The 114,223-nt window shown below is 49.3% G+C and overlaps 2 protein-coding genes across 2 annotated transcripts; one reads left to right on the forward strand and one right to left on the reverse strand.

The window, feature by feature from the left end:
- Nucleotides 1-24,176: 24,176 nt before the first annotated feature.
- Nucleotides 24,177-52,020, forward strand: CSF1R (colony stimulating factor 1 receptor). Its single transcript, XM_056124622.1, has 21 exons — nt 24,177-24,329; nt 27,604-27,861; nt 28,122-28,406; nt 31,214-31,350; nt 31,868-32,027; nt 36,241-36,427; nt 40,246-40,361; nt 40,508-40,628; nt 40,715-40,902; nt 41,974-42,089; nt 46,304-46,430; nt 46,517-46,621; nt 46,997-47,107; nt 47,564-47,726; nt 49,413-49,498; nt 49,578-49,675; nt 50,212-50,334; nt 50,410-50,521; nt 50,744-50,843; nt 51,184-51,292; nt 51,388-52,020. The coding sequence occupies exons 1-21, from the start codon at nt 24,284-24,286 to the stop codon at nt 51,511-51,513; spliced, it is 2,874 nt and encodes a 957-aa protein (XP_055980597.1). The 5' UTR covers nt 24,177-24,283; the 3' UTR covers nt 51,514-52,020.
- A 107-nt stretch (nt 52,021-52,127) lies between these two features.
- Nucleotides 52,128-103,103, reverse strand: HMGXB3 (HMG-box containing 3). The gene is made up of 20 exons (XM_056124528.1): nt 102,954-103,103; nt 99,888-100,026; nt 98,546-98,720; nt 95,375-95,872; nt 94,099-94,197; nt 87,750-87,881; nt 80,697-81,115; nt 77,471-77,646; nt 77,269-77,360; nt 73,505-73,603; nt 71,735-71,884; nt 66,609-66,910; nt 65,991-66,118; nt 59,967-60,098; nt 59,398-59,582; nt 56,636-56,855; nt 55,224-55,357; nt 54,724-54,840; nt 53,793-54,002; nt 52,128-53,143 (listed from the first exon to the last, which is right to left on the reverse strand). The coding sequence occupies exons 2-20, from the start codon at nt 100,022-100,024 to the stop codon at nt 52,667-52,669; spliced, it is 3,882 nt and encodes a 1,293-aa protein (XP_055980503.1). The 5' UTR covers nt 100,025-100,026; nt 102,954-103,103; the 3' UTR covers nt 52,128-52,666.
- Nucleotides 103,104-114,223: the final 11,120 nt, after the last annotated feature.

Here is a 114,223-nt window from a genome sequence, read left to right on the forward strand (position 1 = left end):
TTCAATGCATATACGCTGGCATCGGATGCATCCATCAAGGATCTGATGGTGCAAGCACGAAAGATCAAGTATGACATCATTGGTCTGACCGAGATGAGAAGGCATCAATCACATCACGCCATTTTCGACACTGGTAAAGAACTGTTCCTTGGAACATGCAACAAAAGAGGCTTCAGTGGTGTCAGTGTCCTTCTCAACACGAACTTGGCCATAAACATTGATTCATTTTTCTACAACTGTACCTCAGAGTGTCTCACTAATAAAAATTTAAAAAATTTTAAAAAACATTGATTATTTTGAATGCCTAACAACCCGATTCGGACGATTACACTTGAATAGATGTGGCTCACTGCCGGCAGTTTCTATCTTCATTGTCTACGCACCAACATCCAATTATGATGAAGGAGAAATTGAGAAGTTCTACATGGAACTGGAGAAGTTCTATAAAGAAGACCACATCTTCTACAAGATCATTGTCAGTGATTTTAATGCCAAGATAGGACCAAGAAGATCAGTCGAAGAACTCCACATCGGGACCCATGGCCTAGAATGGAACGAACAGGGTGAGAGACTGTCTGAGTTCCTCATATCAACCAAGACCATTCATGGTAACTCACAATTCCAGAAGGCCGAATCTAAACATTGGACATGGGAGTCTCCCGGTGGACGGTTCCACAATGAAACTGACCACATCATATTCAATCAATGGTCTCGCCTGACTGATGTCGCTGTTGTCCCAAAATTCCAAACACTGTTTTCTTCGTGCAAAATTCTACTTCACAGAGCAGGGAGAAAGGGCTGCAAAATTTAAGAAGAGAACTCCCAGAACAACCACCAACTGGGAGCTCTTTAGCACTATTGTGGCAACATGGGAAGATGCCATCATTGACAACATTGACGAGGAATATGACCGACTGGTTCAGCACCTCCATGATTGTGCAAAGAACACTGAGAGAGAGAGATAGCCACAAAAAGACGCCTATCTTTGAAAACTCTTGAGCTCATTTCCCAACGTGGCTTGGCGCAAGCCTCAGGCAACCGTACACAAACGTCCAAGCTCGCAAAGGAGTGCAGAAAAGCGATAAAGGAAGACCTCAAAGAGAGAAGAGCAGCAGTGCTGGCAAATGCAGTAGAAGCTGGGAAAAGCATTCGCAATGCCCGGCTGTCCTTCTCCAACTACAAGACCAAGATGACTGCCCTCCGACGTCCTGATGGATCTATCACATCTTCCAGAAGGGCAATGGAGAAGATTATCCATGACTTCTACTTGGATCTCTTTGATAGCCATGTCCACCTGCCCACATATCAAATTCCACAGGATGAATATGTCATTCCCAATGTTCTCCCTTTCAAAATCCGACACGCCATTTCATCGGTAAAGAAGTGAACAGTACCCAGCCCAGAGAAGGTCAGACCCGAATATCTGAAGAACCTGCTGTCAGTACTCATCAATACACTGACTTGGCTATTCACATGCTACCTGTCTGAATGCAAGGTTCCTTCCCAATGGAAAACCAGCAGGACTGTACTACTGTACAAGAAGGGAGACATCCAGAACATTGGCAACTATCACCTGATCTGCCTGTTGTTTGTCGTCTACAAGCTGTTCACTTGAGTCATCCTGAATAGGATTGGCAGAACACTAGATGAAGGACAACCACATAAGCAAGCTGGTTTCTGAAAAGGATTCAGTGCGATCAACCATATTCACACGATAACCAAGCTCATTGAGGTTTCTCAGGAGTTCAAGATGCCGCTCTGTCTAACGTTCATTGATTTAAAGAAGGCCTTTGATTCTTTTGAGACTGAAGTGGTCATCGAAGCCCTAGTCAAACAGGATACATCAGGATCCTCCGTGAGCTGTATTGCAGATTCACTACCAGGATCTTACCATTCTACAGGGAGGTGATCATTGACGTCAATAGAGGGGTTCGGCAGGGTGATACCATTTTACCGAAACTCTTCAGCGCCACCCTTGAGAACACCATGCGACAACTGGAATGGGAAGAGATGGGAGTGAAGATAGACGTTCGGCAATACACCACCTCCGCTTTGCTGATGACATCGTTCTAATAACACCAAACATCAGCCAAGCGGCACAAATGCTGGCTGATTTCAACCATGAGTGTGGAAAGGTTGGAATACAGCTAAATCTCATGAAGACAATGTTTATGAGAAACAGTCTCCTTCCTGACGTTCCATTTGCTCTCAATGGGACGAACATCTCCGAATGCAACAGTTATGTGTACCTAGGTTGAGAAGTCAACATGATGAATGACCTAGCACCTGAGTTGCGCAGGAGGAAGAGAGCAGCTTGGACCGCCTTCAAGAGCGTCAAAGAAATAGCTAAGAGGATGAAGAACCTCCGGCTCTGGGCACATCTCTTTGATTGCACTGTTCTTCCTGCATTAACATATGCCTCAGAAAAGGTTCTTTTTGATTCGGGCCCTACGAAAACAGGATGAGAATGCTATTCAGGTCTCCCAAAGAGGAATTGAAAGAGCTATGCTTGGAGTATCCCGCTTCACTCAAATGAGAGAAAGAATCCAGAGTTCAGACCTCGGTCGATGATCAACAATCAGGGACACTGTCTCATTTGCCAAGGCGTCAAAAATCAGTTGGGCTGGACACGTAATGAGATTTGGAGACAACCACTGGATTAGAGCCATTACCGACTGGATTCCATGGGATATCAAAAGATCATGTGGCCGCCCACCTATGAGATCATCAGACTTCTTCGTCAAGACCCTGAACGATCAGTTTGAGGCTGTTCGTGTTCCTAGAACATGAGCAGACACCATTGGGCTACACTGGCACGTGACAGGAATGAATGAAGAGGTTTCTGGTGCCCGCTTGAGCAAATCGATGAGGAACAGGATGTCAAGTGATCATTTTGAATATCATGAGCACTTGTGCAGCTGCAAAAACAGCCGCATGCTTCTGGAATTCTAGATTGTAAATGGTTGGATTCCAGAGACAACTGTGTAGGGCACTAATACATTTTGGGATTCAACTGGGAGTCTCTGGACCAGGGCTGTTGGTGCACTAAGATGGCACCCGGAGGCAGATTGTGGGCATGACAGCAAAGCTGCCGTTTGGGCATGGAGCCAGGGAGGAACTGCCTTGCTCCTCTGTCGCCATGCGGCCTGGAACCTGCATACCTGGGCCTTGCTTGTGGAAACTCTTGGTTGCTGGGATTCCATCTGGAGTAGGTGGGGTGAGCACACTTGCTCCATCTGGGGTGTCCCGGTGAAATTGGCTTGGTATGGGGCCCCGAAGAGATCTCAGCGCTGTGGTGTCTTCCGGGACTTGCTGCTGCGTCTTTGGACCAGGGATGTTGGTGCGCTAAGATGCTTTTTTCTTTTTCTTGGCTATTCTATTTTTATCAAAACAGCATTTGTCAAATTGCTGTTTTAAAAATGTTGGTACAGTGATTGACAATCATGCTAATAATGTTTTAGGAATTCTTTTTGTTTGTTTTAGGAATTCTATACCTACAACCTGAGTATCAGCGTCGCTCCAGCACTGTGTCTACTTCCCCTCAACAGAAAGATGAGAATCTTTCTGCTCCCCAAGTCCCTTAGCAAGCTTGATTCTCTAGCAGACCCTCAAGGTGTACTATCATTGGCCATTGTTTGTTCCCTAGCTATGTTGCTTTATACTCTACATATGAAAGAGAACATTTGGTGTTTGTCTTCTCCCTTTGACGCACTTGATACCCTCCAGTTCCATGCACATAGCAAACAATAGGATTTCATCTTCTCCTATAGCTGGATAGTGTGCCATTGTGTATACAGACCACAGTTTCTTTATCCACTCGTCTGTGGTTGGCACTTGGGTTGTTTCCAGGTCTTGGCTATTATGAACAGCAATAAGCAAAAGGAATACAAATCATTTCTAATGTTTTTGAAAATATTTTTCAACTGCTTTTTGGGTTCTTGCAGTAGATGCCAAGAAGCAGAAACAATGGGTCATATGGAATTTCTGGTTTTATTTTTTGAAGGAGTGTTTATACTGTTTCTATACAGGGTGACTCAGGTGACAGTCCCTCCAACAGTCACGAAGGTTCCTTTCATGCTACATCATCGTCAACAATGTTTGTTTCTGGACCTTTTGTGTAGGCCAATCCACTAAAGTGAAGTTGGTTGGTTGTTTTTTATTTGTTTGTTTGTTTTGTTGTTGTTTTGGGCCACACCAGCAGTGCTCAGGGCTAACTTCTGGCTCTGCACTCAGTAATCACTCCTGGATGTGCTCGGGGACACCGGGGACCAAATCTGGGTCAGATACATGTAAGGTGAGCACCCCACACGCTGCACTATCACTCTGGCTGCTGAGAGTGTTTGGATTTGCATTTGATCTCATTGTTTTGGTTTCCATTTCCTTATGATAAGTGATGAAGAACACTTTTCACCTATTGGCCTTCTGTATGTCTTCTTTGAGGATGTGCCTGTTACATGAGGTCCTTTGTCCATTTTTGATGTAATTGTTTTGTCGTTTGTTAAGGTTTGTGAGTGCTTAATAAATACTAAGCATATTATTGGATAGTAATATTAATGATATTAGTATTAAATTAATTAAATATTAATGATATTAGTTAATATCATGATATTAATTCATGATATTAATATCACGGTGAGCAAATAGTTCCTCCTATTCAGTGTGGTGTCTTTTTATTTATCATGATTTCTTTGTAGTGCAGAAACTTTTTAATGTGGTTCCATTAGTTTATCCTATTATTTGCGGGGTGGGCACACCCAACAGTACTCAGGACTTACTCCTCACTTTGTGCTCAGAAATCACTCCTGGTGGTGTGTGGGGAACCATATGCAGTGTTTGGGCTTGAACTTCTGTACTATTTCACTGGCCTACCAATAGTTATTTTTGTTTCTATTTTTGTTACTATTGGTTTTCTTTACCAATAGCACTGTAGCTCTGTCTTCCCTGTTGTTCATGGATTTGCTCAAGCGGGCACCAGTAAAGTCTCCATTGTGGGGCTTGTTGTTACTTTTTTTGGCATATCGAATATGTCACGGGGAGCTTGCCAGGCTCTGCCATGCAGGCAGGATACTCTCGGTTACTTGCTGGACTCTCCGAGAGGAACGGAAGAATCAAACCCAGGTTGGCTGTGTGCAAGGCAAACGCCCTACCTAGAATTATTGAAGATACCTCTAAAGTCAATGTCATGGGGAATTTGCCCTGTTTTCCTTGAAGTTCATGGATTTGGGTCTAACTAATATCATGGTTTTAATCTATTTTGAATTAACATTTGTGTAAGGTGTGAGATAGGGATGCAGAATTTTTTAAAAAGTGTTTTTTCACGAGGCTAAGCAGTTTTTCAAACACAGTATGTTGAAGAGGTTTCCCAGCTTGGCTTCATTTCACCAGCTCCTTTATCTGTCCATGTCTAAGGGCTGATTTCTGGGATCTCGACTCTGTTTCATTGGTCTGAGAGTCTGCTGTAGTTCCAGCCCCACAGTATTGATTTCTGTGACTTTATGGTCACTGTCACTGTCACTGTCATTGTCCTCCCATTGTTCATTGATTTGCTCGAGCGGGCTCCAGTAATGTCTCACAAGTTGTGAGACTTGCTGTTACTGTTTTTGGCACATTGAATAGTTTATTAATTTTATTTATTTAACTGTTTATTCATTAGTGATGCAATACAATTTTTCTTGAATCAACTTATTTAGAAAGATGCTGGGGGCTGGGAGGAGAAGAAAAGGAATATGTGTTCAGGAGAGAACACAGGCTTGAGAGATGAACACTAAAGCAAAGAGACATTGAGAAAAGCGCGTGAGATCTGTACTCCAGAGAGGACTGGGCTGGAAGGCAGGCCAGCTTTAGGGTATAGTTTCAAGTCAGGGAAAGAAATGACACCCCCCCTCACTCATTGCACCCGCCCCCCCCCCCCCCCGTAGCATTCCCACTGTCTTCTTTTTTTCTTTCTTTTCTTTTCTTTTCTTTTCTTTTCTTTTCTTTTCTTTCTTTTCTTTTCTTCCTTTGTGTGTGTGTGTGTGTGTGTGTGTGTGTGTGTGTGTGTGTGTGCTTTTTGGGCCACACCCACCTACCCACCTATGCTCAGGGGCTACTCCTGGTACTCCTGGCTCTGCACTTAGGAATCACTCTTTTTTTTTTTTTTTTTTTGCTTTTTGGGTCATACCCAGAGATGCACAGGGGTCATTCCTGGCTCTGCACTCAGGAATTACCCCTGGGACCATATGGGATGCTGGGAATTAACCCGGGTTGGCCACCTGCAAGGCAAACGCCCTACCTACTGTGCTATCACTCCAGCCCCTCAGGAATCACTCTTGGAGGTACTCAGGGGACCATATGGGACGCCGGGGATGGAACCTGGGTCGGCTGCTTACAAGGCAAACACCTTACTCCCTGTACTATCTCTCCAGCCCTTTCTTCTTTTTTCTCAGGATTGCTTTTACTTTGGGAGAGTTTAATTCCTCCATGTAAATTTTAGCAGTCTTTTTCTATGTTCCAAAGGAATACTGTAGAAATTTCTGTGGGGAGCGAATTGAATCTATAGTGTTTTGGACAGGGTGTTTATTTGAATGATGTTAATTCTTACAATCCATGAACAAGTGCTCTATTTCCATTTCTTTGTATCATCCATTTCTTATAATGGTGATTTATTGCTTCCTTTGTTTGTAAGCATGGACTGTATGTCTGATGTGGGGAATTGAACCTAGATCTCATGCATGCAAGGCGTGTGCTTTTACCACTGAGTCATATTCCCAGCTCTCATATTGCTTTCTTTTTTTCTTTCTTTCTCTTTTTCTTTTTGGTCACACCCTGCTGTGTTCAGGGCATACTCCTGTCTCTGTGCTCAGGAATCACTCCTGTTGGTGCTCAGGGGACTGTCTGCAGTTTCAGGGATCAGATCAATCATATGCAAGGTAAGTGTCTTAACCTCTGAATCTCTCCAGCGTCCCTCATACTACTTTTCATCTAACTTCTCTGTTTTGATCTCTTTGATTTCTGACCTTACTTTATTTTCTTTCTTATAGCTTCCATGTGTGTACTAATTTGCTCTTTTTTCTATTTTTAAAAAGAGCTTCAATCAAATTTTTATTTATTTTTTATTCAATTAAAATACTTTTAATTTTCTGTAAGTTTTTTTTTTTTTACTCCAAGGATTGTATTTAACTCTGTTGTTCAGGTTCCAAATATTTGGGATTTTTAATTTGAAGTTTTGTTCTATTATCATATAAAAGATGATTTAGTGTATTCGAAAAAAAATGTGTTGCTTTGTAATGGCCCAGAATATGATGTATCTTGATGAATTCCAAATTTTCTTGAGATGAATGTGTATTCTGTTGATAGACCAAGTCTGTCACTGCCTTTGTTTCAGGATTTTGTATCCATGGTGACTTTCTAACTTTACTGCTACTAGTTACTACTGAGAGAGCTGTCTCTTCTCCCAGTTCTATTTGTTTTGTATTACATTAAACTCTTTTCTTAGGTGCCTATACATTTAGAATTGTTATCCTTTGGGATAATTGATACCTCTGTCATGATTATAAAATGCTTTTTGTCATCCCTAAAAATATTCCTTGTCCTGAAATCTTCTTTGCCTGCTATTAATGTAGAAATTCAGTTTTTTAAAGATATTTATTTTTCCTCTTCCTTTACTTTTATCTTATCACTGGTTTTATCTTTGAAGAGAGTCTCTTATTCAAAGCACAAAGTGGTTTTTTCCTCCCCCTCCCTTTTTTTTTTTTTTTTTTTTTTGGTTTTGGTTTATGGCTTGCTTCTGGCTCTGCACTCAGGAATTACTCCTGGTAGGGTTTGGGGTACCATATGGGTTCAGATGATTGAACTTAGGTCTATTGCATACAAGGCATGTGCTATTATTCTGGCCCCTTTTCTCCCAAACTTCAGTTTGTGGCTTTAGTTGGCATATTTAGACTCTTAACATTAAGAAAATAGTTGATACCATCTTGTCTTCTGTCTGCTCATCTGTCTCTCTCTAGCCTCCCTCTCTGACTTCTTTTGGATCAAATTGAATACATTGCATAACTTTTATTTTTGTTACTGGCTTTTAACTTATATCTCTAAATTTTTTTTCAGTGTCTATCCTAGATTTTTCAATAACTATCTTTAAGCAATCAGGGTATCTTAAGACAATATAAACATCTAACTCATTTAAATATAAATATCTAATACCAATATTCTGTACATTATCTCCATATTTTTTTCACTTTTGTTTTTTGTTTTGGGGCCACACCTAGCAGTCCTGAGGGCTTACTCCTGGTTCTGTGCTCAGGGATCACTCGTTGGTGGGGCTTAGGGAATCATATGGGGTGCCAGAAATCAAACCCAGTTGGTCTCAGGTAAGGCAAAACAGTCTACTAGCTGTTGTATCTCTCTGTCCCTGTCCCACATCTTTTTCAATCTTGCCATACATTTACTTTTTTTTATAAGCAATAGACATATATCATAGGTTTTGGCAAATCAGCTTCCAAATCAGAATTTGGCAAACTACCTAGCAGCTGGCCGAATCTAGGCTGCTACGTGGTTCTATAAATAAGGTTTATAAGAAGAATCACAACCACAGCCAATAATTTATGGCTTCTATTGTGATACAGTGGCAGGGTAAGTACTGACCAAACAGACTTTATACTTCACAAAACCTAAAATATTTATCTATTGCTCTTTAGAAGGAAATTTTGCCAATGTTTGCTTTAGACCTGTGTTGCCAAAACCTGGTACCCAAGAGTGACTCAGGGGATGGTTGTAGACTTGGGTGTAACTGAGGGTGCCTTCTGATTGTTTGTTCAGAGTTCACAAAAGGTAGATTTCTTGCTCATGGAGTGAGAATGTGGGGGGTTGTTGAATGATTTTATTTTTGAAAGTGGGTAAATATGTCAAATAAGTTTGGGGAATTTCTGGTTTAAAAAGTCTTTTATCTGTTATCTTTCTGAGGAGTTAAAAGTAAAATTGGATAAAAATTAGAGCTAAGTTAGAGTAGTTTTAACATTTACCTCTTTCGTGGGGGAGGGTTCAAGTGGTGCTCAAGTGTCCTGGTGCTCACGTGGTGTCCTGTCCTGTGGAAGGGGGTGGTCTCCTGATGACCTCAGCCAGACAGGCTGGCAGCTCCATTGGAGAACTGAGGACATGGTACTGCTCCCACCCCGTGGAACTGGAGGTTTCCTGGGCCACCTTGCCAGCGCTGGAGCCACTGGTGATGCTGGGGGACAATGTGGAGCAGGGATAAAACTGGTCCCACTTCTGGCAGTGCTCAGGGCTTACTTCTGGTTCTGCACTCAGGAAGTACTCCTGGCGGGGCTCGGGATGCCAGGGATCAAACCCAGGTTGACTTCATGCCCTATTTCTTAAAAAAAGAAAGTATGTTTCCAGAAGTCTAGATGGGTGTACAAAAATTCTGTCTGTGTTATATTCTTTTTGCCTGAAGTGCTTCCTTTTTCTTTTGTAATCCTGTCTGTGGGCAATGAATTGCCTGGGTTTGTTTTTTCTAAGGAAGTCTAGTTCTCTTCTTTTTCCAGTTAAGGAAAAATTCACTTAACAGAAAATTAAGTATCAACTTTCCATTTGGGGCTTCACCTCTGGCTGTGCTTACTCATGGCGCTCAGGGATCACTCCTGGTTGTGCTCAGGAGAACTGTATCTGTTGAATCTGTGAGGGATGAGACGTGGCTGACAAGATGCAAAGTAAGTGCCTTACCTACTGTACTACCTCTCCTTCCCGGTTTTATTATTTTATTTTATTTGGCAGGAGAGATCCTCCCCAGTCCTTTGAAAGTGCCCTGGTCTCACTCGCAGGGAAACCTGCCTCTGTACTCAATATTAGGGCCCAGTGGTACCTGCGCTACCAGGGATTGAACTCAGGGCCTCACTCATGCCAGGCATGTGCTCCAGTTCCAATATTAACTGTCTTTAAGAACATTTCAGTGGCAATTTGTACACCACAATGTTGTACAGTCTTCCCTTGCATCTGGTGCTAAGACATTTCTTCAATCCCATAAGAAACTTCATACTTCCCCATTCCCCAGCACCTACTTTCTGGATCTGTGACTTCATCTATTCTGGGTGCTTCATATGAATAAAAGGACTGTCCTCCCGTTCCTCACTGATCTGCTCGAGCGAGTCCAGTAACATCTCCATCTTGAGAGTTGTTGTTACTGTGTTTGGCATATTGAATACGTCACGGGGAGCTTGCCAGGCTTTGCTGTGCCGGCGAGATACTCTTGGTAGCTTGCCGGGCTCTCTGAGAGGGGCGGAGGAATCAAACTCGGGTTGGCCATTGGCTGCTTGCAAGGCAAACTCCCTACTCACTGTGCTATCGCTATGAATATATAATGCAATTTGGAGATCCTTTGATTTGACTTTTTTTTCACTTGACATTGTATCTCCCCAGCCCCCTCTCTATTTATTTATTTTTTTATTGAATCATTGTGAGATATACAGTTACAAAGTTGTTCATGATTGGATTTCAGTCATACAATGTTCCAACACCTGTTCAGTGTACATTTCCCACCACCCATTTCTCTCTCTCTCTCTCTCTCTCTCTCTCTCTCTCTCTCTCCTTTTGCCATTATGCAGTATAGGTGCTGAAAAGTTATTATATACATATCCCTGTACCTCCTTTCAGCACACAGTTCTTGTCTAGAGTGATCATTTCCAACTATCATTGTCATAGAGGTCCCTTCTTTTAACATCATGTCTTAAAGGTTCATCCATATTTGATATGTATCATCACAGCATTTCTTTTTTTTTTTTTGGTGGGGGGAGGGCACACCTGACAGTGCTCAGGGCTTACTTCTGACTCTGTGCTTAAGGATCATTGACAGGCTCAGGGAACCATATAAGGTGCCAGGGACTGAAACTGGGTCCGTCACATGCAAGGCAAGTGCCCTCCCTGCTGTACTATTATTCTCACCCCACTCTGGCATTTCTTTATTCTATTGTATGAATATTCTGTTTCATCTATCCAACTGCTGTCTCCAATGTTTGGCTATTGTAAATAGGCAACACTGAACATTTATGTGTGAGAGTTCCTGTTTTTATTTCTTCTGGGTTTACCTAGGAATGGAATTGCTGGTTCATATTCTATATTTAACTGTGTGGGGAACTATCAAACTGACGACCGCAACAGACACATCATTTTACAGTCTGACCATCCTTACACAAGGTTTCTGCTTTTCCACGTTTTCTCCACAGTTTTGTGATTTTTCTGGCCTTTTGGGGTTCCTTTTGTTGTTGTTGTTTTTGTTGTTGTTGTTGTCATTGTTGTTTGTTTCTCTCTTCTTGAGCCACACCTGGCAATGCTCAGAGGCTCCTTCTGGCTCTGCACTCAGAAATGACTTTGGGTGATGCCTGGGGGAACATATGAGATGCCAGATGGAACCAGGATAAAACCCCAGGCGGCTGTGTGCAAGGCAAACGCCTTACCCGCTGTGTTATCTCTCCAGCCCCAATCTTTTGTTTTGTTATGTTTTTCAGGCAGTGCTGGGGATCAAACTCAGGGTGCGCAGGCAAGTGAATGCTCTACAGGCTGATCTATATCCAGTTCTCTGACTCAGCACACCCCCGCACCAGCACCTGCCAGCCTCCTTGGTGTGAGCCAGTATTTCATTGTAGTTTTGATTTTCATTAATGATATTGAGAAAAAATGTTTTCTATTGATCAAGTCCAATTTATCTGATTTTTCTTTAGCTGCTTCTGCTTTTGGTGACACCTAAGAAACCATTTCAAAGAATTAGCTGCAAATATCCCTATGCTTTCATTTAAAAGCTTTATAGCATTAGCTTTTACATCTATTTTTTACTCTAGTTAATTTTCACATGTGGTTTCAAAGTCTCAACTTGAGAATTCCATTTTTTTACATTTGTTAAAAAGACTTATTCTTTCCACTTTGGTCTTGATATTCTCATTCAAACTCAGTTGACCACTGATGTGAACATTCATTCCTAAGCTATGTCTCTCTTTCTCTCTGTCTCTCTAGCTCTCTCTTTTATTTCTACTGATTGGAAATATTTTTTCTAATTTCTATTTTTTATTGATTTATCTTTTGGAGGGGTCTCTACCACGGGGTGGGGCAAGCAGGGTTGGACTCCAGCAGGCTCAGGGATGAACTGTACACTATTTTGGTCCCTGTCTATTTTTTTGGGTGGGGGGGTCTGGGATCACACCTGGTGGTGCTCAGGGTTTACTCCTGTCTTTGTGCTCAGGGATCACTCCTGGCGGTGTTTGGGGGACCACATGGGGTACCAGGGATTGAACCTAATCTGCTGAATGCGAGGCAAATGCCTTATGTGCTGTACTGTTATTCTGGCCCCTCTGACCCCTGTCTGTCTATCCTTCTGCTAACACCATACATTTTTAATTGCATTATCTTTGAAGTAAGTTTTAAAATTGGGAAGTGTGACTCCTCCAACTTTGTTCTTTTTGAAGATTGTTTTGACTATTTGAGGTCTCTTGACATATGAACTGAAGAATCAGCTTTTCCATTTCTCAAAAAAAGAGCCATCTGGATTTTGACTTGGACTACATTGAATGTGTAGGTCATTTTAGGAAGTATTGGTGGTGGGAAATGAACACTGATGAAGGGACGGGTGTTGGAACATTCTATGACTGAAACCCAATCATGAACAACTTTGTAACTGTGTATAACTGTGTATAACTGTGTATCTCAGTGATTCAATAAAAAAAAGGGAAGAAAATAAATCTCTTAGTCCATATGGAGATAGTATTCCATTTATTTAGTTGTCTTCATTTCTTTCAATAGTGTTTTGTGGACCTCAGTGTTTATGACTTACATTCCTTAGTTAAATATATTCCCAAGTACTTTATTCATTTTGATACTATTGAAAATAAAGTTCTTTTAATTTTCTTTTTGGAGGAACAACATTGGCAGTACTCAAGATTTACTCCTGGTTATGTCCTCAAGGATCACATCTGGAGGGCTTGAGAGACCATATGAGGTCCCAGGGATTGAACCCAGGTTGGATGCATGTAAGGCAAGCTCCTTACCCACTGTACTCATTCCAGTCCCAATTTCTTAAGGTTTTGTTTTTTCTTGAGGCCACACCCAGTGGTGCTTGAACACAGATTAGCTGTGTGCAAGGCAAACACCTTACTGGTTCTTACTATCTCTCCAGCCCCAAATAAAGTTTTTAAAGATTCTTTTTGGATAGTTCATTGCTAGTGTACAGTAACTGCAGATAAATGTTTGGTTCTTGTGTGTTGACTGTATACTAAAACTTTGCAGAATTCATTTCTTAGCTTTAATGCTCTCTCTCTCTCTCTCTCTCTCTCTCTCTCTCTCTCTCTCTCGTGTGTGTGTGTGTGTGTGTGTGTGTGTGTGAGTGAATTTTCTTTAGGTCATTTCTGTGTATAGGAACAATAACACAGTGGGTAAGGCATTTGCCTTGCACGCGGCCGATATGGCCAACATGGGTTCAATTCCTCCGCCCCTCTCGGAGAGCCCGGCAAGCTACCGAGAGTTATCTTGCCCACACGGCAAAGCCTGGCAAGCTACCTGTGATGTATTTGATATGCCAAACACAGTAACAAGTCTCACAATTTGTTGTGAGATGTTACTGGTGCCCGCTCGAGCAAATCAATGAACAACGGGAGAACAGTGCGACAGTGCTACAGTGCAACAGGATAATGTCAGCTGTGAATAGAGATAGCTTTACTTCTTTTCAAATTGGCTATCTTTTATTTCTTTTTCTTTGCATAAGTCTGATTAGATCTTCCAGTACAATGTCGAATAGAATAGTGAGAGTGAGCAGAAACTGGGCACCCTAATATTGTTCCTGATATAAGAGGAGAGTACCCAGTGTTTTACTGTTGATTTAACTCTGAGTTGTTTCATATCTGTCTTTTCTGTCTTTTCTCACATTAAGGATAACTGCTTTTTATTTCTTTTTGGACCACACCCTGTAGTGTTCAGGGGCTACTCCTGGTTCTGTGCTCAGGGGTCCGGGAATTGAATTAAGGTCAGCTTCATGCAAAGCAATTACCTTCACCCCTACTGTACTATTCCTGCAGTTCTAAGGGTGTTGCTTTTTATTCTTAGTTTGATAAGAGTTGTCTCATAAAAGTGTATTAGATTTTTTTCAACCACTTTTTCTGCATCACTTAATACAAATATGTGGAATTTTCTTCCCTTTTCATTGATGTGATACATTAGATTGGTTTTCAGTTTTAAACCATCTCACTTGGCCATGGTACAAAATTATTTCCTATGCAGTTGAATTTTATTTGCTGATATTTTGCTATGCTTGCATCTATATTCATCGATAGTTTTTTTTCTGTGTACTGCTGTCTGGCAGTGGTATCAAAGTATTTTTTACTTCATAGATTAAGTTGAAAAATACTCCCCGATCTTTATTTTTAAGATGAGTTTTAGAAGGATTGGGGGTCAATTCTTTAAATAAAATTTAAATTCTTAAATAATAAATACATTCTGGTAGAATTTGCCAGAGAAACCATTTTGTCTTGGTTTTTCCTTTCAGAGGAGATTTTGATTATAGCCTCAATCCCTTTGTTAGTTATAGGTCTATTAAGATATTGTATTTATTCTTTGTGTGTGTGTGAAGCTGGGGATCAAATCCAGGGTTTCATTATGCAAGGATCTACTGTTGAATTACATCCTCAGTCTTCTATTTCTTCTTGAGTCCATTTTGGTTGTTATTCATAAATACTAAAGATTCAGAAATGCTTCCATAGGAAGAAATTTATAAAGTATAATATTTATGGGGTGGGTTGGTTAGAAGAACTCATGTTTGCATCTTCCTGCATTCATGCAAATATCTACCCTAAAACTTGGATTTATCTACACAGAAACCAACCTTAAACTAAACAGAGTCTCACAGCAAGAATCAGGAGATCCCTCAGAAGGACTGGAGGCTGAGAAACTCTCACCAATTGAGAAAACCCATTGCAGGACAAGAAACTGTGCTCAAGAAGAGATCTTTGCCCTGGGGAGAGGGGGTGCGGTGGAGTGCAGTGAGAGAGGTTGGGGTGATAGAGAAAGGGTGCTAGTGGGGTTATGCTGAACACCCCGCATCCCAACCCTACAATTTTTCCTTACAAAACAGGAAGTCGAGGCCAGAAACTCAGGTATAAACAGAGGTCAACAGGTGCCATCTTGGTAACCTTCGGTTACCTTGCTGGTGGAAGCCACATTGAATTGTTTCCCTAATAACTGACCCTGAGAGCACATTCTTGCGGAATTTCCTGATACCTCCCTTCCTGACAAATAGTTAAGCTAACTGAGGACGAGGTGTCACGCTTGCTTATGGTCTAGACTACACACACAGACACATCCCTCTCAGTCTGCATCTGAGTCCTAGCAAGCAAACTGACTAGCAGAAAGCATCTGAGTCCAAAAGTCAGAGGAGAGCTTAGTTGATTGGCACTTCAGTTTTCCATCTGCTTATAAGCACTCTGTTTTGCACAGTAGGCCTGCTGACCATGAACATCAGCCTAAGGCATCCCGTTTTATGCAATAAAATAAGAACCAACTGCCAGAGAGCACAGGGGTTAAGATAGTTTTTTTTATACTCAATCAATCCCAGTCTGATCCCTGGCACTACATATGGCCTCCCAAGTACCTCCAGGTATGACTCCTGAGCACTGAGCTGAGCATAAGCCTCGACCAAAACAAAATCAACTGAGATAACATGGTATTTACTGCCCATAATTATTTTTGATGAGCGTAACTATTTACTTAGCTAGTGATAAAGGCATATAAACCTGTTGGTTTCTCCAAACCTCCTACTTTGGAACATTCCTACTGACACTTTGTTCAGTGTATCCATCTGAATAAACCTTGCCCCTTTTCAACAATCCATTACTCTCGGCTCAGACACTTGAACCTCAATATTGTGGGTCTCCTAATGTAGAACAAGTCAGAAAGGAGTTCCCCTGCCTTCTTCTGTCCCAGCCAACCCTGGAGAACACCCTCTCTTATTTCCGGTGGGGAAGAGGTCCCACCTAGCAATGCTCAGGACTCACTCCTGGCTCTGTACTCAGGAATCACTCCTGGTGGACTCGGGCTACCATATGGGGATCAAACCTGGGTTGGCCTCTCGCAAGGCAAATGCTCTGCTCTATCATGCCAGCCTGAAGGCATCTTCTTTGACTGAAGCCCTGGCCTTCACTAAGCCCACCCAGTAGGTAGCACAGTTAGTCCCTACCCACATCCATGTGACTGTGACTGTAGGCAAAGGTGACTGAACCCTTGGTTACCTCCCAGATCTGTTCAAGCTTGGTGAATAGTCATCGGCAGGCATCTAGGACAGAAACACCCTTGATTGCCATCTGGACCTGTTCCAACTTGGTATGCAGGTGCCCTCAGGCACTGGCCATCTTGAACCCTTCCAGCTCTCTTCACACTTGGCCCACAGGCACTCCCAGGATCTTGCAAGCTCAGATTTCGGGCTGACACCCAGGTCTGGTCAAATTTCACAAACAGATGCGCCCATGAGCCCTGACCCCCAGGAAGCCAAGGGCTTGAACCTTTGGTTGCAGCGAAGACCTGCCCAAATACTCATGCAGTCGACCAGTGCTCAGGTTTGCTTACCCTCATCGCTACAGTCACTCCAGGTATTTGCCTCCACAAATCTGCCAGTCACCACGGAAGCAGACATGGTGCACACATGCTGACAAGCTCATGACTGACTACAGCTATGACCGGATACTCGCACCTGTGAACCCTGGGTGCTGTTCAGGACTGCTCAATCTCATTTGCTGCTGGTGGGTGCTTGTGACTGCAAACTCCCAATGGTCTCCCAGGCCCACGTGAACTCAGAGTCATGGCAACCCTGGTCCTTGCCTTCATAACTTCCCCAGTCACTGCTCAGATCCACACAAAGATGAGTCCTGGCATCAGGACCTCACATAGCACCAGATATAATAAGGAAACAGAGGAACCCAGTTTCACTAATGGATGGTGAGGAAAAGTCTAGAAAGAAACCCAAGTACATCAGAACTATGGAACCTCCCTGATGAAGATTTGAAGCAATAATCCTAATGATGCAATAAGGAATTCAACTGAAGAGAACTACAACAACAAAAAGAGATAATAAGAGAAAAAATCAAGCAGAAATCAGTGATTGGAGAACACAGTAGTTGATTAAAAATTATAATAGATGTAGACGCTGGTACTGTGCTTGGGAGTCACTCCGGGTGAGACTTGGGGGACCATATGGAATGCCAGGGATCAAACCCAGGTTGCTTGCTCACAATCCTACTTATTGTACTACCTTTCCAGCCCCACAGAACAACTTTGTTGTTTTTTGGGCCATACCCAGTGGTGCTCAGTGATTAGTTGTGGCTCTGCATTCAGGGATCGCTCCTGGCAGGGTTTGAGGAACCCTATGGGGTACCGGGATCAAATCCAGGTTGGCATTCTGCAAGGTAAACTGTACTATTGTTCCAGCCCCAGAAAAGCATTTTTTACTGAAAATGATGTAAAGAATTTTCCGGAACAACATAAAAAGAAACCAAATTTATATCTAAGGAATTCTATAGAAGTAGAGAAAGGGGAAGATTTCTTATTTGAAGAAATAATAGCCTAGAACTTCACCAGACTGAGGAAGGAACCAGAAACCTAGATCCAGGAAGCTCAGAGGTTCAAACAAAATTAACCCAAAAAGACAGACACTCAGACAGCACAATGGGTAGGGCATTTGCCTTGCACGTGGCCGACCAGGTTCAATTCCTCTGTCCCTCGGAGAGCCCGGCAAGCTACTGAGAGTATCCTGTCCGCATGGCAGAGCCTGACAATCTCCTCATGACATATTCGATATGCCAAAAACAGTAGCAACAAGTCTCACATTACTGGTGCCCGCTCAAGCAAATCGATTAACAATGGGACAACAATGCTACAGTGCTACAGACAGACAGACACCAAGATAAATATCATTAAAATGGCAAAAATTCAACACCAAAGAATCATAAAAGCAGCAAGAAAAAAACGAAGGCTCACATAAAAAGGAACTGCCATAAAATTATTCTACAAGTCAGAAGGAAATGGTATGATACAGTCAACATGTTGAATGGAAAAACCTCCAGTCAAAAAATGAAAAAAAAAATCTCAATCTAACCTCACATCTTAGGGAAGTAGTAAAAAGAAGAACAGGGGAAACCCGAAGTCAGTAGAAGGAAGGAAATAATTTTTAAAATGAAAAAGCCAATAAAGGGGCCAGAGTGATAGGACAGCGAATAAGGCATTTGCCTTGCTGTGGCTGACCTAGGTTCAATCCCTGACATTCCATATGGTACCCTGAGCACTGCCAGGAGTGATGCTAGTAGTCCTAAATGCAGAGCTAGAAATAAATCCTGAGCACTGCTGGGTGTGGCCCAAAAACAAAACAGAAAGAAAGAAAAGAAGGAAGGAAAGAAGAAAGGGAAGGAGGAAGAGAGAGAAAGAAAGGAAGAAAAAAGAAAGAAAGAAAGACAAAAGAAGGAAGGAAGGAAGGAAGGAAGGAAGGAAGGAAGGAAGGAAGGAAGGAAGAAGAAAAAAGAAAGGAAGAGCAAATAAAAAATTATACCATGATATAATATACTGGTATATTATACATACACACACACACACACACACACACATATATATAAAACACTACACAAAGCTCAACCTTTAAGAACATGTTAGTAATCTCTGTTTTTAAAACTTTTTTTGCTTTTTTGCTTTTTTGGATCACACTCGGTGATGCACAGGGGTTATTCCTGCACTTAAGAATCACTACTGGTGGTGCTCAGGGGACCATAGGGGATGCTGGGAATTGAATCCAGCTTGGTTATGTGCAAAGCAAACGCCCTACCCGCTGTGTTATCACTCCAGCCCCCTGTAATCTTAATGGCCCCTGGGTGAAACACAACAATCTTGACAAAATTTCCTCTAAGGAAACTTTTTTTAATCATCTTCAGTGGTTTATTCATAACAAACAATATAAAATAAATTACTTCGGTTCTGAGTCAGGGGTTGGAGTTCTGGATGGAAATATCCAAAATATGGTGGTGGGAAGGTGTAATGGTGGGATTGGTGTTCGAATATTTAATGTAATCAAATATTGTGAACTACTTTATAAAAATAAAATAAAACTAAAGGCTCCCTTCCGCCTTTTTTCCCCTGGACAGCAAGATGGCAGCTGCCGTAGAGCTTTTTGGAAAGCCAGGTACGAGCCCGTAGTGATGGGACAACTGAAACCTCATGGGAAGGGGGGCGTTCCTGGCTCATCCTTCACACCCTACCAAGGTCACAAGTTGCCCCCCACGAGCAGCTCTCTGGCACGGCCATGGCTCCAGAGCCACAGAAACCAATCTCATAATTATCTGGCTCTCGGCAGAAATACTTCCAGGCTTAATAAGTAAAATATCAGAAATCCAAAATCGCTCGGCTGCTATTGCGGCCACGCAACATCATTTGGTTCTTGTAACCAGCTGTAGGAAACAAATTATTTCACAATGCCTTTTCAGCAGGTCTGATTTTGGGGTGCAAACTCTAAACAATAATGGTGCATCTTTTGTCAAAACAATGAATCTAATCAAAGTAGATAGAGTGTTAATTAGAATTCATCTAGGCATTGGGAGGGATGGGAGGGGTGGTATATTGGGGTTCTTGGTGGTGAAGAATAAGTACTGGTGAAGGGAAATGTGTTTGATCATTGCATGACCGAGACTTAAACCTGAAAGGTTTGTAACTTTTCCCACAGTGATTCAATAAATTAAAAAAAATAAATAAATAAGACTAAAAAAACAAAACAAAACAAAAAAAGTACAGCCCTCAGGAGCACCAGAACCTAGAAAGTGAGCACCACCACCAAATGTGCTCCCCCTGTTATTGCAACAACAGAAGGAAAGGGGAGGGGAACAGAAACAGAATCTGAACAGGAAGGAAGTAAAATTATCTCTATTTTTCAGATGACAAGATAACAGACAGAGAAACTCCTAGAGATTCTACTAATAAATTATTAGAATCAGGAGATCAATGCCATCAAGTATCAGTCCACAAAATTAGTACGCAAAAGGGCCAGAGAGATAGTACAGGAGGTAAGAAGACAGTACTGGAGGTGAGGTGCACTAGCTTTGTGTGCAGATGACCCCTGTTCGGTCCCTGGCACCACATATTGCACTTGTGGATTAAAATGGGGAATATCCCGAGTACTGCAGTGTGTGATTCCCAACCAAAATAAAATAAAGATATTAGCACTGTCCTCCCATTGTTCATCCATTTGCTCGAACAGGCACCAGTAACATCTCACAACAAATTGTGAGACTTGTTGTTAGTTTTTTGGCATATCGAATACATCACGGGTCGCTTGCCAGGCTTTGCTGTGCGGGCGAGATACTCTCGGTAGCTTGCCGGAATCTCCGAGGGGGTGAAGGAATCGAACTCGGGTTGGCCATGTTGGCTGCGTGCAAAGCAAACGCCCTACTGCTTTGCTATCACTCCAGTCCTAAAGATATTAAACAGTTTAAAATTAAATACAAAATCGGGGCTAGAGTGATAGTACAGTAGGTTGCCTTGAATGTGGCCAACCCCGGTCTGATCCCTGGCATCCCATTTTGTCCTCTGAGCAGCACCAGGAGTGATTCCTGAAGGCAGAGCCAGGAGTAACCCCTGAGCATCGCAGAGTGTGACCCCAAAAATAAATTAATTAAAATCAAAATCTCTTGCATTTCTGCATGCAAAACAATGAACTAAAGAAAAATAATTTTAGCACAGCAGGTAGGGTGTTTGCCTTGCACCCGGCGGAACTGGCCAACCCAGGTTCGATTCCTCTGCCCCTTTTGGAGAGCCCAGCAAGGTACCGAGAGTATCTTGCCCGCACGGCAAAAGACTGTCAAGCTACCCGTGACGTATTCGATATGCCAAACACAGTAACAAGTGTCACAATGGAAATGTTACTGGGCCCGCTTGAGCAAATCAATGGACAACGGGAGGACAGTGACAGTGACAGTGATTATATACAAGGAGAGGAGAAGGAAAAGAAGAAAAAGGAGAAGGAGAAAAAGGAGAGGAGGAGGAGAAGAAGAAGAAAAGAGGAAAGAGGAATGAGGAGAAGGAGATTCAAGGAAATGGGAAAATATTCCCTGTTCTTTGATTAGGAGAATTAACATTGCTAAAATGATCCTTTTGAAAGCATTATGCAAATTCATTACATCTCTATCAAAATTCTCATGGCATTATTCAAGGGAATAGAGTAATGTTCCTAAAACTTTTATGGAACCAGAAAAGATCTCAAATAATCAAAGAAATTCTGAATAAAGAATGGAAGACATCACCTTCCCTAACTTTACACATAATATGATGCTACAGTCATCAAAACAGCTTAGTATTGAAATCCAAGCAAACCAACAGATCAATGAAAGAGAACTGAGGACTCAGAAATAAATCCTTACAAATATTGCAGCTAATTTATGATAAAGGAGCTAAGAGCATAAAATAAAGAAATCTCTTCAACACAATGGTATTGAGAAAGCTGATTAGCCACGTGAAAAAAATGACATAGGTCTACAATCTCATCCCTTGTACAAATGTTAACTCATAATGGATTAAAGACATAAATATAAGATCTGAAACCATGAGAGGTTTCAAACAACTGAAGAAAATACAGACAAAGCACTTCATAATAATGGTTTCAGTGGTGCCTTCCAGAGTTCTACTCCATCAGCAAGAAAAAAAACTCTAAAATAAATATTTGGGATTACATGAAAAAAGAAAAACCTATGCACAATGAAAAAAACTATCATTAAAAGAACAGCAACAACAAAAAAATCCAATATGCTACCCAACTGGGGGAGATATTTGCATATCACATCTGACAAAGTGTTAAAATTTAAGATATATAAAGATCTCACAGAACTCAAAACCAACAAAAACACAAGCAACTCCTTCAAATAAATGGGGACAAATTCGAAGAGACAATTCTCCAAGGAAGATATATGGATGGCCAAGAGATATGTGGGGGGGGGGAAGCTCATTTTCACTTAATATCAAGGAAATGCAAATTAAAATGACTATGAAGCATCACTTCACATCTGTGAGAATGACCTTTACCAAAAGGGCCAGCAGTAACCAGTGCTGGGAGAAGTACAAAACAGGAACCCTCATTCACTGTTGGTGGAAACGTCCATAAGCCCTGTGGCAAGCAGCTTTCTTAAAATGTAAAAAAGTAGAGCTACCATCTGATCTAGCAGTTCTACGCTAGCTATCTGTCCCCAGAACACACAAGCATTAGTAGGAAACTAACCTATAAGTACACACCTATGTTCATCACAGCCAAGATCTGAAATCAGTCCACACACACAACAGAGAACTGGATGATGAAGTTGTGACAGGAGGCCAGGAAGAGGTCTGGCGTCAGGGTCCCATGCCTTGCATATAATAGAGACCTGAATTTAAGCCCTGGCACCAAATGCCCCCACACCCCAGCGCTGTAGGGAATAGCTCTGCATACCCTCGGTATCACTGGGCCTGAGCATTAAGCTGTCTAGGTAGCCAGCCAAGCATGGCTTGGGAGACCCCTTCCCAAAACAAAGAAAATTGTTTTGCTTTGAGGCCACACCCAGTGAAGCTCAGGGGTTACTCCTGGCTCTGCATTCAGGTATTACTCCAGGTGGTATTTAGGGGACCCTGTGGGATGCTGGGGGTTGAACCAGGGCTGGCCACATGCAAAGCAAGCAGCATCCAACCCGCTGTACTATCTCTCCAGTCTCAAAACCAGAGGCATATAATATATGTATACCAGGTAACACTATTCTGTCTTTAGAAAGATGAAGCCAGGCCTTTTGCTACTCTAGCTGGAAAGGGAGCTGACGAAGAGAAATAACTCAACAGGAGAAAGACAAATACTGGATGACGTCACTCATGTGCATTATGTATGGAAACAAAGAAAGGGAAGAGACCATGTCCACTGCAAACAAGTCTGTGGACGCTGACCACAGAGCTGAGGGGAGGGGGGAGAGCAGGGAGAAGGACAGAGGGTCGAACATGTGTGTGTGGGGGGGCGTGGGGGGATGTGGGCATTGTGGTGAGGGCTGCTGTGTGACAGCAGTGAGTCCCCAGAACTTAGAAACATTTGCATCTTGTAAGGCAACAAATCCCCAATAAAAATTAAAGATGCGTAAAATACATTGCATATGCCTGAGTGCATGGAATGTCACTGTCCTCCCGTTATTCATCGATTTACTCAAGCGGGCCCAGTAAAGTCTCCATCGTGAGACTTGTTGTTACTGTGTTTGGCATATTGAATACACAGGTAGCTTGCCAGGCCTGAGAGTGGGCGGAGGAATCGAACCCGGCTCGGCTGAGTCGGCTGCATGCAAGGCAAACGCCCTACCGAGTGCATGGAATAATGAGCCTTTTCCTGGATCAATGTGAAATGCAGCTTTTTCGTTTCTAGCAGTAACTTTATACCATGATGTTTAGAAATACAAGGGAAAGCTACTAGAGGCTGGAGTGATAGTATAGCAGGTAGGGTGCTTGCCTTGCATGTTCAAATCTCAGCATCCCATAGCCCTGCCAGGACTAAACCGTGAGTACTGAGCCAAGAGTAAGCCCTGAGTCAGGCGTGGTCCAAACACACACTAAAAAGCAAGGGAAATCCTGAAAGCCTGAATGAAAGAGTCAAGAGAAAGTCTAGGAAAAAAGGGTCTAGAGGAATGCTAACTTTCTGAATAAATCTAATAGACTTTCTAAAAATTAGCATTTTGCAAAAAATAATCCACTGAGGAAACCATCTACAGCCAGCTGCTTGGTTGTGGACTCCACATGTCCCATTGGTGATGGTCACCATGGCCAGGGTATTTTCTGTCTGGGCTTCAGCCTCCCATGTGTTATGAGGAGTGAGTGACCACCCAAGTCAAGGGCCATGGGGAGCCTGGTGCTAAGTGTCCTGTAAGGAGAAGTAGCCGAGGTCTCCGGCCCCCCAGACCCGCCAAGGTCCCCTTGCCCAAAGCCAGCTGGACACCCTAAAGAACCCCATTTATAATGCTGCCCTGACCCTGAGCGTGTCTTCTGCCAGGGATCTCCTTTGGAGGTGCCCCCTCCCTGTTCCTGGTCAGACTGGCCCTCCCCAAAGCCAGCCCCTCCCCCGCCGAGGGCTTCAGCTTTGTTTTCTTCTACAGACCCAAGATTTCCAAACCCTGCGGTTGCCTCGCGCGCGCCGATAAAAGGGGAAGACGCTAACTAGGAGGAGGAGGAAAACAAGTCCCAGCCCCAGTGTGCGGGCGTCTGTCCAGCAGTGCTGGTCACTGGGAACCGCAGCCCCGCAGCAGCGCAGCCCCTCGGAGCCATGGGCCCAGCAGCTCTGCTCTCCCTGCTGGCTGCAGCGTGGCAAGGTAAGAGTAGAGCGGGTTAAGCCCCCAAACGGGGTAAGCCCCCAAACGGGGTAAGCCCCCAAACAGGGGTATGGGAGGGGGAGGACCGCGCCCCCCTCCCCAGTCTCTCCTGGCTGTTGCATCTCCTCAGGCCTGGACAGGCAGTTGCGGGGTGGGGGGTGGGTGGCGCTCCAGAGAGGCTGTGGAGAGAAAAGAGGGGAGAGGGGTAGGACGCAGCTTGGAAGGGTCGTGGCTTGCTAGGTGAAGGGGCGCACCCACAGTCTGCAGGTCCAGGCTTAGTGGTACTCGAGAGCAGCTTGGGACTCCGCACGTATTTCTTCTGTCTTTTTCTTTCTTTCTTGGGGGATGTGGGGGTGCAGTGGGGAGTCCACTTGGCATTGTTTAGGGGCTTCTCCCAGCCTGATTTGGAGGTGTGTCCAGCAATTTCTGGGGACCCTTTGGTGCCAGGGATGCAGCCCAGGCCTCTCACCCACAGAGCCTGTGCTCACCCCTTAGATGGTCTCTCAGACCTGACTGTGCACTTCTAACATGTTTGCAGGGGATACTAGTGCCACCGCGAGGAGGGTGGGAGTGAGCCCTGGCCGCTGCCAGCTCTGTCCCTGCCATCCATGGGTGTGGGCTGCCAGGGGTTCTGTAGGGAAACTGGGGCACGATCAGGAGAGCCAAGAGCCCAGCTGCACTGGTCTGGGAGAATCAGAGGCGAATTTGAAGGGATAAACATGCAGAGCTGAAGGAGGGCTTGACGGGAACCCAGTGTCTCCCAGCCAGACCCCATCTACCTAGGCTGTAGGACCTCAGGGTGGGGAACGGTGGCAGTGATGCAGAGCCCCGAGAAGAGGGTGGCCAACCTATGCCGGGAGACTTTATTGAATATTTTTCTGGGGGGCCTTGGGGCAGGCCTGGGGCTGGGGTCTGGGGTGGGTGGGAAGGAAGCTTCTGTTCTGGTCTCCCATCATCCTGGGCCCCTGAGGAGGAGGCGGTCCAGGGACGGTCTCTCTTCTGACCTGTCAGCCACCTGTGTGCAGTAGGAAGCACAGATGGTTTGAGCTGTCCTAGGCCCAAAGCCCCGAACCCAGCTTCCATCTGAGTAGGTGTGACAAAGGACTCCCTGGCTCCGGACAATCTGGGGATGTCGCATGGCCTGGGCCCAGCTGCCCCTCACACCTGTCTGGCACCCCAGCCCAGAGGGAACAAGAGATGAGGGTTGAGGGGACATACTCATCATGAGTATGATGAATAAGTGGGTTCAGGGGCTGCTGTCACACCCTCTAGAGGCCCAGAGAGGTTGGCTTCTCCCTGCCACTGGCACAGGGCCCTCTGTACCTCAGAGAGGAGGGCGTGAGAGTATGTGTAGTTGTGTGCAGGTGAGTGGTGTGTGTTGTGTGGAAGTGTGTGCGTGCTCGTGTGTATGTATGCGTGTGTGGTTTGTGAGAGTTTGTATGTGTGTTTGTGTTTTTGGCTGTGTGTGGTATGTGGGAGTGTATGTATGTATGTATGTGTGTGGTTGTGAGTGTATGTGTGGGGCGTGTGTGGTTGTTTGGTATGTGTGTATGATTTCTGTGTATGTTGTGTCTGGTTGAATATGAGTGTACCTATGTGTGTGGTTGTGTGTGAGTGCATGTGTGTGGTTGTGTTTGTGGGTGGTTTGTGAGTGTATATATGAGTGCAGTTAGGGGTATATGTATGTGTGTGTTGTGTCTGTGGTTGAGTATGAGTGTATCTGTATGTGTGTGTGTGTGTGTGTGTGTGTGTGAGTGTGCTGGGAGGGTGAAGGGGGGGCTGATGAGGTGTCTGTCAGACAGTGGAAGGGTGAAAGTTTGGGGTCCTGCAGAGCTTTGGAGAGCTGTGGTAAGAGGGTAAAATTGGACTTGCACAAAGGGACCTTTGATGGGTGCCACACAGGCCATGGAGGCCAGGGCTGAGCAGTTGCGCCTTCCCGCCAGCCAGCCAGCAGGAAGTTGGGGGAGAAGTGGAGAGTGTCAGCCCTGTCCTGCGTGAACATCTGGGACAGCAGGATAGGGTGAAATAGGACAGAGTCTCTCGCCACCGGGGGTGCGGGCAGCGAGGCGCCTGGGTAGGTGGAAAAGCGGAACAGAGTCGGCGTGTCGGATGCTCGGGACAGCAGCTGGCAGTCTGGAACCCTGAGCAGGAGTCACTCTGGGTCCGTGGATGGAGCTGCCTGACGCCAGTCACCTCAGGAGGGCCTTAGCACGCCTGGCCTCTCCCGCAGTCCCTTCCCACCGAGTCACCCCAGAAATGAAGCCATCCTGAGGAGATCTTTCCAGAGAGTTGGGGTCTGAGGAGGGGTGATGGAAGCTGGACTTGGGAGCAGGAAGGTGAAGGAGAAGCCCTGACCACCTTCCCTCCCAGGCCCACGATAGTGGGGATGGATGGACCCCTGGAGCACAGGATTGTCTAGCCCAGCAGGCAGTGGTCTCTGCTCCCCCAACCCCCGCCAACAACCCATCCCTGTTCCCTCTGCCTGGAGAAGGGACAGTGGCCAGGGTCAGGAAGCAGAAGTGAGGGCTTCCTAGGAGAAGGGCCAAGCGGGCGGAAGCAGGGGGGCAGGGGGCACAGCTCCCTCAATGTGTTTCCGCCTGCGCAGTTGGGTGGGGGTGGGGCTGGCAGCCCCCCCGGGCCCTGAATCAGCTCTCACTTCCCTCCCACACCCTATTTTCGTCCCTAGAAAAGTGCTGACGCGGCAGAGGCCACAAGGCCCGCTTCCCGGAGGGACTGACATGGGTTTCAAGTTCTCTTTTCTCCTTCAAGAAAAGTTTCCTTAAAAGAGATTGGGTTCAGCCTGGATGGATGGGCCAAGGGTTAAGGTTAAGCCCTACATGTGGCCGACCCTCGTTCTATCCCCAGCACTATATGGTTCTGAGCACTGCTGGGGTGACCCAGATAATCCCTGTCATCACAGGCCTGAGCAGCACAGCACCCCGGGGCCTTGTTACTGAACCACCAGCCTGGTTGTCTGAGAGGTCTCTTGAGCACTGCTGGGGAGACGAACAGCGTGGTCCCAGCTGGGGGGACTGCCACGAGGCCGGGGGACCCTTCTAGTACACTGTGAGGCTGGGAGGTTAAGGGAGCCTGCTGCCTGCCCAAGATTTCTTGTCCACCCCTGAGTATGTATCGGGGAAGGTCCCAGAGGCTGAGCGAATGCCCAGAGAGGGCCAAGGCCTTCTTCCAAGTAACCCTGCAAATCCCAGGGAAGCCCAGCCCCCACAACCCACCTCTTGGGGGGCTCCACTCACGCCTGGCTTGTGTCCTTCAGTCCAAGGGGTCCCGGTGATTGAGCCCAGCGGGCCCCAGGTAGTGGTGGTGCCCGGCATGTCGCTGAGCCTGCGCTGTGTGGGGAACGGCAGTGTGGAGTGGGACGGCCCCATCTTCCCCCACTGGACCCTGGATGTTGACGCCCCCAGCAGCACCCTGACCACCACCAACGCCAGCTTCCTGAATACGGGCACCTACCACTGCACGGAGCCTGGGGACCCACAAGGTGGCAGCGCAAGCATCCATGTCTATGTCAAAGGTGAGGATTTAACCCCACCCTGCCCACCCTTGGCCCATCAGACCCAGGGGACCCTGGTATGCGTCACTCCCACCCTCCCAGGAATCCCAGGAGCAGATTTTATCACTATGCCCGTTTTCCACCTGCTCTGTGTCCTGAAATGTCCACTGTGCGCTGACCCCACTGAACTTCCCTCTGGGGGCGTAGGATGGACAGTTTTTCTCTGAGCTCCCCCCGGTGGGGATGGAGGGCAGCGGTGAGACTACGTCCCTCTGCTGCAGACCCTCTCAGGCCCTGGAGACTACTGGTCAATGAAGTGACAGTGCTGGAAGGCCAGGATGCACTGATTCCCTGCCTGCTCACTGACCCTGAGATGGAGGGCCATGTCAAGCTGATGAGGACACGAAACCGCTCCGTGCTGCGCCAAACCAACTACTCCTTCTCCCCTTGGCATGGCTTCACCATCCACAAGGCCAAGTTCATCGAGAGCCAGACCTACCAGTGTGGCGTGTCAATGGGCAAGAGGATGGTGACATCTCTTGGGATTGACCTCAGAGTGCAGAGAGGTGTGTAGGGCACGGGGCGGGGAGCCTGGGGCTCATGGGGAGTCCCCCTTCCTTCTCACCTTCCTTCCAATCCCAGCATGGTCTTCCATGCGGTCTCTGGGGGGACAAGAAGGGTCAGTATGGACCCCAGCAGGGGAGCAGTTTGAAGAACCCATCCCACCCCTCCCCAGACCTCAAAAATGGTGGTCATGCAGCAATGGAGAAGCAGGACTAGGACAGGACCTGACCCCCCAAGCTAAAAAAAAATCCATTTTGGGGGGGCTGGAGCAATTGCACAGCGGGTAGGTCGTTTGCCTTGCATGCGGCTGACCCGGGTTCGATTCCCAGCATCCCATATGGTCCCAACAGGAGTGATTCCTGAGTGCAGAGCCGGGAGTAACCCCTGTGCATCGCCAGGTGTGACTCAAAAAGCAAAAAAAAAAAAATCCATTTTCCCTGGAACCAGAGAGATAGTCCAGTGGGTAGGTCACTCCCCCTGCATGCAGCCTACCCAGGTTCAACCCCCAGCATCCCCAAGCACTGCCAGGAATGATTCCTGAGCACAGAGCCAGGAGCAACCTCTGAGCATCGCCGGGTGTGGCCCCGAAACTAAATAAAATAAAATGAAACATACTTCACTCTGCTGATGGGCCAGCGAGGAGGAGAAGGTTACCTTGGAAGTGCAGTTCCAGCCCAGGGGCAATGGCAGGGAGTCTGGGGGTGGGCTGGGCTGGGCTCTCGACACCCCAGAGTGCTTGGCAACTGTACTCATCACCTACTTGTGTGCCTGTGGCTGGGTCCGGGCGCTCGAGAGGTGTGGGGCAACCAGAGGCAGCAGAGGGAGCAGGGCTAGCTCCCGACACAGGCTATTAGGGGCAGGGGCTAATAGCCCGTTTCCCACCTGCCCGCTGGGTGGTGGCTAGATTCTGTATCTGGAGTCCTGGGTCTTGAGCTGGGACTTGGTCAGCATCCAGGGCAGAGCACAGCAGCACAGCTCTCCCGTGGGTACTGGAAGCCACGTGGGAAGAGGAGGCCACGAGGGCTCTCATCTCCCATCACCTTGCAGTTCTGGGCCCTGTGGTCACCCGTGGTGACCTTGATGAGGACTTTGGTGTCTCTGTACCTGGAGGATAGGATTTGATCATCTTTCAGTCACTGGATACAATTCCAAGACTTGTCAGGCTCCGTGTAACCACTGGTGGGGAGCTGTCTTCCTACTGGCAGGCAGATTTAAAAGTCCACAACACGCCGTGCTGATGAACAGGAAACCAAGCTCAAGAGAGTTGCATATGCGTGTGGCCAGCTGGGATTTAGCTGGGATCAGCTAAACTGGTGCAGAAGTATTCACTGAGGAATTTTTGAGATCAAGATCAGACAAATGGGGCTGGGAAGATAGCTTAGGGCTTAAGCACTTGCCTTGCATGTGGCCAACCTGGGTTCAATCCCCAGCACTCCACATTGTATTCCTGATCACACCACCTGGAGTGATCCTTGGGCGCAGAGCCAGGAGTAAGTCCTGAGCACCGTTGTGTGTGGCCCCACAACTCAAGGGGTGCGGGATGAGAAAGCTCAGGGACCCAGAGCAATAGTATAGGGATAGGCGCTTGCCTTGCATGTAATCTAAGCACCACTGAGGGTGGTCCCCAAACAAACAAGAATGCTAATTAAAAAATTATAATACATTTAAAAAAGAAAGATCAGAAGGATGAGGATAGACACCCCTTCCGAGTAGGGATGCCAAGCCTTCCAGAAGGACTGGCAGATGCTAAGGCTGGTGCAGGGCAGGGGGAGGCCTGTCTGGCTGCCGCAGTGTGGTGAGAGAAAGGCTGTATGGGAAAGGCTTTGCTTTCTTCGCTGAGAGCCTCGAGGGGCAGCCCTGGAGAGAGGCTTGATCCAGCTGTCTCTGACTGTGCCGAGGTTCAGACCCAGGGTCTCAGCACACAGAGGGCACGTGCTTTACACTGGCACCTTGCAGTGACTCTCAGACCGGCAGGCCAAAGCCGGGCCTGCTGGGACAGCACTGCAGGGGGGTCAGCTGGCCTTCTGATGGTGCTGGAGTCTCCAGGCTGCAGCCACTGTACTCAGGAGCTGCCTGCACCATGTGCACTTATCCCCTACACCATGTCTCTGTCACCTTTTTCAATTTATATTTTTTGTTTCTGTTTTTGTTTTGTTTTGTTTCAGGAAGGGGGACACCTGGCAGTGCTCAGGGCTTATCCCTGAGCTTCACACTCAGGGAATCAGTGCTGGTAGGACTCAGGGGACCATAATGGGTGCCAGAGATCAAACCTGTGTCAGGTGCATACAAGGCAAGTGCCCTACCCGCTGTCTTTCTGACCCTCGGTTTATTTTATTTTTATTTGTTATTATTTTTTTGCTTTTTGGGTCACACCCAGCGATGCACAGGGGTTACTCCTGGCTCATGCACGCAGGAATTACTCTTGGCAATGCTCGGAGGATCATATGGGATGCTGGGAATCGAACCCAGGTTGGCCACGTGCAAGGCAAACATCCTACCCGCTGTGCTATCACTCCGGCCCCCTCAGTTTATTTTTAAAAAACTCACTCTGCTGGAAGGAGTCTACGCTGCTGAGGGCAGTGGGAGTCGGGAGTGTAGCTGGCAGCTTCCGGAAGAGTCCAGAGCAGAAAAAGGAAGTGGTGGAGGGAAGTGGCCTTTCCTAGGCTACTTAGGAGTCTAAAGGTGTTTGGGGGAACTGAGGCATCCAGGCTTGGGGCAGGCTGGGGACAGGCCCACATCCAGGGGTACGTGGAGGGAGCCAGTGGCAGTGACGACCCTGGGTGTGCATGGATCTTTCCTCCTGCATCAGTCATCCCAGGGCCACCCACCTTGACACTGGAGCCTTCGGAGCTGGTGCGGATCCAGGGAGAGACTGCCCAGATCGTGTGCTCGGCCAGCGACGTTGATGTCCACTTCGATGTCTTCCTCCAGCAGGGAGACACTAAGGTCAGACCCTGGGGGTGCAGGCAGGGTGAAGAGTCCCTGCAGGAGACAGCCCCCTGCACCCACTCTGAACTGATTCAGATGCACGATTCAGGCCCAGGTCACTGCACTGTGGGCATCAGGATAAAGCCCACCCCACGCCCCCTTCCTGTGGCCTTGTCCCAGCCCGCAGACCGGAAGCAGCCATCAGCGCTTCCGTTTCACCAAAAGCTTCAGTGCTGCCTCAGAAGCTCAGGGATATAAATAAGGCTGAGTTTGGAAAAATTTTGAAGGCAGGCAGAGAGGGAGGGTTTCCAGATGGGAATGATGTTCGATAGCCTTCAGCCCAATATCGTAGTCAGTCTCGACTGCAGCGCAGGGCCAAAGGGTCCCACACATCCGAGATAAGGCAGCAAAGGCTCTGAGTTTAGTCCCTTGCCCAAGGAAATACCACGAATCCTGAGCAGTGGATGGTTTCAACCTGGATCTTTCTAATCCCTAAGCAACCTGGGTATCCCTTTCTCTTCGCTTCCCTTCACAGCTCCCCATCGCTCAGCAGACGGATTTCCTCGATAAGCGTTATCAGAAAGTCCTGACCCTCAGCCTGGATCCTGTAGACTTCCATCATGCTGGCAATTACACCTGCGTGGCCACCAACGCGCAGGGCGTCCGCTCCACCTCCATGGTCTTCCGGGTGGTGGGTGAGCATCCGGGAGCTGTTGGCAGGGGAGACACAGCTTAGAACTTCTCCCTAGAACTGGCTTGAAGCCCGTCCCTAGGCGCCTTCCAGACCCTCTGGCAGAGACACTCTTTGGGAGCCCCCTGAATGCACAGCTGCATTCTAATTTAGTTGTGCTTGCTGTGCTTAAGATCACTGGACTTTGTCGTCATTCATGAACTCATATCTTCATGGCTGGAAAATTTATGTCACATGAACTCCTAAACAGACCATGATCCTTTCAGGGTCCTGAGATCCCTGGGCAGAGGGCAGGTGTATGTGGGGGGAAACCTCTCAACCAGTGTTAGGGGGTATAGAGGTCTCTGAGCTGAACAGAAAGAACAAAAATTGATTAGCCGGTAGAGGAGCAGGAGAAGCAGACAATAGCATTTCTGGAAGAGGGAACATCACAGGCGAGTGTCAGAGGCAGAGAGCACCAGCGGGGGTCCATGGGCTGGTGGTGGCAGCATCCACGCAGGAGTGGAGAGGCAAGCAGAACCCAGGCAAAGGGCTGGCTTGCACCCGATTCGTCTGGAGGCTATGGACAGTTTTATTTAATTAAATTAATGGATTGGTTGATTTTTAATTGAATCACAGTGTGATACACAGTTATAAATTTGTTCATGATTGGGTTTCAGTCGTATAATGTTCCCTTCACCAGTGTGCGTTTCCTAGCATCAATGTCCTCAGTTTCCCTCCCACACCCCCCACCTCCCCCGCTCCAGCTGCCTCTATGGCAGGGGCTTTAGTTCTCTCTCTCTCTCTCTCTCTCTCTCTCTCTCTCTCTCTTTCTCTTTCTCTCTCTCTCTCTCCCCCCCTCTTGCTCTCGCTCTCTCGCTCGCTCTCCCTCTCTCTCTTTCTCTTTCACTCTCCCTCTCTATCTCCTTCCCCCCTCTTACCTTTTGGGCCTGATAGTTTGCAATATAGATACCGAAAGATTATCATTTATGTCCCTTTATTTACTTTCAACACTTAGTTCCTGCCCAAAATGATTACTTCCAACCATCATTGTCATACTGGTTCCTTCTCTCTCCTATCTGCCCTTCGCCCTCCCCCCCTACACACACACTCTTGTGGCAAGCTTCCATCCATTGATCATTTCTCCTGGCTCCTGTTTTGTGGACAGTTTTAAAGGGCTGAGGGATGGAATGGGGAGAAGGCTCAAAGGGCGGGAGAACGTGTTTACTTGCTGGAGCCTTGAGTTGGATCCCCAGCATGGCAGGAGTGTCCCCTAACCACAGCTGGGTGTGGCCCCATAAAACAAACAAGTCCATAAATACAGAGGAGTGTCAGGGCAACAGGTGGCACAGAGGAGGCACTGCACGGGGTCAGGAGCTGCACGTTCCGAGCAGCCTTCCCGCCGGCTCCACTGCTGACTTCGTGGCTATTTACCTTCCTGGGTCTCAGTTTCCCCATTGCAAAATGGAGACACTAACAGTAACTGCCTCCTAGGTGAGAATTAAATGAGGATGCGTGAGAGGTGTGTGAGTGTGCATATGTGTGAATGCGTGTGTGTATGAGAGTTGAAAGTGAGTGTAAGTATATGAGTGTATAAATGCATGAGTGTGAGAGTGTGAGTGTAAGCATGTGTGAAAGTGAGAATGTGACTGTTTTAGTGCAGGCACAAATGTGTGTATGAGAGTTATGTGGTGTAAACATGTGTGAATGTGTGTGTGAGAGTTGTGTGTGAATGTGAGTGTGAGTGTATGAGTGGTGTACACATGTGAATGTGTATGTGAGTTGTGTGTGAATGTGTGAGTATGTGTGGTGTAAACATGTGCGAATGTGCATATGAGAGTTGTGTGTGTGAGCGTGTATGGGTGTGTAAGGTAAACATATGTGAATGTGTATGTGAGCTGTGTGTGTACATGTGTGTGTGGTGTAAACGTGTGAATGTGTATGTGTATGAGAGTTATGTGTGTGGTTAAACGTATGGATGTGTGTGTGACAGTATGAGTCTGCGAGTGCATGCATGTGCGTGTGATGTGTGTATTCTCGGAAGAGGGCCAGGTGCAGAGTAAGCACTGCCCAAGTCCTGTGAGGAGACTGGGCCGAGAAGACTCAGTTCAGCACCTCGTGCGCCAAGAGGAGGCAGGAAGCTGGAGAAGAGAGAAGGTTGATGTGGACCGGACTGAAGCTGGCCGGGAATGGGGTACCAGAGTCTGCGGCCCCCAGCAGTCAGGACACTGGGTGCTGGTGGCTGCATGGGCACCGCCCCTATAGTGCCCACAGCACAGCGGGACCATGGGCAGCACCTGCACTGGGCGCCTGGGGACGGAGCTGAGGAGCAAGACAGAGCCAGCAAGAATGTTTCCGCTGGGAAACTGATTCTGGAGAGTTGGCAGGGCCTGGGACAGGGCGTCCTGCAGAGAGTGAAGAGAGCTGCAGGTGTCGGGCGGGGGGGAGGGGGGGCTCCAGCAGGACCAGCAAAGGAGATGCCTGCATGGCTGTGGGGAGCACGGGGGAGAGGTGAGATAGGCTAGGGGAAGGGGAGGCTACCGTGGGCTCTGCAGGCAGAGAGGTAGGGGTTGGTGGCGGAGTGTGGACCAAAAGGATCCCACATCGGACCAGTCTGGAACAGGACAAGCAGAACTTTCTGGTGCTTTCCTGAGGAACCCAGTGAGACAGGAGAGTCACAGGGCTCTCAGAGGCCACAGCAGTGGTTCAGGCCAGAGAGGGAAGAGCCTAGAAGGATGTAAAATTGGAGAGAAGAAGAGGCAGAAGAAATGGCCAGAGCAAAGGCTCCAGGTTGGGACGCGTGTGACGTGCTCAGGGATCGGCAGGAGCCCAGCAAGGGGGCGACTGGGGCAAGGGGGTGGCCTTGGAAGAGAGAGTATGGCTAGAGGGGCAGCCCGGAGTCCTGGCTGAGGAGACCCTCGGATGCAGAGCTAGGAGAGACAATGGTTGCTCCTGGGAGTCTTGAGCAGCTACATGTCAGAGGCCAGAAAAGCCTTCTAGTTCTCTAGGATTGAATGAGGATAGGGGTTCTTAGCGAGTGTCCAGAGACTTTTGCAGAGTTGGGGGGTTAAGGCGCTGTGGAGGCTTCCATAAGAAACCTGGAGAGGAGGAGCAAACAGGACTAGTCTTGCCCCAAATCTTCAGCCGAGCAGCCTGAATTAAATCCATGCAAGATTTAATGAGAGGGCACTGGTCAGGTACAGGTAACAGAAGCCAACTCAAATCGGCCTCATCAAGAGAAGATTATATTGGGACAAAAATGATAGTCCAATGGGAAGGGCAGTTGCTTTGCATGTGGCCAACCTGGCTGATTCAGGTTTGATTTCAGACATCCCATATGTCCCCTAAGCACCACCAAGAGTGACCCCTGAGCACAGAGCCAGGAGTAAGCTCTGAGCATCCCTGGGTATGGCCCAAAAGCCAGAGAGAGAGAGAGAGAGAGAGAAGATTGTATTGACCTCAGAGCCCCAAAGTCCATGGCTGCTTTAGACAGAGTCGGAGTTGAGTGTCCCGAGGCTTCAGGCAAGATCCTGCTGTGTCCAGCTCTCAGTTCCCCATGGTCCTGCAGGACTCACTCAGCCTTCCTCTGGGTGGAACCCCAAGATGAATCAGATTCAGTAAACCTAGGGGTACAAGGGTCCTTTCTTTTTATCAGAGCCCTCTCCAAAATCATGGAAAGAGGTATCATGACTGCCTCTAAACAAATCACTGGCCCCAAAGACAGATTCCCCTGATGGACACTGGTTCTCACACACAGTCAGATGTGGAAGTTGCATTGGATGAACCATTGCTGGAAAAGGAGTTGCAGAGGCCTATGGAAGACCAAAGATGCTTCTTTCTCTTCCCCTCCTCTTCCCTCCTTCCCTCCCTCCATCCCATCCCTTCCCTCTCTCTCCCCTCCCTTTTGCCTTCCTTCCTTCCTTCCTTCCTTCCTTCCTTCCTTCCTTCCTTCCTTCCTTCTTTCCTTCCTTCTTCTCTCTAACCACTGAGCCATACCCCTGGCCCAACAAATGGTTTCTATTTCAAAACTATTTTAGAGAGTTTTCATTTATAGATCTAGTTAATCTCCTGGTTATACAAGTAGGAAGGTGGGAGTCCCCTGGAGAACAGGACTTTGCTGAGGTCCTTCTGGGAACTCAGGGAAGGAAGTCGGTGGCTTTGAGGCAATGGGGAGATAGGACAGGGGTAGGCATGTTCAGGGTCGGGGGAGTAACTGGCACTTGTGTACCACTTTGCAGAGGGTCCCTACCTGAACTTGACCACCAAGCAGAACCTGTTCCAGGAGGTAACCGTGGGTGAGAGGCTCAGCCTCAGCATCGACGTGGAGGCCTACCCAAGCCTGCAAGCTTTTAACTGGACCTACCTGGGACCCTTTCCTGACCACCAGCCCAAGCTCGATTTCACTACCAAAAGGGAAGCATACAGGTACACGTCTCGGTCCCATCTGTGTCGCCCACAGCCAGTGGCCAATGTCAGAAGCTTGGGGCCTAGGTCTCATCTCCTTGAACAAGCTTTCTGGGTCACACTTTCTCTGGTGCCATCAGCAATTGGTGTTCATCCCCTGTGCTCGAGATTGAGAATCCTGCTGTCTCCGGGAAGGCCTCCTGGGGGCTAAACCCGTAGGCATAGCATTTTAGAAATCTCTTTTCTCGTCTCACCATGGACTCTGGACTAAGGATCATAGTATCCCATCCAAAGTGGCCCAGCCAGGTAGTTTTGTTACAATGGCATTTATCAACGACCTGGCCCCCAACACTGACCTACATACTGAAATAATATTTCCTCTTTTGTTTGCATTTTGATTATCTTTGTTTTATTTTATTTATTTTTGGCTTGGGGGCCACCCCTGGTGATGCTCAAGGCTTAGTTCTGGCTCTGCACTCAGGGATCACTCATGGTGGGCCCAGGAGGCCATAAGGGATGGACTGAGCCCAGACTGACTGCATGAAGGCAGGCGTCCTCCCTGCTGTACTCTCTGGTCATGCCTATTTTTATTTTAACGCCATGCTTGGCTATGCTCAGGGAGTACTCCTGGCTCTGTACTAATGAGTTGCTCTCAGCAGTGCTCAGAGTACTGTGAGGTGTCGGGGACCGAGCCAGGGCCTCCTGTATACTGAACTGCCCTTCAGACCTTGGAGCTCTCCGTTTAGCTTTGAAGTAACAGTTTCTTCCCTGGCTTCTAGCCCACTCCAATGCCTTCTCCTTGAGAGAGGAGAGGGACCATGGTGGCTGGGTATGGTAACCCCTGCTCCTGACAGAACCTTGCACCCCTTGCCCTATTTGAAGACATCTTGAGGCTAGTGGCAGCCTCAGCCCTTCGCCAGTTTGCAGGTATGATCAGCTCTTTCAAAGAGAACTGGGTCAGGCTGCAGTGATAATACAACAAGGAGGGCATCTGTCTTGCACATGGCAGACCTGGGTTCGATCCACATCACCCCATATGGTCCCCTGAGCCCTTTAGGAGTGACCACCTGAGTGCAGACCCAGGAGTAAGCCCTGAACATGGCTGCGTATGGCCCCCAAATATCAACAAGCCCACAAAGAACAGAGCTGGGCCAGCTGTAGCCTTAGCCCACTCCCCACTCCCCAGTGGTGCTTTTCTCCCAGTTCCTGAACCCAGGCCTCAGTTCCTCCTGGATTCCTACTTGCCCACCATCAGATTGGCAGGGGCGTGCCATGGTCCTAATCTTCTCTCCAACTCCATTCCCATCTTTTCTGCTTCATGGACAGGCTTTGTTTTATTTATTTATTTATTTATTTGCTTTTTGGGTCACACCCAGCGATGCTCAGGGGTTACTCCTGGCTCATGTACTCAGGAATCACTCCTGGCGGTGCTCGGGGGACCATATGAGATGCTGGGAATCGAACCTGTGTCGGCCATGTTGGCTGCATGCAAGGCAAACGCCCTACCCGCTGTGCTATCGCTCCAGCCCCCCATGGACAGGCTTTGGAGGTCTGAGAGAAACATGGGCAGAGCAGACACTAGCCAGGGCCACTCAGCCAGGCACGGACCTTAAGGCCTCAGAAGGGCGCACCCCGCTTCTATGACAGGCGAGACGTGAGGTGATAGAGTGAGCCAGAGAAGTCCAGTTGTCTTGTTTGAGAGGTAGAAAGGTCATCTCTACGGTACCCCCGTGAAGCTTGCGTGTGGGGTTTGGACCTTGGAGGCTGCCCTCGGAACATCATGGGTTAAAACATGTGGCTTCAATGTTTTCTAAGAAAACCACTTGCTAGCTTTCATTTTTAAAACGTGACTTAGTACAATAGCACAGCGGTAGGGCGTGTTTGCCTTGCACGCAGCCAACATGGCCAACCCGAGTTCGATTCCTCCGCCCCTCTCGGAGAGCCCGGCAAGCTACCGAGAGTACTGGATATGCCAGACACAGTAACAACAAAGTCTCCAATGGAGACGTTACTGGGCCCGCTCGAGCAAATCGATGAACAACGGGAGGACCGTGACCGTGACTTAGTGCCTGCACAAGGCACAAAATAGCACTTAGGGACTGGAGCAAGAGTGCAGCGGTGAGGGTGTTTGCCCTGCATGCGGCTGACCTGGGTTCAATCCCCAGCAGCCTATACCCTGAGCACAGAGTCAGGAGTATGCCCTGAGCACCACCAGGTGTGGCCCCCAAAGAAACACAAGATAGAGCGATTCTCCAAGGGTTGAGCTCCTGTTCCACATGGCGCAGGCCTGGGGCTGTGCTCTGCTCTTCCCAGGGGTGATGCGGCTGAGGGCAGCTCCTGGAGGAACCCCAGTCCCAAGGCAGATATGGATCCAAAACTGCTAGACAAAAGAAAGAGAAAAGGGGGAAAAAAGAAGTCAAGCAAATGAACAAAACCATCTTTGGTTGTCCAATATTTGCTTCCGGGCCTTTTCTGGGCACCATGGAGGGAGATGTTGGCTGTGTGCAAGGCAAACACCCTACTGGAGCGATAGCACAGCGGTAGGGCATTTGCCTTGCACGCAGCTAACACGGCCAACCCGAGTTCGATTCCTCCGCCCCTCTCGGAGAGCCCGGCAAGCTACCGAGAGTATCTCGCCCGCACGGCAGAGCCTGGCAAGCTCCCTGTGACGTATTCGATATGCCAAACACAGTAACAACAAAGTCTCCAATGGAGACGTTACTGGGCCCGCTTGAGCAAATCGATGAACAACGGGAGGACAGTGACAGTGACATGGAGGGAGAAAAGGCACATAGCTGAGTGCCCTGAGGAATCACTCGGGATGGGAGATGTGTGCTGAAAGTAGATAAAGGACCAAACGTGATAGCCTCTCACAGCTGCATCGACACCACAGACAGGAAGTGCAGGAGTAGAGGTCTGAGGACTGGGGAGATGTCGGACAGCAGAGCAGTGGCTACCTGGGCCCCACCCCCTCTTTCCTGTAGCCCCAGGGCCATGTCCAGCCTCCCCCCTCCACAGTCCCTCTGAGCAAGGCTGATCCCTGAGGAGCCAGAGCCCAGCAGGGATGGTGCTAAAAGGTGTGTCCCTAGGCTCCCGTGTCTGCCTCAGTAGAACTCATAATTCTTTTTTTATTTTATTAATTTACTTTTTTTTAATTGAAGCACCATGAGATATAGTGACAAGGCTTTCATGTTTGAGTTTCAATCAGACAATGATCAAACACCCATCCCTCCACCAGTGCACATTCCCCACCACCAACGTCCCCAGTCTATCCTCCTCCACCTTTCCAACCCTCCCCCTGCCTCCATGGCAGACAATATTCCCCATACTCTTTCTCTACTTTTTTGTTTTGTTTTGTTTTGTTTTTGGGTCACACCTGGCGATGCTCAGGGGTTACTCCTGGCTCATGCACTCAGGAATTGCTCCTGGCGGTGCTCAGGGGACCATATGGGGTGCTGGAAATCGAATCTGTGTTGGCCATGTTGGCTGCGTGCAAGGCAAACGCCCTACCCGCTGTGCTATCGCTCCAGCCCCTCTCTCTACTTTTGGGCATTATGGTTTGCAATACAGATACTGAGAAGCTATTGCATTTGGTCCTTTATCTACTTTCAGCACGCATCTCCCATCCTGAATGATTCTTCCAACCAACACTAACTTGGCGATCCCTTCTCTATCCCAGCTGCCTTCTCCCCCAGCTTATGAGGCAGGCTTCCCACCATGGAGCAATCTTTTTGGCCCTTGTGTCTACTGTCCTTGGTTGTCAGTCTTACCGGGAAGGTCTTCCAGGCCCCTGACACTGGCTGCACCCTAACCGCAAGCCTGGCCGCTCTCTCGTGCAGATACAGCTTCATGCTTAACCTGCCCCGCCTGAAACCCTCGGAGGCTGGCCACTATTCCTTCCTCGCCAGGAACGCCAATGGCACCAAGGTCCTCACCTTCGCCCTCACTTTACGATGTGAGTGTTGGGGTATGCTCAGGTGTGGGGTCTTCACAGTTTCATGGAGAGATGAACTGTGTTGGGGGGGGCGAATGTGGGGTGGTCAGGCCAGGGAATTGGGGCCTCAGCTGAATCCCTCCCTTCTCTCCTCCTCCCCTTATAAGATCCCCCAGAGGTTCGCGTCACCTGGGCCATCATTAACGGCTCCGAGGCTCTAGTCTGTGACGTCTCTGGCTATCCCCAGCCCAATGTGACCTGGCTGCAGTGTGGGGGCCGCATTGACAGGTAAGGGAGCACCGCTGACCTTCCTGCCCAGGTGGTGGGCTGGGGCGGGCGTCGCCAAACTCCCAGCTGTGCCCTGCTCTTCCCAGGTGCGATGAGGCCCGAGGGCAGCTCTTGGAGGACCCCCAGCCCCAGGTCCTGAGCCAGGAGCCTTTCCAAAAGGTGGCGGTGCAGAGCGTGCTGGCGCTGGGGTTTTGGGAGCACAACCGCACGTACGAGTGTCGCGCCAACAATGAGGCAGGGAACAGCTCCCACAACATCTGGCCCATCACAGTTGGTGAGTGCCGGGCACCGCCTACCTTGGGGAGAGGCCGGCTGCTGGCCCCTGGGCCTGACCACAGTGTGCCCAGCCAAGGCCTCCTGAAGGAGGACACAGGAGGGCCTTGAGAGCCTGTGAGACTGGACATGTGGGGAATGAGAGGAAAGAAGATGTGTGGTCAGTGAAAGCCTCCCCCTGATGCCCAAGCTGAGCTCACCAACAGCGTGGACAGACCCTAGGCTCACCATCAGCATGGACAGACCCTGGGCTCACCATCAGCATGGACGGGCCCTGAGCTCGCTCACCTGTCCCTGATACATGTGGTGCGGGTCTGACCCGGGTCTCGAGAACTTGCGTCCTCCTGGAGGCCCTGGAGGGGCTGCTGCTGGGCATGGCACTAGCTCCGCTACCGCTCGGAGAAGAGGGAGCTTCTGTGTGCAGCCTGGCAGCTTCCCCGGTTCTCAGTCAGAACCTGGAGCCCCGGGTGCAGAGACCACCCCAGCCCCGAACACCCTGGGCCAGCCCTGAGAGGACAGAGGAAGTGGGCCCTGCCCGGCCCCGAGGGCCCACACCGCTGGCCTTGGCGCCAGGGCCTGGGAGGTGGCTCTGCTTCCCCTCTGGCTGGACTGGGGACGGTCAGTTCCGCCAGCCCTAAATAGCAGAGAGGAGACTGGCCTCCGACACTCCCCCCCCCCCCCCCCCCCCGGTTAAGTCAGAGAAGGGGCTCAAACTCACAGAGAGAACCCGGGTTGTCCCTTGAGAAGTGAGCTGCTTCCTGACCTCCAAAGGGCTGGGCGGTTCCTCAGGGCACTTGGGGGGACTTCCCGGGGAAGCAGATTTCAGGGTGACTCTCTGGTCTTTCTGCCCGAGCAGCAGGGACCACCCCTCCTCGGGGAACGCGGTGAGCACAGGGCCAAGTTGCTACCGAAGCAGGCCCCTTGCACCCCTCCCGATGTCAGGAGCCCACCAGCCCTGTGGAGAGCAGGACTGAGTGTGGGGAGGGGTGGGGGCACTGCGGGAGGGTATGTGGGAGGTCTCTGCCACCGCCCTCGGGGTCACCTGCTGACCCCGCTGCTCACTGCCTCCCAGAAGCCGACTGGCAGCCACTGCAGGAGACCCTCTTCACGCCCGTCCTGCTGGCCTGCATGTCGGTCACGGCCGTGCTTCTGCTGCTGCTGCTGCTGCTGCTCTACAAGTATAAGCAGGTGAGCCGGCTGGTGCCCTCCACCCTGACACCCACCTTCCTGCCTGCAGCTCTGCACCCAGTCCCCAGGCTCGGGGAGGTGTGGGTGCAGGAGCGTCCCGTGAGGGGACAGCGCCAGCAGACCGGGGATATGGGGTAGTGCTGGAGGGGCGTGTTTGCCTCACCCTTGGGCTCTGTCACTCTGAGGGACAGCAGTGACCTCTTCAGGACGACTTTCCTGAAGCACGCCACCCATGCCCCCTGATCCAACGCAGCAGGGACTTTCTGCAGAGCTTGAGCGTTCCCAGGGCTGACTTGCAGACCTGTCCTTGGCCCCTATTTCCCCTCTGAGCCGCCTACTGCTGGCCCCACACAAGCCCGAGGCCAGGCCCTAGAGGCCAGTGGCCAGCATTCTGTAGGAGGGAAGCAGGCTCGCACTGTGGGGCGCTGAGGGGCCGTTGGAATCCCGCGTGGTCAGGACTGTGCAGGGCTGCCCAAAGCGGCAGGGAATGGGAGATTTCCAGAAACCTGACCAGGAGGCACCAGGAGGGCTGAGGAGAAGACGAGGCTCTGGTTGGGGGATCAAAGTGCCTGTGGAGGAGATCTGGAGGGGCCCCGGGTTGCTGCTGTGATGTCTTGGTTATTGTGGACCCCAGGGGGGTTGCCAGCTGCACCGCCAGGTCCTACAGTCCAGGACCCTCGCATGTCACCCCAACAGCCTTCTCAGGCAGGTGCACACACTGGGCCCTAAGGAGGGGGCGCAGCTGGCTGGACCCCAGCCTGTTGGCTCAGAGCCATTGCTGGATTTGATGCGACTTAGGACAACAGACACCCAGTGGACCCCCTCCCTGCCTTCCCTCCAGGGTACAAAGAGCACTAGGAGAAAACAGGACGGGGAGGTGTGGGGGACCCCAGCTCACTGTGCTCAGCAGAGCTCCCCCTAAAGCTGAGATCAAGGCTTCAGGGATGAGGGGACAGCTCTGACCCTCTTTCGCTGTGTTTTGACCTTAGTTGACTCACTGCCCTCTCTGGGTCTGTTTCCCCACCAGCACCATGGTATACCTGGCCAGAGTTGAGAGCCCCCACCCCAGGAGTGGTAAGGCAGTACAGCAGGTAGGGCACTTGTCTCAGAAAGGCGGCCCTGCGCCTCCGGGGGAAGCGGAAGGGCCCAGCTCAGGCCGGCTCAGGACTCGAGGTGTCTGAGGTCGGGCAGCAACTTGACAACACCCTCAGAGTGGCCACTGGGCCAGCTTTCCCCTGCCTGGGGCCAGGTCCCCAGGTCCTCTCGTGGCTGTCTATTGTGAAATTCCTCCTTATATGGTGCTGAAAGTGGCCTCCTTAGCCCAGGACAGCCTCGCTGAGCCCAGCCCTGCTGCCCTGGCTGCCCGGCCCCAGGCCTGCAGGGCTCCGGGATGGACCGTCCTCGTTCTGTGCGACCATTCTTGGAACATGGGTCCCACACAGCTTCTTTCTCACTCAGGACATAGCCCCTGCCCCATGAGAAGGAAGGCGCCCCATGGGACAAGGCCTTCTGGGTTCAGGTGGCCATGCCCAAGCTGAGGAACCCTCTCTTCTGCCCTACTCTTAGGTGGGGGCGCTGCTGTCTGGGGGGTCCTCCTCTGGGCCAGAGGAGGTGGGGAGGGCAGGCTGTCTGGGGGAGGGTGTTTGTGCCTCAGAGCTGAGTCATCACCCCAGAGACCACAGGAGTGCGGAGGGGGAAGAGAAAAGGGCAGAAGTCAGCAGGCTGGTGGCGGAGCAGGGAATGAGGGGGCGGTGACGGAGAGCCAGGGTTCTGGGGGACAATGGTGAGGACATGAGGCTAGCAGGGTCCCCAGTAGGGGCTGCTGCACTCTCTCCCTTCCCAAGCTGGAGAATGGCCCTGGTCAAAGCCAGCAGGCTCAGACAGGAGACCCCGGGACATACCTCATGCCCCTGGGTGGCCAAAGGGAGGCCTGGGTGAATTCAGGCCTGTGCGGAGACCCAGGGGCCCACTTGCACCAGGAGGGCAGCAGGGAAGCCTGTCACCCTGGAAACGAGGCCCCAGCCCCACGCACGCCCCGTTCGGGGCCAGCAGAGGCCAGGGGCAGGGGCCAGCCCCCACAGGAAGGAGGTCCATGCCCAGGGGCTGGCTGCAGAGGGCCGCTTCTCCTGCAGGTGGTGAGGGACTGAGACCCACCATCTAAGACCCCTGCTGGGGGCAAGGTGGACCGGGGTGGGGCGGGTGGCAGGGGGTAGACTGAGCATGCCTGGCTGCAGGGGAGGCACGAAGGAGAAGTGGTGGGATGGTGGCCAGCCTGTGGAGGCCCCTGCAGATGGAAGTGGCCGGGGTGGTCAAGGAATCCCACCGCTGTCTGGGCCCTGGGCAGGGAAGCGCCCACGCAGAACAGGCCTCCCGACTCTTAGGGTTCCTCCTTGAGCCCTTCAGCCAGGCCCTAACTGCTGCCCCCCAGGCCTCGGGTGCCCTCTGTGACGGGAACCCTCTTCCCGCCTAACTGTTCTGGAGTTTGGTGTCCCCCGGCCGGCCCCATCTCACAGCAACCGCTCACCGGCCCTTCAGGGCGGCTCCCTGTTTCCCCAGCAGCAGCCGGGAGGGAGCCCAGCTGTGGGGGACTGCGTGGCGTGTCCCCCCTCCCCCGCCAGGCCTGACAGGAAAGTGGCCTGGAGTCCTGACCGAGACCTCCACAGCCCCACTCCCCACCCCACTCCGCTAATTGGCTTTTGTCAGCATTTCTGAAGGCACCCCAAGCTGATGCCCCCACATGGCTGCCACCCAGGCAGGAACTCCAAACTGAACCCTGGCTGGTTCGGAAAAACCTGAGGATGAGCTCAGGTGCCCCAGGCCCTCCTGTCCCCAGAAGCCTACACCTGCCCTGCCTTCTGACCTCTTGGACCGGCTTCCCCTTGCCCTGTCTGGCCTCCGCCTCTCTGCTCTGTGCCTCCTGTGGTCATGTGCTGACCCCCTCCCACTCCCCAGCCGCTCCCCCCGCCCCCACTCTGGCATGCCGGAGTTGTACCCTCATTGTCCTATGAAGCGTGTCCACTCAACCGCAGGGAACTGTCCTGAGAAACAGGTTAGCGGCTATTTCTTTGTTCTGACTGTCGTGCGTGGTCACACAAATCTAGACAGCATCAACGGGTGATTGTCAACGGGTCTCTGGTTTCAGCTGGTCCCAGACTGATGTTAGTCTGCAGGCATGTGGGCCTGCAAATCACTGGCCTGTCACCCCTGCACCCCGGAGCTATGACGTGGAGGGACCGCGGGGACACACACAGTGCTCAGCAACTCCTGTACCCCTGAGCTATGACGTGGAGCAATCGTGGTCACACCCCCTGCTTCACTCTCCTTCCAGCACTGCTTGGAAGTACCCTCAGAGAGATCAGGGAAGCTCCTCATCTTTATCTGTTGAGGGTTGAAGGTCTGTCTTAGCCACTGGATGCAAACTCCTTAGGACAGAGACGTTGCCTCCCTCCTCTCTGAATCTAACAGTGCCTGGCAACGGTGCTTGGTAAGACACATGTACTAACCACAGTTTAAATAGAAACAGGCCAGGAGATAATACAGTGGTGGGGATACTTGTCTTTGTACACAGCCAATCCGGGGGTTTAATCCCTGGCACTACAGGATCCCCCATGCATTTCCAAGAATGATCCCCGAGTCAGGAGAAGCCCTGAGTACCACCAAGTGTGTCCCCTAAATACCCTCCAAAATAAAATAACAGTATTTCGATGGATGGATGGATGGATGGATGGTGAGTGAATGGATCAAGTTCCAGCCTCCTGGGGGCTGGAGAGATAGCACAGCGGGTAGGGCATTTGCCTTGCACGTGGCCGACCCAGGTTCGATTCCCAGCATGGTCCCTCGAGCACCGCCAGGAGTAATTCCTGAGTGCAGAGCCAGGAGTAGACCCTGTGCATCACAGGGTGGGCCCAAAAAGAATAAGAAAAAAAAAGGTTCCAGCCTCCTGCGGGACTCAGCAAATGATCAGCGTCAGGACACCAAAGACGCCTCTGTCCTTGTTTCTGAACATACAAGCAGGGAAACTAGAACTGGAGAAGTGACCACCACATGGGCACGGAGCTGGGTTGAGCTGGCAAAGCCCCTCCCCACTTGCGGGGCCACACCTGCTATGTATACCCCCCAAATCCCCCACCCCTGCCCAGTGCAGGGACGGACATGGGCCTGTCCTCAGGAGCCCACTGCTAAGTCCACCCACTGCCTGTCTCTGGTCCCTGCAGAAGCCCAAGTACCAGGTGCGCTGGAAGATCTTGGAGAGCTATGAGGGCAACAACTACACCTTCATCGACCCCATGCAGCTGCCCTACAATGAGAAGTGGGAGTTTCCCCGAAACAACCTGCAGTTTGGTGAGATGGGGCCTTCTGCTCAGAGGGCTAGGTGAGGGGGGCACCTTTGGAGGTACTGGGCACTCACGAGGCTGTGTACATGGCAGGAAAGACCCTCGGGGCTGGCGCCTTCGGGAAGGTGGTGGAGGCCACAGCCTTCGGGCTGGGCAAGGAAGATGCAGTGCTGAAGGTGGCAGTGAAGATGCTGAAGTGTGAGTGAGGGGACTTGGGCTGCCCTAGGGAGCCTCCAGGCTCCGACTGCTCAGGCTAGGGGGCAGAGCCCAGGGATGGGGAGGACCCCTGGGTCCCAAAGAAGCTTGGGCAGCAGTAGAGCACTGGTCTTGCCTGTGGGCAGCCCCCGGGGGCGTCTTGAGTCAAACCGCCATCAGGAGGCAGGATGCCAAGATGCTGAGGGCCCCTGCCTGGCTGTTCTGCCACTTTCTGTGAACTGAGAGCAGCCGGTGTTGTCTCCCTGTCTGTGTCTCCTTCTCCTGGCCTTGGGCACCCCCTAATCACTCCCTGACTGTCTGTGGGGCTCTCCGTGTCCTGCCCTCCCGAGCCTCTGTGACTGTGGTCCCATCTCCCAGCCACGGCTCACGCAGATGAGAAGGAGGCACTCATGTCAGAGCTGAAGATCATGAGTCACCTGGGCCAGCATGAGAACATTGTCAACCTGCTGGGCGCCTGCACTCACGGAGGTGAGGCCCAGGGTCAGCGCCAAGCTCCTGGTGATGCAGACAACTTAGCCAGGCCCACGGGTGGTTCTTAGACATGGCAGGGCTGGAAGTATCCCCCAGAGACCCCTCACAAACCCCTGGGTTGGGCTCTGGAGTACCAGCCTCTGTGTCTTGGACGGCACCCCTTGCTAAACGCTTGCACACCCCGGCAGGGTTTGCGGAGGTGCCTGGGGCTGGCTGGGTCTCCTGACCCCTCCTCTTAGCAGTGCTCATCAGGGAGGAATCATAGATTTTCTTGGAGCACAGAATGCTCAGGCCCCCATTGTCACTTTGGATAGATCTGGGTCACTCAGGCCCAGAAGGCAGAGTAAAAGGCTCATGGTTAGAACTCGGGGCACCCTGCGGGTGGCACCCCATGTCCTGCGGGGTCCCCAGAATGGGCTTGCGGAAGCTCAGCACTCTCTCGGCCCACTCTAGGTCCTGTTTTGGTCATCACCGAGTACTGCTGCTACGGGGATCTGCTCAACTTCCTGCGGAGGAAGGCCGAGGCCATGCTGGGGCCCAGCCTGAGTCTGGGCCAGGAGCCCGATGTGGTTTCTGGCTACAAGAACATCCACCTGGAGAAGAAATACGTTCGCAGGTACGACCCTGGCAAAGCAAGGGCGGAGGCTTGGAGGGTTCCCAGTCTGTTCCTCAAGACCAGGCCAGCCTGGGTCAGGGCTGGGTGACTGCAAACAGCTCATTCTGTGAGCAGCCACCCTTATCAGTTGGGCAACATGGTCCTTCTGCTGATTCCCATCCTCTGATCAGTATTTGGGCACCGGCAGTGTCCTGAGGACAAAGCCAGGCAGCAAATGGTCTGACTGAGAGAAGGCTGGAGGAAGCTGTCATTTCAGAGTATCAAAAGTTTAGCCAAGGGGCTGAAGCGATAGCACAGCGGGTAGGGCGTTTGCCTTGCACACGGTCGACCCGGGTTCGAACCTCGGCATCCCATGTGGTCCCCCAAGCACCGCCAGGAGTAATTCCTGAGTGCAGAGCCAGGAATGACCCCTGAACATTGCTGGCTGTGACCCAAGAAGGCAAAAAGAAAAAAATGTTAGCCAAGACGGCCAGAGGCCTGGACTTTAGGTTCATCCTCCGTGAGGCCACTGAGCCACCTCAGCCCTCACAGCAACAAGCAGGGCCAAACAGCATGATGATGATGTGGGCCCCATCCGCGCGGGCCTCAGTCTGCTCCTGCTGGGGTCTACAGGGTGGAGATTCCCGGAATCGTCCCAGGCACAGCCCCCGAGTAGGGGAAGCAGCGAGAGGAAGTGACGCGTCCCCACCATGAGTCAGGGCATGGGCGCTGCTAGGCAGCTGTGTCCTCTCAGTCCTGGGTCAGGCCCCCATTGAGCCCACTGACCCCCAACTCAAAAGGTCTGGTGCCAGGGGGCTTCTGGGGTCCCTAAGCCAGGTTACAGGGGGACAGGGGCAAGATCAGAATGAGAATGTGAACGTGAAGGGGGGGGGGTGCTCTGTCCTGGACTCTGCCAGCTGCCGGGCCCCGGCAGGCAAAAGGGGAAGGAGATGGTTTCCCTGCATTCCGTGTCCTCTGCCGGACCCCGCTTCCTCTTCTGACTCGGGCCAGGTCCCGACCAAGTGAGAACTGGGATCAGACTCTGTCCTGGAGACTGCGGCAGAGGGAGGCATGGTCCTCTCAAGGGCAGTGGCTGGGTGTATCCCCTCAGGACCCAGACTGAACTGACAGTAGTCTTTTGGGGGTCTGCAGGGTCAGACCATACGTGGAACAGGAAGTTCTTTCTGGACACACCGCACAGTGCCCAGACACCTGTCTAGGAGGCTAAGAGGCAGCAGAGGGAGACCCAGAAATCCTCTTGTTGGAACGTCAGAGGCTGCTGGGCCTAGAGCAGTGCTTATGCTGTCGCCTGGCCAGGGCCTCTGTCCAGCTGCACGGGACAGCACAGATAGTGCATGATGGATGACAATTTGCTGAGTTTCTGTAGTGGGCAGGATGTGGGACTCTTCCCTGTCCCCAGGGGAATTCTAATGTGAAACCAGGGATCAAAGTCCCTGTCCAGACCAGAAGACTGGATGAAGGGGCTCTAGAATATTCCCCACGCCCACAATGGCGGCTTGTTTGTGGCCCTGAGGGCAGACAGGTGGACACAGGGCAGCTGGGCTTTATGAAAGGCCAGAGCAGTGTCAGCCATGTCCTGTACTGAGACAGGGTGCAGAGGGTCCTGTCTGCCTTGCCCTGAGTGTGTGTGTGTGTGTGTGTGGGGGGGGTGGTCAGGCACCGATGGCCGTGGCTTTGCTCTTGTAGGGACAGTGGCTTCTCCAGCCAGGGCTTGGACACCTACGTGGAAATGAGGCCCGTCTCTACTTCTTCAAGTGACTCCTCCGAGCAAGGTAAGGTGAGGTGGAGTGAGGGGCAGGGCAGGGAGGCTGGGGGGCTCAGCGGGGCCAGCTGACCCCTCTCCCCACGCAGATCTGGACAAGGAGGCAGAGCGGCCGCTGGAGCTGCAGGACCTGCTGCACTTCTCCAGCCAGGTGGCCCAGGGCATGGCTTTCCTGGCCTCCAAGAACGTGAGTCCGGCTTCGACCCCACCCAGGTCCCTAGACGGGGGTGCTGGGGCTGCTGAGCCCCCTCAGGCTGAAGTCAGGACAGAGAAGTGTGTCCAGCGCGCCCGGAGGGCGTGGGCAGCCATGCCCAGTGCGAGGCACTGTCCCCAGAAGGGGCCCTTTCCGACTGGGTGTCTCCTAGCCACAGTCCGAGTTGGCAGGGGAGGAGGAAGCCAGGCAACAGGGCAGGGCCTGGGCGTCTGCAGCTGAGGGGCTCAGCAACTCTGCCAACCTCATGTCCTGCCCCTACAGGGCAGCGCCTGGCAGTGCAGGGTACTGGTATGTCCTAGGGAGCAGAGGCCACTCAGAACACTAGGGCTATGCAGCCCCCAGCGCCTCTTCCCCAAGGGGCCAGAGGGCTGCTGGCTTTCAAGTCTGCCCACGGCACTTGGCTCAGCTCCTGGGCCCTGGTGTGAGGAACAGGAGGGGCCAGGGAGATGGTCAAGGAGGGCCAGGCGTGGCTACAGCCCACATCTGTGCCCTCTCCTCCCCCAATCCAGTGCATCCACCGGGACGTGGCGGCCCGGAACGTGCTGCTCACCAGCGGGCACGTGGCCAAGATCGGGGACTTCGGCTTGGCTAGGGACATCATGAACGATTCCAATTACATCGTCAAAGGCAACGTGAGTGGGGAGTCATGGGGGTAGCCTGCGGGTGGGCAAGGGCCAGGCCCAAGCTGACCCGGACTTTGGTGCTAGGCCCGCCTGCCCGTGAAGTGGATGGCGCCTGAGAGCATCTTCGACTGCGTGTACACAGTGCAGAGCGACGTCTGGTCCTACGGCATCCTCCTTTGGGAGATCTTCTCCCTCGGTGAGGCCGGTGCAGCCTGCACCAGGGGCCGGGGTGGGGTAAGGGGGTGTGTAGGGCAGGCTGGGCGGTGCCTCTGCTTGGAGCTCTCCTGCCTCAGCCCTCGCCCACTCTGAGCACAAGGGAAGGTGCTGCTCCCTCCGGCAGGGGCGCTGAGCCCTTGTGGAGCAGGCAGGGGAAGGTCAGCACTAGGCCTGACCTCCTACCTGACTATGGCCCTTGCAGGGCTGAACCCCTATCCGGGCATCCTGGTGGACCGCAAGTTCTATAAGCTGGTGAAGGATGGCTACCAAATGGCCCAGCCCATGTTCGCCCCGAAGAATGTGTAAGTGAAGGGTCCGCTGAAGGTGGGGCTGGCCTGGCTGCCCTGCCCAGAGCCTACTGGTCTGGCTGGCCTGGCTTCCCCCTGGGGCTCTCAAACCTGCCTTGGAGGGAGCTCGGGTGGCCACAGGCCTCCCTCCTGAGCTGGACCATGCCTGTCCCTCCTTCGTGTGACCACCGCGGCCCCAGGCAGGCTTCTCACTCTGTTCATCCTGGGCATCTGGGCGGTCTGTTTCACTCAGGGCTCCCCCACCTCCATCCTCACTCTGGAGCCTGCTCGCCCCCCCCAGGGAGTAGGGGCTGGCCAGAGGCCCAGGCTCAGAGTGGCCTCTGCCCCATCTCAGGTACAGCATCATGCAGGCCTGCTGGGCCCTGGAGCCCACCCACAGACCCACCTTCCAGCACATCTGCTCCCTCCTGCAGGCGCAGGCCCAAGCGGATGCAACAGCACCGGTGAGTGGCCAGGGCTGGGTGGTCGGTGCGAGTCCTGGCTGGGCCTGCTGGTCGCACTGCCCACCACGGGCTACGGCTTGGCTTCTCACCCTCAGGACTACACCAACCTGGCGGGCGGCAGCGAGCCCGAGGAGGAGAGCTCCAGCGAACAGCTGGCCTGCTGCGAGCCGGGGGACCTCGGCCAGCCCCTGCTGCAGCCCAACAACTACCAGTTCTGCTGAGGGGCCCCCAGCACCCCGCACCCCTCAAAGCGCCTCTCCTCCAGGGACAGGTGCCGTGGGGAGAGGAGATGCTCTGCTCCGGTCATCAGCGGGCCAGCCCCGCCCCCAACTCAGGAAGGTGGGACCCGCAGGTGGCCAGAGCAGAGCCCCGGAGCCTGGGCCAACACTGCCAGTCAGGGGCCGGGGTTGAGCCCCCCACCCCCACCCCACCCCAGGGTCCTCACTGCCGTGCCAACTGGATAAGCCCCTGCTCAGCCTCTTGCCCGTGCCCCCACCCCCCAGACAGGGACTGGAATGCATTACGACCCTCCCCCAGAGCTGCCCCCACTGGAGACGGGGCTCCTCCTGGTCTGCCCCGTGACCCTCCACCCCACTGCTGCAGTGAGTTGGGGGTACAGCCCAGTGCCCCCACCATTCTGAGCCAGAAGGCCGGGGACCCACGTGGCTGGCCAGAGCGCACATCCCCTGCTGACTCATGTTGACTCACAGTCCCGATGCCGGCTATTAAACTAACAGCATTAACACAGCCCGACTCGGATTCTTTTCGGGTGGGCCGGCGCCTCCTCCGTCTACCACGCACCCACACTGCCTCGCAGGCCACGGGGCTCCACAGAGCAGTTAATAAACTTTTATTCTCGTCAGGGGAAGAGGGAGGGGAAAAGCCACTGACTCTGCTCCCCTCAATAAATTAAGTCACAGCCGCTTCCTGCGCCCTGGCAAACCGCAGGCACCGAGCAGCCCCGCGTTCCCGTCCCACCCTGTCTGCTTCCCCTTCACGGAAGGGAACGTTTCCTCCAGCCACCGGGTGGACGGCACAGGCCCGCGGAAGGGGGCAGGGCGGAGGACAGTCCGGAACAGCAGGAGAGAATCACACCCCTCCTCTGGGAGAAGCCGGGCCCACAGCACCCGGGGAGTCTCCAGCACCCCTCTCCCGCCTGCCCCGCAGTCAGCCCGGGGCCCCTAGACTGCCCTCCCTCTGCAGAGGAGCCCCAGCAGGCTCCCGGCGCCTCCCCCGACCCTAGGGATGTGGAAGCAAGGCTGTGGGCCCGGGGGATGGAAGCTCTTTGGTCAGTCCCGGCATCGGAGGGCCCACACCGGCCACCCCGCCAGGCCTCACTATGGCTTCAGAGATGTGCTGTCCCACAGCGCGAGGCTACTCAGCCGCGGTCGCTACCGCCGCCGCCGCCTCCTCCCCCTCCTCCTCCTCAGCTTCAGTCTTGATCTGAGCCACCCCTAGGCGGTAGAGGGTGTCTCTGATGACCACCTCGCCCGGCTGGCAGCTCTGCACGATGTCGTGGATCTGCCGGTTGACGATCTCACGGCTGGTGAGGAAGTCCAGGAGGCGGTTGTAGAGGTAATAGTGGGTGGCATTGTCGAAGGCGATGGGCCGCTGGCGGACGCTGCTGGGCTTGCTGTCCGCGATGGAGGCCAGGATGGCGGCATAAGGAGCCAGCTCGGGGCACAGGGTCAAGGAGTGGTGTCCGGCACTGGGGTCAGCAGGGCCGGGTGGGGTGCCTGCGTGCACTATGCGCCGGGCAGTGGTCTTGGTGACCGGGTGCTGGACCGAGTGCTCTGTGTCCGCCATGTCCACAGCATAGTGCTGGTCCAGGAGCTCTGGGCAGGACACATTCTAGGAGAGAGAAGCGGAGAAGCAGCTATGAAGGGAGGCCGGGGCAGGCTGGCTTAAACCTTAAGGTCACTGAGCGCCAAGTTTCCTGTGTCAGGGACGAGGGGGAGCACCAAGGAGCACCTCCCCCGGGGCTCAGCCCGTGGTCCTGGAGCCCCAGGGCCCAGTATAAGGCCAGGTGAGCAGCACCAGCTGCTTCTTCCTGGCGTGCCTCAGAGGGCACTGCCTCTGTCCAGAACCTACTTTTTGGGGAAAGGAGCAGGTTACCCAGGTCTCTTAGCCCTGTGCCTGCGGGTGGACAGTCACATGGCAGTCCAGGTCAAAGCTCAGCCAGGGCCGGTGCAGGACATGGGCGTGACAGTGTGTCCAGAGACTACAGCACCAGCAGAGTCTTATGCCTAGCTGGCAGGAGCCCTGTGGCTCCCAGAAGGCTGTGCTGGGACACCCCAGGCACATAGCTGTGACATGCCATGGTCCCAGGCAGGGCCCACTAGTCAGTAAATCTGCAGGGAAATGCTGGTTCCAGGGCATGGAGGCAAAGAGAAGTGGGGAAAAGGGACGAAGGTTCCAGGCAGCAGGGCATGGTGGGTGTGGGCTGAGGCCGCCTGTTCTGTAGAAACGCCCCCCCCCCCCCCCCCCGAAGGGGACTCACCACAGGCGGCTCCGTGGGGCTGGAGAAGCAGCCCTGGTTCCTCCCCCACATCTGGTTTGTCAGCTCCGGGTAGCAGAGCTCGGCACACAGGGCCACCGGGGCGGCCATGTCCACCACGTAGACAGGGGGCCAGTGGCGTGAGGAGGCAAGCAGGTCCACGTGGTCCAGGGCGCTCTCACCCCGAACGAGGTACTTGGAGCCACACACCACCTGGGACACAAGGACGGTGGGTGAGGGGAGCTCTGTGGGGCTCCTCCTGCAGCTGGAGTGAGAGCCCACTTCCCTCCTGCTCTGACTAAGCCAGGGCGCCAGCTCACCCCTGCCCCAAGGGAGAAACAGAAGCAGGCTCGCACCCCCACCTAGGCCTGCTGGCACCCTTCTCGCCACCCAGACCTGTGCTGGAGCAGCCCTGGGCTGTGCCCTCCCTGCACAGTGCTCAGGCTCCTGGCTCTGGGCTGTCTGTATGCCACCCCATGGGCAGGACCCTCTGAGCACGCCCTCCCGGCTGGGGGCTCCCTAGGCTGCCGCTCCTCTCTGAGAGAGGGAGGCCTGGCTGACTCCCCGCACACGTAAACCCCGGTCTTAGCCCGTTTGGTCTCATACCGTCTCACCTGGCTCACGGCCTTCCAGGAGCCCGGAACAGATCACGGCCCGCCTACCCAGGGTGCCCAACGGGTGGGTTCCCCACCCAACCTCAGTAAAGCCAAGCCTCCCCTCTGGTCTCCAGACTTCCATGACCGTGGCCACTCTCGCTGCTGCGAGGATATTCCTTCCCACTCCTCCTTGGGGCCGGCACAGGGTTCAGCTGCCCTGCTACTAGCTCCTCGGAGTTCTTATCCCCCCGCTGAGATCGGGGATGGCCGGAGCGGATGATCCCGAAGGGCGTCCCTGACCCCCACCTGCCCAGGGATCCATCCTGCCATCCTCTTACCTGGTGGGGGCACACCTTGTAGATCTTACCCCCTGTGAGGTGGGGCGGTGGCTGTGTGGCTCTGGCTCCATTCTGGACAGATTTGTAGAGGGCCAGCAAAGAGACGCAGAGCTGGTCCTGGGGCAGAAGGAGAAGGTCACCGAGGGGGACCGAGAGCACCGAGCCAGCCCTTGCTTTATCCAAAGCCAAGATCACCAGTCACAGTCAGCCCCGTGCTCGGGGACAGGAGGCCCAGGCTCACAGAAGCAAAAAGCTCCAGCGTCCGCCGGGCTGCTCCAGCCAGAGCTCTCCCCTCCAGACGGCAGCAGACAGTTTCCAAGACAGCACAGCAGCCTCTCGGCAGAGGGCAGTCTCGGGCGCACGCTAAAGTGTGGGCACTGGCCCCCTCCCCGACGCCACGGCAGGAGCAGGCCGCAGGCGAGCGCCACGTTGCCAAGGGGAAGCCAGGACTCCTGAGTGCAGGCCCACGCCCACCCCTCCCCCGCCCCGGGGAAGCCCACCTTGGAGTCCTGGGCCGTGAAGGGAATGGCACACCGGCGCAGCAGCCCCCGCAGGTGCTCCTCGTCGTAGGAGCCGAGCTCCTCCAGCCGGCAGCTGCCCTCCTGCAGCAGCCGCACCAGGGCGCCGCCGTCTCCTGCAAACGGCCCGGCACTGAGTCGGCCGCGTACTGTGGCCAGCCCCGGGCTCCCCCCTGCCCAGCGGGTGTGGTCACAGCCCAAGGCCCTGTCCTCTGAAGGCTCAGACCTGCCATTATGTCCTAGAACATTCCTGGGTGAGCAGCAGAGAAGCCACACAAAGGAGTCCAAAATGATGCGCCTCCAGCCTGGCGAGGGTGTCAGAAGCCAGGGCTCGGCTGCTCACTAGGGTGTGAGAGAAGAGCTACCTCTCCCTTGCGAAGGGAATGCTCCGTGCTAAGTTCCGAGCTCACCTCATCCTCTAAGGGGCCTACAAGAGCAATTCCTGAGCTTTAAAGCAGCGAAGTGCTGGGTGGGCACCAGTGTGGAGGCATGTCTGCCTCGCGTGAGCCATGACACGAGGTCCTTTGTGGGAGGGGAGAGCGGGCCACACTGAGGTGCGCGGGGCTGTCTCCCGGCTCTGTGCTTAAAAGGAACTGAGCCAGGCTGGCCAAACACAAGGCATGACCTTAACCCCTGTACTCTCTCTCTAGCCCCTCATTAAGTTCTTTTTTGATTTTTAGACTACCTCTGGCTGTGCACATGGGATGTCAGAGATCAAACCCGTGTTGGTGGCGTGCAAGGACGGTGCCTACCCACTATACTCTCTCTCCAGCCCTGAACCATGTTAAGTTCCTAAAAATCATACTCTGCCCTTGCCAAGAAAAAATACCGTCCTCTGGAAGTTTTCAGTTCCAGATACACATACAAGTGCAGATTAATACAGGTATCATGATCAAAACCTATCTCTTACTGAGGGTTGCAATAAAAAAAACAAAAAGCAAATGGGGATCAGTGACTCTTGATGTCCAGTCATCTGAGGTGGGGAAAGCAGCAGCCCCAGTAATTAAAGGGGACACCGGGGGTGACAGCTGGGATTCCACCTCGAGCTGTCAGCCACTCGTCAGAACACCTGCACAGCTGGCTGGCACGAGGGACCTAGTGCTCCCCCAAGCTCATCCACGAGTCTCTGGGCTGGAGGCCAGCCTCTCTGGGAGGGCGTCTGGGGGTCAGTGCCGTGTAGCCCAGAGGCTGCCAGTGACTGTGGCTCCACCCTGACACTCTGGCAAGCAGCTCTTCATAACCCCAGGACTTCCATGCCTCAGACTCTTGGCCACAGGCTGCTGCTCTGCTTCCAGGAGAACCCTCTCCTGTGGTGTGGCTTTACCCTGGTCAGCGCCCCACACTCTATACAGTCCCTCCTGAGCCCAGCTGGCCACGAGAAGGGAGGGCCTTACCTGGTGCTGGCTGCACATCCGGGTCCTTGTCTCTCTCCGTGTTGACGACCACGGCCCCTCGCATGAGTGGTGGGAAGAAGGGGGCGATGACAGACGCATCAAACTTGGTGATGGGGATGCTGGTGGGGAAGGCCACCTGCTCAATCGCCTCGGTCTCCATTGTGGCCCAGAAGTCCTCCACATTGACCTCACTGGAGCTCAAGAATTCAGGCCAGGTGAACTAAACAAAGGGTCAGGACGGAAAAGTCTAAGCTGCAGAATCCACAGAAGAGCAACAGCAGACAGTGGGGCTGCCCGACACCTGGAACCTGGGTGGGGCATCTTCCATAGTCCCCCAGCTCCAGGCCACCCTATCCCTGTACTGGTGACGCCTCTGCCTTGGCAGGAAAGAGGAGCCTTCACGTGAGGGCCCACTGCTCCCTGCTGGGTGGGGGAACTCTCTCTCCTACTCCCAAGGAGGTGACACCACTGTAGCAGGGACAGAGCCAGAGTGTGGGCAAGGCTTGAGTTCCAAACACCAAGTCCTAATCTGTGATAACAGGCTGATAGGAAATGATAGCATGAAATTGAGTAACATTTTATCCAGATTCCAAGTCCTCATCGCTCCCCCTACCCCCTCCCATCAACTCTCCCTCATGCGACATTTACACATCTGGTGTAAGCATCTAGCATTTTATGATTCCATCTTCCTTCCTGCAGACCCTCTCTGGAGCCCTTACACTGCATCCATCTCGTGGTCTCCTCAGAGCCACAGATCACTTAGTGCTGAGGGCTACCACTCAGCTGCAGGACACCCAAGCATACAGGTCTGTTTTCATGATGCCAGGCATCCTACGTGTGCATATTAAAAACATTCTGAGTGGGGCCAGAAAGACAGTACAGGGGGTTCGATGCTTGTTTTGTATGCGGCCAAGCTGGGTTGAATCATAGTCCCCTGAGAACTGCCAGGAGTAAGTTCTGGGCAGAACCAGGTATGCCCCCCCCCCCAACTAAAAATGGAGGCTGGGGCATTTGCCTGACACGCAGATGATTGAAGTTCGATCCCCAGTATCCCATAAGGTCCCCTGAGCCCCACCAGGAGTAATTCCTGAGTACAGGGCCAGGATAACTCCTGAGCATCGCCCAATGTGGCCCAAAAACCTAGACCAGAAACAAGATTCCTGGTGGCCCGGGCCACTGCGCAGGAGATCATGAGCTGGACCTCGGGCACTGCCCCACATGTCAAGCGCGATGAAGGCAGCAGTGCCATCTGGGATCCCGGGCATGCCAGCAAGGGGGTGAGCTCTGGTCTACTACAGCCAAGTGTGCTCAGCCTTGAGCCACGACAACAACAAGAGAAGAACAATCAAAGAGAAGAACAATCAACATCCGGAATAATTTCTCAGGTGAGTGCTTCTCAAAGACGGGTCCTGGATACCTGCCAGCACCTTCCAGGTCTAATGAACCAGAAACCAGTGGGTGAGGCCAGTAAGCACGTAGCTAAGACAGCTGAGAAGTGCTGCCTGCAGTGGTTTTACACTTGTCGAGTACAAGAACCACGGCTCTCCAAAGACTCTGCCCACACACTGATGTGCGCTATCACCCACGTGTCCAGGGCTACCGCGCTCACACTCTCCACAAACAAGGGACAAGAAATGCCAGGTAAGTATGTGCTAGGCACCAGCCCCCAGGGCCACTGTCACAAGCCAGGCGGAAAAGGGGTGGTCAGCAGGCCAGTGACACCTGCATACTCCCTCCCTCCCTCCCTCCCTCCCTCCCTCCCTCCCTCCCTCCCTTCCTCCCTCCCTCCCACCCAAAGAAGAGTGCATGAGTGAGCCCTGAGCACCTCCAGGTATGGCCCAAAAACCAAAGGGAGAAGGGGGAATAAAAGGTAAGGAGAAACCAAAGACCTAAGTTCTAACACTCTAAACTACGAAACAAAGAGCAGAGCAAGGCCACCAGAATCCCCGGACACTGGCCGCCTGACCATGACCTCCCAGGTCATGCCTGGTTTTGTCTTCAAGGTTGTATCATCTCAAACAATGAGCAGAGAAATACACCCATTTTTGATTCATCTTCTCCTAAGCTTGAAATCACAACTTGTTGACCATTTATGAGAATTACCACAGGAATCCATAGATAGCATCTGTGATCTTGTGTGAACGCTGCTGGTTATGAGTGTAAGTCGGAGCAGGCCACTATTTCCTTTAGCACTTCTGTCACTCCGCTTGGCTGGTGTGCGGGGAGGCCCGCCCACGGCTGCAGAGCACCTGGCATGGTGCTGGCGACCCTCCTACCCCACTCCTCTCCCTGAGGCCCACACACCAGCTACACGGGCTTTCATTCTGCTCCTCGCCAGGCCCAACAAGTCCACCCCTCGGGCTCACACGTCTCCTCCGCCAGAACACTGCCCCCACGAGTCACAGGGCCTTCAGCTTTCTTCCCAAATGGCACTGGGGCAGTAGGGCCTTCTCTGAGCCCAGCCAGCTACCACACGGGAACTCCCCCTTCCACCACTGCTACTCTGGTTCTTCAATTAGTTCACTGTAATTTTACAACACACATAGAATACTTGCTTCCCGTCTCCTCAAACCAGTTCATGTGCAGTACCACCACTGCGTGTTGTTTACCACCACTTCCGACGAGCTAAACGTTCAGTACGTCAGCTAGATGAGGAACAAATGACCCCTCCCCAGCCGTGGCCAGAAAAGGCTGCGTGGCCCTCCCAGTCTGCTCCATGGGGGCTGCGAGGAGCCCTGTACAGGCGGCTGGGCGGCGCTCACCTCCACACTCCTCAGTGCCAGCACGTTCTCTTCGCTCCTCTGGGCCATCTCCACCTTGGGGGCCACGCCGCAGATGCCACAGATCATGTCATTGTAGTCCCGGACAGTGAGGCACTCGAAGGCCCAGTAGCCATTACAGAGCAGCTCCTGCAGCTGCCTCGACTCCTCAGGGCTCAGGGTCTTCTCTGGAAGGAGAGGGCAAGAGCGGTGAGAGGTGCCGGCGAGGGCCCCGAGGCCACTGGGACCTCAATGGCCAGCAGGGGCTGCAGCTCTGCCACCCTGTTCCTCCCAGGTGACGTGGGGGTCAAGGCCCAGGGGTGGGGTAGCGACCCCAAAGGTCGCTGGGAAGCGCGTTTCTGTGGCTGTACTGTATAGCTCTAATCTCTCCTCGAGAGTCCAAAGATGCATGCCTGCCGTGGCTTAACTGGGCATCTGTGACATTCAAAGGAAGTTCACCCACGAACTGGGACTGACTCCTTCTCGAATCAAACACTCTCCTCTCCCAAGATGTGGAGATGTGAGCTTCCAACCCAAGGACACAGTCTGGGGTGCAGAGGACCACCTTTTACCTGTCTGTTCCTGCACCGACTTCAGCACAGCGTTGATGGACACGCGGGGGTCCTCGCCCAGCTTGATCTGGTTTCGGATTGCAAAAAGCAGGTCCAGGCTCACCAGCAGCTTGTTCCCCACATTAAAAAGACCTGCACATCAAAGAAGCACCAGGGCAATGCTCTGGAGCATCAGCCACGGCGGCAAAGCACCAGGAGCAAACTACACGTCTGCCCGCTGGGGAACAAAACACGCAAACTCAAAAGCAGAAAGCTATTTCACTGCAAAGCATAGCAGACTTTCAAATCATGTTCCCCAGAGTTCCTGCCTCCACACCCACCCCCGGGGGTGCGGCAAAGGTCCAGGGGACAGGAATAGCCTTGTGTGCAATTGGGAGGTGCTTTCTGTTTGCTCACATAAAGGAGGCACAGTTCCAGGGAGGTAAGGAGGGCAAACCAAATGAGTGTGGGATCCTCTGCTCTAAATGCTTTGGAAATAATCCACAATACACTATGTCTTTCTTTTTAAATGAAATCTGTATAGAAGAAGCATTACTAAATAAAAAAAGACCTCTTGGGGCTGGAGAGACAGTACAGGGGTGGCCCTTGCCTTGCCTGACCCGGGTCCAATCCCTGGCACCCCATATGGTTCCCCCAAGCACTGCCACAAATAATTCCTGAGTGCAGAGCCAGGAATTACCCCTGCTCATCACTGGATGTGCCACCCCCACCCCCACTTCCCCAAAAGCCTTTCTCTGTGACCCAGCTCAATCAGGGCCAAAGGTGTCACTTCCACCTTTCGTTCCAATTCTGGGGTAAAAGGCTCAGTGGCAAGGAAATTCAGTAAAGCTAAGAAAAATCAAAGTGGGAGGTTTTCACATTTGCAAAAGCAAGAATACAGTAGGGAAGGACCTTCAAAACATTATACCAAAGAAGGAGGTTTGAAACTATAAGGGAGAAGCTCTAGATTAAAAAGAACTTTTTTTTTTTTTTTTGCGGGGGAGGAAGTGATGGTTGACACCCAGTTGTGCTTAGGGCTTACTCCTTACTCCTGTGTTCAAGTATCACTTCTGGCAGTGCTTGAGAAACCACATGTGGTTCTGGGGATCAAACCAGAATTGGCCATGTGCGTGGCAATTCCTTTACCTGCTGTACTATCTATCTCTCTGGCCCTTAAAATTAAAGACAGAGAAATCCTTTCGTGTCTAGAAAAAGAACATAAATTTAAGAAGACAGCTGAGAAACTGGGGTAGAACTCTGTCAAAGAAATACCTCAGAGAAGAATGAAAATGCTCACAAAATAAATTCTCAAAAGAAGGCCTGGAGAAGAAGTACAGCAAGTACAGCAATTTGCCTTGAAAATGGCAGACTCAAGTTCCATCCCTGGCATCCCATATGGTCCCCTGGGTCCACCAGGAGTGACCCTGAGTACAGAGCCCTGAGATCTCCCAGGTGTGGGTGGTCCCCCACCTCTAAAAAAAATAAAATAATGAGAAAAGAATATATACAATTTTCCTAGTAAGCAAAAAATACTATAAATTTCGAGATGATATACCAGCTTTTACTACCTGTCAAATTGACAAACTGTTAAGACATTTTAATACCAGCTACAAAAAGTTCTTAGCGCAAATGAGTTTAGCAAGATCACTAGCTTAAGTCACCAGACAAAACTCCTGTGACCGGAGCAGCGGCACTAAGCCCTCAGCAGTTCATCAACAGGAAACACTACCACGAAGTGTGTGGAAGCCCTATATGCTGACAGCTAGAAACACCAAGACAAAATCTAATAAAACGTAAACTACTTTTTAAAAAAGTTAGAATAATCAAGGGCTGGAGCGATAGTACAGCAGTAGGGTGTTTGCCTTACAAGCTATGGAGAGTATCTCGCCCGCACGGCAAGAGCCTGGCAAACTACCCGTGATGCATTCAATATGCCAAACACAGTAACAACAAGTCTCACGATGGAGACATTACTAGGCCCACTCGAGCAAATCGATGAACGGGAGGACCGTGATCCGTGATAATAATCAAGGCAACATAAAAGAAGAAATATCAATTAGTGCGACAGAATAGTGGAGAAACAGAGCCAAGGGCCAGAACATGAGGGTGCTTGCCTTGCATGTGGCCAACCCAGCAATTCCATGTGGTCCCTGGAAAAGCACCAGGAGCGATCCCTGAACACAGTGCCAGGTATAACCCCTGAGCACCACCACCAGGTACGGTTCAAAAACAAAAAAAGGAAAAACAAAATGCAGAAGAAATAGTGCCTCAAGAAGCCAGGACTGCTCAGGGGTAGATGTGCACACCCTTCCCGGCCTCCCTGTCATCCTGCTGTGACCGCACAGGCAAGGGCGGTCACAGCAGTGAGTTCAAGTGCGCCGAGGCAGTAACGCAAGCTCCAGTAACCGAGTGTGCTGTTACATACACTTCCACCAAGCAGGCAGCCAGGAGCCAACAGCACAACAGCCCGGGCTGCAAGCCATCGGATATCACGACCGATGGAGGCGGGGAAAGGTTAAAAACTAGACCTCCATCCCCCAAATAAAAGGCCCACAAGTCTGAAGGAACTTGCATGAAGGAACTTGCCTTACATTTCATCCCCAGAACCACACATGGTTCCTGAGCACTACCAGGAGTCACTCCTGAGCACAGAGCCAGGAGTATGCCCTGAGCATGGTTTGGGGTTACCCAAACCTCCCCCCCCAAAACAAAAAAAAAGAAAGCTACAAGAACATGATCAAATTTGTTTGATCATATATGTTTGATTTTTCAACAAGGTGCAAAGGAAATTCTATGGAAAAAAATACGTTTCAAACATGTTTGCCACTCAATGCCTCTTTTGCAGACCACAACACCCAAAAGAAGAGAGAGAACACAAGGGATTGCCTTGCCACAGAGGCAGGGTGGGATGCGGGGGATGGGGGTGGGGGGGATATTATCCATGGTGGTGGAAAATGGGCACTGGTGGAAGGATGGGTATTTGATCATTGTATAATCGAAACCCAAGCACAAAAAATTGTAAATCTACAACTGTACCTCATGGTGTTTCACTAATAATAATAAAAAAAAAAACAAAGATATATATATATATATGTATCACTACCCGGCTCTAAGGAAAAAAAGAATAATAATAACAATTACTCATCACAAATTAACTTTTTTTGATAATTCTATTTTCCATTCCTCTAAGTTTTATTGGACCAAGAAATGGGAGATGAATTTGTTATATAACTGCCAAAGTGCCAGACTGGGGAGTGGGAGGGGAACCTAGGGATATTATGGTGGCAGAAAGGGGACACTGATGGTGCGATTATTGTTGGAACATCGTATGCATAAAACAACTCTATGAACGACTTTGTAAATCATGGTGTCTCAATAAACATTCCTAAAAATAAAATAAAATAGGAATCAATAAAAAAATACGTTTCAAAAATTGCATAGATCTCAGACTTTCCACAAAATAAGTTCAAAATAGATAAATTTAAATAATAAAATTGTTAATATTTTTAGAAAAGCAAGAAAAATACTCATCAAGATGAAGAGATCTCAGATACATCAAAAATGGTCCCTGGACGAGAAATGAACAAACAGGTTGCTACTCTCATTCAGAACAATCACTCGGGGCCAAGGAAACTACAGGAATTAAGTTATCTGCCTCAAAACATGAGGTCGATGCAGCTCAAAACCATTTCGATTATACAATGACCCCTGAGCACACAGCCAGGAGTAAAGTAACTGCTTATGAAGATTCTGTCAAGAATGAGGACAAACCATAGACCACTAGAAAATATTTGCAGATCCCCTGTCTGCCAAAGGACTTAAATATATATCAAGATTATAAAAAGAATTCTCAGTATCATCATTCAGACCAAACTCGCTTCAATGAGTCAATGATGCGAATGGACACGTCACCAAAGTCCATCCAAAGGGCAAATAAAACAAGGGAAAGATGTTCAACATCATTAGTCATCGAGAAAACAGTAAGTTCAAGCTGCATACACATGTTAGAAGGGGAACAAAACCTCAGGCACTACCAAAAGCTGCCAGTGGAGCATTCTCTGGGATTCTACACGTCAGAGGAAACGCTGACCGGCACAGACACTTGGTTACGGGGTTCGGCAATTTCTTACAGAATTAAACATAAACATCGCATGGGCCCACAATCTGACTCTGAAGTGCTTATCCAAGAGACATTTACGTCCACACAAAAGTCTGTACACAAATGTTTGCCACAGCTTCTTCCAGGCTGCTCAACACTGTCAGGCCAAACATGCTTCAACAAGAGAACAAATGACTAAAACATAAACATGGGGGAGAATTCAAAGGTACTTTGTCTCGTGAAAGAAATGGCTGTGATATACTGTAATTGCAGTTAATGACACTGTCAAGATAAAACCACAGGGAGAGAAAACAGATCAAATGGTCGCCAGAGGCTCTGTGTCGGGGATGGGTCTGATTACAAAGGGACAACATAAAAGAATGTTCAGGGAAGGCCCAGCTGCTCTTACAGCAAAAGCATGAATTCAAAACAAGGCACTGAATGGTTTTAAACACGAAGCATAAACAACCACCTTCAGTCAAATTCTAAACATAAAACTCAAGATTCAAATTCATACAGTGTCTGACACTGATGAAAGAAGAGGCAGGAAAGGGTGAGTAGCAGCCACCTGTGAGTGTTCGCCTACAGGAAATCATTCAGGTTGCACACAAAGGCTCGAGGACTATAAAATGGACAGCCGCACACCTGAAAAGTGCCCATATATTTCTCCACCTGCTGACACAGGAGATGCCCACAATAACACTTCTAAATTTAAAAGCACATCCCAGGACAAGGAGCGTGGCTCACTAGCAGCACAATCTGTACACACACAAGCACTCTACCAGAGCTGCACACACCCAGAACCCTGGGAGGATCCACCCTCAGCATATCTTCACAGGAGTCAAGAGAGCTGACGCTGGAGGGCTCAGCACCAAGTGCTCATCGCATCACAAGAGGTTCACTGCTGCCTGGGAGTTGACTCCCTCCACTTGCCTGCATTTCCCAGTTTCCTCACAAAGAGGCACAGACAGCAGCGTCTCTCCACGAGGGTGCACACAGGTAAAAATGGAGGAAGTGGGGGCCGGTGGGCACAGGAAGGAAACCACACCTGGATACCTGGGCCCTGGGTGGCATGGCCCATGTGCACTTCGGCTACTTGCTCACACCCAGGGTACTGAGGTAGACACATCGGCTGGGCCATGTCGGGCCCCCCCACCCCATGCTCTCTCAACTTAATGCTACCAACCTGGGCTGGAGAAAGGTGTTACCTTTACGTTTAGGATTCTAGAAAAGAGTCCGAATTCTTTTTTTTTTTTTAATTGGTTTTGGGGTCACACTCAGCGGTGCTCAGGAGTCCCTCCCAGTACACTGGGATCAGTGGTGGGAAATGGGCACTGGTGGAGGGATGGGTACTCGATCGTTGTATAAGTGAAACCCAAGCACAAAAATTTCTAAGTCCACAACTGTACTTCATGGTGTTTCACTAATAAAAATTTTTTAAAAATTCAAAAAAGAAAAAACGAGAAAGAAAAAGTCTCTCCCAGTGACCCCCTGTGGGTGTGTTCCAGGAATCAAGCTCGGGTCAGCTTCATGCAAGGCAAATGCCTCTGTTGCCATACTATCTCTCTGGTCCCAAAGGAACCCCCCTCCTTTTTTTTTTGCTTTTTGGGGTCAAATGCAGCGATATTCAACTGTTACTCCTGGCTCTGCATTCAGGAATTACTCCTGACAGTGCTGGGAGGACCATCTGGGATGCTGCATGCAAGGCAAATGCCCTACCTGCTGTACTATCGCTCCAGCCCAGGAGCCCTAATTATTAAGAAGTAAATATTCTGTGGCTGAGATATTCTAGAAAAGGAAAGGATAGAAAAGGAAAGACAACAACAAAAAAAGCCTCTTCCTCAAGAGCCCCTGCCCCCCTGAGAGAAGGCCCAGTACTCAGAGAAGTCCTGACACGCAGAGTTGTGTTCTGGCCTGCTCGGAGCTCGGGGGAGGCAGGCACCCACCTGTATAAATGTCCATGAAGCTGTGCAGGGCCAGACAGTGGGGGTTCAGACACATCTTCACCTGGGCAGTCACCACCTGCAACCGACTGGCAGTCAGCAGCCAGCACTCCTGGGGCCCGGCCAGGGAGCTAGTACCAAAAACATCACCAGTAACCAAAAAAAAAAAAGGGGGAAAGAAGGAGGAAATCAACCTCTTAATAATGCAGTTCCAGGGCATAGCACTCAATGGTAAATTCTGGAGACATTATGCAAAGGGGCTGCAACTTGGCTGTCCAGTAGGCACCCCCACCTGTGGGCAACATGACTCATTCCCTTACCTGACCACTCCCACCAAATTCCCAAATCCATGAAGGATGCTGGGATGTTCAACCAGACATACTAATTCCTACACTGGTGACACTAACTTCTGGTCATTTTCAACAGAAGTAACAGAAAACAACTTAGTATCATTTTATATTTAACAACAGTGAAAATATAAAAGAAACTTCAGAAAAAAAAATAACCAACCAGAATAGCATCTTCAAAGACTATAGCTTTAAAGTCACTTGAAGAAAGAGGCAGTGTCAGCCATGGAAGACAGGGGGGCTGGAGGCAGGAAAGTCTGAAAGGGGTGCTTACTTTTGTCCCCCTTTGAATAATGGGCTGCTACAGAGAAGGCACTGCGTGGACGGAGACTCATAGTAATTCGACCAAGAGGTCTGCTCGATGGTGACCGTCTCCTCACTCACGTTGGACAGGATGAGCCTAGAGCTGTTGAGCTCGTGAATCAAGGCGAAGACCTCAGCCAGCTCTGACTCGTTCTCAGGGATCTGCAGGACCTTGCGCAGCAGCTGCAGCGTGGACTGGCGCTGGATCTCCCTCTGGGTGGCACTCAGGGGCTCTGTGGCACTCAGCACCTCTGGGAGGGGGGCGCTCGCCTCCTGGGAAGAGAGGGCATCTGTCACCAACACGTAGGCACAAAGAGTCAGCCTCGGATGAAGGATGACAGGCTATGCATGGCCGAAGGTCTATGGCTGAGACCTGGGACACCATTTTCAAACTAGCTTAGCTACTTTGCAGATTTGTGCAATTTACATCATGTGCTTTCTCTCTCCTGCACCCAATTTATCTGGTAGTACAAGTTTATCTCCCCGTTATAGATTCAACAGTTGGCCGCCATTTCCAGGTACAGAGTCTGGAGAATAGACATGAGCTTCGATGGCAGATATGCTTCTTAGGGCTGGAGAGATAATTCAGCATGTAGAGCACTTGCCTAGGACACAGCCAACCTGGGCTCGATCCAGGTCACCACGAGCTCATCAGGAGTAACCCCCTGAGCACCGCCTGATTAGGCCCCAAACCAGATATGCCATTTATGTGTGACCCGAAGCAACTTTACTTTATCTTGCTAATAAACCTCAACTTTCTCCCCTATAAAAGGGAGGATCAAAAAAAAAGCTGTACAGGGGTCAGAGCAATAGTACAGCAGGAAGAGAGTGTGCCTTACATGCGGCTGACCCAGGTTCAAACCCCAGCATCCCATATGTCCCTCAAGAATCTCCAGGAGTAATTCCTGAGTGCAGAGAGAGGAGTAACCACTGAGCATCGCTGGATGTGACTCAAAAAGCGGGGGCGGGGGGGAAGCTGAACAGGGAATAAGAGCTCTTACACGCAAAGGACTTAGCACAGCACCTGGTATGCAAAGAAAACTCTAGGGATGGTCGAATTTCTATGAATGGTCATTACAACAGATAAATAAACCTTTACCTTCAGTACTTGGTGGCTTCTGGGAACAAGAAAACTCTGATAGCAGTTAAGAGGATTTTAGGAACAAAGTTCAGAAATACACCCCATGTTTGTCCCTCCGCCTGTCCCCCCTTGTGGTGGCAGCACGGTGGCCTCCATCTTTTAGCGCCTAATGGACAGCCAGGTATGAGACTGCATTGACAAGGCACGCGGGGCCTCATGGGATGGGGGGTGGAACCGGCCCTGCTCCCCAGCCCTGACAAGGCCCCTGGTTGCTACCCACAAATGCCTCCTCCGGCTCCTGAACGACCATGATCCCAGAGGCACACAAACCAATCTCAGAAACAAGGGGCTTTTGGCAGTAATCCCTCTAGGCTTATTACTAAAATATCAGAAATCTAAAATCATGTGGCCACTATTGCAGCCACACTATATCATATGCTCTTCATAATCAGCAACAGAAAACAAATGATCTAATGAGGTCTTTTTGGCAGGTCTGAATGTTGGGGAAAATCTCAAATAATACTGTTGGGTCTTTTGTCATAATACTGAATGTGATCAACGTAGCGAGAGAGTAAAGTGAAAATCTGCCACACAGGTGGAGGTGGGTGGGAGGAAGGGTATACTGGGGTTCCTGGTGGTGGAAAATGTGCACTGGTAAAGGGATGGGCGTTTGATCATTGTATGACCGACCGAGACTTAAACTGAAAGGCTTTGTGACTCTTCTCATGGTGATTCAATAAAACTTAAAAAAAAAAAATACACCCGAGAAACAAGTCCTTCCCTGAAGGTGCTATTCAGTGGAGGCCCCTACTGATCTCGCACCAAGGAAGCAAGCCCAGCGGTCACTCCTTCCCTGCAGAACTGTCTTGCCATCTCCTTCCTGCAAACTGCCCTGGCTTAGTTGCTGATTTTTAATACCAGCACAAGGCCCGAAGCATGCCAACTAATGCCAACTACTACTGCTGGCCTTGTCCTGCTCCTTGAAGCACCTAAACGGAAGAGGTCGTCATCCCAGTGCTTTTTGTATTTTCAAAAGTCTATGCCAGGCTTTCACCTGATGCTTCAGAGAAACAGAACGAAGGTCACAAATCGCCAGCTAGGGTTATGCTGAATCACAGAGCTGGAAGGCAAGCAACCAAGAATAACTATCCTTCGGTTCTAAGCCACAAATGGAAAATGGGAGGGAATCGAGGCGATTCTAGCTCAGAGAGAAGCAGTCTGAAGCCAAAGACAGAGTGCAAATGAAACACAAGGCCAGGAGGGGGCTCCAAAGAGCAACACACAAGGGTCTGGTTTTCTGACACTAGTTTTGTGGGAATGTTACATTTTACTTCTCTAAAATTTAGGATGCAGAAGAGCAAAGGAATGTCTGGACATTATCATACTAGAGGGATGAGGTTTCCAGCTAAAGTGAGGAATATACATAAAAGAATGAATATAAATAGAAACTGAAATCAATTGGCAAGACAATTTCTGCCTGGCCTGCAAAGTGACTTCATTATCCCAGACATAAGGGCCAATCTCCGTTTCCGTATCTTATGTCACAGCTTCATCTACAATGAAATAAAGGAATGAATGTTCAAAGGGTCTGTTACCCACGCAGAAATCAAGTTTCACCCCGATACCACTCACAGGCCTGCATGTTAGCAGATGGAGGGGACACGGCTGGCTGCACTGGCCGGCACGAGATGGGGTGCGTTGGTATGGGGCACTCTTAAGAGCAGACCGCTGAGGTCTGGAGGAGGCACCCTGCTCAGAGGGCAGCGCCAGGAGCCTGGGACCCCTCCATGTGCACTCTCAAGGGTTTACAGGTCTCTTGAACCTTAATTCTCCCAAAGTTCACAGTCTAGACAATAATATATGTGAACCTAATCCACTCTGCCACCTTCCCTCACTGTGCTCCTGATCCAGGGGCCTCCCCGCCCCTCTCCAGTTCTGCTATTTTCTCACTAAGGCACGAGTTACAAACTTTTGTTCACCCCCTTTCTCACACGCTCAAAGCATGATTCCAGGCATGGACACAGACCTGGAGATCAAGTACATTCCCGGGACTTCCAAACTGCCCAGAGATCCCAAGAAATAGCTTCATGGGGCATGTTTGTTCACTGACACTGCTTTGATTAACCCCCCAGCACCAAACCTGGAGCATCTGTGTCCCCCAGTGTGGCCGCCAAAGCAAGCCAATGAAAGCACAGCTGTATTGAAGACCTCCAGGATGGGCCTGGGGAAGAGCCTTTCTTCACTCACTATACCCTCTACCCCTTCACTAGCCAATTCCCTTTCTCTGCATTCCCTCGTTTGTCCTCGCTGATACCACTCCCCAGTCCTGCCCATTTTAAAAGGGCCAATTGGGATTTTCCCAAGCCAGACTCCACCGTGGCTTCCTGACTTGTTCTAGGTGCCACCCTCTGCCCTGCAGGGCAAAGCACTAACATTCCTTCCCAGACCCTTATCCTGTTCACTTTTTAAAGGGGGCTCAGCTGGTGGAGTGGATGCCTCGCATACCCGAGCCCCTGGGTTTGCCCCCAGCATCAAAGTGAGGACAGCTCCAAGGGGAGGATCGCACACTCTGCAGGCAGAAACCCGGGGTTCAAACACAAGCACCGAGCCTTAGTAGTGCCAAATCTGGTTCAAAAACCAAACCAAACAAGCCTTGGGGCCGCAGAGTATGGGTTTGAGGCACATGTCCTGAACGTGGCCAACTCCAGTTTAATCCCCAGCATCCCAAGCACCACCAGGAACAGCCCTGGAGGGCTAACCTGGGTAATCTCTAGCACCAAAGGTACCTCACAGCAAAATCAGGCCCTTACACCGAATCATCAGGCCTGGCTGAGAATCACAGGAAGCCCCTCCCTGCTTGCCCTGCCTACCTCCAACCCCGCTGCAAGACACATACATGGAAATCCAGAGAACCTCAGAAAATTCTCCCTCTCCTGGTTTTTAGTAATAAAACACAAGCCCTACCAAGTCAAGTGAAACTTACTATTCAAATAGTTTGGTCTAATTTCAGAGAATAGCTTAGCTAAGACTGCCAGAGGCAAATTTTAAAAAAGCCCTATAAGCTACTTGGTATCTGTTTCTGCATGGATTATGAAGATGTGGTACAAATACACAATGGAATACTATGCAGCTGCAAGGAATGATGAAATCATGAACTTTGCTGCCACCTGGTTGGAACTGGAAGATACCGTGTTGAGTGAAATAAGCCAGAAAGTGGATAAATACAAGATGATCTCACTGATCTGTGGAATACAGAATAACGAGATGAGAAAATGTAACGTAGTAAGAGTGGATGCCTAGACCCCAAAGGACAGAGAAGGAATGAGATTGAGAAAGGGAAGCAACGGGGGATCAGGGGTGGGGCCTCGGGTACACTGGTGATGCGGGAGGGGGGCACAGCAGTGTATCCAGAGTACAGACACAACAACTCTAAGAACATGAGATCTGAGATTCAACCACTGAACTTTGAAATGTGCCTGTCAAGGGGTGGGTGGGTGGGCGGGTGGGGGTGTGTGTGAGGGAGCATGGGAACACTGGTGGGGGGAGGGAGTTAGTCACTGGTGGTAGGATTGGTGTTGGAATATTGCATGCCTAAGACTTAACTATGAATAACTTTGTAAATCACAGTTCTTTAAGTAAAAAAAACTAAAGAGCAATTTGTTTTATAAAGCCCCATGCTGTCAGTTTAGAACTATTGGTCAGAGGACTAGTTACTGGTCTCCCAAAGGCCTCAAAGATAAAAGGATGAAGCCCTCACATCTTTCTCTCCCCAAACCTGCTGCCAATCTCTTGCTCAAGGAGCTTTAGATCTGGGGGGCAAGAAGAGCGTCAGAGACCAAAGTATCTGGTTGACTGGAACAGCTGAGCAATGAGGAGGTGCAGAGAGAAGGCAGGCTCAGAAGTGAGCCGGGCCCAGCCGTGGTGCCCAACTGCTTCCACACCCTAAAAAATATCCTTTCATTTCCTTTGATTTCTACGAAACCCAGGCAGGGGAAGTGTGTGGGGAGGAAACTCACAAGAGCCTTGGTGGTTTTCTCAGTCCGGTCTTTGGCGAGGTTAAAGCCACAGCTGGGACAGACCCGCGGTTTGTGCCTGTTGGTGTAGACGTAGCTACAAGAAGGATTCTTGCACTTCCCCCGGCCTCTCGATGTAGCCAGGCCTAAATCCTGAAAAGGGAAGACCAACATTCAACTCAGGTGCACCTCGGCAGAGCCATGCACCAGGACGACGAGGATCAATAAATCAAGGAAAAGCGATTCCCAAGCCACATACATTTACACTAACTTCCATGGAGCCTTTATGCAAGATCCCCTTTCTACAGTTATTTTCTTTCACTCTTAACACAGCCTGTATCAATATTGGCAAGTCTTTCCCCATCTGTGAAAAAAGTGAATTAAATAAATATTTAACTGGCTGGACTGGAATGACCGGAATAAAGATAGGACACTGCCTTTCATGAGCTGACCCAGGTTCTAACCCTGACACCCCACACAGTTCCCCCAAGCACCACAAGTAATTCTTGAGTTCAAAGGCAGAAATAACCCTGAGCACTGCCAGGTGTACCCCCAACCCCCAAACAAAAAGCCAATAATTAGAGGATGTATGTTAAGGGGAAGAAAAACCCCAAGGTGAGATCTAACTTTCACAGATGAGAAAACAGGCCAGGAGAGAGCCTTGCCCAGGTGACACAGCATGCAGGTCTCTCCACCTCTGCTCCATGCCACTAAAGGATGACGTGGCATCACACATCTGTGTATTAGAGTGTTAGTATCTTTTATAGAAAAAAAGTGGGAGGGCGGTTGGTGAAAAATGCACGCTGAACAAAGTAAAGTGCTTTACTTATCTCCAACCCACTAATACACTAACACTGAACAGGACTCTTAAGAAAAACACAACATTCCCCAAACAGTTTTTTTTTGGGTTCTGTTCTTAGACCACACTTGGTGGTGCTCACGGATCAACTCATGGCAGGCTTAAAGAACCATATGGGATGCTAGAAGAGATGGAATCTGGATTGGCTGCTTGCAAGGCAAGTGCCCTATCCACTGTACTCTTTTTCTGTTTTGTTTTCTTTTTGGGTCACACCCAGCGATGCACAGGGGTTACCCCTGGCTCTGTACTCAGGAATTACTCCTGGCGGTGCTCAGGGGACCAGATGGGATGCTGGGAATCAAACCCGGGTCAGCCGCGTGCAAAACAAACGCCCTACCTGCTGTGCTACTGCTCCAGCCCCCCCTCCCTCTACCCACTCCCCCACCCCACTGTACTCTTTCTCCAGCTCCCCAAACACTCTTGAAGCTCAGAGACATCGAGGCCACGGAAGGGAAGGCCAGGAGACGGCCCAGCATCACTGGTGTGACCCGGGAGGTTTCTGGCACAGCATTCCCAGCCCTACAGTGGAACTGCTGGCCCAGCTGTCCGCAGTTCAGCGAGTTGTCCTTCCACCCCGGGCACTGTCTTGGAGTGATATGTCCACCGCAGTCAAGACAAAAATAAACAAACAAAAAAAACCTGGGCTAGATTCTCATCTTTATAGCATCCAAGGAGCTCCCATCTCAGCTGCCTGCACTTTACAGAGCTCACCTGGGAAAGCCGCGGGCCCAGCAGCTGTCAGAGGCTCTCATTTCTTTCAGTGAGGGTGTTCGGAGAGATTACCAGGCTGGGGTACAGCTCAGGAGTTAACTATTTGCCTTGCACATGTGAGGCCAAGGGTTCCGGCACCACAAAAAAATAAACACACACACACATACACTCGACCCCTTCCTCTTACTCCTGGCTGCACTTACCAGCGTGACCGTGCAGCTGTACTTGTATGGAGGGAACACATCAGGCTTGACCTCCACAACTTTCACCTGAGATGTCCTATTGGCTGGGACATTTGGTAGCTGTGGATCAGAACAAATTAGTTAGTGGTTTTCAACGGTAGTCAAATTTCTGAAGTCCTATGCCTCGCAATAGCTTGAGGAAAATAGTCTCCCAGGGTACAGAACTACACCCCAGGAGTCCTCTAGGATACCAGGAAGCATCACCCGCCATGACTATCACTTTAAAGCCCTGGGATCACATGCTCTGCACTGCACACTTGCGACCTGCAAGTCAGAAAGCATCTAAGAGCTCTCCACAATAACAGGATCCAGGGAGCCCTGCTGGGGTACCATGCCCATGACCTGGGAGCCTTACTCTCCCTTCCTTTCGCTTTCCTAGATAAAGTCTTGTACTGAGTTCAACCTTGTGCTTTTTGGTCCCTTGCTTCCAATTCTGACTGAGGAGAAGAACTGAACATCTGCACCTGCTAAACAGTTGGCAAAAGCCAGCCAGAGTGTAATGTCTTTATCATTCTCATCCACAGGACGACAGGTGAACAGGCTGGATTCAGTTTCTGCGTCCTTTCCTTCCCTCTCAACCCTTTCATTCCCCCTCTGCCTTTCAACTAGCACAGCAGACAGTGTCTCATTCCAGGAAAACCTATAGACAGTGGCCATCTGCTCTCCCACTGACCACTGGTCCGGCGATGATGATAAAGGGGGGCACCTGAGAATTGGCCCAAGGCAAAATGGAAGATCCAAAGCTCTCCCCTCCCTAAGCCCTGTCTGGGGTGCTCAATAACTGGCAAGAAGGTCATTATACTCCTCACTCTGAGAATGTTTAATTGAAAAAAACATACAGGATTGAAAGTGACATGACTATCACTGTCCTCCCATTGTTCATCAATTTGCTTGAGCGGGCGCAGTGATGTCTCCATTGTGAGACTTGTTACTATGTTTGGCATATCGAATACTTCACGGGTAGCTTGCCAGGCTTTGCTGCGAGGGCAAGATACTCTCGGTAGCTTGCCAGGCTCTCCAAGAGGAGCGGACGAATCGAACTCGGGTTGGCCGTGTCGGCTGCGTGCAAGGCAAGCGCCCTACCCGCTGTGCCACATTGCTCCAGCCCTTACATTCGAAGACATGAGTTCAAATACTACTACAGATGCCACGGCCATCCTCATTCACACAACACATTTGGCATGAGCACCATCCTTGGGGTTGGAATCACATGAGCAGGAGAAATAGGCTGCCTGTCCAGGGGCACACACTCCAGTAGAGCAAGGCTCCTGAACATACCTGACTCACCGCCCCACTTCAGCGAAGGAAATACAAAAACACTCAGCACCCCCATGGAAATCAACCTTAAGTGAAAACAGTGCCCACTCCTGGTATCCAAAGCCACTATTACCCATACTCCTTCCCCTCAACCCTGCTCCCACCACAGAACCAGGATCACCTGCTGGGGGAAACACTGACTTACACAGTAAGGGAAATTAGAAGAAAATCTCTTTAAACAAAGGTTTGAGAGGCTGGAGTGATAGTACACTGGGTAGGGCATTTGTCCTGCAAGTGGTTGACCCAGGTTCAATCCTCAGCATTTCATATGGTCCCCGGAGCATCACCAGGAGTAATTCCTGAGTGCAGAGCCAGGAGTAACCCCTGAGCATCACTGGGTGTGAACCAAAAAGCAGAAAAATAAAGGTTTGAGGAGATGAGAGATAGGCTGAAGGGCTGAAATATGCTTTGCATGCCGGAGGCCTGGGTTTGTTTAGGTTCCCAATATCTACCCAGAGTACCATCTCCCAAGTACCATAGCCAAGAGCAGCCCCTGAACATCACAGGTGCATCCCAATGGCAAGCACATGGCTTGCATGCAGGCAACCAGGGTTCAAACCCCAGCACTGAGGCAGTGGGGAGCAAGGGGGACCAAGAGGGAATAAGGCTTAAAAACAAAAAGCACAAATAAGTCTAAGCTTACAACTCAGGAGGAGGCAGCCCTGTGGGGAGACTTGGGAAGGAGGCAAGAGCCCAGTGAAGAAGAGGGAGGAAGCCAGGTCGTGTCTGGTCTCTGAGGTCCATGAAAAGGAGTTTAGCCTGTTCTCTAGCGGAGGGGTCAGCTCAGCAGCAGCGCATCTGGCTTGCATGTGAGGCCCTCATATTGACGCCCAAGTCATTCCCAAATTTACTGTGTTAAGGAATCCACTGTAGAGTGCCATAGAAAGATCAAAATGTTGCAGAGGAAGATGATCATTTCTCCTTCTACCATGATCTATAAAACTTTCAAATATTCTGAGGAAAATGATTATAACTTACATCATTAAAAAGAAAACATTCGAATTTAAAGATTGTTCTTTAATACTAAATTAAAGTTGCTCTTTGGTGTGTAAGAGTCAATGTAACTGGTTTAAAACCAGTAAAAGCCTTTTATTTTTTAGCAAACTCTTAAGGATGCCAACTTAAAAAAAAAAAAAAACAGTTTCAAAGACTGGGAGTTTACACCAGTGAGGGGTATGGGAGGCATGGGCTGAGTAGATCACTGTTCTTCTCTACTCCGAGATCACAACAGCAGCCAGGCTGACACGGCATATGGAGGACAAACCAATCTGCCTTCTACTAAAAGTCAGCTGGTATTGTTGGGAACAAATTGGAATTAGCAAAAGAAAACTATCTGACCTAGAAGCATGTGGCAAGGGAGAAGGCAAGCCAATTTCCTATTCCAATTTGATTCATGATAGGATTTTTTCAACCACAGGCCACAATCTACTCAGGGATGATGAAATTAATGGACTGAAATGAACATTTTGAGACTAGATATAGGAAATGTCAAAGTAGCTATATATAGGGGCTGGCTAGTACAGTGGGTAGGTAGTGCATTTGCCTTGCACGTGGCTGACCCAGGCTTGATCCCCGGCATCCCGTCTTGTTCCTTGAGCACTGCCAGAAGTAATTCCTTGGTGCAGAGCCAGGAATAATCTCTGAGCATTGCATCATGGGTGTAGTCCAAAAGCAAAAAAATAAGTCTAGTGAAAAAGTACTGATTTAGGGTTCTGATCATAATTGTTCGAGACACATATGGCAACAAGATTTTTAAAATAAAAATCTAAAATTAAATGTGGTTAAATACATGAAATTTTGATACCCATAAGATCCTTAATAGCTTTATCATTAAAATTAATTGTGTTATCTATAAATCAATGCAGAGTAAGAGTAAGACCCATGTATGTTATTTTGACTAAAAAAACATGTATTAGGGCCAGAGTGATAGCACAGTGGGTATCCAGGTTCCACGTGTCCAACCCAGGCTCACCCTGGCATCTCATACGGTCTCCCAAGCACTGCCAGGAGTGATTCCTGAGTACATGAGGCAGGAGTAACTCCTGAGTGTCGCCAGGTGTGACCCAAAATAAAAAATAAATAAATGATTCCTATGTAACTTTAAAAATATGTGTCCACCATATGACAAAAGAAATTAAGTAAAAACAAGGGAACATGGGATGGAGAGAGAGTACAGCAGGCAGGGCACTGGCCTTGCAAGCGGTTGACCCAGATTCACTCCTGGCACCACATCAAGTCCCTGAGCAAGCCCCCCAGAAATGAGCCCTGAGCAGAGTCAGGAGCATAAGCCCTGAGCACTGTGGGTGTGGCTCAAAAATAAAAGCACAAGAAAAGGTAACTTAATCGGTGAGCTCATCCATGCTCAGCCTCCTCTCAGAGTTAGGGCCGAGCCTGGGGCTTACCTTCACCTCGCTGGTGCTGGAAGGCTGTCGGACGGGCTGGCCCAGCTGCTTCAGAGTGCTTGGCTTCAGGCCACAAGTCCTCACAGAGGGAGTCTTATCTGAGACAACCAGAAGCCCAATGTGACCCAAGCGCACCCAGAGTCTCCCTCGGCCCCTCCACCCTTCCCCATTCAACAGCCCGCCCTCTGGGGGTCTGTCCCTTCCTTACCATTCAGGGGAAAGGCCTGCCTGGCCCTGGGCAGTCCCATGCTGCTGCCTCGCCCCACATTAGCTGGGGCTGGGAGGATCGCTCGCATGGGTCTCGCTGCGGCCAGTAAGGAGGGCTTGCCCCGCATTCTGCCTTTCAGCTCAGAGGCTCTTGGCCCCGAGGGGAGCGGGTCAACTCTGAAAAACACAACAAGGAAAATTCAAGAAATTCAGGATGAGTGCTATCTACATGCAGCACTTCACTAAAATGGTAATGTACTAGTTAGGCAGAGGGGCCATTACATAGTTCTGTGGCCCAAGGCAAGCCACTTTACTTTCCTGCTCATCTCAGGTTCCTAACACACAAACTTTAAAAGAAACGGGGGCCAGAGTGATAATGCAGCAGGTAGGGTGCTGGCCTTGCACGTGGTGGACCCCAAGTTCGATCCCTGAGCATTCCCAGGTATGCCCACGCTCCGCCCACCACCACCCCTCCCAAATGCATAAAAGACAGAAGTAGAGAGCAGTTCCTACAGTACGGGATTCCTATAGCTCCTGTGGTGGAACATCAAACTGCCTGTAATCAGAGCAAGCAATTAAAATGGGCCAGCCTCTCACCGGCCCCTGGTGGGAGATAATGAAGAGCTGAGTCGGTGTTCATTCCCTGGCGTGTCAATGCTCAGCCCAGAGCCCGAGGCACAGGAGGCCCCACTGTGACAGCACAGTCACGTGCCCAAATGACAGGATGAAGTGCACGGCTGCCTATCTCTGCGCACACAATGATTTTTATACACTGGGGGAAAGATACTATTAAGTGTTATGCTACTAATTTGTAAAAGGTAAAGGTAAAGGCCCTCCCGTTGATCGTCGATTTGCTCGAGCGGGCCCAGTAACGTCTCCATTGGAGACTTTGTTGTTACTGTGTTTGGCATATCGAATACTAATTTGTAGTTTTTAAAAAAGGGGTAAATAATATGTATATATCTGTATAAGCTTACAATCATCTCTGGCAACAGAGCTGGAAATACTGACCCTTGGAAATGGGTGACTGAAGAGAGGAACAGAAGGGAGATGCCTGTACTGCCTTACCCAGCTGACCCTGAACCATGACACTGTCCAGGACTTCCTGCACAACAGTAAAATCTTTTCAGTGTAAACTGGAATTTCGAAGTCCCAGCACTGTTAACACCTGGGCCACAAAGGCATCCTGGGTGGCTGCCCCTTGGAGTTAAGAGCAAGGTTTTCACCACTGCCCACCCCCGTCCGAGCTGTAACATCCCTGAATGTCTAAGCATTGCTGCAATGCTCCAAGGCTAAAACTGCTCCCCAACGAGAATCACTGATATAGACAAGTCAAGGCCTTCAGCAACCCTGGCCCATGAGAAGTCAGCTGAGTCTTTAAAAAAGAGAAGGCCGTGCAGGATGGAGAAATACAGAGCTTAAGGCACTTGCCTTGTACTGCATATGATCCCCCAAGCCCCACAGGAGCCCCCCAGAGCACAGAGCTAGGTGTCCCCAAGCACTACTGGCTGTGATCCAGGAATAAAAAAACAAACCGAGTGACCAGGGAGGAAAACAAGTCATAAAGGGAAGTGCTGATCTGCACTGGCTTGTATGTTGTGCACACAGTTTTTGGGAGTCTATATGGCTACTTCAGTATGAAGTGTTTTTTTATTTAAAAAAAAAAAAAAACAAGGTTTTTCAGAGAAGAATGAAAATCAGATGCAGAAAGTGACTACGCGCAAGGTCCAATAGAAGCCAGGGATAATATCCCTACAGGAACTGAGTTCTGGCCACAGCACATGCTCTAGGCGCACAAGGCCTAGGGTTGATCTACGAGCACCGCTACCCTGAATTCTGGGGTCGGAGCAATATGACAGCAGGGAGGTTGTTTGCCTTATGTGTAGCCAACCTGAATTTGATCCCCGTCATTCCTTATGGGCCCCCAAGCCTGCCAGAAGAAGTAAGACCTGAGCACTGCCCAAAGATACAAAACATAAAAGGTGAAACATACAATAGCACTGACTGTAGAGCACTGTCCTCCCTTTGTTCATCGATTCTGCTCAAGGCACCAGTAACGTCTCCATTGTGGGACTTGTTACTGTTTTTGGCATATCGAATACACCATGGGAAGCTTGCCAGGCTCTGCATGCAGGCGGGATACTCTTGCTAGCTTTATGGAAGTTTATTCTGCTATCCTTCTGATGACCAAATAACAGGCCTCAGATTTTAAATGGGGCTGTCCTCCATTCCATATTCATTTTCATTATGTACTGCACTGTAGCACTGTCCTACCATTGTTCTCGATTTGCTCGAGCGGGCACCAGTAATGTCTCACAACAAATTATGAGACTTGATGTTACTGTTTTTGGCATATCAAATACACCACGAGGAGCTTGCCAGGCTCTGCCATGTGGATGAGATACTCTCAGTAGCTTGCCAGGCTCTCCGAGAGGGGCGGAGGAATCGAACCCGGATCGGCCACGTGCAAGGCAAACGTCCTACCCACTGTGCTATCACTGCAGCCCATTATATACAGTAACACAAAAAATACTTTTAAACATTCTGAGGCTGGAGCAATAGCACAGCAGGTAGGGTGTTTGCCTTGCATGTGGCCAACCCGGGTTCGATTCCCAGCATCCTGAGCACTGCTAGGGGTAATTCCTGAGTGCAGAGCCAGGAGTAACCCCTGTGCATTGCCAAATGTGACCCATAAAGGGGGAAAGAAAAATCGAACATCCTAAATTCTGACTACTGGCAGAAATCTCTCTATAGGGTACCTGCAGAAAGCTGCTGTTTACCAACTTAAGCCTCTAGGATCAGCTAGTATCACAGTTACTTTCTAACACTGCAATGGCCAAAGCGATCGTACAGTGGGCAGGATGTTGGCCCTGCATACAGCCAACCTCGGTTCAAATCCCCAGCACTCCCTACTGTCCCCTGAGCACTGGCAGGAATGATCCATGAATGCAGAGCACTGCCAGGTGTGGTCCCAAAACAAAAAAACAAAAACAAAACAAAATGAAAAGAACCTAACTGCTTAGGGAGAAGGGTAAGGACTGGAGAGCCCATGCATTGATTACCCGGGATGAACAGATAATCATCACCACAGGTTTCTGTATCTCAAAGTCCCTTAGGGACTCGGCAGTCTCTCTCAGGAACACCTGAAGGACCTGAGGCCAAACACTCGGGCCAGTTCCCCAGCCGCTCTCAATGCAATCCCATATTACCCAAACAAACTGACTTACCCTGTGGCTCTTCGGGAAACAGGGAGTGGACCAGAGGTGGTGGTACCTTCAGCTGGGGGTGGCCCATCTGGTCCAGGAGTGTCTTTCTCAACTGTTCCCAGAGAAACCTCAGACTGCACACCACTCTTGACCACTGGCGTTTTGGTGACTGCTGTGTCCCGATTTCCAGGAGTTTCCTTAACCACAACTTGGGCATCGGAGATGAGCATTCCCTCCCACTCATTGTCCTCACTCAATTCTTTCGTAGGGGTCACATTTAGTAGCTGGGTAACAGCTTCCGAGTTCTCTGAAGTCAGTTTGCAGGCGTTTTCCTTCGGGGACCTTTGCTCGGAGGCGAGAGTCTGCTGATTTCTCTTAACCAAGGAGCCTCTGGAGGCAACACCAGACCCCAATTCTACTCTGACTTTAGCTGGCTTTTCCTAGGGAAGAAAAAAAAAAACCATATATATATGGATATATATATATATGGATATATATATATATATACATATATAATGTGTGCATCTGACATGATACAGCTGAAAACACGTTTATAAATGTTTTCCATTCATTCTCACTCCAGCAGCGTAACGGAAGCAGACGATGGAAACTAGGACGCAGGGTAAGGGAGGCTCACTGGAAGTGCTGCTGGGGTCTGGCCCTGGACCCCGTGACTCCAGTAGCCCCCAGTTGTTCATTGTGGTGACCTCCTTCCAAGTTTCAACTCTTCCAAAGAAAGACACTATGTCTCCAACTCCACAGAGAAAACCTTTTTGGGGTCCCAGATTCATTCAGGTTGAGTGTTAAGATCCAATTAAATGCTATTCGAAGTGTTTTTCTGAAAATAGCAGTTGCTATTTTCAGCTTACCCTGTAGCTCTTCGGGAAACAGGGAGTGGACCAGAGGTGGTGGTACCCTCAGCTGGGGGTGGCCCATCTGGTCCAGGAGTGTCTTTCTCAACTATATAGAAAAACCTTAGACACCTTAGCTTCTGTGCCAAAATCACACTTGGAAACACAGCAGGTAAATACACATACACGCATATGTAGACACAAACTTAAAAGAAAACTAAATGGTTTTCTCTAGGATAGGTCTTAGGAAGGTTTCTTCCATGGAAATAAAAGGATGAGTTCTAGGTTCAGCTTCTAACTATTCATGTGACCTAAGGCAAGATTCATCTGAAACCTCATATTCCATTATAAAAATTATAGAAGAGATAGCTGAACTCAGTAACAGCCAACAGAAGTTAGCATTTTAGAGGGCCTGGTTCTTTTTGTTTGATTTTTGTTTGGACCACACTTGGTGATGCTCATGGATTATTCCCATCTTGGTGTATCACCCCTGATGATGCCTGGGGACCACAAAGGGCTGAAAATTAAACCTGACCCTCCTGCATGGCAAGTATGTGCTCAGAGCACTGAGGTGTCTCTCCCTCCAGCCCACAGATGGGCCATTTCTTCCTGACCTCCCTGACACTGCAGGATGCTTAGCATCTATGTCTAAAATTAGTATTCTAGTCACTAGCTGCAAAAAAAAAAAAAAAAAAAAACCTTAATGGACCAGGGAGAAAATCTAAAGTGTTAGTTTGGGTGCATGCAAGGCACCCTAGTTCATTGCCCAGTACCACATGCCTGGGAGCGAGCCCTGAGCAGAGCCAGGAGTTTTTCCCAAGAATTTCCAGGTGTGGTTCCCCCACAAAAAAACACTCACACCTTGTATTTCCAAGCTCCCTGGTGGCACACTCCCTTTGGTTAGAACCATTAACAGAGGACCTTTAAGAAATCCCCAGCATTCGCAGTGACGAGACATTTTGGGCCTCACGGGATGGGGGTGGAGCCGGTCCTGTCCTCCCCACCTCAACGAGACCCCAAGTCATCGCCCACGAATGACCTTTCTGGCTCCTGATGAAGCTGCTTAATGGCCATGATCCCAGAGACTCAAGAGCAAATCTTGGAACTCAGCAGGTTTTGGCAGAAATCCCTCCAGATTTAAGTGTTAAAATTTTGAAATTGTCTACTGTTACCTTTTCGGCAGATCTGAGTGTTGGGGTAAAATCTCAAATAATAATGGTGGGTCTGGTGTCAAAATATTGAATGTGATCAAAGTAGAGAGAGAGTAATATGGAAATCATCTGCCCCTCAGGTAGGGGAACGGTGTGGGATGGGGGTATACTAGGGTTGTTGGGGGTGGAAAATGGGCACTGGTGAAGGTACGGGTGTTTCATTGTATGACCGAGACTTAGACCCGAAAGCTTTGTAACTGCTCTCATGGTGATTCAATAAAGGTAAAGGCCCTCCCGTTGTTCATCGATTTGCTCGAGCGGGCCCAGTGACGTCTCCATTGGAGACTTTGTTGTTACTGTGTCTGGCATATCGAATACGTCACGGGGAGCTTGCCAGGCTCTGCCGTGCGGGCGAGATACTCTCGGTAGCTTGCCGGGCTCTCCGAGAGGGGCGGAGGAATCGAACTCGGGTCGGCCATGTTGGCTGCGTGCAAAGCAAACGCCCTACCGCTGTGCTATCGCTCCAGCCCATGGTGATTCAATAAATTCCTAGTGTGGAGCCAAGAGAGATACCCCGAGCACTGCAGGGTGTGGCCCAAAAACCAGGGGAAAAAAGGAAAAAGGAAAAGAAAAACCCAAGATGGACCTGAAGCAACAGCACAGAAGCGGGTCGGGCACTTGCCTCGCATACAGCCAATCCAGGTTCAATCCCCAGTTTTCCATATGGTTACCAGAACACTACCAGTAGTGATTTCTGAGTGCAGACCCAGAAGTAAGCCCTGAGCTTCACCAGGTATGGTGCAAAAAAGGGAAAAATAAAAGAAATCCCCAGTACAGCTTTCTCAAGATTCTAAGACACAAAGGTCACAAGGATGAATAAAGATAGAGCAATGCTTCCAGATTAAATTGCACTGAGCTTATTTACTGCTAGAGATGAAATGTGAGTGGAACAAGTATGTGTGGGGCAGAGGATGGGTAAGATAGAGACCAGTATGACAATAATAGCTGGGCATGATCACACCTGACAAGAACTGAGTGTTAAAAGTAGGTAAAGGAATATTCTTGATAACCTTTCAGTATCAAAATTGCAAACTACAATGCCCAAAAAGGGAGGAGGAAAAAGGGGAGGAAAGAGAGGGAGAGACAGCGAGACAGAGACAAAAAACAGAGAGAGTGGAAAAGTACCTGCCAGAGGGGTAGGCTGGGGGTAGGAGATGATGGGAGGGAACCTGGGGACACTGGTCCTGGGAAATGTACCCTGATGGAGGGATGGGTGCTGGAACACTATACTACTGTAACCTAATCAATAACAGCTTTGTAAGGGTCTATCTCAGTGATTCAATAAAAAATAAAATTAAAAAAAGGAAAAGAAAATTTAAGTGGAAAAATAAGAGACAAATTAGGCAAAATCTCTGAGATTTTGGAACACTCCTTGAGCACCCTGAATTCAGTCTTAGGCACTAATGAAATAGTCTGTAATTTTGCTGCTATTCTTGAATATCAGGATTTGACGGATATAGATACTTCTATTAATAATAAAAATTTGTGCTGGGGGTGAGGGGACCAATGAAGGGGGGTGGGATTAAACTATTACTAAACTCATTTTCTAGACTAAGACTCTTCTTTGTAAAAAATAGCACCTGTAGCATTGTACAGGTGTTCAATGATTTGCTTGAGTGGGTACCAGTATCGTCTCCATCGTGAGACTTATTGTTACTGTTTTTGGCATATCAAATACACCACTGGGAGCTTGCCAGGCTCTGTCGTGTGGGCGGGATAATCTCGGTAGTTTAACTGGTGCTCCGAGACGGATGGAGGAATCGAACTCGGGTCGGCCGCGTGCAAGGCAAATGCCCTACCCACCGGGCTATCGCTCCAAAAAAAAAAAATTGAGGTAAAGACTTCACTGCTAATTATTAACATACAAATAAATGAAACACTATGCAAAAAAATCCTTTGCTAGAAGAATGGAAATTCTAAAAAGATGAGCAAAAACTAGCTCCTTAAGTCATATTTCCATAATTTAGCCTACCCCTTTAAATTTCCTTCTCAAATTTTTCTGTTTTGTTTTCTATCCATACTTGGCTGTGCTCAGGGGATCATTCTACGTGCCAGAGACTGAAACAGAGTCAGCCCCATGCAAGGCCAGTGCCTGAATCCTTGGATTGTCTTTCTGGCCCCTTATGGTTCTTCTGTTTGGTGGAAGGGGCAGTGCCTTTAGAGTACTGCGTCTGGGATCCTGTGGAGCAGGGACTTAACAAAGCAAGCCCTAACCCCTCTGACCTATCTCCTGGCCTGCCTACCCCTCTGAGATGATGCTTGCTTTCAAGATGGAAGACAAAGACAGAGACCCCATTCCTGCCAGCTGAGAGCCCACAGTTAAGTTAAAGAACCTTGAAGACAAAGTTCTGTCTCATTCAACTCACTGGGAACTTCAGCACTAAATTTAGCCAAAAGAAGTCTAGAACAACACGCCACAAGGTGAGTCATTTCCTGACTGGCATGAACATACTTGAGCATTTAGAACCTATTTATACTTGACGCTTCAAAAATAAGAACCCAAGAAACCTTAAGCTCCCGCAGCTGAACTCCTGAGAAATACCAAGAACTAAAGTGGTTGGTGAGCAGAGTCACTATCTCTAGAATGGTGCGTGCATTCACACTGAAAGGGCACTCTTCCTACTGATTTATAATCCTAGGAGATGTGGAAATCACAATATTTAACTATATGGTAGCTCCTGCAAAAGTCGCTGGGGAAATATTCTGACTCAGCAAGTCAAGATGGGGAGTAAGTCATTTAAAAAAAGAACTTATTTTCACATCATAAATTTGATCTCAGAAAACCATGGCTTAAAATTTATTTTGGTTTAAGTGGGGAAAGCAAGAAATGCTGAAAACAAGGTAAAGTTAAAAACAAATACAAACAGGGTTAGAGAGCACAAGGCCGCTCGCCTTGCTTGTGGCTTACCCAGGTTCAATCCCCAGCATCCCATATAGTCTCCCAAGCACTGCTAGCAGTGATTCCTGAGCACAGAGAGCCAGGAGGAAACGCTGAGCACTGCCAGGTGTAACCCCCAAACAAGCAAAAAACCAAAAAGGGAAAAAAAGAAAAGGAAAGAGATGAGAAGAGACAAGGCCACTTGCTCAGCAGGACTCAAACAAAAGCATAGGTGATGAGGTCATTTCAAAGACTTGCTGTGCACCTGAAGAGCCAAAGAGAAGTCCAACTATGACCCAATTCAATCTGCAAACTGCAATCAGGGAAGAAGGTCTGGGGAAGTCTGAAGAGGGGCTGCAGAGCGGCACAAAAGAGAAGCAGGCATGAAACTTGACAGACTCTCCAGAGATACCAGCACTAGTCTCTTTCCCAGCCTTTGCAGTGAGACCGTAACGAGCACACAAGGGGACAATCATCATGACTGTCCCGGCCAGCAGCCAGCCCTGCTCTATACCAGGAGGACCCCTGAGCACAGAAGCGCACCATCCACTCCCCATAACCTTATCCTAGCAAAGCACACATTCCTTGTTAAAAAGTTAAAAAAAAAGTTTAGTTGAGTTAAAAAATTTAAACTCCGTTTACAATTAAAAGGAAATCTTAACCAAGGTGAAACATGTATCAACTTGCCCAAGGTCATATGCTACAAACTTGGGAGGCAGGGATCTAACCCGAGGGAGGGAGGAAATAACTTAAGACCCAGTAACAGACTTCAAGGTATTTGATCCTAGGATAGAAAATACTTCTTTGTACCCTTATGTTTAAAGCAGCATTATTCAAAATAGCCAAGACATGGAATGCCCATTTATAGACAACTAAAGAAGCTACAATATGGGCTCGATGGACCAGACTTTGATTAAAAAAAAAAAAAATCATGTTTTGTGGGTCATTATGTAAACAAAATAATAAGTAAAAGTCAATTACCAGTTGGTTTCATTGGTGAAATATGAAAAACTAGCAAATCCTGACAAAGCTAACTCCTAGACTGAGGGAGAGCTGCGGTGATTGGGAGGTGGGAATGGGGTACAGGGCTCTATGTAGAACGGGATGGCACTGGACAGCTGGTGGCAAGGGCTGCACCTCCAGAAATTCTAATATTGGAAGGAAGTCCATTTCTTTTTATAAGTACAAAAACTGAAGTCTCATATAAAAAAGTGTTTGATTTATGTGGTGTCAACCGTACAACAAACTGCTTTAAAAAAAAAAAAGGGTGACGCTAGAGCACTAGTACAGGGGTTACAGTGTCTGCCTGGCATGCTGCAGACTTGAGACTGATTCACCAGGAGTAACCCCTGAGGCCCCAAAACCCAATAATGGAAAAAAATGGGTGGTACTGCTGCTCATTTATCTTTCTCAGAAATGGTCAGAGTCAGACCAACAACCTCAACTACTGGGTGGTTAAGAACCTCCATTTTTAATAGAAGCTAGAGGACACTGACCAGCTTCTGAAGTAGGAGACATCAGATATGGACCTAAGTAACTAAACAAATCAGTGGAGAGGGTAGGCTGCAAAAAATTGCTATCCCTTACCTAACAGGAAAAAGTATGTTAAAGAGAAGTTAGGAACCAATTGCATTTTTGAAGAACATTTAATGTTACAATATATTAAATGAAACAGGGAATAGAAAAAAACCGAATACATTCATTCACGAGCGGGGGGAAGGGAAGAAAATACATCAAAATGTTAAGTAATGGCTTTTCTTTACATGATAGAAAATTATGGGTAACATTTTATTCATTTCTTTTTTATAACGTATTTGGGTTGGGGTGTTCTCTCAAGCAGTGCTCAGCCACTCCCAGGAATATTCAGCCAACTGGGCCAACTACCCGATGCTCAGGCCCAGCGCTGCACCCAGCAGTGCTCATGGGTTATGTGAAGCCAGTGACCAAACCAGAGCATCAAGGCATGAGCCACTGGCCATTGAGTTATTATGCCAGCATCTTCTTACTGAAAAAATCTACACTGAGATCGATTTTTCAAAAGACTAAAATGAATATGAGCTTTAAGTGAACTACTGTTAAAGGGACCAGGAAATCTACTTAGGGAGCTTCCAAAGCAGACTGAGAACAAACTTACCTTTGGGATCCACTTCCCTCCTAGGAAGTTACCACAGGTAGGGCACTTAGGTGGCTTGTGCCTGGTGACGTACGTAAAGGAGCATCCTGGGCTGGTGCACGTCCCGTGGCCCCGACGTGTGTACGTGGTGGTCTGATGGAAAGAGCAAACCAGGGTCAACAGCACAGTCTACTCTCTCCCATCCCGGTGGCCATGCCAACCAAACACAGCTTAAAGAAAGATAAGCCGATTTATGGGCTTGGTATGGGGAAGAGTCTAGAATTCTAGAGTTCACCTTTTGTGTTTTTCTCTCTTTTTCTTTTTTTTGGATCACACCCAGAGATGCACAGTGGTTATTCCTGGCTTTATACTCAGGAATTACTCCTGGCAGTGCTCAGGGGACCATATGGGATGCTGGGAGTTGCAAATGCCCTACCTGCTGTACTATCGCTTCATCCCCACCTTTTGTATTTTTATTTGGGGAGGGGATAGCAAACCAGATGGTTGGGGGGGGAGGCACCAGAGCCCCTCCTAGAAATACTGCTGGTAGGAGGGGCACGTAGATGTACTAGGATCAAACCCAGGACCTCACAGCTCCATCCACATTCCCAGTCCCGCGTACACTTTTATTGACCAGAAAAACTGAATTCAAATGAGATAAAGACAATTGCCCAAGAGGTAATGGCAGAATTAACACAGTAAAACTTGCTAGTGAGTGGGTGCGACTTCACCAGCACCTCACAGATTCCCCAGCTATGTGACTCAGTCACAGCTGCTACCAAGGGCCCAGGAGGCACCATGTGAGTCCATGGGAGTCTGAGTTGGAACCCAGTTCTCTCCGGTTCTTGGCAAAAGATTTCTTCCAAGTACTCATCAATACCGCTCAATGGCTCTGAGTATTTCAAAAAGTTTATCTCAGTTAAACTTCAAAATTAAAAACAAAACAAAAAAACAACTTCAGAATTTATGACCGTGTTCAGAAATACAAAAACAAACCAAATCAGCCAAAAAAAGAGAGAAAGAGAAGAAAAAGACAAGATGGGTTTAGTAAAACCCAGATCTTTGACATTCAACAGTTTGCTTTTGGTGGCAGAGATAAACCCAGGTGTAGAACAAGCAGGTTAAATGCTTTCCCACCAAACCACTTGTGAGCCCTCAACAGTATTTAATTATTTGCATATAAATATGTTTAGTCACTGGCCCTATCTGATTCCCCTTTGAACAAAGTGTAATACAATGGGTTACATTTCAGGGACAAATATAAAGTAGCCATGCTCCATTTCTAGATTAACACCAGAAAGAAAACATTCTGGCCAAATTCATTCTGTCAGTTATGACTGTTTATTGGGCAATTAATTCCAGCTTCCCTAGCATAGAAAAAAGCAAAAACCTCCCTTGGGGAAACACCAAGCTGACAGTAGTTTGCCTTGGCCAGAACGCCACAGAAGTGACAGCAAGTCACAGGTGAGAGTGAACTGGCACCAGGATAAAAGCCATAAACACTGAAAGACCTGTGGGAGAGTCTTGTGAGACCCTAGGCCCTGGTTTCCTCCTATGCGAGAACCATCTGTTCTTTCTACTGCGTGGATGAACCCTGAGGAGCAAAACAAGACATGAAGGAAGCATATCACTCAGCGGGTTGGAAGATTCGACAGGTTTGAGACCGGCTTATGACTAGGGGATAAAGACAGCTCACCTTTGCTCAGACTGGCCTGACAGGGCAGGGTAAGGATTTTAAGTTAAGCTAATTCTATAAGTAAATTACCTTGTACGTGGAAATGGTCCTAAGTAATGCTTAGGACCTGCCTCACCAGGGTTTCGTATCTGCACTGCTGGGCATGGCGGTCCCCACACGGCTGAGCAGCACCCTCTACTCAGACACAAGCACTCAGTTGTCTGCCCACTGGCTCAGTCTCATCAGAAGTGGCCCTCAACCCACTAAGCACTCCGTGGGAAGCCCCGTTAAAAATAAATTTAAAGGGGCTGGAGCAATAGCACAGCGGGTGGGGTAGGGCATTTGCCTTGCACGCGGCTGACCCGGGGTGATTCCCAGCACCCCATATAGTCCCCCAAGCACCGCCAGTAGTTCCTGAGTACAGAGCCAGTGAGTAACCCCTAAGCCTCACTGAGTATGACCAAAAAAAAAAGCTAAATAAATTAATATTAAAAAAGTATACAATGACCTGGAAAAAGAAGAGATCAATGATGAGGATGCTATCGTCACTTGTTGGTTTCTTTTCTGTGTGTGTGTGTGTGTGTGTGTGTGTGTGTGTGTGTGTGTATGGGGGGGTGGGGGGTGCCAAACTCAGGGCCTCACACTTTAAGTGCAAGTGACCTGTCTACCACCAAGCTACAGTCCCAGTTGTAATGTTTCATTTGAGTATTATTCATAAAACACTTCTAGAAGAGCTTGAATGACACTGGATAACCAAAGAACAGAAATTTCTAGGAAAACAAAGATTCAGGAGAACTAAGCACTTTCATCAGGTTATAGTGACTCTTATTTAAAAAACTGTAGCTTAAGTGAAATGAGTCAGAAAGAGAGGGATAGACATAGAAAGATTGCATTCATCTGGGGAACATAAAGTAACAAAATAGGAGACTAACACCCAAGAGTGGCTGAGATTAGTACCAGGAGGTTTGCTCCATGGCTTGGAGGCCAATCACACATGCTAGGGGAAAAGGGAGCTCAGATAGAGAAGGAAGCACCAAATAAAGGAAGTTTGGAGGATTCTCCTAGGATGGGAGAAGCATGCTGAAAGTAGACTATAGACCAAACATGATTGCCACTCAATGCCTCTTTTGCAAACCACAGCACCCAAAAGGAGAGAAAGAACAAAAGTGAATGCCTTGCCACAGAGGCGGGTGGGATTGGGGGGATAGGGGGTGGGAAGGATACTGGGATCCGTGGTGGTGGGAAATGGGCACTGGTGGAGGGATGGGTATTTGATCATTGTATAATTGAAACCCAAGCACAAAAATTTGTAAGTCTACAACTGTACCTCATGGTATCTCACTAATAAAAATTAAAAAAATAAATTTAAAAAAAAAGGAAAAAAAAAACCTGTAGCATATCTAAGGATGTATTGTTTCTCCACAACAGGGTTTTAGAAGATATGCTACTGAAGTAAGTTAAAGAGAAATATACTTGGCACACTCAGTGAGAGGACTGGTCTCCAAAGAAAAATAGTAAAACACTACACCAACTCCTTCAGAGTACTGAACAAGAGAAAATATTTTCTAACTCACTCTAAGGTAGTTTACCTGAATGCTAAAACCAGACCGAGATTGTAATAAAAAAGAAAACTGAAGACTAATGATGTCCATAAACATACAGCAAAAACTTCTGAGGGGCTGGGGTGATAGTATAGCATTTGCCTTGCAAACAGCCAACCCGGGTTTGATTCCCAGCAACCCATATGGTCCCCCGAGCACCACCAGGAGGAATTCCTGAGTGCAGAGCCAGGAGTAACACAATGTATCCTGTGCTTCACAGGATGTCACCCAAAAAGCAAAAAAAAAAAAAAAATTTCTGAATATAAGTTTAGCAAATCAAATCCAACAATATTAAGCTTAAGAGTTCAAAACCAGGAATACAGGGTTAGTTTAGCATTTGGGAAATAATGAAATTAATCACATTAAACTAAAAGAAAACTCATTTACTATCTCAATAGACAGAAAAAGCATTTGACAAAACCTAACATTCATTCCTGATAAAAGGTAAAGGTAAATGTAAAGGCCCTCCCGTTGTTCGTCGATTTGCTCGAGCGGGCCCAGTAACGTCTCCATTGGAGACCTTGTTGTTACTGTGTCTGGCATATCGAATACATCACGGGGAGCTTGCCAGGCTCTGCCGTGTGGGATACTCTCGGTAGCTTGCTGGGCTCTCCGAGAGGGGCGGAGGAATTGAACTCGGGTCGGCCATGTTGGCTGCGTGCAAGGCAAACGCCCTACCGCTGTGCTATTGCTCCAGCCCCATTCCACAAGTCAGGAACAGAAAAGAATTTTTCATGAACTTGATACATGTGTTCATGAAAAACCTGTAGCTAATATACCTGCTGGTGAAAGAATGCTTTCGGACCAGGAAGACAGCACAGGGGTTAAGGCACTTTGCCTTGCATGCTATCAAACCAGGTATGATTGCTGGTACCACAAGATCCCCCAAGCAACACTGGATGGGGACAGCAATCCCCTTCCCCAATGACTGAATGCTTCGCCCTAACATGAAGAGTGAAACAAAGACATCTTGCTCTCAATTAAATACTGGCCATCAAGTCCAGATATTACAGCAGCTAGGGCCCTTGCCTTGCATGCTGCCAAGATGGATCGGATCCTCAGCACCCCATAAAGCCAGGAGTGATCCCTGAGCGCAGAGCCAGGATGCACTTTGGGGTGTGGCACCAAAACAAGTAAACAAACCAGGAGTAAAGCTCGATCACTGCTGGCTTAAAACCAAAACCTAAAGCAAAACTGGAAGCCTTAGATTGTAGTAAGGCAGGAAAAAAAGAGCATGCCTCAAAAAGAAACCAAGCTCCTTTTTACTCATATACAATGTATCATTTATGTAGAAAAGGTAACACTGGCAGCAAAAAGGCTACAGAGCACAAAGAGTTCAACACAACACAGTGACAGGATACAAGTTTGCTAGTTTTGGGGGGGTTGGGCCTTACCTCACTTGCTGGGGAGATCAAGTCAACACCTTAAATTCTGTACTATCTCTCTAGTCCCAGGTACCGGCTAACGTACTGTTACTGCTCACTGTCACTGTCCTCCCGTTGTTCATCGATTTGCTCGAGTGGGCCCAGTATCATCTCCATTGTGACACTTGTTACTGTGTTTGGCATATCGAATACATCACGGGTAGCTTGCCAGGCTTTGCCATGTGGGTGAGATACTCTTGGTAGCTTGCCGGGCTCTCCATGAGGGGCGAAGGAATCGAACCTGGGTTGGCCCCATCAGCCGCAAGGCAAACGCCCTACCCGCTGTGCTATCGCTCCAGCAAAAAAATTGTTTTACTGCCTCTCTGGAAAGAAAGATGGCGGCCGCACGGGAGCCTTGTGGAAAGCAGGTTTGAGCCGGGCTCGGGGGAGCGGCGGGGACCTCATGGGAAGGGGGGCCACCGAGGTCGCCAGCTGCCCCCCACGAGCGGCTCTCCGGCACGGCCACGACTCCAGGGCACAGAAACCAATCTCTTAACTAGCTAACTTTTAATAGAAATTCTTCCAGGGTCAATAAGTAAAATAGCAGAAATTCAAAACCGCGCGGCCGCTATTGCGGCCACGCGACATCATTTTATTCTTAAACCAAGTTGTAGAAAGCAAATCATTTCACAACGCTGTTTCAGCATGTCTGATTGTGGGGGGTGGGTCGTAAACTCTAAACAATAATTGTGCATCTTCTATCGAAATAATCTATCTAGTCAAAGTAGATAGAGTATTAACTAGAACTCATCTGCCTCACAAGAATTGGGAGGGGTGGGAGGTGGGGGTCTATTGGGGTTCGGGGTTAAAAATGAGTATTGGTAAAGGGAAATGTGTTCGGTATCTACATGACTGAGACCTAAACCCGAAAGCTCTGTAACTTTTCCCACAGTGATTCAATAAATAAATAAATTATAAAAAAAAAAATTGTTTTACTATATTCTGGTGTGAACAACAGTAAAAAAATATTTCAATACCATTTGTAATAGCATAAAGAAATATAGTATTTAGGTATATTCCCAGCCCAGGCTACAGTATGCACTGGGGGAAAAACAAAAAACCCCCAATAACTTAGAAATTAAAAACTAAGATTTGTTCTGGTATGTTTTGTATCCTACGGTTTGAATCATAAGAAAATAAGGTCCTTCTCTGAGACTTTTTTTCTCATCTATGCAACAACAGAACTGAATTACATCAGTTTTAATTTTTCTAAAACACATATGCGTCTGCATATGTGAGAAAAATCATGGAATCTACTACAGACAAAAGATCTCAAGGAGAAAACTTTGTATAAAGGGTAGGTTCCAGGGCCAGAGTGATGGTACACCTAGTAGGGTACTTGCCTTGCACATGGCAGACCAGTGTTTGATCCCCAGCACCCCATTTGGTCCCCTGTGCCTGCTAAGAGACATCCCTGAGCCCAGAGCCAGGAATGAGGCCTGAGCACCACCAGGTGAGGCTCAAAAATTCAAACGAACAAAAAAAGGTGAGTCTATGGATCCTGTGAAGCTCTATTCACAGACCTTCACCCCCCACCAACACGTAAGAACTCAGAATCTTCCGAGACCTTTGCTGGTTCTAGTGTCCTAAGACTTGAAAGACTTTCAGAAAATGATTTGGAAGATAATTTTCATGAAGCCCTAACCTCCACCAGTTCTCCCGACACTGACCAGTTTGATGGAGGTGGGGTTCTCCACAACTGAGTAGGCAGGAAGAGGCAACATGATGAACTGTGTGGCTGGTGCCGAGGAGTTGCTCTCACTGGAGTCCTGTGGGCACAGAGGAGGAGAACTCTATTAAGAGGGAAAAATACCCAGGGATCTAACCAACAGCCAAGAAAATCAGAAAACACAAGCAAAAGCAAAACTAACAACAACAAAACACCCAGAGAGCCTGTGATCTCAAACAGTTTAGGACAAAGATAGAAAAAAAACAAACAAAAATATACTGTAACAGGGAATATGCTGTTCTTCTTTTAAAAATCTAAAAGCTAAGGTTCTAAGAAACTTAAGACCCCAAGATCATGTAAGCTGGCAAGAACCCCACCTCTCAGCACGCCCTCTGTCCTGATCAGGCCAGCAGCATGTTCATCGTCAGTACCGGGACAGAGCAGCACCAGACACCAGCGCTGGGCCCAATGCCCAGGAAAGCGCCCGCTCCTACCTGTGCAGGGCAGCAGTGCACTGGCCCTCAGCCTGCACACAACTCAGCTCCTTGGACAGGTCACTCTGGTGGCTGCCCCTCTATTTCTGGACAGCCAAAACATAGGATGACCGAAACTATGCTCTCCCCCAACAGGGTGTGGCACACTCACCACTGTGGGGAACCTGCCACCACTTTCTTAGTCTTAGTTCCACACACTTGGGCTCGGGTTACAGCAAGCTGGCATTTAAGAGGACTTTCTTCTTCCTACTTCCTGTCTACAAGGAGATCGCTGGAAAATTCACCTATGCAAGTGTTTGCTGAAATCTTCCCAGTTAAGTCCCAAGGACGTTAGAACCCTTACAGACTGACTCCAGGACTGCTTGGCAGATCTTGGCTTTGATTCATAAAAAAGCCCAAATACCAGCCCCTCCCCTGCTCCCCACTTTATATACTGTTACCTATCTATCACTTGTGAAGAAAATGCTGGCTATGCTGGACGAGAAGAGTTGGGTAAAGTGTCTAAGAAACTTAAGAGGGGCTGGAGCAATAGTACAGCTGGTAGGGTACTTGCCTTGCATGCGGCCAACCTAGGTTCAATCCCTGACACCTCATATGGTCTCCCAAGTATTCCCTGGAAGGATGGGAGGGAAGAGGGAGAAAGGGAATAGAACTTTGTAGCAAATCTGGGGTCAGAGTTTTACCAACACTAAATTTTCAGAATCCAAAGTCAGTGTAGTACTACTGTCCTTTTAGTAATTCCAAATAAAGCCAAAAACCTCAGTACCGAAGTCACTTACTTACCCTCATGACTGTCACCACTGACACGCTCTCCCCAGTCTGGGGATGGGGGATAGCCAGGTTTCCAGTGGGGACATCCGGTGAGTCATTCACTAAGGTTTCTTCGATTACCAGGCTTGTCTGGTAGGGCTGGTGGCTCTCCCCGACCTCCAGGGACGCCTCCTCCAGGACGACATCCTGGCCGAGGATCTCTGAGGTGGTCACCTCCTGCACAGTGCCTGGCTGGGCAAGGCCTCCCACCTCTTCCGAGAGGGTCTCCACGGCCAGGCACTGCTCTGCCACGCCTGCATGGCTAGACACTGTCTCCAAGCCGGCGCTGGACACCAAAGACGATCCTTTGGGGGCCACCTGGTTCTGGGCCACACAGAGCTCTAGCTGAGGGCAGCTCCGGTCCTCCTGCAGGCTGCTCTTGGGGATGATGATGTAATCTGAGCGGGGGAGAATCTTTCGGAAGCCTGGGATGTCCGGAACCACGGCCGTCAGTGCAGAGAGCTTCGAATTCTGAGGGCGAGGAAGCAGGAGGGGGAAGACAATCAGACAAACAACATGAGTCTTCTTCTGTGGAAGGGACCCGAATGAGTCTTAAGCAAAGGCCTACACAGGGCCAGTGTCTGTCAAGGGCAGCGTCATCTTCATTGGAATCACGCTGTGGCTACAGTGGATTCCTCCCACTCTCACACAGGAAATGACAGAAAGGACACTGATCCAGGCACCCAAAACTGAACCAGTCACTGCACTAGGATTTCATACTTTGGAAACCACCTGTCTGACCTGAAGAGCAAAACTATTAGGCACTGTTGTTATTCCAATTTCACATTAGAAGGAGGGAAACTTTCCCCAAATCCTCAGAGAGCAGTAAAGCTGAACTCTGGACACGTCTATTGAGAAGCACAAAGACCCAGAACCAGAGCGCAGCCATGCAGACGGAACCAGCACCAAAAAGAAGAGGTGTTTTCCCCCTTTTCCAAATTAAACTGAAACTTGCCTCAAAAAGGGAAACAGAAAAGTTCAAAGTGAACTGTAAAGTGAAAACTGAAATTAAATGGTACAAAAAATAATTTCAGAAGCATCTTTGAAAAGGAACACGAAGTCAGTTACAAAAGGATCCTTAAATCAAAAGCAAGATGTCGATGTGATTAGTCACAAAAGCAGCACTAAGAGATAGAAGTTAAAAGTACTCAGATGAAACATGAAAGGGGACAGACCAAACCCTTCATGATTTATGACCCTTTAAGAAGAGAGAATAAAGGAATGACATTTTCAAGTCATCCTTTGAAGTAGCCAAGTCAGTAAGAATAAACTAAATGGTAGCAAATATATATGGTGGCTTAATCAACGACCCTTTTTTTCTGGTATAAGATGATACTCATCTTAAAGCTCCAGAGTAACACTGAAACCATGGGCCCTGATGGTCGGCAGGAGCTCTGGCGACCAAGTAGAGCATCAAGTGGGTGCTCAAGGAAAGTCATTTTTTCCTGAGATGGGTCACTGGACAATTAATCTACTAAAGAGTGATACTTATTGGCCAAGAACTCTTTGGTAGAAGCTTTAGGCTATTGATTTTAAGCACTGGGAGTAAATAAAACTATCCAAACCAAGACAAGAAATTCTTCCAAAGTCACAGCCAGTTGATATTGGAGCCAGTCCTTTCATATTCTTAAGTCATAGTGACAGAGATGGAAAACAGCAAATCTAATAGAAGTGGCAGGCTTGGGAGGGCAGGAGGGAACTTGGGAACCATGGTAGAGGGAAGTTGATAATGATGGTCGGACTGGTGCTAGAACATAAACACGTCTAAAATTCAAGTACCAGTAATTTTACAAATCACAGTTCTTTAATAAATTTTTTTTTCTTTTTTCCTTTGGTTTTGGGGCCACACCTGGCAATGCTCAGGGGTTATTCCTGATTCTGCACTCAGGAATTACTCCTGGTGTTGCTCAAGGGACCATATGGGATGCTGGGGATCAAACCCAGACTGATTACATGCAATACAAGTGCCCTACTCATTATACCATTCCCAGTCCTTTAAAAAAGTGTTTTAAATGTAAAAATGAATCTTAAAAAGTTAAAAAAATTCAAGAATGTTGACTTAAGGAAGAATGTCTCTCTCTCCTAGGATGCTCTTCCCCCACTCCCCACAGAGACAGCTGGCCCGAGTCTGTTTGTCACTTCATCACCTGAGCGGCCAGGAGCAGGACAGCCCTCAGTAGGCACCCAGGACATTCCGAAGGGCCACACGTGAAAATCACACGCATGGGAGCCAGAATACAAAACTAGGTAGGATGGAAGGGGGGGTCCCCTTGGAAGGAAACGTGGGGAGGTGGCCACCACAGGAAAAGAGTTGAGAACATCATCATACAAACAGCAATGAAGACGGGCTCCACTAAGGGAAAAAAACGGTCTATTCAGAATTTGTAAAAGAGCCCCTGTACTTCTGAGAAATTTCTTTTACCAAAAGCCAAGTCTGACAATTGTTTCAGTTGAAAAGAGAAGTTAAGGCTAAAAGGCTTCACATGTAATAACAAGGCTATTTTTCTGTTGTCTCAAAAACAACCAAGTGGCTGTATTAAGAGCTGTCAGTGCATTCTGTCACTGAGGACACGCTAGAACAAAATGGCTGTCCCAAATCTAAACACCTTGCTTGCTCTTGAATCTAAGGACACCAAATGGCCTCTCTTCTATCATCTTCGCACTTCTGTTTCTAGCTTCACGCCAGTTGTAACAGAAGAATGTGGCATTATAACAAAGCAGCTGTATCTATCTCTAACTGTGCAAGCCTAATTGCTGATTATATGACCACTGATAGTAGTCACATTACATTAATTACATGAATCCAACTTACCACACGAAAACTCATTATGTTGGGGAAAATACCTATCTCAACTACTATACCAAAAAAGAATAAAACTAACTACCCATGAGAATGAGGGACTCAACTAATGTTTCTTTGAGAATAAGCAGATGCTCACTGACTCAGAAAACAGCACTGCTGTGGACAAGGTGGACGAGGAGAGAACATCAAAAAGAAAAAGAAAATTAATCCGTTTTTATAAGGAAAATGTTAAAGGGGGAAGGTAGGGGACTAGTTTCCCCAAGATCCTGCCATGAAAACCAAAACCCAAGGCCTCGTAGCGATGGAGGAATCAGTGGAGCGCAGGAAGGCGAGTTACTTACAGGATCCAAGCCTTCCTTCTCCAGTTTGGCTTTCTCCAAGTAGTAGCTCCTCTCCGCCACGCTGAGAAGCCGCCAGCTCTCACTAATCTTCTTATTGATCTCAGACTGGGGGAGGTGGGGGAGCTCCTGCTGCACTTTCAGGTAGATGTCGTAATAGTACAGAAGGTAAGCCGACCTGAGGGGGCAAGGGCTCCTTACGGCTCTGCACCACTGCACCACGCAGCCAGCAAAGACAGATGACAGGAGGGCTGGGGCAGCCAAGAACTAAATACCAAACAGACCCTTTACTCCAATACTCCAAGAGCATTATCTATACAAGGAAAAACTTGGAGAACCCAGATGGTGTACAGGAGGAGGAAGCAAAGGCCGGTCTGGTTCCCTTCTCCACGGACCACCTCTTCTGCATTTATGCAGGGATAAATTTTCAAACCCAAAATGCACCCCCTTTGTCGTTTCTCTCAGGGAAGTTGTCCTCTTGTTGGGCCGGAGCGACACTATAGCGGTAGGGCATTTGCCTTACATGCAGCCGATCCGGGTTCAATCCCCAACAACCCATATGGTCCCCTGAGCACCGCTAGGAGTAATTATTCAGTGCAGAACTAGGAGTGACCCCAGAGCATTGCTGGATGTGAGCCCCACCCCCCCCCAAAAAAGATTCCCCCTTTTATCACTCATACTTATCACATCTCTGAACAGCCCTTGGTCATTTCAATGGTCAAAAGTAATGACCCAAGTCTGAGAGATGGAAGCAAGCAGACCTAGAAGTGACCATCCAATGCAGGAAGAAGTCTGGAGTGTTCCTTGTTAAAAGGGAGATGAGGGCTACAATTCTGGACACGGTTTACAGAGATCACTGGTACCTTCCCGTTTTCATCACCCTCTCTATCACAGCCCCAACGGAGATGCCAACAACTGATATGGTATTCACTAGTCATAATGAACCCTGATACAGTCTTAAAGCCACAACAGCTTCTAGCAGTTTCTATTTACAAATTCCTGCTGCTACTGAAACGTGCTGGCTAGGGACTGGCTTAGTGGTACAGTGCTACCTCACAGGTAGGAGGCCAGGAATCCAAGCTGGGCACTGCCTTGCCTGCCCAGAGACCAATTCCAGCAGCCCTGCTGTCTGTCTGGGAACCCCAGTTCCATGACAAAGTTCACCGCCCACCACATCCCAATGTGTGTGACAGCCCCTGCCGGGGGGGTGGGGGGGGGGGTAGGGGGGGGTGGGGGGGGGGGGCGGCAGGGGCTGTCACACACCATCAACACACCCCATCACACCATCACACCCCACCCCATCAACACAGTGACAACAAAGGAAGAGAAGAGTACGTTGGCTCACCTGGGTTTCTTGGCCTTTTCTCCATGTATTTTGTACTTTTTCTTCTTCTTGGGTGGCCCAGGGGCGGTGTAACAGTAGGCTTCCTCAATTTCCTCCATCACAACAGTTACCTCAGTACCATCATACGATGCGTCCATGGCTGGAGGGGCGGGAACACAAGCATGCGTTAAGATTGCCCCCAAAGAAAGCAGGTGCCTCCTAACCCAGTGATGCCTAATCTCTACCTGCTGCTCACTCATTTCTCATACCCCACAGATCTTAAGAAGAATCTGATGCTCATCCACCAACAAATTCCAGGGGGTGGTCCTTCCGAATCAGACTCTACGGAGGGTACTGAGATGTGCACACTTGATGCTTGCCCAAAAAGTGAGTCCTCTCAACAGGCAAATTTAGGGTCACCAGTTTATAGACTGTCCTTCCACTCACATGCACTCCTGGAATGTACACAACAGACCTTCTTCTCACCAATCACCCCCATCTTGTAAGACTTCCCAATGGTAAAAAGCAAAAATACCTGGCCAGGAGTTAAATAATCCAATCCCCCCCCCCCAAATGCCAGTTGTATAGGGGTTATGGTACTTGCCTAACATGCAGCTGACTCTGGCTGGACCCCCAGGGTCCCACAAGCATCACCAGGAGTGACCCCTGAGCACCACTGGTACGGCCCAAACACCCTCCCCCTCCTGCTTCATCCATCACCTTAAGCAAATTGCTTCAATGACTCATTCAGTAAATCTTCCAACATGCAGTCCAGACATACATTTAAATGTTCATATGCACAAGATTTCTTTTGGGGGGTGGGGGGCTGGAGAGATAGCACAGCGGGTAGGGCATTTGCTTTGCACGCGGCCGACCCGGGTTCAATTCCCAGCATCCCATATGGTCCCGAGCAACGCCAGGAGTAACTCTCTGAGTGCAGAGCCAGAAGTAACCCCTGTGCATCGCTGGGTGAGACCCAAAAAGAAAAATAAATAAATAAAAGATTTTTTTTTTAGTGGGGTGGGAGGGGCATGGTGGTGGGTCCACCCAAGCAGTGCTCAGGAGGCCTAGCGGTCCCACCAGCAATTCTGGGCTGGCAGGCTGGTGGTTCAATGCAAGGGCCTGAGAATGGGGTGCTGTTCACACTCATCCACAGGGCAGCAGCTATGCTCAGGGGATCATGTCACTCTGGGGATCAAGCTAGATCAGCATATGCTAGGAGTATACCGTCTCCTTTCTGTTGCTCTTGTTTGTTTTGGGGCCACACCAGGCTGTGTGCAGGGGATCACTCCTGGCAGGACTCAGGACAATATGGGGTGCTGCGTGCAAGGCAAACACCCTACCCACTGTACCCCAGCCCCAAGATTTCTTTATGCTCTGTCGGCGGTGACCTTTGATAGGTCCTGCTTTAAGTCCGATTCCCTCAGATATTCAAAGAAATGTTATCAGGCTTCATGAATATCACGGATTTCTGGGAAGTGCTACATAAAGAGTTCATTATTAAAGATGACTCATCTGGGGGTCAGAGAGACAGCAGAGCAGAGAAGGCTGGCCCAGGTTCAACCCCAGGCATCACTGCCAGGTGTGATTCCTGAGTGCAGAGCAGGAGAAACCCCTCAGCAGCAGCATCATCATCATCATCATCAAGTGTGGGCTCCCTCGCCCCCACCCCAGCAAAATAAAGACTCATCTGTTGCTGAGAAATGTAATGACCGGCCGAAAGCCACCTCATCCAAAAAGAGGCTTGAAAGACACGTTCTGTATTTAAAATTTCTTATTTTTTCAAGTCTTTTTTTTTCATTATACCACATTGTTCCCTATCTCCATTGGCAACTCTCTAAATCACAGCACTTTTCATCAACCTCTTTGGCATTTGGGGGCCAGAAAGATGGTTCAGGTGAGGAACCTGCCTTGCAGAGTGGATACAGGTTCAATCCCCAGTACCCATATGGGACGGAAGCATCACCTCCAGGTGTGTGTGTGTGTGTACCCCCCCGACACACACACAGAATGAGATTCTTCACAGCCAAATTTTTGACTCAAGACTCAATCCTTGGTGGGAGAAAAGTTCCTAGAAATTTGTAATTTTATGAAAATGAATATAATTGCTACTAAAAACCTGTAAAGCAAGATTTTAAGATTCTCCGGAAAGGGCCACACACTGCTGTCTGGGGCTCAAACCACAGGTGATAAAGTATAATGAGAAAATGAGCACCTTGTCACAGCAGGAGACCCGGTTCCAAATCAAGGTAAGTGATCTCAGACAAGTACGTTCCCTGCCCTAAATTCCCCTGCCTCATGAGGATGAAGTGGCTGATGCAGTGGCTCCGAACTTGGTGTGAGACAAGGCTCATTTCAGATGATTATGAATCCTCGGAAGATTCTCTTACAAAAATGCAGACCACAATTTCCCCGACAATTTAAAGTCACACTCCAGGTTAAGCCCGCCCCGCCTATGCCTACCCTTCTTTCTAGTTCTATGTAATCCTTCATTTCTCTCCCAAAGCAGACCGACCAGAGACGACTGGAAGAGAACACAACCCCACCGCTTGGCTGGGGACGCGAGAGGCTAGCCAAGGATGAAGGAAGCGAGAGTTCAAGCGAAGGCGACGTAGGAACTGCGCCACTTTTGCCCTTAGTAACTGACTTCTCAGCCCTTGAAAGTCTTCCGAGAAAATGCAGTAACTGCGGGAGCGCATCTGTTTAAAGAAGGGGGAAAGAAAAAAAGAAAAAGAAAAAGAGGCAACCTGGGATTTGGCAGGGAAACAAGGAAAAGAGGGCCATTAAAAACCACCTTGAAAGAGCGCAGCAAGGGCTAGCTGGGTGGGTGCGTTCACCGCACCCGCTTTGAAGCCCCGGTCGAGGGTGGTTCTCGCACCCGAGGCCTCAGAACTGCAATGCAAAAAAAAAAAAAAAAAAGCAGGGGCAGCAGCAGCAGCCAACCCATACCTTACACCGGGGCCTGCAGAGTTCTATGACCTTGAGCACGCCACTTTCCGCCAAGACCCGCAGTTTTCCAGCCCCCCAGCCCCCCGCCCGGTCCCCGTGCCGTCCGCCCTTGCCCGGGACCCTCGGCCCGCAACTCACCCGGCGCGGCGTGCCGGCGGCGCGGCTCACATCCCCCGGGCCACGGGCCAGGCGACGGGGCGGGCGGGGGCGCGCGCGCTCCGCGAGGCTGGCTGCAGGCGGCGGCGGCGGGGCGGGGGCGGCCAGGGCTCGCGCGCGCATCCCGGGCGCCGGAGGAGCCCCGGCCCCGCGGCCCCGCGCGGCGACACACGGCGCGGAGTCGCGACGGGAGGAGGTGGCGGCTGCGGGTGGGCGGACGGGCGGGCTGGAGGGCGGGCGCGGGAGTCCCTGCCCCGGCGCCTGCGGCGGCCCGGCGCGAAGGCAGCCTGCGCGAAGACGGCGGCGGCGGCGGCGGCGGCGGCCCCGGATCGCCCGGGAGACCCGTCCCGGCGGCCCCCGCGGCGCACCGGAAGCGGCCGGCGGCGCGTGACGCGAAGGCTCCTGCGCAGGCGCGGTCGGCCGCGCGGGGGGGGGCCGCCCCTCCCCAGCGGCGGCCGAGGTTTCTCGGGGGCCGGCCCGCCGACGGACCGCTTCCGGCCGGAGACGCGGGGGGCGGGGGCGCCGCGTGGCCCCGGCGTGCTGCCGGTTCCGGACAGGGTCATTTCATTCATTAGTATCATCATTTTTATTTTTATTATTGTTATTGGGGGTTTGGGGCCACACTCGGCAGTGCTCAGGGCTCACCCTTGCCTCTGCCCCCAGGTATCACCCCCTGGCAGTTCTCGGGGGACCACGTGGAGTGCCCGGGATAGAACCCGGATCCGCTGCCGCATCTCGTTGCCCCCCACCACCCGGGAATGCGACCTCCTCCCGTGCCTCCCACCGCCCCACACTGAAGTGATTCAGTTCCTGGAATGATTCAGGCCGGATTGAAGGATCCTGTGGAAAGGCTCATGAATCAGAGTTGTTTGTCTTCCTCCCCACCCCCACCCACCCCCACTGATGTGGCCCACTGGCCCACTTCTGTTTGTTCCCACAGGACCTTCTTCCGTGACTTGCAAGTGTGTTTCCCACTGCTCCCTTTTCAGCACCTGGAACCGCCTGCCTCGGGTTGTCTGAAACTGATGTAGGCAGGCAGATGGATAGGGAAAGGGCGGTTGGGGGGAGGTCCATGGCAGTGAAGCTTCTAGGGAAGAAAGCCACAGGAATTTACAAACGAAGTTCCTGGGAAGTAAAAGTCCTAAGGTTGAACAAGATCCTGAGGAGATTGCACCCGTCCTCATGGAGGAAGTTCCTCCCCCTTAATCTGATTAACTAGCCATTCAGCCCAGAGAAGACTTTAGAACATTCCAGACCAAGAGATGCGGAGAAGATACCCCAGAAGAGCCACCCTGAGCAAAGGAAGGGCGAGCATATGCTGCCTGAGCCCTTGTGCTGTTTGCGCCCAGGTGGCTGAGCACTGGCGCTGCAGCTCCCTTCTTGAGATGTGTACTTTCATGTCTGTGGCTGGGATGTATCTAGGGGCTCTCTCTGCCCTTGGAGAAACCCCGGTTCTCTCTTGAGCCCGCTCCTCTCTGTTCCACTTTCTCTCCCTCCTTCCCTTCGAAACCTCCAAATAAAATCTATTTTACTTCACTGCTTGTCTACTCCTGAAATTCTTTTCTGCCAGGCGAGACAAGAACCCAGTAACCCTGGGTTCCAGGTGGCAGAGGCGGATCAGGAAAGTGATCGTCTTTCTCCTTCCCACGTCACCTGTGGGGCCCACTGACATCAATCACGGCCACTGTCCTCCCATTGTTCATCGATTTTGCTTGAGCGGGCCCAGTAACACTGTAAGACTTGTTACTGTGTTTGGCATATAGAATATTTCATGGGTAGCTTGCGAGGGTTTGCCGTATCGGGCGAGATACTCTCAGTAGCTTGCCGGGCTCTCCGAGAGGGGTGGAAGAATCGAACTCGGGTTTTCCATGTTGGCTGTGTGCAAGGCAAACACCCTACCCACTGTGCTATCGCTCCAGCCCACCGACATCAATACTGTCTTTTTTCTTCTTTTTTTTTTTTCTTTTCGGGTCATACCCAGTGATGCTCAGGGGTTACTCCTGGCTCTGCACTCAGGAATTATTCCTGGTGGTGCTCGGGAGACCATATGGGATGCTGGGAATCGAACCCGGGTCGGCCACGTGCAAGGCGAGCTGTGCTATCGCTCCAGCCCCCCATCAATACTGTCTCACTAGTTCCGTTCTTGGTCCCCCCACAAACTGCTCTGTGCAACAACCAGTTTGATTTTCTTTTTTTTCCTTGTCCGCTCCACAGTCTGTTAAAAAAAAAAAAGCAGGTTTGGTTTGTTTGTTTTCTTCCCCCACTGTCCGTCTGATTAAGTCACTCCCTTTTTCTAACCGTTCTCTTTCACCTAGACCCACACTTCTAGACTTGAGCTCCGAAATGGGTTTAGCTTTTGCTTCACTCCTTTCCCATACTCCTTCTTGGTATTCCCAGGACAAGCTATGGAATACTTTACTGTTTAGGGCAGTGCCTTTGTGTTTTGCCTCCTTAGGATTGAATTCCTGCCCTGCCCATGGAAAACATATGAAGTAAGATCTGTTTTCAAAATAGAGCCTCAATAACTGATTTTCATCTAGTAATTGGAACCATTAATTGAATTGCATAGTTCAAGTCAAGAAATCTGGACTTTGATACTTTTGCACCCCCAGTCCATCCCGGAACCTGCCATTTCCAGTGTTTCAGTCAGCCCCAAAGTGCCTCACAGCTGGATTCCTGTAGCTACTTCCTAGGTATCCTATTTTTTTCTTCTGATCTTCACACAGCATTTGTCTCCTTAAGGTCTTCAGTAGCTTCCTGTTGCAATCAATGTTAACTAAGGGCTGCTGTGCTAGCTACTGTTATTTTCAGATGTAGGAAACTGGACTTTACCTGTTAAATTCTCCACCTTTCAACCGAAGGAATCTTTTTAACATGCTAATCTAGACCCTGGAGATAGCTCAAAGGCCTGGAGTATAGGCTTTGCATATTGGAGAAGTAGTCCAGGGAGGGTGCACTCCCACCCTCCCTCTAAATAAATAAAATGCAAATCTAAAAGCCATGTTTTTTTTTTTCTCAAAAGTTCTCAAATTTTTTCTAAAAAAAGTCCTTAGAAGGCTGACAAGATCCACAAGAGTGCCTTGCTTGCAGACCCTGGTTCGATCCTCAGCACTGTCTGGTCCCTGAGTGCTGCTACTAGGAGTTACCCCCCCCACCCCCACCCCAAGCACAGAACCAGGCATAGCCTGAGTACCACTGGGTACATACCAGTTCTCTCACCCACCACCCCAAGCCCCAAAGGACAGGGAAAAAGAACCCAGAGTCAAGCTAGAATTTGAGCTACTCTGTACTTTGGCCCAGGTTTAAGACTTGTTTTTTCCTGAACGGGCCATTTTCTTTTGTACCAAAAAGTCTTTATTCACATTTCTTTCCATCTCATGATTCATACTTATTATTTTGGGCTCAGAATCAGTATTGTTTCCTTTTTGAAACGTATTCCTCACCCATACCATACCCTAGTTGATCAACCTTTCTTCTAGCTCAGTACTCTAACCTCGAGTATAGCATTCCATTCATACCAGCTTTTCACTTGTTTGCTTCCCTGGTAATCTCAAGAGTGGTACTATGCTCCACTCATCTCTGCATTGCCGGCATCAATTACAGTGTTTGGCACATAGAGAATGCCATAAATGAATAAATAGGTCTGTGGTAATAATAGAAGGCACAATTCTGTTATCCCTTTGAGAACCTCTCATGACAAAAATTCTAAGCAGTTCTAAGCAGGCCGTTAAGAGAACTGCTCCTGTTGAATTCTGTTTTGTTCCAGTAGCCTGAAGCAGGGCGGGATGCAATTTTAAAATCCGAATGCCAGGGGCTATGAAGATAGCTCAAAGAGCATTTGACTGACATGCAAAGACCCCAAGTTCAATATCTGGCATTGCATGGTTCCCTAGCACCCTCTATCTACACACACACACACACACACACACACACACACACACACGTTTCCTCATAGAGATTTTCACTCTACTGAAAGTAGTGATAGGGAAAAACACAAATATCAGATTCTAATTCTAATACCACCTCCTTGGTTGAGTTCATCCTCTTCACTTAAAAGTGGGAAAAGTGGGGCCCGAGAGATATTCAAATGGGTAAGTACTTGATTTGCATGCAACCAGACCAGGTTTAATCCCTGATCCCTGGATCCCATATGGTCCTTCAAGCTGCCAGGAATGATTCCTGAGTGCAGAGCCAAGAGTAAGCACTGAGCACCTCTAGGTATGGCCCAAATACTTAAAAAAAATTTTTTTTAAATGAAAATGGGAGAAAAAGACATTCTGGAGTCATCACTTTTTTTTTAATTGAATCACCATGAAATAGACCATTACAAAGCTATTCATGAATGGGTTTCAGTCATACGATGTTTCAACACTTATCCCTCCACCAGTGCATATTTCCCACCACCAATGTCCCTGGTTTCTTTCCCATCCCAACCCCCACCACTGTACACCCCTGTTTGTCCCTGTGGCAGACATATTTCTTCGTGCTCTGTGGCAGACATATTTCTTCTTGCTCTCTCCTTTTGTACATTATAGTTTGCAACTGGGTGGTGGTTTTGGATTATGGACATGACTGCCAGGGCTTGCAGAGGTGCAGGGATGTGGGGAAAATTAGCCTTTCCCAATCCCAGAGAGCCTGGAGATTTCAGTCACAAAACCCTCATACCTGAATTTTCAGCATATTGCATTTCAGTGAGGTCCATCCTGAGACAGTAGAGTCTGGCTGGGGGCATGGTGTTGATTTTGGACTGTGGAAGCAAGTGACTGCTGGGGGCTCTGATTGCGTGGACCCCGAACAAACTTTTTCAGGTGTTGAAGGAGATCTCTGCTTTATTCCATTTTATGTCTATATTTATATTCATTTTCTACATATGCGTCTAACTTATGACTTCATTACAGCAGGAGATTAGGCAAAAACTTTCTGTCTCGCTTGTTGTGTTTGCACAGAATTAAAAATAAGTTGCTCAAGCATAGCATGCAAGGTTCACAAAAACAATTCATAAATTGCGTCAAATTAGCACAATGCATTCATTAGACATTTATTTATATCTAACTATATTTTGAACAATATTTTTCATTCCATATCCTAGGATGTTTTTTAATGCTTTTAGGTTATCCAGATTCCTTCGTTCTTTCTTGTTAAACTGTAACCAACTATTTCTCCACCAATGATTCCAGGTTCTAATTTGTCTTATGAGATCAAGCTTTGGTTTTATATTTAACAAACACCAAAGGTTCAATGTATCATATATTTAGTCATTATGGTGGGCACTACACTCTTCCTAATTGGAGGCCCATAGGGCGCTTTTTAGTATCTATTTTATCTTCCACTTTCTGATTGCTTAACCCATCGTTAGTTGTTTGTGTAAATGTTAATTCACATTTCTGTAAGCCATTCATAAATTTCCTCATAGACCCATCTAGTTGATATTCTGTCACATATTTTGCAAGGGCCAAGTCTCCAACCATCATTTTTCTGGAACAGTTCAACATCTCTCCTTTATATGGGCCCATGGATTGGCAGTTATAATCAATATGGTAATGGTTTACAGCTTTTCTACACCTGCTGAACTGGCAGCTGTCCGTGGCCCAGTGGTTGAAGACCATTAGGCTATGTATAATATCTCTTCTATTTTAAACTTTGTTTATATATAAATAATAATATTAATAATCTCTATAAAATGTCAATGGCATTGGGGTTGGAGAAATAGTACAGTGGGCAGAGTGCTTGCCTTGCACATGGCCAACTCAGATTCTATTTCTGGCTTGCCATATGGTCCCCAGAGCACTGCCAGGAAAGACCCCTGAGCTTAAAGCCAAGAGTAAGCCCTGAGCACCACTGTATATGGTACAAAACCAAAACCGTTTTCTTCATAGAGCACAAAGCCTATCTTCTGTTACTTATAGCCTGATGCCCTCATTTCCTAAAAGCAATTTTTAAACTATACGAACCTTCCTTTGGGGGTCTTCACTGTTTTTGGTTCCTGATTAGCACCTTCATTTTGTCTTCTCAGTTTTCCACATTTCTGACATAAAAAGCCTCTAAGAGGAACTGACACAGCCCTAGTGGTTGTGGCCCAGCCCTAACGCTGGATATGGCAAATGTGGGGAACAAGAAACACTGGCAGTTCTCCCTGGATGAGAAAATGAAAGTTGTGGGAGCAGTAGACTAGGCAAGAGGAAAGGCAATGTAGTGAAAGAATTTGGTTTCATTCCTATTTTGTCTACCTTCTTAAAAGATCCTGTCAAGGCAACCACATGCAAAAAAATGGGCTTAGACCTCGACCTAACACCAAGCACAAAAGTCAGATAAAAATGAATTAAAGATCTCAACATCAGGCCCAAATCCATAAGGTACATTGAAGACAAGGTCAGCAAAACCCTCCACGATATTGAGGCTAATGGTATCTTCAAAGACAACATTCCACTGACCAACTAAGTGGAAACAGAGATAAACATATGGGACTATCTCAAATTAAGAAGCTTCTGCACCTCAAAAGATATAGTGACCAGAATACAAAGACAATCCACAGAATGGGAAAGGATAATCACCCAATACCCATCTGATAAGGGGTTGATATCAAGGATATACAAAGTACTGGTTGAACTCTACAAGAAGAAAACAGCCAACCCCATCAAAAAATGGGGCAATGAAATGAACAGAAACTTTGTCAAAGAAGAAATATGAATGGCTAAAAGGCACATGAGAAAATGCTCTACATCACTAATCATCAGGGAGATGCAAATCAAAGCAACAATGAGATATCATCTCACACCACAGAGACTGACCCACATCCAAAAGAACAAAAGCAACCAGTGTTGGTGCAGAAGCGGTGAGAAAGGGACCCTTCTTCACTGCTGGTAGGAATGCCGACTGGTTCAGCCCTCTTGGAAAACAGTATGGACGATTCTCAAAAAATTAGAAATTGAGCTCCCATTTGACCCAGCAACACCATTGCTGGGAATATATCCCGGAGAGGCAAAAAAGTATAGTTGAAATGAGATCTTCACTTCTATGTCCATTGCTGCACTGTTCACAATAGCCAAAATCTGGAAAAAACCCAAGCGCCTAAGAACAGATGACTGGTTAAAGAAACTTTGGTACATCTACACAATGGAATACTATGCAGCTGTTAGAAAATATGAAGTCATGAAATTTACATACAAGTGGTACTACACGGAAAGTATCATGCTAATTGAAATGAGTCAGAAAGAGCGGGATAGACACAGAAAGAATGCATTCATCTGGGGAATATAAAGTAACAAAATAGGAGACTAACATCCAAGAATAGTTGAGATAAGTACCAGGAGGTTCACTGCATGGCTTGAAGGCCAGCCGCACATGCTAGGGGAAAAGGGAGCTCAGATAGAAAAGGGAGCACCAAATAAAGGAACTTGGGAGGATCTTCCCAGGATGGGAGAAGCATGCTGAAAGTAGACTATAGACCAAACATGATTGCCACTCAATGCCTCTTTTGCAAACCTCAGCACCCAAAAGGAGAGAGAGAAAAAAAAGAGAATGCCCTGCCACAGAGGCATGATGGGATGGGGGTGTGAGGGGGGTGTGAGGGATACTGGGATCATTGGTGGTGGAGAATGGGCACTGGTGGAGGGATGGGTACTCGATCATTGTATAACTGAAACCCAAACACAAAAATTGGTAAGTCTACAAGTGTACCTCATCGTGTTTCACTAATAAAAATTTAAAAATATATTAAATATATTAAAGACCAGATCGATTTGCTCGAGCAGGCCCAGTAATGTCTCCATTGGAGACTTTGTTGTTACTGTGTTTGGCATATCGAATACGTCACGGGGAGTTTGCCAGGCTCTGCCGTGCAGGCGAGATACTCTCGGTAGCTTGCCAGGCTCTCCAAGAGGGGTGGAGGAATCGAACTGGGGTAGGCCATGTTGGCTGTGTGCAAGGCAAACACCCTACAGAGGTAACACATAAGGAAGGGCTAGAGCCATAGCGCAGTGGTAGGGCGTTCTCCTTACACGTGGCCAACATGGCCGACCCGAGTTTGATTCCTCCGCCCCTCTCGGAGAGCCCGGCAAGCTACCGAAAGTATTTGATAGGCCAAACACAGTAACAACAAAGTCTCCAATGGAGACGTTACTGGGCCCGCTCGAGCAAATCGACGATCAACAGGAGGGCCTTTACCTTTTACCTTTTAAAGACCAGATATAATATATAGCTTGATAATATAAAAGCCAGATATAACATATATATGTATTATATATATACATACATGTATGTTCAGTTGTGCAGATTATGTGGAATGTCACAATTAGTTTTGCTATTATGACTTAAGAAAAAGCAACATTAACAAATGAGCTGTCCATAGTCCAATAAAATTTTATTTTAAATTAAAAAAATCCTGTCAAGGGGCTGGAGTGTTAGCACAGTGGGTAGGGCATTTGCCTTGCATATGGCCGACCTGGGTTCGATTCCCAGCATCCCATATGGTCCCCTGAGCACCGCCAGGAAAAATTTCTGAGTGCAGAGCCAGGAGTAACCCCTGAGCATCGCTGGGTGTGACCCAAAAAGGAAAAAAAAAAAGATCCTGTCAAATTTGAAGAGGCATCTGTGGGATCCCAGCAGTAAAGAATGAGGAATGCACTCTATGATGACATTACTAAGGCTCTTTTTGCTTGGTTTCAAGAATTTTGTGCCAAAAAGTTCTTGTGACTGAATGTTATTCAGAAGAAAACAGTCAGCTTGGCCAACATGCTTGACTACAACAATTTCCAGGCTAGTGTGGGCTAGTTCAACCTATCTAGGGGTCATCATGGGATTGCCTCAGAACCAGTCTGTAGAGGGGCTGGGGGGATAGTGCAGTGGGTAGAGTGCTTGCCTTGCAAAGCAGCCTACTCGATTCAATCCCCAGCATCCCATATGGTTCCCTGAGCACCGCCAGGGGTAATTCCTAAGTGCAGATCCAGGAGTAAGCCCTGAGTACTGCCAGGTGTGGCCCACACACAAAATAGAGAATCTGTGGAGAGGATTTAATAACTGGGCTGGGAATAGATAAGGCTAATGAGTGGCATGCCTAGGAAATTATAAAGCTCTAGTCAGGGCCCAGATGATATCTTTACCACTGATAAGACAGGGGTGTTTTTCCCAGTTGCTTCTCCAGCACATGCTCACTACTAAAGGGGACCATTGTGGAGGGGGCAAGGAACCAGAGCAATGGTTGACAGCACTCCTTTGTTCCAATGCTTCAGGGACTGAAAAAATGAGACCATTGATTGTTGGTAAGCCAGCCAACCCTCACTGTCTCAAGAACGTCCAGGCTTCCCTTGTGATTTCTGAGCTGACCAGTGGGCCTGCATGACACAGAAACTGTTTAATGAGAGAGAGGCTGGTGCGAGTGGATGCTGGGATGAAACAGGCAGAAAGCTGGATCCCTCTGCTGGTGGGCAACTGTCCTGCTCCAACAGGCTGCCACGACCAGGAAGAATTCGAGTGAGGTATCTGCCTACAAACTCTGCTGTGATTCTGCAGCCCCTGAATCTTGGCATCTTTCACAGCAGGAAAGTGCTGTACAGGGACCTCCTCCTGAAACAGAGTCTCCTCAACCTCAACAGCAGTGAGGACAAAGGAAAAGTCAGCATCGAGCTAGCTGTGGCCATGATCGCTGCGGCCTGATGGTGAGTGGGGAAGTGCTGGCCAGAGGCAGACATTGTCCCTCTGGATATCTCAGATTCTGGCACAGGAGCAAAAGCCTGGGAACCGGATATCGCCATTAAGAAGTTGGGGCACTCAGTGGCTTTTCCTGGCTGTGTCCTAAAATCAAATCAATTTCCAGAATCTTGTCACTGCGGCTGATGAGTTCGTCCCTCAGGAGTTAATGGACGCAGAGGTCCTTCAGGGCATGGTGGCTGGCAAAAACACTGATGAAGCTGGACATGAAGAAGTGGGTGAGGGGAGGACTCAACCACAGCAGCCAAAAGTCACCATCTCACAGGCCTTCTCAAGTGTACAGAAGCTTGGGTGCTTCCTTTACTCATGTGTAGGTGTTCCAGATGCCATTTTTGGACACCTAAATAGTATAAACAAATACTTAATGAAGATAATGACACAAACTCTTGTTGATACCAGAACTATAGATTTTCTTCAAAGAAAATAATGTAGAAATTACCTGCCTCTTACGCTTTCAAATATGTAGTTTACAAGCATTAGCTATTTCTTTAAATAGGTATTGAACGTAAATTTTCATCAATAATATATCATAACTTTTGAGTGCTGTGAAATAATCAGGGACTTCCCTGATGGTGTTTCTATGTGTGTTCTGGGATCCACCCAGTGATGTTGGAGGCAACTGCTACCAGCTGTGCTTGAGGGTTACTCCCAGGTCTTTACAAGACCATGCAGTGCAGGAATTGGACCAGAACGACTGCATGCAAGGCAAGTGCCTTAACCCTTAAATGAAATTTGGAAATGGAATTAAATTCATATGTTTAATTGATATGCTTATCATCCTTTTTTTAAATTACAAAAGGAAAATTTAAAAGCGTAAGGGAACATTTACATTTGTACAAAGTGATGAACAGTTGTTTTGCAAAACAAAACAAATACATGGTGTGAGTTTTTTTAATTCAAAAACATTAAACAAAAACAACCCAGGTTGCACATTATTGCCTGAGGAAAGCGAAAAGTGAGGAAAAGGAACAGGAAAGAAACACAGACAACTCAGCATCATCTCTGTACACCTTTGAGTTTACAAATAAGCTTAAAATAAGAAAAAAAGGGAAAAGTTACACTTAATGTCCAAATTTATGTAACTTGTCATCATATAGTTTCTGCGCTTGAAATGGCTTTAGGCCACTGGCCGATCTGCCTCCAAGGTCCAGATTACCTTGTCACAATTTTCAAGTGGCACTTCCATGTTCCTATGTCTATTCAGAGCCCAAGGGAACTTAGGTTGAGCTCACTGTCTTGGCACTTTTTTTTTTTTTACAGATTATTGCCACCACTCCATAGGCATCTGCTTATTAACTTTTCATTAAACCAGTGATTCCCAAACTTGTCTGCACTTCTGATCATTAGAGGAACTTCATTTTATTATTTATTTATTTATTGGGTTGTTTTTGTTCACACCCAGCAATGCTTAGGGGTTACTCTGGACTCTGCACTCAGAAATTACTCCTGGCAGTGCTGGGGGACCATATGGGATGCTGGGTATTGAACCCAGGTCAGTCGCATGCAAGGCAAACGCCCCACCAGCTGTAAATGCACTCCAGCCCCAC

Source organism: Sorex fumeus, unplaced genomic scaffold, assembly GCF_029834395.1.
Source record: "Sorex fumeus unplaced genomic scaffold, SorFum_2.1 ptg000051l, whole genome shotgun sequence".
NCBI lineage: Eukaryota > Metazoa > Chordata > Mammalia > Eulipotyphla > Soricidae > Sorex > Sorex fumeus.

Coding starts and splice junctions, on each gene's coding strand:
- CSF1R (XM_056124622.1), top strand. CDS start 24,284: ATGGGCCCAGCAGCTCTGCTCTCCCTGCTGGCTGCAGCGTGGCAAG. Junction 27,862..28,121: donor CATCCATGTCTATGTCAAAG/GTGAGGATTTAA, acceptor CCTCTGCTGCAG/ACCCTCTCAGGCCCTGGAGA. Junction 32,028..36,240: donor CATGGTCTTCCGGGTGGTGG/GTGAGCATCCGG, acceptor ACCACTTTGCAG/AGGGTCCCTACCTGAACTTG.
- HMGXB3 (XM_056124528.1), bottom strand. CDS start 100,024: ATGGACGCATCGTATGATGGTACTGAGGTAACTGTTGTGATGGAGGAA. Junction 87,882..94,098: donor ACCCCACCTCCATCAAACTG/GTCAGTGTCGGG, acceptor TCTTTCCATCAG/ACCACCACGTACACACGTCG. Junction 55,358..56,635: donor GGATGTGCAGCCAGCACCAG/GTAAGGCCCTCC, acceptor GGCCGTTTGCAG/GAGACGGCGGCGCCCTGGTG.